The 139,435-nt window shown below is 50.0% G+C and overlaps 8 protein-coding genes and 2 pseudogenes across 14 annotated transcripts in view; 6 read left to right on the top strand and 4 right to left on the bottom strand.

The window, feature by feature from the left end:
- Positions 1-5,061: 5,061 nt before the first annotated feature.
- On the bottom strand, positions 5,062-6,419 carry LOC114204314 (histo-blood group ABO system transferase pseudogene; annotated as a pseudogene).
- A 41,362-nt stretch (positions 6,420-47,781) lies between these two features.
- SCGB1C1 (secretoglobin family 1C member 1) lies at positions 47,782-49,125 on the top strand. Its single transcript, XM_028096992.2, has 3 exons — positions 47,782-47,836; positions 48,452-48,651; positions 49,093-49,125. Exons 1-3 carry the CDS (start codon positions 47,782-47,784, stop codon positions 49,123-49,125), a joined length of 288 nt encoding a protein of 95 aa, XP_027952793.1.
- A 1,876-nt stretch (positions 49,126-51,001) lies between these two features.
- Positions 51,002-54,271, top strand: CIMAP1A (ciliary microtubule associated protein 1A). Of its 2 annotated transcripts, XM_088020816.1 has the most exons (6): positions 51,002-51,110; positions 51,615-51,815; positions 52,228-52,329; positions 52,522-52,643; positions 53,431-53,571; positions 54,182-54,271. In XM_088020816.1, exons 1-6 carry the CDS (start codon positions 51,002-51,004, stop codon positions 54,269-54,271), a joined length of 765 nt encoding a protein of 254 aa, XP_087876942.1. The 2 variants fall into 2 exon arrangements, with proteins under 2 accessions (XP_087876942.1, XP_087876943.1); XM_088020817.1 differs by lacking the exon at positions 53,431-53,571.
- A 1,302-nt stretch (positions 54,272-55,573) lies between these two features.
- Positions 55,574-59,464, bottom strand: BET1L (Bet1 golgi vesicular membrane trafficking protein like). 3 transcript variants are annotated; one of them, XM_028094279.2, is made up of 4 exons: positions 59,376-59,464; positions 58,508-58,599; positions 58,170-58,226; positions 55,574-58,032 (listed from the first exon to the last, which is right to left on the bottom strand). In XM_028094279.2, exons 1-4 carry the CDS (start codon positions 59,392-59,394, stop codon positions 57,865-57,867), a joined length of 336 nt encoding a protein of 111 aa, XP_027950080.1. In that variant the 5' UTR covers positions 59,395-59,464; the 3' UTR covers positions 55,574-57,864. The 3 variants fall into 3 exon arrangements, with proteins under 3 accessions (XP_027950080.1, XP_027950079.1, XP_027950078.1); XM_028094278.2 differs by lacking the exon at positions 59,376-59,464 and adding an exon at positions 59,079-59,341; XM_028094277.2 differs by lacking the exon at positions 59,376-59,464 and having other exon boundaries at positions 58,508-59,071.
- A 1,540-nt stretch (positions 59,465-61,004) lies between these two features.
- Positions 61,005-66,784, top strand: RIC8A (RIC8 guanine nucleotide exchange factor A). Its single transcript, XM_028094296.2, has 10 exons — positions 61,005-61,196; positions 61,471-61,518; positions 61,606-62,193; positions 62,642-62,733; positions 63,284-63,434; positions 64,529-64,624; positions 64,710-64,854; positions 64,930-65,074; positions 65,476-65,595; positions 65,998-66,784. Exons 1-10 carry the CDS (start codon positions 61,113-61,115, stop codon positions 66,116-66,118), a joined length of 1,590 nt encoding a protein of 529 aa, XP_027950097.1. The 5' UTR covers positions 61,005-61,112; the 3' UTR covers positions 66,119-66,784.
- A 631-nt stretch (positions 66,785-67,415) lies between these two features.
- SIRT3 (sirtuin 3) lies at positions 67,416-88,240 on the bottom strand. Of its 3 annotated transcripts, XM_028094227.2 has the most exons (9): positions 87,685-88,240; positions 85,581-85,658; positions 83,462-83,609; positions 82,261-82,452; positions 81,931-82,163; positions 79,622-79,722; positions 73,010-73,171; positions 69,493-69,702; positions 67,416-67,988 (listed from the first exon to the last, which is right to left on the bottom strand). In XM_028094227.2, the coding sequence occupies exons 3-9, from the start codon at positions 83,536-83,538 to the stop codon at positions 67,968-67,970; spliced, it is 996 nt and encodes a 331-aa protein (XP_027950028.1). In that variant the 5' UTR covers positions 83,539-83,609; positions 85,581-85,658; positions 87,685-88,240; the 3' UTR covers positions 67,416-67,967. The 3 variants fall into 3 exon arrangements, with proteins under 3 accessions (XP_027950028.1, XP_027950027.1, XP_027950029.1); XM_028094226.1 differs by lacking the exon at positions 85,581-85,658; XM_028094228.2 differs by lacking the exons at positions 85,581-85,658; positions 87,685-88,240 and adding an exon at positions 84,551-84,653.
- LOC114201524 (ATP synthase F(0) complex subunit C2, mitochondrial pseudogene) lies at positions 80,348-80,773 on the top strand (annotated as a pseudogene).
- Positions 88,241-88,275: 35 nt separating the features above from the next.
- On the top strand, positions 88,276-101,658 carry PSMD13 (proteasome 26S subunit, non-ATPase 13). Its single transcript, XM_028094225.2, has 13 exons — positions 88,276-88,457; positions 89,718-89,796; positions 93,742-93,776; positions 93,862-93,917; positions 94,157-94,200; positions 94,384-94,470; positions 96,407-96,578; positions 97,752-97,831; positions 97,909-98,034; positions 99,620-99,682; positions 100,298-100,378; positions 100,545-100,661; positions 101,200-101,658. Exons 1-13 carry the CDS (start codon positions 88,363-88,365, stop codon positions 101,293-101,295), a joined length of 1,131 nt encoding a protein of 376 aa, XP_027950026.1. The 5' UTR covers positions 88,276-88,362; the 3' UTR covers positions 101,296-101,658.
- A 395-nt stretch (positions 101,659-102,053) lies between these two features.
- Positions 102,054-103,619, bottom strand: LOC148161313 (cytochrome c oxidase subunit 8B, mitochondrial-like). The gene is made up of 2 exons (XM_088020822.1): positions 103,509-103,619; positions 102,054-102,155 (listed from the first exon to the last, which is right to left on the bottom strand). The coding sequence occupies exons 1-2, from the start codon at positions 103,617-103,619 to the stop codon at positions 102,054-102,056; spliced, it is 213 nt and encodes a 70-aa protein (XP_087876948.1).
- Positions 103,620-136,104: 32,485 nt separating this feature from the next.
- The window catches only part of NLRP6 (NLR family pyrin domain containing 6), a 7,532-nt gene continuing 4,201 nt past the window's right edge, over positions 136,105-139,435 (top strand). For both annotated transcript variants that reach the window (XM_028094297.2, XM_028094298.2), the window contains exons 1-4: positions 136,105-136,382; positions 137,123-137,403; positions 137,629-137,667; positions 137,976-139,435. The exon at positions 137,976-139,435 is cut by the window's right edge and continues 299 nt beyond it. In XM_028094297.2, the coding sequence (XP_027950098.1) occupies positions 136,354-136,382; positions 137,123-137,403; positions 137,629-137,667; positions 137,976-139,435 (1,809 nt within the window). In that variant the 5' untranslated portion in view covers positions 136,105-136,353. The remainder of the gene's footprint in view (positions 136,383-137,122; positions 137,404-137,628; positions 137,668-137,975) is intronic.

Consider the following 139,435-nt stretch of genomic DNA (forward strand, 5'->3'; position numbering starts at 1 on the left):
ACTCCTGCTCCTGCAGGGCTCCCACAGGCAGATCCAGAGCCCACAGCCCTGCAGGGAGAGCTCCTCGTACAATCACCCTTAGTTCCATCGCCGGAACCCGAGACCCCGCCCGATTGTTTCATGCCCTCCCCCTGTGTTCTTTCTCTCTGGTACATATTAACTGTTATTTTATCCTTCCATGTCCTATATACTGTTTATTATTTGTTTTAAATAAAATTACTTGTTTTCAATTGAACACGTCTTGAGCGTTAAGTACATGCCCAACGCTGTGCCACCACACCCCAGAACATTGCCGCAGAATATCTCATTCCCCAAAGGAGTCCCCGAACCAGAAGCCCTCCCTGCCCATTTCTCCTGCAGCCCAGACCCCGGTGACCCCTAAGCTGCTTTCTCTCTCTGTTCCTTTACCTATTCCTGATGTTTCTGTAAGTGGAATCACACAATAGGGGCCTTTGTGTCTGCCCCCCTATTTTCAAAGGGGACTCATTTTCTTCTGTGTTTATTTGTCATAAAATTTCCCTTATTTGATATTGAAATCCCCGATGGATGACACATCAGATGGAATCATAGAGGCCACTTTAGGAATTATGGGCACAATCTCGGGGCCGAGACCCCTGGTCCTGCTGGGACACCACAGCCTGAACCCAGACAGGACAGGGCTGGTTCCTCCTGAGACCCACACAGAAACCAGGGAAATGCAGAAAGCTGGAAGACACACCACAAAGGGCAAAAGCATTGCTCACAACCCAAGGCCAAAGAAAGGGTTCACCTGACTCTGGTCCAAACCACCCTCCAAGTCACTGGGTTCCACAGGGATGGAGACCAAACACATGCAAGTCCAAGGCGGAAGGATAGGCACGCAGGGAATATGGGTCAGAGATGCGGGAGCTCCTGGGGAAGGGCTCCGGCAAAGGAAACCCTAGGGAGGCAGCGCTGGTCACCCTCAGACTGGCAGGTGTCTGGTCTGGGGACCAGCAGCCCTGGGGAGAACATGAGGAAGTAGAGGTCCCCTGGAGAGAAGGGTGACGGGCACCCCTATCTGGGAGAACAGTGAGCAGCACCCATCCCAGGCCACAGGTGCACCCATCCTCAGCCTCGGACTCAGCCCTGGAAACTCTGGCTCGGTTTTTCACAGATGTATTGTCAGGAGTGTTCATCACAGCGGTGCTGGAGAGAGCAGGGAATGGAACAACACTAATGCCCAAGGAGATGGATGGGATCCACTGTCCCAGTTCTCATGATAGAATGCCCTGCAGCTACTGTCCCGGTGTCATCCAGGGCACAGGATCTGGGAAGCTCCTCCTAAGACCCAACCATCCTGCCACCCTGCCCCTGGGAACATTGAGAATTGTTTGAGGAGGAGGGGGAGAGGATCCAGGATGACAGCGGGTGCAAGGAGAAGGAAGGTCAGCACTGGGAGGACAGATGGACGTGCCCTGAGCCACCATCCAGGGCCCAGGCTGTGATGCCCTCGGACCTCACCCCAAATAAGGACTCCTGATTTATGGACCCGGCTTCTGTGGTTTTACTCCCTCCCTCATTCATTCTCTCCCTCATTCATTCCCCACCTCCAACCCTCACCTCCCTCCCCCTCCCTCCCTCCCTCTTTCCTCCCTCATTCAGCAGAGGATCTGGGGTCCCTGCTGTGTACTGAGCACTGGGGCTTCATCAGTGAGCACCCCCCAACCCACATGGTCACGTCCACTGTGGGAGGTGACGGGGGCAGTCCTCAGGGCTAGCACTGGTGATGAGCACCAGGAATCTGCTCCTGAAAACACCGGCCAGTTGCACAAAGAATGGAGAGACCCATGCTTAGCACTTCCTCTAGAAAAATCTAGTCCTGAAAAGTGATGAAAAGTAAGTATATCCTAGACTTCATGCGATGTGAGTTCTAATGGCAGGTACCTACTGATTCCTAGAACCAACAAAGAGTAAATCATCCAGTGTCGACTGGGGTGTTGTGACCCAACTTTTCTGACCAAATGACACGTTTCAGCCAACATCTCCAGGGCCTCTGGTTTTCCCAAGGGTCTCTGCGATTCTCTGATCCTTCCATCAACCTCCTTGGGAAGCTCTATCCTGTCGTCTTCCTTGTCTCCTGCCTCTTCTGGGACCCTTCCGTGGCCTCCCCACCAGGGCCATCCCCACCAGGACTCCCTGTGCCCCCTGGCCTGACGCCCACATCCCATGCTGGGTCCCGTGAGCCTGGTGCTTTTTGCAAGGACTGTGTGCTCCGTCTGGGGTCACTTAGCATCTCCCTTGCAGTGGCCTGCATCTTCCTGTGCTGGGTCTCCTCTGAGCAGTCTGTGAGGCCGGACTGTACCCATGTCACGGGCATGGAAGCGAGAGTCCAGAAGGTCCAGATGACCTGCTCCCAGTCCCAGCGTGTGGAGCCTGGGTCAAGGATGGTCCGCGAGCAGAGGAAGACTTGGGCCCAGGGAGACTGAGGGAGGATGTGGCACAGTGAGCCTGCAGGAGGAGAGTGAGCACTATGTGGGCCTGGTGCTCTGACCTGCTGGGAGACCGCATCTCACCCACAGCAGCTCTGTCCCCAGGGCTGGAGGGTGTCAGGGTAGCCACCCTCCGAGGCTCTAGGCTGACAGTGACTGGCAGGAGAGGAGGTGCACCTGATGCAGGAGAGAATCCTCAGGCAGAGAGGAGGGGGCAGGTGCTTCCCCAGCAGCTGGAGGAACTCGGGGTAGCCACCCTCCCAGGGTGCAGGATGGCAGTGGCCGGCAGGGGAGGAGGCACCTGGTGCAGGAGAGAGCCCTCAGGCAGAGAGGAGGGGATAGGCTCTCCCCCAGCAGCAGGTGCACTGGGGCAGGCTGAGGGGGCATCCGTGGACAGCAGTGCCTGCAGCTGGGGTCTCCACACAGACCCCCTCCTCAGGCTCAGCACAAGCTTGTCTGGATGGCCTTTGTCCCCCAAATACGAAGTCTGGCCCAGGACCCTCCTCAAGCCCTGACTCCCAATCCTTTGACCTCAGCTCAAGTGACAAGAAATGGCCAATAGTTTAGGTGGGGTTGGGTGCACAGGGACATTCGCTTTTCTGGCCCATGCTGTAACATTGCTGGCATTTTAAAGATCTCAGGGCTTTGATTCAAAAACGGTAGGATGCCGGGGACCCCAGTCGGCTTTCGGGAAACCTGCCTCTGGGCCTTGCAGCCCTCCCATCCCACCAGTTCTGCTCAGAATCCCTCCAGGTCACAGACCCACAGTCTTGGCTCCTCAGATGGCCCGGACGATGCACCTTCAAAAAGCGATCCCGGTGGGGCAGCAGGACACACTGTGGATTCCAGCAAATACACCTCCCAGAAACTGAGGGTGCCGCTGGACGAGCTGTCTGAAAACAGCCATGTCAGGGTTCCAGGAAGATACCAGAGGCACAGGAGTAACTGAGGAGCATCTGAAGGTCAGGTAGGGGCAGTCAGAGCTTCCAGACCCTTCTTCCCTAAAGCTCCTCATTCCTCAGCCTTTCTTCCGGTGATTCTGCCTGGTTTCTATTTGCCCCAACTGTTATCCATTGCCTTAGGCAGCAGAGACTCACGTATGCCTTTAAATGTTTTGGACATTGAATGTCCTCCAGTAGCCACTTCACTACTGGGAAAGTTGGTAGCAAGCAAGAAGTCCCAGAGGACTCCAAGGGTCTGGACTTGGTGTTTCCCTCTCCTGAGATGGGGACACCTGTGGGAGGTGCAGGTGGTCAGCTGGGGGAGGGGGGCAGGCACCTGACGTGGACAGATGGGGCATAGGTGAGGCCCGAGGCCCCCGGGGTATGTGCCTGGCATCTGGACTGAACCGGTCTTCAGAGCTGCAGACTGGCTGGGATCATCTTCAGCTGAGGAGGAAGGTGAGGGGAACAGAGGGGACTGAGGAGGTTCGGCTCAGACAGGAGAGGGCTGAGCCACACTTTTGGGGGAAAAGTGGGGTCAGGTTCAGGCTCACAGGGACAGACCTTGAGGCCATTATGCCATGTGAAATAAGCCAGTCCCTAAAGGACCGACACTGGAGGACCCCACTTGTGAGGGATGGAGAGCACTCCCATCACAGAGGTGGAAGGAGCTGCTGGGTGCCGGGGCTGGGGAAAGGGAATGGGGGGTTAGGGTCTCGTGGGTAGAGGTTCAGTTGGGGATGATGAAAACATTGTGGCAATGGACCGGAAGTAGCCGGTGCAGAACAGGGAATATACTTATTGCCACTGAAACGCGCTTCATGGTATCAACTGTATGTCCATTATACCACAATACAAAAGAAGTGAGTCAGGACGTCGGGGCCGTCACAAATTCCTGGAGGGCCCAGGAGCAGGGAGCCTGTATCTTAGTTCTCGCTCTCACGCTCTGCCCCTTGTTGGGTGACTGAGCTCAGTAAGTGCTTGCTAAGACACAGTGCAGGCAGCTGGTCCAGAGAAAGTGCACAAGTGCAAACCCACTGGTGGGCACTGAGGAATCCCAAGGGGACGTGCATCCAGACGGAGCGAGTGCCCACATTTCACAAACACCAGCATAGAAATAGCCATTTATTTTTTTTAAAGATTTTATTTATTTATTTGAGAGAGAGGGAATGAGAGACAGAGAGCACAAGAGGGAAGAGGGTCAGAGGTAGAAGCAGACTCCCTGCTGAGCAGGGAGCCCGATGTGGGACTCGATCCTGGGACTCCAGGATCATGACCTGAGCCGAAGGCCGTCGCTTAACCAACTGAGCCACCCAGGCGCCCAGAAATAGCCATTTAAAACCAAGGCAGGAACCTTATATAGCCCAGAGGGCTCCACGCTCCTGGAGGCCGAGCTAGTGGCCACGGCCAAGGCCTCCAGTGGTGAGGGCACTGGGGGGTCTGAGAGGTGGCCCGGCACACCCTGACCCTGAAGCCCCATGGCTGCGGTGAGGTGTAAGGACTGGGAGGGAAGACCCGGCCAGCACCTGTTCTGGCTCCATGGCTGCTACAGGGCTGCTCCCAGCCCCAACAGGCAATGTCTGTTTAGAACCAGAGAGAAAACCTTTTCCCTTAATTGTTCTTTTTAAAGATGGTTGCTCAGCATTGACACAGAAAAACATCTGACATAAAACTGGAGCCGTTCACAGCTGCAAATGACCCCGAAATGATCAAAATGTAGTGACCACAAAGAGAGGAACGTGTGCCCCCAGGCAGGCCTCCTGTGCACAGGGGTGCCTGGGGCATTGGCGTGCCCGTGCAAGCAGTGCTGGGCTCCACAGTTTCCCTCAAGGGGACAGAAGTAGGAATCTGCTCTGACAGCTCCGCTCAAGGCAGCACCCCCTGATGGAGACGGGGGCAGCCCCTCGTGACTTCCAGATGTCCTGGTGATTCTTGGGCACAGCCACAAATCTCAGCTTCTTCATGACCCAGGGAATGATGGGGGGCCGGCCCAGCAGCCTCGGGTCCCGCAGGTCCTCCAGGGGACAGCCCAGCAGCTGCGGGTCCTGCATGGCCTCTGGGGGCAGCCCCTCATGAGTTCTGTGTGTCCTGGTGATTCTTGGGCATGGCCCGAATCTCAGCTTCTTCATGACTGGGGCCAGCCCAGCAGCCGCGGGTCCCACAGGTCCTTCAGGGGACAGCCCAATACCGTGGGTCCCATAGCTCCTCTGGGGACAGCGCCTCATGAGTTCTGGGTGTCCTGGTGATTCTTGGGCACAGCCATGGATCTCAGCTTCTTCATGACCCGGGGAATGATGGGGGCCAGCCCAGCAGCCGTGGGTCCCACAGGTCCTCCGGGGACAGCACCTTGGTGGGCCTGTGGTCCAGCAGGTACCCGTTCAGGTGGCTCTTATCAGGCCACACGGCCTCAATCCCATTGGCCCAGTTGGCCACCATCGCCTGGTGACAGGCCAAGGTCAGTCGGGGAACCTCCACCGCCAATTCCCCAAAAAGGCCCCCATGTAGTAAAAGTTGCCCTGGTCCCTGGGGATGTGGGTCTGGGACTGTGGCCAGCACTCGTAGCTAAAGTCCTCATGGGCTGCCCAGTAGAAACCGGGGTGTGGGGTACCAAAGAGGGGGGACAGGATCTCCATGCCCTCATGGTCCCAGAACTTCATTCCCGCATCCACGTCCACGCACACCAGGTCTTCCATGTCACAGAGGAAGCGCTGCTCGCAGAAGCGGCTGATCATCGCTCTGTGCCACATGGACACATCCTGCCAGAGCAGGACGCCACAGACCTCGACGACCACCACCCTCCGGCCCTCCCAGAGTGGCACACGGGGCACAGCAACCAGCTGGTCGGTGAAGACGTAGTAAGTGACCCCGTGTCCACCATGAGGACCACCACCCTCCGGCCCACCTGGAGGGGCACACGGGGCCCGGCAGCTGGCTGATTGGTGAAAACCTAGTAGGTGACCCCGTGCCCCACCATGAAGTGCTTCTCTGCTGTCTGCAGGAACAGCTCCAGGAAGACCACGTATCCACAGGGGCAGTGCACAGGGCAGGAAGAGGGTCACTGCCAGAGGCTGGCAGCAGGACCCCAGAGTTGGGGGCCATGGACGTGTGTACCTTCTTCAAGGGGGCAGGCCCTGGGCTGCTTTAAGCAACAGCCACCTCCTGGCCTTCCTGAGTGAATCTGTCAGCAGGACCTCCCTAATGTCTGTTCCCAGAGATGGGGGCCATCAGCAGCCTGACTTCCAAAGGGGAGCCTGAGGCTTTGGAGGCTGGAAACCCATGCAGCCCCACAGTCAGCATGCTGGAGCCAGGAACACTCCCCCTGTGCTGAGCTCCTGGGCAAACCCTGTAGGTGCCCTCCACTGGCCGCCCCCCCTGCAGATCCCGTCCCCACCTTCCAGGAAGGAAGCACCTTTGGGCACAGCCCTCATTTCTATGTCTTACAGAGCAGCTAGAATCAGCAGGGCCGGCCACCTGTCCCACTTTGCTTTGAGTGGGCTGCCGCTGGCCCCCGCAGACCTGTCTCCACTTCCTGTAGGGTCCTCCCTGGAAGGCTAGTGGGCATCCTGCTGACAAGGTGCTCAGTAAGCCACCGGTATTCCTAGGAGGGGTCACCCTCAAACTCTGCCACATCAGGAATCAGGTCCAGCCCATGGACAGGGAAGGCAAAAGACGACACCAGGAAGAGAGGGGGCTTTCTTAGTCCCCAGCCTTGAATCCAAGGGTGTAAGCTTCCAGGTCCAGTCTACATCTCCCCGGCCCCAAAAGGTTCAAAGTCTTGTCCGACCACGTCCCATGGCTGGTCCCCCTTTAAGGGTACTACCTGCTCCCCCCTGTGAGGACAGCAACTCCCCCATTGTCAGCAAGTGTGGTGAGCCCCTCTGAGACTGATTTTTTTGTGCAGACACTAAGGCTACTTCCCTGGGCCTGCCCCATACCCGGCACGTTAGTAAATCGCTCACACAGGGAAGGCGGGCACTACATTTAAAGAGGGGATAAGCACACTCAACATGAGTCAGGTCACCAGAGGGCAAGCGCAGACCCAGCCAATGGGGGAACAAGCCAGATATGAAGCAGGGGGATAGAAGGGTGATCCTGGCAGAGGGCACAGCAAAAGCAAAGGCTTGCAGTCAGGCCCAGGGCACATGTGGGACGACCACACACTTGGGTGGCCCACAGAAGGGGGGGCCGTGGTGGAAGAGGTGAGGCTGGAGAGGACGGGCAGGGGGGGAGCAGACCACAGAGAGGCCCAAAGGTTATGTTCCGAAAATATCACTCTAGTTACCAGAGGAGAATGGGTTCTGTGCAGCAGAGGACAGGGAGACCCTAACGCTAACCCTAATCCCTAACTCCTAACCCTAACCACTACTACCAACCCCACAAAATCAGCAAAATACCTTCCTGTGCCTTTCTTAAAAGAGATGTAAGAAGCCAGATCAGAAGAACTGCAAAACCAAGAGCTCATAAATAGACTGTGCACCCTAAGCAAGTGACTCTGCACAAACACCTCAAAGGTTATTCAATGGAGTGAAACAAGCAATGTTATACAGCACAATGAATTTTTAAATAAAAACATGTGGTCATATTAATTGATGCAGAAAATGTTCTAACCAAAGTCCAATGTCTGTTGCTGATATAAATACTCACGAAAGCAGGAATAAGGAGTAATTTTCTCATTAAATCTCCAGCAAACACCATGCTTAAGTCTGAAGATGGACAGCTCTACTCTGAAATCAGGAACAAGGACAAGATGCTGGTTTTCACCTGTTGCTCAATATTGGACTGAAAGTTCTACCCAGAAGGATAAGCCAAGAAAGAAGGCATCCACATGTGAAAGGAAACACTAGAACTCTGTCTATTCAGAGACCAGGGATGACATCATCTTATATAGAGCTTCCAAAAGAATCAACAAAAAATGATTACAGCCAGTTACCTAATTCAGCAAAGTTACAGGACAAACTATCAATACACAAAAATCTCTCTTATTTGTATACACTAGCAATGAATCATCCAAAAAGGAATTTAAGAAAACAATTCCATTTTAGGGAACATCAACATTAACCAAATATTTAGGAATAGATGTAATCAAGGTGCACGTCTTGTACACTGAAAGTTACAAAACATTGCTGAAAGAAAGTAAGGGAAACCTAAATAATTCTGAAGACACCCCATGGTGATGAAAAGATATACTATTGATAAGATGGCAATAGTACACAATGCAATGTGGAAATTCACTGTGTTCCCAAGAAAATTCACAAAGGCCTTTGGGAAGAAATGCACAAGCTAATCCTAACAGTCATATGGAATTTCAAGGGACCACAAGATAGCCAGAACAATCTTGAAAAAGAAAACCAAAGGTGAAAGGTCAAACTTCCAAAGTTCAAATCTTAATACAGAGCAACAGTCAAGAAAACGTTGTGATACTGTCGTAAAGGTATGCATTCACCCTGAAGCAAATAATACATTATATGTTAATTAATTGAATTTAAATTTAAAAAGTTTTTAAATAAATAAATAAAATAACAATTTTTATTGTTATGCATACCCTTTTAAAAAGGTATGCATACAGATCAGTGGGATTTAACTGAGACCAGAAATAAACCCCTTCTTCTATGGTCCACTGAATTTTGACAAGGGTGGACAACATTACGTTGGGGGACAATTGGTTATCCATGTGCAGAGGAAGGAAACTGGACCCTTACCTCATACCACATAGAAACATTAGCTCAAAATAAGTAAAGGTTTAAATGTAAGAGGTAAAATTATAAACTCTAGAAGAAATAAATGGGGATAAATCTTCATAACCTTGGATTTAGCAATGCTTTTAGCTCTGGCACCAAAGCATAAGAAAAGAAAGAAAAAATAGATAAAATAATATCCTTAAAATTAAAAATCTTTTCAGCACGCCTGGGTGGCTCAGTCAGTTAAGCATCTAACTTAATTCTGGCTCAGATCATGATCTTAGGGTCATGATATCAAGCCCCATGTCAGGCTCCACGCTGAGCGTAGGGCCTGCTTGAGAGTCTCTCTCCCTCTCCCTCTGCCCCCGACCGATCGCACACGCTCTCTCCCTTGCTCTTAAAAAAAAAAGTAAAAAAAAAAAAAATTACAAATCTTTGTACATCAGAAGTGACAATCCTGAAAGTGAAAAGACAGCCCCCAGAGGGAAATATTTGTACATGATGTATCTAGTAAGTCTGTTGTCCAGAATATGTAAAGAGCTTTTACAACTCCTCAACAAAAAGACAACCTAGTTTTAAAATAGACAAAGGACTTGGATAGACCCTTCTCCAGAGAAATCACGGGGAGTTGGGTGTTTAATGCACACAGAGTCTCCCTCGGGGAGAATGAACATGTTCTGGAGAATGAGGTACAACCGTGGGAACTCAGCTAAGGCCAGAGCATTGTGTACCTGAAATGTTTTAGGTGGTAAAGGTTATTTATGTTTAGTCACGGTGAAAAAGTGAATGAAGGACTGATGCATGTCACCACGTGGATGGACACTGAAAACAGCCCAAGTGACAGAAGCCAGACAGAAAATGCCACTCAGATTAGCGCCGTCTGTAAATTGGCTCTAAATCCATCCTTAAATCCTTAAATCCATCAGAGTTGTGCGAATAAGGGAAAGTCTCAGAGCAGCTCCAGGAAAAGAAAACTGGATCTGAATGGAAAAGGCCATTTCGGATGTGGGGCAGGTGGTGGCAGTGGAAGTGGGCCTGTGGTCTGGGTTATAATGTGGAGAGTGTAATGGTTTCCTCATTTACGGGTATGTGGTGGTTCCGCGGGACAGTGTCCCTGTTTGGGGTAACACGCACGGAAGCACCCCGTGTGAAGTGGTAAATGTGGTGAGGAGACGACAGCCGGGGTCTGAGTGTGGAGATAAAGCGTATTTGTGCTGCGGTGACAGGTTGACCGCGCTTTGAAATCACCGCAGAGTCCACGACTCTTCAAACCGCCACGGCGGCACCAGGTCACGGAAGCAGAGACGACACCAGACTGTGACGGAGGCCGCGCCCTCCCAGACCCGGTTCCCCCACCGCGGAGAGCCCACCGGCCCTTGAAGGAGGCCACGTGGTAGCGAGAGACTCGCGGGAGGATTCAATCAGCAGCCCCCGTGTCTCGGGTGCAGCAGAAGCAGTGGGATCTGGAATTCCCATTTTCCACAACCCTCCCCCAAAACCTGGTTAGAACTGTGAAAATGCAAGACGGGCACCTCAGGAACGTGGACTGGGGACGCCAGCGGGGAGGCCGGAGGGGGGAGCCCGCCGCTCAGGGTCAGGGACGGGAACGGCCGTCAGTCACAGGCCCGGGGTCGGAAGCCTCCACGGCAGACACCCGTCAGTCGCAGGCCCCGGAGCGGAGGACGCAGGTGTCCGCTCCTCCAGGAACCCCACGCTCCCCGCAGCTCAGGGGGGCGAGCCGCCGTCACCGCGAAGCCGGCTTCTCTCCGGCGGACTTCCCGTCGGAACAGCGCCCCCCGCTGCCTCCTCCTTCCCCACGACACGCTGTTCCTCTCCGTCCTTTCTCGTCCGCGATGTGGCCGGAGCTGGCTTGTCCCGGACGGCAAGTCTCTGCTCCTCCCAAAGAAGCCCATTTTGCTGGTAAAACGACCGGCACTTTCAGTTTAAGGTCAACAGGACGGATAAACTCGGTAAGTTGGCCAGGAGCAAACCCGAGAGACAAAAATCCGGTGCATTTCCAGGCGCTCCTCACACACCGTCAGGACGAGACCCGCGGAGCACAGGCTCCTTCACAGCCGCATCGAGAAGAACCACACACCGAGGAGCACACGTCCCCAGGAGCCGACACACCTGCCCTCCGACCCCGTGAGACACGGACCGCGGACGTCGAGGGAGACTCGCCGGGAAGACGCCCCGCGCTCAGGGCAGAGCGCACGCTGCGGACACGTCTACTCTCCCCCCGCCGTCCGCCGAGTCCGCGCCGCCGCTACGGGCCTCCAGCGGGGTCTTCGCAGACACGGAACCCACAGCCCTGACGCGGGTGTGGACGCGGGGAGGAGCCGCGGGGCCGAGGCGGGGGAGCCGGAGCACAGCGGCGGGCGGCGGGCCCGGACCGCAGACCGCGGGAGCAGCCCCAGGAACCGACTCCGGGTGCGCGTGGACACGGACGCGGGGGCCGCCGAGCGGATCCGAGGCCGGAGAGCGGAGCCCCGACAGCCCCGCGCACGGCACCGCGGGGACCCCACGTCACCGCACACAGAGCCACGGACACCCCGCGGTCTGCGCACCCGCCCTTCCTCCGCTGCGTCCTGTGAGCTCGGGCCCCCTCCGCGGTCCCCGCTCAGACGGCTTCTCCTCACCTCCTCCTCCCGCGGCGGGGCCTGAGGAGGCCGGGCTCCTGTCCTTGCGGACGCCGCCCCGTGTCCTCTAGAAGCCTCCACAGCGAGTCCTGAGGAGCACGGGCTCCTGTCAGCGTGGACGCGCCCCACGGCCCCCAGAAGCCTCCACCTCAGGTTCTGAGGAGGTCCGCCCCTGTCCCGGCGGCTGCGCAGGCCGGGCTCTGGGCTCCGGGCGGGAGCTGCGGTCGTGCGCCCTCTGCAGGCGGGGGAGGCAGTGCAGGACAAGGTGAGCTCCCCGCTCAATGGAAGCACCTGCTCGCTCCCTGGGTCCAGCTGAAGCCATTAAATTCTGAAAATTCAAGCTGAATGGAGCCCAATATCCCCCCAACTTCTCCAAAAATAGCTAAGGAACAATTAATTGGAAACAATACGGAATGACAACAGTCCCTGACCAGAACAGTGCCACTGAACATGACCCTGGCCCTGACTGAACATGATTCCGACCCAAACTTGATCTCAAGCTGGTCCTGACCCCAGGCCAAGACCCTAACCCTAGCCCCCAAACCCGAACAATGTTCACGATAATCACAAGGTAGAAACCATGCAAATGTCCATCCATGGTGAATGCATAAACCAAGTGTGGTCAAGGGTTTGGGTCTGGGTTCAGGTTCAGGTTTGGGTCAGAGGTCTAGATGAGGGTTTGGGTTTAGGATCAGGGTGAGGGTGAGGGTTTTGGGTGAGGGTGAGGTTAATGGTTAGGATTAGAGCATAGGGCTTTAGGCTTATGATTTAGGGTTTAAGACTTAGGGCTTAGGGGATAAAGTTCAAGGTCACATTTGGGGTTTGGGTTCTTGCTGGGATTTGGGTTCAGAGCTCATGACTCAAGAGTTCTGGTTCAGGGTTTGGGTTCGTGGTTCAGGGCTTGGGTTCAGAGTTCAGGTGTGGGGTTCAATTTCCGGTTTGGGATTCAGGGTTCCAGTTTGGGGTTTAGGGTCATGTTAGGTTTTAGGGTTAAAGTTAGGTGTTAGAGTTAGGTTCAGGGATCACACATGTTCTTCAGCTGTCATCATGGACACAATTTCTATCTGAAGTTTCTAAATCTGAAATCTATTTAGTCTGGGTGTCAGGAGCTTGTTCAGAATTTAGGGTCACAGTAACTGACTACCAACAGCATTCTGATCCTAGAGTCTCCCAGTCACCCAGAAGCTGCTTTTTTCTTGGTTCAAACATACACTTTGCAGAGAAGGGTGAGCTAGAGCCAAATTTGGGATGATTTCACAATGGTAGAGGAGTGAAACCAAATATTGTGGAAATGATCACGGAAAATGAAAGAGGAGACAAATAATTTGTCGACTCCTGATTCTTCCACAATAACAAAGACCAAGTTCCCAATAGAGTCTGATAATGTTCCCTAGGAAAGACTATGGTACTCATTACCGATACCACAGAAAAGGCCCCCTCCCCTGGTTTAAACTAAGAATCACAGGAGGATACTTCCTATTTTTTGTCAAAAATACAATTTTATTCTTTGGGTGTTCCAGTGTACAATTTGTAGAGGCATTGCCAACATTTTCCGTTCTCAAACACTCATCCGCACACGGATAAAATGCAGGCAACATTGTAGTGCACTGCTCACTGGGGGACCAAGAAGAAGGAGGGCTATTAGAAGTAATAAAACTATATCTACTATTAAACTCAGAAAAAGCGCTCTTTACGGGCCCTTAATGAGGATTCCTCTCCATAAGATCTCACATCTCATCGTATGGAACCGACCCATAAATATCATCAATAACAATAGCCTGCCGACCACTGTAGCCCCCCTGCCATTTCCCTATGGGATTGTAATACACACTCCAACCGCTAGAGACAACTTCAACAGCGGAACACGACTTGCCCACCCCCGGGGGACCAACTGTTACAGTGATGTAAAAAAATCCCACTCCTTGGAAATCCCAGCCGTTAGGACAAAGGCACAGAAACCACACCCACAACTTAATAAAGGACAGGCATCTCGTTACCAGATGCTGCAGATCACCACCCCTCTCACGAAGTCACTCCACAGAAGACTCGAGATCTGTGCTCTCCCCAGGATTACAAGATGCACCACATTCTTCCAATACTCCACCCTTAGAACAAAACCTTTAACTGTCCTCATCAGTCCCGTGTGCAGGCTCACAGTGAGCCCTGAGAAAGCCAGACACCTTCTTAAGAGCACTCAGCCTCTCGCACCTATCCTAGCAGATGGAGGTTGCCACTCTCCCCGACTTCTGTACCAACTAGAAAATACTTTGAACAAGTCTTGTCATACTCCATGCAAAAAGCATATTCTTCATCTGCAAAATTATTGATGATGAAACACCACGGATTCCTCGCACCTTCTTGAACCTGGGTAAATTGTAGATACAGGTTGGCCAGAGCTATTATCCCCAATCCCCATACCACCCCCCCCTCCGCACACACACACCCTTACCTTGTGCATTCCAGACCAGTTTCCATCAACTTTGCTCATTCTCATCCATTGTCTCTGCAGAATAGTACGGTAGTACCGAGGTGCCAGGATTGAGGTACTAGGTACTAAGCCAGCACCTTGGAACCACTCACAACCAGAAATCAATATTCGTTTATCAACAGATGCATCACAGAAGATGTTGCCACCACAGCAATTAGAAAAGTTGTTACAACAGAGGACCTAACAACCTGTACCAGTCTCCACGGCCCCACTCCCTGGCTCCAGGGATTGGCTCCTCAATGGGCATGTGACCTGGTCCCTGCCAGCGGGGTGACAGAAACCTCGGGTCTCGGCCTGCAGAGCAAAGCACGGGGTGGACCACCCAAGCCAGGGGCTTTTCCATCACGAGGGCAGCAGGGGCCTAGGCCTGGCCAGTGCCAGTGCCACAGAGGGCCCAGGAAGCCAGGGGTTTGATAACATTGCTAAGGGCTGAAGCAAACTCGTCCTGAAGCCCACACATGCTAGGTCCTCCCCTGACTCATGAACTATAAATGTGCTCATGGTCTTGGCCTGAACAAGATGACCATCTGTGTGGTATATAACCCGCAGATATACCCACCAGGCAATGGGGATATACTCAGCCAAACAATACCTACATATACTTCAACCACAGACAAACATCTTGTGGGACGCTTGAGGCATTCAGATAAATGCAGGGGAGTTCCTGAGGCCTTAATTGTTGGTCAGTCTCGCTATCATCTTTCCTTTCAAGTTTAGGGGCCAGGGTCAGGCAGGTTTGATCCCAATGTATGCCCACACTGCCATTTGAAAATAAGACCCCTCTCCCCCACTGTCCATCAGGTCGCAAGTCTGGGGTGTGGGAAACTACCACCCATGGGCCAAATGTGACCTACCCCCTGTATTCTGTAAATAAAGTGTGGCTGGAACATTAGTTATGGATGGTCTGTGGCTGCTTTCAAGCCACAATGCAAGAGTGGAGTCATTGCCAGAGAGACCACGTGGATTGCAATGCCTAACAGAAAATCTTTACAGAAGACTTTACAGAAAAGTCTGTGCAGATCCCTGTTCTAAAAGGTAATATTATCATGTCACTCCTTTGAGTAGAACGTAGAGCCTTCTGGGTAAAATCTGATTTCTTCACCCCCACAGGCAAGGACTTCCATCATTTTAGCCAGAACTCCATATCCATTCTCCTCCATTGATACCTTTAATGGCACATCTACATATCTGCAGCCCAATGGGAATTCACTGCAGTTTACATGATAGTGATGCTCAGAAACAGAGGTGCAAGTGTGAACACGTGAGTGTGAGCGTGTGTTGACTCTTTGTTAGCCACGGTATGCAAGTAGAACACAGTACAGTAGCATGCTTTCTGTCTCACAGGGACGGCCACATTATGTGGTTACATAATGATATCAGAAAGAATCCACCTTCACAGAACAAACTCCATCTGGCAGGACTCTCAAAACCCTTGTCCTGAGCACTATGCTCCACCGAGGCTGGGGGCACACAGAGGAACAGAGACTCACCCTGCCCATCAGGGTTTTGAAGGAGGCCTGCTGTTCCAGGACAAAAGATTCCGAAACCATTCATCTACCTGTCATCCAGCCAGGCAGCTGTGAGAGAGATCTACTCCTAGCAGAGGACAGATGGAGAGACAACACATTACAGCATGGTGTGACAAGTGCCACTGCAGGGGATGCTCAGGAGGACTGGGGTGTGCAGGGTTGGCCAGAGCAGGGGCAGTGGGACGAGGAATGCTCCAGGAGGATGTCACAGTTGTGTCCTTGTGTGGCTACACGTGTTAGTGTGACTGGGCTTTGGCCACACAGGAAATGACAGGTCGGGGGGCAGGGCAGGGTGTTGCTGAACTGTCTTCTATAAGGCAAAAGTTTATTAATGAGATTTCTTTCAGTACAATTTCATTTTACATGCTTTTATGAGTCCCTAATGCTGGTTGTATATGACATGAGGTAGGTAGTTCGCCATTTCTTTCAAGTCTGAGGTACCAGGGACAGAGCACACTTGAGATTTATTTTTGTGGCTTTCACAGTATGACTTTTCCCGCCTTTATATCTGACCCAAGGACAGGAAACAAAGGCAGCACAGATCTGCACACTTTGAAATGTCAACAGAAACCTCCAAACCCAGGTTCTCACAGGAGCTAAAGTTTAAGGACCAGGATGACAGGGTGACAAAAAGGGGAGGCAGATAGCAAGTAACCAAAAGGAGATGCCATGTGTCTGTGAGCTGGCCACCTTCTCCACCTGTCGGAAGGAAGCCATGCTGAGAGGAGGGAGCCACACCTGGGCCTGGTCCCTCTCGGCTGCCCTTGAGCCTAGAAGAGGATGTGCTGAGCTGGGTGTGGGTACAGTGGGGAGATGGGCAGCTGGCCACAGATGCTACCTGCCAAGTACCTGTAGGAGCAGCTCCAGGTCCTCAGCTAAGGTTAAGCAATAATTACGTTTAGTTACATATTTACTGTGACAGGAAAGGTGCTTAGTGCTTTGAGTGACTATATTCTCTCCCGTTTAATTTTTTAAAAACACTTTATGGAGTGACGACTGACATACAAAATGCTGTACATAATTAATGTATGCAACTTGACCTTGAACCTAACCCTAATATCTAGTTAAGATATGCTCGATTTAGAATATGGCTTATAAATTATATGATGGTTTTTAGGAGCTAGGGAATCCAGGGACCAACCTATTCTGTCTTATTCTCCCTTGAATTTGGTAGGTTGTAACCCATTCTGCCACATGCTATCTGGAGAGTGGCCACACGGGGGAAACAGTGAGTAAACATTAGGGCAAACCCAGCCACAAAGCCAATTCTTCCTTCATCCTGTAAAACCTTGCTCATTCAATGTTTACAGATCATTCTATAGATTATTAAAAGTGAGACTTTGTTTAATTTTTTAAAAAACCAAATTAATTCTTTGAAACTGTTAAAAATATAATATGTTTTAAAAAAATCTCGGAGTTGGTGAGCAGATGAAGACCCAGGGACCTGGGAAAAGGCTCTTACTATTGAATATGTTCAGATCTAATTAGGAAACAGTATGATTTATATTCCACTTATTTTCACAAAGATTTTGTGTCGACTAACAGTACTGAACCCGCACAAAAGAGTGCAGTTCAGAGGAAAACAAAGTAAGAATCAACAGCCTCAAGAGGCAGAGAAAGAGCCACACCCAGGAGCAAAGAAGACTTACCACAGAGGCTATGCTCAGGCTGATCTGCAGTCTGTAGATCCTCTGGAGCTAGAATGCCCCCAATGCCTCTGGGGGTCGCGGGTCAGGCAAAGCTCAAACCCTGATACTGCACTGTTGTAACCAGTGACAAATCTCCTGGTCACTTCCTCCATGAGACACCCCCCCCCCCCGCCCTGACTACTCCAGCCCGCTTCTTGGAACTCCCATTCCTCTTTCTGACCCCATTTTTTACTTTTCCCTTCACTTACATAGTTTATAGTATGCTTAACTACATACTATTCTGTCATTTAAATGTTTTTGTCATGTTCTCAGTGAAACTATACTTTGCATCATCCACTCTGATGTATAATCATTTGTTGCATTGCATGACTTAAATGGGGACTAAGAATACCCTCACAAGTGTCATGGGGCTAGTGTCCTGGGCAAGGTTCTTGCTAAGCTGGCTCATCCTGCAGCTGTTGCACTGAAGTCCTGATCCAGACACTGCTGTTTTTGTGCAAGTAAGACAGCACAAGGCAAATCAGCCAAAACCTTGGGTATTGGTTTGGAGTTGCTCAGGGTCCCTCAGGCACATCAAATGGCCTGAGGGCACACCCTGAAGACACTTGCTAGTCCAGGGTTGCCCTACGGAATTTCCATGGAACAGCCATTGTGTCAAATGGGGGAAGTCAGTGTGAGCCGGGAGGATGGTTGTTAGAATTCCTGAGGTAGAATCAGTCTTGGAGACTGCCTAGCACTTAATAGGAGTTCATTATGTAGTTCTTGAATGAATAAATGAATCTAAAAACATTTCCTAATTTTAGAAATGATGAGCCTGAAGCTCAGATTAAGTGACTCACCTAAACTGTATTGAAAATCGGTGACAGAGCCAGACCAAGATCTGAGATGGCCTCCAGCATGATCCCCCTGAGCGGCTTTAGCTAGAGCCACAATCACCCATTTAACGTTTCTGGACCCCCAGGCTCTCATGTGACTCTTCATGGGGCATATTCTGGGAACAAAGGTCATGTCAGTGTCACAGAAACTTCTTACACTGGTTATAATGAGATATTGTGAGGTCAATGGAGTCCCAAGCCATAGGCCATCTCAGAGTTTGTCTGCAAAGATATGGTTGGTGGGAAACCCACATGCCGACAGAGCGTAGAGGAAGATGGAAAAAGCAGAGCAAAAGAGGTGGACGCTCACTTTACTTCTGGCCCCATATGACACGGTGGTCTCCAGCAGAAAGAGCCCCCCCAAAGGCCCCCCAGAGCCTTCACAAAACTCACCCCTAAGGTTTGAAGCTGGGCTTCATACATGGGTCATGGGCACTCCTGGCAGCTCAGGATAGGATGACACACGACATAATAAAGCCACAGCATTGACAGATGTATATTCATGGAGCAATGGATTTCTCCAAATACATTCTGAAAAAGGTAAAAAATTCACTGATAAAACATTGATATTTTTAATTAAAAATAAAGCCATACATATCACAGAGTAAAACTGGTTCAATTAATAAATATTTGTTGAGTATCTACTTTGTGAAAATGTATAGCTCTAGTTCTACCTGGGAACTTGTAAAAAGCATGAGATATAATAAATGGATCAACAGTAGGAAGGAATGCTGGCTAAAAAGAGAACAGCGTGGGCTAAGGGGGCCATCATATTCAGAGAGGCCCATTAGGAAGCCCCTCTGAGAAGGTGGCATTTGAGCCAAGACCAGAATGAAAGGGAGAGCAAATCCATCTGGGAGAAGAACAATAGAGCAAGTACATTTCTTATTACCTTTAAAGATAAAACATAAATGTCGAGATGTTTTGACATAGGCATTGCTTTGGAACCTTCAGTTCTTCTCCCTAACTTTTTGGGATACATGCTTACTTTTCCTCACTGTAAAATGGTCTAAGAAAAAATGGCTGATTTAAGCATTGACATCTTTTATTAAAAGGCAAATAAATTAACCCAAGCTAACCCCAACCCTAACCCTTGACCCCTAAACCCAACCTACAGATTGAGTACTGTATTAGTTTTCTACTGAAGCTTGAACAAATTTCCAAAAACTTAGTGGCCTAAAACAACAGAAACTTAACTATCTTACAGCTGTGCCGCTCAGAAGTCTAGTGTGGGTGGGCAGGGCTGTGTCTGGAGGCTCCAGGGGCGAATCCTTCTCTAGGCCTTTTCCACCTTGTGGATGACTCCTGCATTCTATCGCTCACAATCCCTTCCTGCTAGAAAGGAATGTGGCTCTGCTGAAACCTTGATTTTAACTCAGCAAGACCTAGTTTTGTTTTATGTGACAAGACAAAACCGTGACAAATACACCTGAGCTATTTTAAGCCACTACATTGATGGTAGTTCATCATGCCAGCCATAGAAAACCCATGCACGAGTGAAGGTGAGGGTCAAATGCAGGAATGAATTCAGCGTGGAGCTGAGGGTTAGGGTCAGAATCCTGATGAGGTTAGGTGCAGGGTCAGGGTGGGGGTGAGGGTCAAGGTCACCCTGAAGATCAAGGTTAGTGTGATGGTAAGCATCAGGGTAAGCAGGGTCAGGGTCATAATCAGTGCTTCAGGGTTAACGTCAGGGTCAGTTTTAGGTAAATGGTCAGCGCAAATGTCAAATTATGACTCAGTTTGAACATTAGGGTCCTGTTAGGTTACTGTGAGAGTTGGGTCCAATTCAGGTTCAGGGTGAGATTGGGTTCCAGGTCAAAGTCAACATCAGAGTCAGAGTGAAGGTAAGGGTCAGTTCTGGGTCAGTATCATGGTGAATGCCAGATTCAGAATCAGGTTAAGGGTACACTGCAAGGTCAGTAACAGGGTGAAGGTCCAACTCAGGTCATTTCCAAGGTGAGGGTCATGTTCAGGACCAAGGATAGGGTGAGTGTAGGGTGAGGATCAGGGCCAAGTGTGACATCAGCATCGTGGCTGCAGGAGTCTTCCCTTTTTTCCTCTCCCCTTTTATTTACAACTACTTCAACATTCATAAGCAAACAAAAGTGCCTCTGCTCATCACACGAGGACACCCAAATTTCTATGCACCTGTGCATCAGAAAGTAGGTGGACAGGACCGTGAAGGGGGTTGCAGATCCAAGGAAGTTGATGAGCCTGCCCGACTCTGACTTGCTATGATTGGGGGAAGCACAAATGGAAATTACAAAACAGAGCAATACTCACTGAAGATAGAGAATTTGTGGAAGCCCAGCCAGCTGAGGAGAAATCCAGGCACACCGCCTGAAGTAGGGTAGCGATGGGCTTGGAGTCAGAGGAGAAGGAATTCAAGTCAGCCCCTCCCCAGGGTAACACTGGCGACAGCCTGCCCCTCAGTGCAGGTGGAAAGCAAAAGTGGTGAGTGAGTGAGTCCATGACCAGGGGAGTTGGAGGAAGGGAAATAGGCAGACAATAACCAAAGGCACTGGAGGAATGTGTTCCCTGCTGTCTGCTTCCAGGTTTCAGCAAGAGATGTTCCTGTGGATGTCTGGGAGTCTGCCCACGGCAGGATGCCCTTACTGGGGCGTGGGCACCCCCAAAGCAGAAAGACCTTCTCTAAGGAAGGTCATTCATCATATTTGACATTGTAATGAAACTGTCAAAAGTCAATCATAAAGAAAGCATCTTAAAGGCAGCCAGGGAACAAAAGAAAGTAACCTACAATAGAGCCCCTGTTTGGCTATCAGCAGATTTTTCAGAAGAAACTCCATAGGCCTAGAGAGAGTGGAAGGACCTATTCAGTGTTAAATGATAAAAACTGCCAGCCAAAAATACTTCATGAAGCAAAGTTACCCTTCAGATAGAAAGGAGGAATAGAGGCTTTGCCAGACACACCAGAGCTGAGGGAGCTCACCACCACTAGACCCGCCTTGAAGGAAATGCTCAAAGGGGTTCTTCAGCTGAAATGAAAATAAACGCAAATGAAAGTACATAAAACACTAGCAAAGGTCAAAAATTAACACAATTACAAATGGCAACTCTGTATTAGAAGGGTGTGTTAACCACTTAATTATAGTTCGGAGGCTAAAGGAAAAGAGCATGAAAAATAACCAAAGTCACTATCACTTCTCAGTGATTTCACAGCATAAAAAGAGATACATTTTAACATCAAAACTAAAGGGGAGGAGTAAAAGTGTGGAAGCTTTACAGGGAATGAAAATAAGGTGCCATCAGCATAAAAAGGACTATCTTATATAACAGATGTTGTTTGTAATCCACATGGTAACAACAAAGCAAAACTCTAGAGTCACAAAACAAGAAAAGGGGGAGACCAAACGCACTGTGGAAAACCAGCACTTCACAAAGGTAGACAGAAACGGGGGCGGGGGGGGAGTAAGAAAGGGGCTACAAAACAATCAGAAGGTAAGACATAAGGGGGCAGTATTGAGTTCTTCCATATCAATAATCACTCTAAATATTAAAAATTGAATTCACCAATCAATAGGCAGAGTGGTTCCATGGATTAAAACACGAGAACCAACAGCAGCAGGACAGGCATTCTCCTCAAGTGCACATGGGACTTTCTCCAGAAAGGACCACACAATAGAACACACAACAAATCTTAGCTCATCTAACAAGACTGAAATCATACCCACTGTCTTTTCTGACCACAATGGTATGGAACTAGAAATCAGTAAAAGGAAAGCTGGAAAATCCACTAATATGTGGAAACTAAACAACACGCTTCTGAACAATCAATGGGTCAGTGAAGAAATCAAAAGGAAAATAAAAAATTATCTCAAAAGAAATGAAAATGGAAAGATAACATATCAAAACTTACAGAAGGCAGCAAAAGTAGCTCTGAAAGTTTACAGTGATAAGTGCATACATATATTAAGAAATTGGAAAGACCTCAAATAAGCAACCTATCTTTACACCTCAAGGAACTAGAAAAAACAACAACAACAACAACAAATTAAGCCCAAAGTTAGCAGAAGGAAGGAAACAATAAAGCACAGAGCAGAAATAAATGAAATAGGAATAATAAAAACAACAGAAAGGATTGATGAAACTGAGAACTGGTTCTATGAATAAGATAAACAAAATCAACAAACCTTTAGCGAGACTAAGAAAAAAAAACGAAAAGACTCAAATAAAATTAAGAGTGAAAAAGGAGACTTTGGGGCACCTGGGTGGCTCAGTCAGTTAAGCATCTGCTGGGCGCCTGGGTGGCTCAGTTGGTTAAGCGACTGCCTTTGGCTCAGGTCATGACCCTGGAGTTCCAGGATTGAGTCCCACATCGGGCTCCCTGCTCAGCAGGGAGTCTGCTTCTCCCTCTGATCCTCCCCCTTCTCATGTGCTCTCTCTTTCTCATTCTCTCTCTCAAATAAAATAAATAAAAAAACTCTTAAAAAAAAAAAAAAAGCATCTGCTTTTGGCTCAGGTCCTGATCTCAGGGTCATGGGATCAAGCCCCATGTCAGTCTCCCCGCTCAGCACGGAGTCCGCTTGTTTCTCTTCCTTTCCTCCTCCCCCTGCTTGTGCTCTCTCTCTCAAATAAATAAATAAAATATTTTAAAAAAAGAAAACAAAAAGACATTACAACTGAGACTGCAGAAAAACGGGATTGTGAGACTAAACAATTACAAGCCAAAAACTCAGATAACTTAGAAGAAACAGATCCATTCCTAGAAACAAGAAACCTACCAAACTGAAATCAGGGAGAAATAAAAAAATCTGAACAGACCAATACACTATAGAGATTGAATCAGGAATCAAAAACCTCCCAACATAGAAACCTCCCCCAGGACCAGACAGCTTCATTGGAGATTCTACCAGACAGTCAAAGAAGAATTAACACCAGTTCTTCTTAAACTCTTCCAAAGAATTGAGGAGGAGGGAATACTTCCAAAATCACTTTATGAAGCTGGCATTGCCCTGGTAAAGCCAGAGAAGGACACCACAAAAAAAGAAACCTACAGACCAATATCTCTGATGAATCCAGATGCAAAAACTCTCAACAACATATTAGCAAACTGAATTCAAGAACACATAAAAAGGATTATACATCATGAGCAAGTAGGATTTATCCCTGGAATGCAAGGATCATTAAACATACACAAATCAATAAATGTGATACATCACATTAATAAAATGAAAGGAAAAAAATCACACAATCATCTGATTAGATGCAGAAAAAGCATTTGACAAAATACATCATTTCATAAAAACCCTCAGCAGATCGGGTATAGAAAGAACGTACCTCAATACATTAGAGACCATACATTATGAGCCCATGGCTAACAGTATACTCGCTGGTGAAAAATTGAAAGTTTTTCCTCAAGGAGCAGGAACAAGATGTGGATGCCCACACACACCGCTCTTATTCAGTTTGATATTAGAAGTCCTTGCTGAAGCAATTAGGCAGGACAAAGAAATAACAGGCATCCAAATCAGGAAGGAAGATGTGAATCTGTCACTGTTTGCAGATAAAGTGATTCAGTATATAGAAAATCTGAAAGGCTGTTAGAGTTCAGTCAAGTTGCAGGATACAGAATCAACTTACAGAAATCATTTACATGCCTATTCACGAAGAATGAAACATCCGAAAAAGAAATGAAGAAAACTAACCCATTCACAATAGCATCAAAAACAATAAAATATTACGAATAAATTTAAGCAAGGATGTGAAAGTCCTATACAGTGAACTACAAGACTTTGCTGAAAGAAATTTAAAAAAAAATGGAAAGACAAACAAATGGAAAGACATCCTCTGCTCATGGATCAGAAGAATTTATATTGTTAAAATGTCCTTCTTGAGGAAAAAAGAACAAAGCCAGAGATATCACACTTTCTGACTTCAAACTATACTACAAAGCTTCAGTAATAAAAACAGTATGTTACTGCACAGACAGACAAAAATAGACACCACAGACCAATGGAACAGACTAGAAGGCACAGAAGTGAACCCCTGCTTATACAGTCAAAAAAATGTTCAACAAGGAAGCCAAGAACACACAATGGGGAAAGGACAGTCTTGACAACAAGTGAGGTGGGGAAAATTGGATGAGTACATGCAATGAAATTAGACCCCTAACTTACACCAGTCACAAAAATTCACTCAAATAGATTAAAGACTAAAACAGAAGGACCTGGTACTATAAAACTTCTAGAAGTAAATGTAGGGAGGAAGCTCCTTAACATTGGTTTTGGCAATGATTCCTTGAATATGACACCAGCGGCACCAAAGACAAAAGTGAAAATTAACAAATAGGGGTCCAGGAAACTTAAAACCTTCTGCACAGCAAAAGGAACCATTAACAAAATGAAAAAGCACTATATAGAATGGAAGAAATTTTTGCAAGCCATACGTTGGATAAGGAGTTAATACTGGAAATATATAAAGAACTCATACAACTCAAAATCAAAAACAATCCAAATGAAAAATGGGTAGACCTAGACCTTTCTCCAAAGAACACATCCCAATGGCCAACAGACACATGAAAAGATGCTCCACATCACTCATCATCAGGGAAATGCAAATGAAAACCACAATGAGATATTGCCTCACACCTGTCAAAAGGCCTATTATCAAGAAGGTAAGAGATAAAAATTGCTGGCAAGGGTCTGGAGAAAAGGGAACTCTTTCACACTGCTTGTGCACATGTACATTGATTCAACCACAATGGAAAACAATATGAACTCTTCTCAAAAAATTAAAAATAGACCCACCAATGATGATCCAGTGATTCAACTTCTGGGTATACACACAAAGGAAATAAAAACAGGATTTTGAAGAGAGATAGGCAATCCAATGTTTACTGCAGCATTGTTCACAATAGCCAAAAAGTGCCCATCAACAAATGAATGGATAAAGAAGATGTGATATATAAATACAATGGAATATTATACAGCCATGAGAAAAGAGGACATCCTGTCATTTGCAACAACATGATGGACCTTGTGGAAGTTTTGCTAAGTGAAATAAGTCAGGCAGAGAAAGACAAATACCGTATGACATCATTTATATGTGTAATCTAAAAAAGCCAAACTCACAAAAATAGAGAGCAAAATGGTGGTTACCAGGGGTTGGGGAGTGGAGAGGACAAGGCAAATGTTGCCTAAGGGTACAAATTTATAATGAATAGTGAGCACAGACAACAATATTATATTATAATCAACGAACTTGCTAGGAACCTAGAACTTATTCTAATGACTAAAAAGAATAATTATGTATTATGATTAAGGTGCTAATTGTTACAATCACATTATGATACATAATGTATTCAGATACATAAATGTATCAACATGTACACCTTAAATTTACACAATGTTATATGTCAAATATATTTCAATTAAAAAAATGGATCAGGGTCAAGATCTGGGCGAGTCTATAGGGTGAATATCAAAGCAAGGCTGCACATCAGGGTCAGGGCCTGTGTCAGTTAAGGATTTGAATAAGGTGCAGTGTCGAGGTCAGGGTTAAGCGAAGTTTCATGATCAATACATGGATGGATCAGAACCATGAGGGTCAGGACCATGATCAAGTCCAGCAGAGGTTCAGTCAGATCACTGTTAGTGGAAGGGTCAAGGTCAGTGTTAGGATGAGATCAGGAAGAGGGTGAGGGTCAAATTCACATGAAGTCCAGGGTCAGGGTCAGTGCAAGAGTGAAGGTCAGAAGGGTCAGAGTCAGGTTAAGGTTGAGTTTTGTCAGGAGGGTGTGAGGGTGTCTCAGGGCCTGAATGACGATCAGTCCAATCAATCAATCCAGGGTTGTTGAGTGTTAGAATCAAGGTCAAGACCAGGGTTAAGAGTAGGCTCTGATCTGTGTGAGGGATAGTCTGGGTGATGGTTTGGTTTCGGGGTCGAGGTCAGAGTCCAGTTTATCAATAAGGGAAGATCAGGGCTAGGGTCAAATTTAGATGACTATCAATTTTATGGTCAAGGTCATGATAAGAGTCTGGGTGAGGATTATGGTCAGAGTCAAAGCAAGCCTCAGGGTTAGAGTTAGGATAAGGTCACAGTCAGGGTCGTGGTAAGGGTCAGATAGCATTAGGATATTTTCAGAGTGAAGTTGTGACTGAGAATCAGGTTATGTGAGGGATGTAGTCAACGTCAGTGTCAGAGTCAGACATGATCAGGGGAGGGTCCAGGTGAGACCCTCAGGTAAGAGTGAGGTTGAGTGAAGGTCAAGTTGTGGGTAGGATTAGGGACAGCTTAACTGTTAAGAGTGAGGGTAGAGCTTAGGGAATCAGAGTCAGGGTAATAAGTCAAGGTCAGGGTTGGGATCAGGGTGTGTGAGGTTGAGGTTCAGGGTTAAGCGTAACAGGGTCATGGTCAAGGTGAGGGTCAAGGTCAGTGTCACAGTGAAGTTGGTCAGCAATCCCTTCCCCACCACCCAGCACCACGTGCAGCTTTTGCAGATGCCACCTCCTGAAACGCTCTCCTGCACTGAGCTCACCTTCTTGGGAGTCCTCAGTGCTGCCTAACCCTCCCTGCAGACCTCCACAGGGATACAGGTGTCATGAAGGCAGGGATCCTGGAGCAGAATGTTTTGTCCGTTGATGGATTCCAAGCACTCAGAAGAATCTGTGGCCTACAGCAGGTGCTCAATTGAAAGCTTATTTAATAAGCAACAAGTATCCATTAAGGTATTTCTGGAGGGAAAAGGTACATCTGGAAATAAAATAAACTGTTCACAGTAGTTCTCTCGGTGTAAGAATTACAAGTAACTTTCATGGTTGACTTGACACATGTCCATATTGTTTCAAATTTTAAAAACTTAATGTTTATTTATAATGACTAAAAGTGGATTTTTCCACTTTGAGAGAAAACAAAGAGCTCCAGATAAAGTTCCTGGTAAAGTGACAAGAGACTCGCACTGTAGCTATTACCCAAGCCTCAAACAACTGGCAGCCTTTTGGGGAGCCTTGGAACATCTTCGAAGAAACCCTATTCTAGTTCTCTTCTCTAAGGAGGAAATACAAACCAAGAGGCAAGACAACACGGAAGGTCTATTTATTCAACAGCAGCTTTGAAAAGGAATCCTCGAGACAGTGAGGGATGTATTTCCCCATTTCTACTTCACTCCTTTCCCATATGGTTCTGTCCTTCACAGGCTAGAGCCTGATGCAGAAAAGGTGACTGCCTTCGATGTACTTATATACGACCTTGGAGGGCACAGTCTGGAGCTGCAGACGGACGGGACATTTGTCAAAATGGGACAGCAGAGTCTCACTGTAGCCCACCAGGAAGTAGAACTTGTGTGCAGGCAGCTGCCTCAGGACCAGGGCACGGATCTCCAACTGGTTAGCCCGGCGCTTTAGGATCAGCTGGTCGACCAGACACCCTGGGAAGGGGCCCAGCATGAACTTCCGGAGGAAAACATCCTCCACGGTTCACTCTGCAGCATGGTTCTCCCCATCCAGGTTACCTGAAAGGAGAAGGGCACCTTGAAGACTCAGCAGAAACTCCAGAGGTAACATCCAAGAGCCTGGGCACTCAATTCCACCCCCACCATGGTTTCTTCCCTCTTCTTCTATAAGTGGAATAAAAATAATAACACTTTAAAGTTCAAAGTGCATTATTTCATTACATTCACAAACAAATCCTGTTAAGTAGGTATTTTGGTTATCCTTGTTCTGCAAAGGGAAGACTGAGGCCTTAGCAGGGCATAAAACTCAGATGATCCTTTCCTGTCTAGCCCTTTCCCACTCTTTCTGGATGTTTATAGAAGCACTGGCCATCCCATGGCCCAGAGAGATGAGGCCACCAGCTACTTCTGAGACTGGGGACATGAGCTCTCTCACCATCCAGGGCCATGGCCTCAACCAGTGGATTCTCAGTGTAGATCCGGAAACTCCTACACCTCCAATGTTATGCCTCAAGAGTCTCCACATCCAGCCCCAGACCTCCACACCCATCCCCAGATCCCCAGATCCTGAAACTCCTATACCTCCTACAGTGTTCCTGAAGTCTCCACACCCATCCCCAGACCTCCACACTCAGGCCCAGGTCCCCATATCCTAAAACTCCTAAACCTCCTATAGTGTGCCTGAAGAGTCTCTGCACCCATTCCCAGACCTCCACACCCAGCCCCAGACTGCCACACCCGGCCCCAGACCTTAGAAACAGAACCTGAGGGGCACCTGGGTGGCTCAGTCGTTAAGCGTCTGCCTTTGGCTCAGGTCATGGTTCCGGGGTCCTGGGATCAAGCCCCACATCGGGCTCCCTGCTTGGTGGGAAGCCAGCTTCTCCCTCTCCCACTCCCCTGGCTTGTGTTCCCTCTCCCACTGTGTCTCTCTCTCTGTCAAATAAATAAACAAAATCTTTAAAAAAAAGAAAGAAAGAAAGAAAGAAAGAAACAGAACCTGAAAAGGGAGGGGGACAGGAATCTGTATTTTAAGTTTTCTAGACAGACGACTCAAGTTGAGAAGGCTCATACTGAACAAAACACAGCTGATTCTCCTTAGCTCCCAGTAGTTATGTTCTATAAAGTTACCATGAGCAATGAGTTAGGGAACACTGAACCCTCGCTCCTAGGGGAAACACAGAGTTAAGTTCCTGCATGCCCTGGGTTAAGATAGTTTGATCAACACATCAATATATAACCTTGTTTCATGTGTGTTTCTGCTTAAAGACCCCTTGTTTAATACACATGACTGATTAACACTGAACTCTCTGCTAACAGCGTCATAACTCGTGCATGAAGGAAGCTTACCTAACATGCATATTTTCTCCCCAGTGTACATCACACCCTTCTTGTGCTTTGCACTTCAGCATTAAGGCTATTTTAAGGCATTGAAATCACCCACAAAAAGCACAAAACCGTAAACATGGGGCACTAATGGATCTCGAAAAGAACTCTTGTTTACAGCATGAGCGGAAACAAGAAGGCAGCACCCTCAGTAGGGAAGGTGTGTGCAGGGTGCCTGCTCGGCCCACGTCCCATAGTGATTTGGGAATACGAAATCTGAGAATGAAAACCTCTGAATGAGGAGTTGAATCAAGCCTCTCGCACGTGTTTATCTGGTGTTTGTGTGATAGACATGACCGAGAACTTCCTCCCTGGGGCCCCCAGCACCGCGGCCCCTCACCTGTGTGCAGCGACAGCCAGCCCTTGCAGTGGGCGATGTAACGCGGTACTTGCACCTCCTCGTAGGTCACCAGCTTGTCCCCCTTGCCCACTCTGACTCGGGCTACCCGATTCTAGGTGCACAGAGGGGCAGTGACTGCCCACTCACGGACCCAAGCCTTGGTCCCCCTCCCCCACACCCCTGGTCCCTGCACCCCTCCACCTGGGGTCCTTCATACCCATCTGAGGGGTCCCAGCCCCTCCACCCTTGGATCCTCCACCACCATCCACCCCATCCCTCCAGCCCCTGGCCCCCAGGGCCCCTGGTTCCCTGACCCCAAAGCCCAGGCCCCACTGCCCCCAGGCCTCGGATCACCAGCCCCTTTGCCCCATTTCCTGCACTCCCACCCCACTAGCCCGGCCCCTCCACCGCAGGGGCCCTGACCACCAGCCCAATCCAGGCCACTGCTACCCCAACCCCTGGGTCCCCGACCCCGGTCCCTCACCACCCCTTCCACCGCCCCTGCCTTCCCCCAGACGCTCTGCTCCCAGGATCCCCCGCCACACACCTGGCCCTCAGATCCCCGGTCACTCCACCCCAGACATTGGCCACCAAAAACTAGAACAACATCTAACCCACACATTCAGCAGCCCCCTAGACACAACCCCAACCCTCACCCTCACCCTAACCCTCACACTAAACTCAGCCCTCCGTGAAGGTCGCCACAAGGCCAGCAGTTTGGACCTTCCATTCTCCTGGACCCTAACCCTAACCCTAGGTTGAGTTTTGACACCACCTGCCCCAAAAACCTGGCTCCAAAGATTAAGGAATTTAGGACACCTGAGCAATACCAGACGACTCAGCCTGCCACACAGAAGGCAACCATGCCATTTAGAACTCCAGAAAGGATTTAGAGCAGGAGAAACCTGCATGCGCACTGGAGCTCATCCTAGAGAATCCACACTTTCAGCAGCCCCCTGCACCCAAACCCTGAGCCTGACCCTCATCCTAACCCACACCATCAACTCAGCCCTCTGGGGAGCTCTCCACACAGCCGGCAGACCAGACCTGCCATGCTCCTAGGCCCTAACCCTAGGTTGGGTTCTAAGAGGTCAATCCCCAGAGGCCTGGCTCCAAAGCCCCAGGGATTGGGGACACCTGAGCAATACCTGAGGACTCAGCCTGCAGCACAGAAGGAAACTGTGCCACATTTGGAACTCCAGAAGGGATTCAGAGCAGGAGAAATCTGAATGCCCACTGGAGCCAATCCCAGAGAACCCCCACTTTCAGTGGCCCCCTGGACCCAAACCCTGAGCCTAACACTCCCTAACCCACACCCTCAACTCAGCCCTTCAGGAAGCTCGCCACACAGCTGGTGGATCGGGCCTGCCATGCCCCTAGGCCCTAACCCTAACCCTAGCTCAGGTACTGAGAAGTGCATCCCCAAAGGCCTGGTTCCCAATCCCCTGGGATTGGGGACACCTGAGCCCTACCGCAGGACTCAGCCTGCCACCCAGGAGGAAATGCTGCCATTTGGGCCTCCAGAAAGGATGCAGAGCAGGAGAAATCTGAAGGCAAACTGGGCCAATCCCAGCAAACCCACACTTTCAGCCACCCACTGAACACGAACTCTGAGCCTGACACTCACCTTGTCCCTAAACTAAGCCTAATCCTAAACCCTAAACCGTAACCTTGGCTCCTAACCTCTAATGCCTGACCTTCATCCTAACCAGAAGAAGGAAACTGGAGAATGGTAAAAGACATTTCAGACGGTCGGGCAGGTGGACAGTTGAAGTGGGTCTGTGGTCATTATTATAATGTGGAAACTGTAATGATCCATTTCGGGTTATGTGGTCATCTCAGAACAGTGTCCCTGTTTGGGGTAAAACGCCCTGAAGCACCCCGTGTGGTAAATGTGGTAAGGAGACGACAGCTGGGGTCTGAGTGTGGAGATAAAGCGTATTTGTGCTGCGGTGACAGGTTGACCGCACTCTGAAATCACCGCAGAGTCCATTACTCTACAAACAACCATGTCAGCACGAGGTCACGGAAGCAGAGACGACACCAGACTGTGACGGAGGCCGCGCCCTCCCAGACCCGGTTCCCCCACCGCGGAGAGCCCACCGGCCCTTGAAGGAGGCCACGTGGTAGCGAGAGACTCGCGGGAGGATTCAATCAGCAGCCCCCGTGTCTCGGGTGCAGCAGAAGCAGTGGGATCTGGAATTCCCATTTTCCACAACCCTCCCCCAAAACCTGGTTAGAACTGTGAAAATGCAAGACGGGCACCTCAGGAACGTGGACTGGGGACGCCAGCGGGGGAGGCCGGAGGGGGGAGCCCGCCGCTCAGGGTCAGGGACGGGAACGGCCGTCAGTCACAGGCCCGGGGTCGGAAGCCTCCACGGCAGACACCCGTCAGTCGCAGGCCCCGGAGCGGAGGACGCAGGTGTCCGCTCCTCCAGGAACCCCACGCTCCCCGCAGCTCAGGGGGGCGAGCCGCCGTCACCGCGAAGCCGGCTTCTCTCCGGCGGACTTCCCGTCGGAACAGCGCCCCCCGCTGCCTCCTCCTTCCCCACGACACGCTGTTCCTCTCCGTCCTTTCTCGTCCGCGATGTGGCCGGAGCTGGCTTGTCCCGGACGGCAAGTCTCTGCTCCTCCCAAAGAAGCCCATTTTGCTGGTAAAACGACCGGCACTTTCAGTTTAAGGTCAACAGGACGGATAAACTCGGTAAGTTGGCCAGGAGCAAACCCGAGAGACAAAAATCCGGTGCATTTCCAGGCGCTCCTCACACACCGTCAGGACGAGACCCGCGGAGCACAGGCTCCTTCACAGCCGCATCGAGAAGAACCACACACCGAGGAGCACACGTCCCCAGGAGCCGACACACCTGCCCTCCGACCCCGTGAGACACGGACCGCGGACGTCGAGGGAGACTCGCCGGGAAGACGCCCCGCGCTCAGGGCAGAGCGCACGCTGCGGACACGTCTACTCTCCCCCCGCCGTCCGCCGAGTCCGCGCCGCCGCTACGGGCCTCCAGCGGGGTCTTCGCAGACACGGAACCCACAGCCCTGACGCGGGTGTGGACGCGGGGAGGAGCCGCGGGGCCGAGGCGGGGGAGCCGGAGCACAGCGGCGGGCGGCCGGCCCGGACCGCAGACCGCGGGAGCAGCCCCAGGAACCGACTCCGGGTGCGCGTGGACACGGCCGCGGGGGCCGCCGCAGCGGATCCGAGGCCGGAGAGCGGAGCCCCGACAGCCCCGCGCACGGCACCGCGGGGACCCCACGTCACCGCACACAGAGCCACGGACACCCCGCGGTCTGCGCACCCGCCCTTCCTCCGCTGCGTCCTGTGAGCTCGGGCCCCCTCCGCGGTCCCCGCTCAGACGGCTTCTCCTCACCTCCTCCTCCCGCGGCGGGGCCCGAGGAGGCCGGGCTCCTGTCTGAGTGGACGGGACCCCACGTCCTCCAGAGCGGGTCCTGAGGAGGCCGGGCTCCTGTCCTTGCGGACGCCGCCCCGTGTTCTCTAGAAGCCTCCACAGCGAGTCCTGAGGAGGCCGGGCTCCTGTCAGCGTGGACGCGGCCCCACGTCCTCCGCAGCGGGTCCTGAGGAGGCCGGGCTCCTGTCAGCGTGGACGGGACCCCACGTCCTCCAGAGCGGGTCCTGAGGAGGACGAGCTCCTGTCAGCGTGGACGCGCCCCACGTCCTCCAGAGCGGGTCCTGAGGAGGCCGGGCTCCTGTCCGTGCGGACACCGCCCCGTGTCCTCTAGAAGCCTCCACAGCGAGTCCTGAGGAGCACGGGCTCCTGTCAGAGTGGACGCGCCCCACGGCCCCCAGAAGCCTCCACCTCAGGTTCTGAGGAGGTCCGCACCTGTCAAGGCGGCTGCGCAGGCCGGGCTCTGGGCTCCGGGCGGGAGCTGGGGTGGTGCGCCCTCTGCAGGCGGGGGAGGCAGTGCAGGACAAGGTGAGCTCAGTGTTCAGTGGAAGCACCTGCTCGCTCCTGGGGTCCAGCTGAAGCCACTAAATTCTGAAAATTCAAGCTGAATGGACCCCAATATCCCCCAACTTCTCCAAAAATAGCCAAGGAACAATTACTTGGAAACAACATGGAATGACAAGAGTCCCTGACCCACACAGTGCCACTGAACCTGCCCCTGCCCCTGACTGAACAAGACTCTGACCTAAACTTGACCTCAAGCCTGGCCCTGACCCCAGCCCAAGACCCTAACTCTAGCCCCCAACCCGAACAATGTTCACAATAATCAAAAAGTAGAAACCATGCAAATGTCCATCCATGGTGAATGCATAAACAAAGTGTGGTTAAGGCTTTGTGTCTGGGTTCAGGTTCAAGTTTGAGTCAGAGTTCTAGATCAAGGTTTGGGTTTAAGATCAGGGTGAGGATTTTGGTTGAGGGTGAGGGTAATGGTTAGAGTTTAGGGCCTTAAGCTTATGATTTAGGGTTTAAGACTTAGGGCTTAGGGGATAAAGTTCAAAGTCAAATTTGGGGTTTGGGTTATTGCTGGGGTTTAGGTTCAGGGTTCAGGACTCAGAGTTCTGGTTCAGGGTTTGGGTTCATGGTTCAGGGCTTGGATTCAGGGCTTGGGTTCAGAGTTCGGGTGTGGAGTTCAATTTCAGGTTTGGGATTCAGGGCTCCACTTTGGGGTTTAGGGTCATGTTGGGTTTTAGGGTTAAAGTTAGGGGTTAGAGTTAGGTTTAGGGATTACATATACCCTTCAGTTGTCATCATGGACACAAAATTTCTATCTGAAGTTTCTAAATCTGAAATCTATTTAGTCTGGGTGTCAGGAGCTTGTTCAGAATTTAGGGCCATAGTAACTGCCTACCAACAGCATTCTGATCCTAGAATCTCCCAGTCACCCAGAAGCTGCTTTTTTCTTGATTCAAACATATCCTTTGCACAGAAGGGTGAGCTGGTGCCAAATGTGGGATGATTTCACAATGGTAGAGGTGTGAAACCAAATATTGTGGAAATTTTCATAGAAAATGAAACAGGAGACAAATAATTTGTCGACTCCTGATTCTTCCACAATAACAAAGACCAAGTTCCCAATAGAATCTGATAATATTCCCTAGGAAGGACTATGGTACTCATTACCAATACCAAAAGGGGGCCCCCTCCCCTGGTTTACACTAAGAATCACAGGAGGATACTTCCTATTTTGTTGTCAAAAATAAAATTTTATTATTTGGATGTTCTTGTGTACATTTGTGGAGGCATTGCCAACATTTTTCAGTCTCAAATCCTCATCGACACACGGATAAAATGCAGACAACTTTGTAGTGCACTGCTCTTTGGAATACCAAGTACAAGGAGGGCTATTAGAAGTAATAAAAATATATCTACTATTAAACTCAGAAGAAGCGCTCTTTACGGGCCCTTAATGAGGGTCCCCAGCCATAAGATCTCACATCTCATCCTATGGAATCCACCCATAAATATCATCAATAACAATAGCCTGCCGACCACTGTAACCACCCCACCAGTTACCTATAGGCTTGTGATACACACTCCAACTGCTAGAGACACACTTCTCAGCAGCAGAACAGGACCTGCCCACTCCCGGGGGACCAACAGGTACAGTGATGTAAAAAAATCCCACTCCTTGGAAATCCCAGCCATTAAGACAAAGGCACAGAAACCACACCCACAACTTAATAAAGGACAGACATCTCGTTAGCAGGATGCTGCAGATCACCACCCCTCTCACAAAGTAACTCCGCAGTGGACTCCAGATCTGTGCTCTCCCCAGGATTACAAGGTGCGCCACAGTCTTCCAATACTCCATCCTCAGAACAAAACCTTTAACTGTCCTCGTCAGTCCTGTGTGCAGGCTCACAGTGAGCCCTGCGACAGCCAGACACCTTCTTGAGAGCACTCAGCCTCTCACGCCTATCCTAGCAGATGGGGGTGCTGTCCTCCCCGACTTCTGTACCAACTAGAAAATACTTTGAATAAGTCTTGCCATACTCCATGCAAAAGGCATATTCTTCATCTGCAAAATTATTGACAGTGAAATACCACGGATTCCTCACACCTTCTTGAACCTAGGTAAATTGGAGATACAGGTTGGCCAGAGCTATTATCCTCAATCCCCATACACCCCCCCCGCCCCCGCACACACACACCCTTAACCCTGTACATTCCAGACCAGTTTCCATCAACTTTGCTCATTCTCAGCCATTGTCTCCGCAGAAGAGTAAAGTAGTACCAAGGTGCCGGGATTGAGGGGCTAGGTACTAAGCCAGCACCTTGGACCCACTCACTACCAGAAATCAATACTCATTTTATCAACCGATGCGTCACAGAAGACGTTGCCACCACAGCAGTTAGAAAAGTCATTACAACAGAGAAACTAACAACCTGTACCAATCTCCACGGCCCCACTCCCTGGCCCCAGGGATTGGCTCATCCATGGGCACGTGACCTGGTCCCAGCCAGTGAGGTGGCAGGAACCTCAGGTCTTGGCCTGCAGAGCAAACCATGGGGTGGACCACCCAGGCCAGGGCTTTTCCATCACGACTGCGGAAGTGGCCTAGGCCAGGCCCGTGCCAGCGCCACAGAGGGTTCAGGAAGCCAGGGGCCCGATAACATTGCTGAGGGCTGAATTAAACTCGTCCTGAAGCCCACACGTGTTAGATTCTCCACTGACTCACAAGAACCATAAATGTGCTCACAATCTTGGCCAGAACAAGATGACCGTCTGCGTGGTCTATACCCCGCAAGATATACCCGCCAGGCAGTGGGGACATATTCAGCAAAACAATACCTACGTGTACTTCAACCACAGACAAACATCTTGTGGGAAGCTCGAGGCATTCAGATAAATGCGGGGGAGTTCCTGACGCCTTAATTGTTGGCCAGTCTCACTATCATCTTTCCTTTCAAGTTTAGGGGCCGGGGTCAGGCAGGATAGATCCCAGTGTATGCCCACGCTGCCATTTGAAAATAAGAGCCCTCTCTCCCACCGTCCATCAGGTGGCAAACCTGGGGTGTGGGAAACTGCCACCCATGGGCCAAATGTGGCCTCCCCCTGTATTCTGTAAATAAAGTGCGGCTGCAATATTAGTTATGGTCGGTCTGTGGCTGCTTTCAAGCCACAATGCAAGAGTGAAGTCGTTGCCAGAGAGACCACGTGGATTGCAACGCCTAACAGAAAATCTTTACAGAAGACTTTACAGAAAACTCTGTGCCGATCCCTGTTCTAAAAGGTAATATTATCATGTCACTCCTTTGACTAGAATGTAGCACCTTCTGGGTAAAAATTAATTTCTTTACCGCCGTAGGCAAGGACTTCCATCCTCTTAGCCAGAACTCCATATCCATCCTCCTCTATTACTACCTTTAATGGCACATCTACATGTCTGCAGCCCAATGGGCATTCACTGTAGTTTACATGGTCGTGATGCTCAGAAACGGAGGTGTAAGTGTGAACGTGTGAGTGTGAGCGTGTGTTGACTCTGTTAGCCACGGTATGCTAGCAGAACACAATACAATAGCACGCTTTCTGTCTCACAGTGACGGCCACGTTATATGGTTACATAATGATATCAGAAGGAAGCCACTTTCATAGAACCAACTTCATCTGGGAGGACTCTCAAATCCCTTGTCCTGGGCACTATGCTCCACTATGGCTGGGGGCACACAGAGGGACAGAGACTCACCCTGCCCATCAGGGTTTTGAAGGAGGTCTGCTGTTCCAAGACAAAAGATCCCAAAACCATTCATCCACCTATCAACCAGCCAGCCAGCTGTGAAGGAGATCTATTCATAGCAAAAAGGAAAGGCTGAGAGACAACATATGACAGCATGTGGTGACAAGTGCCACTACAGGGGACACTCAGGAGGACTGGGGGTGTGCAGGGTTGGCCAGAGCAGGGGCAGGGGGACTGGGAATGCTCCAGGACGATGATCACGGCTGTGTCACTACAGGGGATGCTCAGGAGGACTGGGGGTGTTCAGGGTTGGCCAGACCAGGGGCAGGGGGACGGGGAATGCTCCAGGAGGATGTCACAGTTGTGTCCTTCTGTGGCTACATGTGTCAGTGTGACAGGGCATTGGCCAGACAGGAAATGATGGGGGGGGGGGGGTGTCGCTGAACTCTCTTCTGCAAGGCAAAAGTTGAGTAATGAGATTTCTTCACATACAATTTCATTTTACATGCTTATATGAGTCCCTAAAGCTGGTTGTGTATAACATGAAGTACGTGCTTTGCCATTTCTTTCAAGTCTGAGGTACTGGGCGCAGAGCACACTTGATACTTATTTTTGTTACTTTCATCGTATGATGACTTTTCTTGCCTTTATCTCCAACCCAAGGACAGGGAATAAAGTCAACACAGATCTGCACACTTTGAAATGTCGACAGAAATCTGCAAACCCAGGTTCTCACAGGAGCTAAAGGTTAAGGACCAGGGTGACACAAAGGGGAGGCAGATACCAAGTAACCAACAGAAGATGTCATGTGTCTGAGGAAAAACAAACCTTCTCTACCTGTCGGAAGGAAGCCATGCCTGACAGGAGGGAGCCACACCTGGACCTGGTCTCTCTGGGCTGCCCTTGAGCATAGCAGAGGTTGTGCTGAGCTGGGTGTGGGTGTCGGGGGAGATGGGCAGTTGGCCACAGATGCTACCTGCCAAGTACCTGTAGGACCAGTCCCCGGTCCTCAGCTAAGGTTAAACAATAATTATGTTTACTTACATACTTACTGTGACAGGAAAGGTGCTCAGTGCTCTGAGTGACTATATTCTCTCCCGTTTTGTTTTGGTTTTTTTTTTTTTTGGTTTTATTTATTTATTTGAGAGAGAGAGAGAATGAGAGATAGAAAGCACGAGAGGGAAGAGGGTCAGAGGGAGAAGCAGACTCCCCGCTGAGCAGGAAGCCCGATGTGGGACTCGATCCCGGGACTCCAGGATCATGACCTGAGCCGAAGGCAGTCGCTTAACCAACTGAGCCACCCAGGCGCCCTCTCCCATTTTATTTTTTAAAAACACTTCATGGCGTTATGACTGACATACAAAAAGCTGTACATAATTAATGTATTCAACTTGACCCTGACCCTGACCCTAACCCTAATATCAAGTTAAGATATACTCGATTTAGAATATGGCTCATAAATTATTTGATGGTTATTAGGAGCTAGGGGATCCAAGGGCCAACCTTATTCTATCTTATTCTCCCTTGAATTTGGTAGGTTGAAACAAATTCCGCCGTGTGCTATCTGAAGAGTGGCCACACGGGGGCAACAGTGAGTAAACATTAGCGCAAACGAGGCTCAAAAAGGGGAATGGGAGTTGCAAGAAGCAGGCTGGAGTAGTCAGCGGGTGGGGGCTGTCTCATGGAGGAAGTGACCAGGAGACTTGTCACTGGTTACAACAGTGCAGCATCAGGGTATGCGCTCTGCCTGACCCGCGACCCCCAGGGGCACTCGGGGCATTCTAGCTCCAGAGGATCTACGGAATGCAAATCGGCCTGAGCCTAGCCTCCGTGGTCTGTCTTCTTTGCTCCTGGGTGTGGCTCTTTCTCTGCTCCCTGAGGCTGTTGATTATCACTTTGTTTTCCTCCAAACTGCACTATTTTGTGTGGGTTCAATACTGTTAGTTGACACAAATTCTTTCTGAAAATAAGTGGAATATAAATCATACTTGTTTCCTAAGTAGATCTGAACATATTCAATAATAACAGCCTTTTTCCAGGCCCGTGGGTCTTCCTCTGCTCGCCTTAAGAATAACTCCGAGAATTTTTAAAATATATTATACTTTTAACAGTTTAAAAGAATTAGTTTGGTTTTTTACAAATTCAACAAAGTCACACTTTTAGTAATCTATAAAATGATCTGTAAACATTGAATGAGCAAGGTTTTACAGGATGAAGGAAAAAGTCAAGGTCAGGGCTGAGATTAGGATGTGTGAGGTTGAGGTTCAGGGTTAAGTGTACCAGGATCATGGCCAAGGTGAGGGTCAAGATCAGTGTCAGAGTGAAGTTGGTCAGCAATCTCTGCCCCACAGCCCAGCACCGTGTGCAGCTTTTGCAGATGCCACTTCCTGAAATGCTCCCCTGTACTGAGCTGTAGGTCTACCTCCCTCACCTGCTTGGAGTCCTCAGGGCTGCTTAATCCTCCCTGTCCACCTCCACGGGGATTCAAGTGTCACAAAGGCAGGGATCTTGGAAGAGAATGTTTTGTACATTGATGAATTCCAAGCACTCAGAAGAATCTGTGGCACAGAGTAGGTGCTCAATTTAAAGCTTGTTTAATAAGCAGGGAGTATCCCTTAAGGTATTTCTGGAGGGGAAAAGTACATCTGGAAATAAACTGTTCATAGTAGTTCTCTCTGTGGAAGAATTACAAGAAACTTTCATGGTTGACTTCACACATGTCCATATTGTTTCAAATTTTAAAAACATTAATGAGAAAAAAACAAAGAACTCTGGGTAAAGTTCCTGGTACAGTGACAAGAGAGAAAACAAAGAACTCCAGGTAAAGTTCCTGGTAAAGTGACAAGAGACTCATTGCACTGTAGCTATTACCCAAGCCTCAAACACCTGGCAGCCTGTTGGGGAGCCTTGGAACATCTTCGAAGAAACCCTAGTCTAGTTCTCTCCTCTAAGGAGGAAAGACAAACCAAGAGGCAAGACAAGACGAAGGTCTATTTATTCAACAGCCCTTTGAAAAGGAATCCTCGAGACAGTGAGGGATGTATTTCCCCATTTCTACTTCACTCCTTTCCCATATGGTTCTGTCCTTCACAGGCTAGAGCCTGATGCAGAAAAGGGGACTGCCTTAGATGTACTTATATACGACCTTGGAGGGCACACTCTGGAGGTGCAGACGGACGGGACATTTGTAAAAGTGGGACAGCAGAGTCTCACTGTAGCCCACCAGGAAGTAGAACTTGTGTGCAGGCAGCTGCCTCAGGACCAGGGCACAGATCTCCAACTGGTTAGCCCAGCGCTTTAGGATGAGCTGGTTGACCAGACACCCTGGGAATGCCCAGCATGAACTTTCAGAGGAAAACATCCTCCACTGTTCACTCTGCAGCTGGTTCTCCCCATCCAGGTTACCTGAAAGGAGCAGGGCACCTCGAAGACCCAGCAGAAACTCCAGAGGTAACATCCAAGAGCACTGGACACTCAATTCCACCCCCACCCTGGCTTCTTCTCTCTTCTTCTACAAGTGGAATAAAAGGAATAACACTTTAAAGTTCAAATTACATTATTTCATGACGTTCACAAACAAATCCTATGAAGCAGGTATTATCAGTTATACAAAAGGGAAGACTGAGGCCTTCGCAGGGCACAAAACTCAGATGATCCTTTCCTGTCTAGCCTTTCCCCACTCTTTCTGGACATTTACAGAAGCACTGACCATCCCTTGGCCCAGAGAGATGAGGTCACCAGCTACTTCTGAGACTGCGGACATGAGCTCCCTCACCATCCAGGGCCATGGCCTCAACCAGTGGATTCTCAGTGTAGATCCTGAAACTCCTACACCTCCAACAGTGTGTCTGAAGAGTCTCCACACCCAGCCCCAGATCCCCAGATCCTGAAACTCCTACACCTCCTACAGTATGCCTGAAGAGTCTCTCCACCCAGCCCCAGACCTTAGAACCAGAGCCTGAAAAGGGCGGGGGACAGGAATCTGTATTTTAAGTTCTCTAGACAGATGGATCTCAAAACACCCAATTTGAGAAACCTCATACTGAACAAAACACAGCTGATTCTCATTAGTTCCCAGTAGTTATGTTCTATAAAGTCACCATGAGCAATGAGTTAGGGAACACTGAACCTTTGCTCCTAGGGCATATAAGGGGTTCAGTTTCTGCATGCCCTTTAAGACACATCAATATATAACCTTGTTTCGTGTGTGTTTCTGCTTAAAGACCCCTTGTTTAATACACATGACCGATTAACACTGAACTCTCTGCTAACAGCATCATAACTCGTGCCTGAAGGAAACTTACCTAACATACATATTTTCCCCCCAGTGTACATCACACCCTTCTTGTGCTTCACACTTCAGCATTAGGGCTATTTTAAGGCAGCAAAGTCACCGACAAAAAGCACAAAACTGTAAACATGGGGCACTAATGGAGCTAGAAAAGAACACTTGTTTACAGCATGAGCGGAAACAAGAAGGCAGTGCCCTCAGCAGGGAAGGTGTGTGCAGGGTGCCTGCTCTGCCCACGTCCCACAGTGATTCGGGAATACGAAATCTGAGAATGAAAACCTCTGAATGACGAGGAGTTGAATCAAGCCTCCGCACGCGTTTATCTGGTATTTGTGTGACAGCCATGACTGAGAACTTCATGCCCCAACACTGCGGCCCCTCACTGTGTGCAGCGACAGCCAGCCCTTGCAGTGGGCGAGGTAGTGTGGTGCGTGCGCCTCCTCGTATGTCACCGGCTTGTCCCCCTTGCCCACTCTGCCTCAGGCCACCCGGTTCTAAGAGCACAGAAGGGCCATGACTCTGCATGCCCACTGACCCAAGCCACCGTCCCCACCCCCTGCACCTGGCCCTTCTGGGCCCTGTCCCCACTGCCTCCAGCGTGGACCCCAGGTCCCCGGCCCCTCCACACACACCCCTGCCCCACCGCCCCAGGCCCTCACGTCCCTACGCTCCCAGCTCTCGGCACCTGGACCCCTAACCCTAACACACAAATTCAGCACTCCCCTGAACACAAACCTTAACCCTCACCCTCACCATAACCCTTCCCCCAAATCAGTCCTCTGGGAAGGTCTCCCCACTGCCAGCGGATAACAGCCACAAAGCTCCTGGGCCCTAACCCTAACCTTAGTCATCGTTCTGATACTACCCAGGCCCAAAGCCTAGGTCTGAAAAACAAGGGATTTGGGACAGCTGGCCAACACCAGAAGACTCCGTCAGTGACATAGAAGGAAATCCTGATATTTGGAAGATAGGAATGGGGCTAGAGCAAAAGGATTCCGAATAAAAACTTAAGCCAACCACACACTCAGCCACACACTGAATGGAAACCCGAAGCTTGACCCTCACCCTAACCCTTGCCCTCAATTCAGCCCTCCAGGGAGGTCTCCACAATGCCAGGATAAACAATCTTACCAGTTCCTGGGCCCTAACCCTAACCCTAGTCATGGCTCTGGCACTAGGCAGGCCCAAACAATATGTCTGAAAAACAACGGATTTGGGACACTTGACCAACACTCAAACAGCAACAGAGGATATCCTGCCATTTGGAAGACCAGAATGGGGATTAAGCAGGGGGATTCTGAATGAAAAACTAAGCCAACCTACACATTCAGCACTCCCATGAACACAAACCCTAAGCCCGACCCTCACCCTAACCCTCCCCCACAACTCAGCTCTCCGGGGAGGTCTCCACATTGCCGACAAATAGGAGCCTCCAAACTCCTGGGCCCTACCCCTAACCCTAGTCATGGCTTTAGCACCACCCAGGGCCAAAAGCTAGGTCTGAAAAACAAGGGATTCAGGACATCTGACCAACACCAGAACACTCAGTCAGTGACACAGAAGGAAATCCTGCCATTTGGAAGACAGGAATGGGGCTAGTGCAGGAGGATTCTGAATAAAAACCTAAAGCGACCCACACATTCAGCCCCCACCTGAACACAAACCCTAAGCCTGACCCTCAATCTTACCCTCGCCTTCAATTCTGTCCTCCAAAGAGATTTCCACCCTGTTGGCAGACTGGACCCTCCAAGCTCCAGGGTCCTAACCCTAACCTTAGTCATGGCTCTGACACTACCCTTGCCCAAAGCCTAGGTCTGAAAAACAGAGAGTTTGGGACACCTGACCAACACCAGAAGACTCAGCCAGCAACACGGAAGGAAATCCTGCCACTTGGAAGACCAGAATGGAACTAGAGCAGGAGGATTTTGAATGAAAGCCTTAGCCAAGGCATACATTCAGCACCCCCATGAACACAAATCCTAACCCTAATTCCTAAGCCTGACGCTAACCCTAATCTACTCTGTTTTTTTTTTAAGATGTTATTTATTTATTTGAGAGACAGAGAGAAAGAACACAGAGGAGAGTGAGAGGAAGAAGCAGACTCCCCGCAGAGCAGGGAGCCTGACATGGGGCTCGATCCCAGGAGACTGGGATCATGACCCAAGCCAAGCCAAAGGCAGACGCTTAACCAATTGAGCCACCCAGGTGGTTTTTTAATTCATAGTTTAACACTGACTTAGGAAGCATTCTTCCCTAAGATTGCCATTGTTAAGAAGAGGTGCTGCTCTTCTGAATGGGGCAGTATCAGTAAACACCATGATGACAAGGAAATGAAGACAGAGTTCATGTTCCTAGAACTTGGAAGTATACTCTCTTGTTTCCTTGGTTCCCTTTTAGTTAATGGTGAAAGGCTAAAACTTCTGTGTGCTATTTGCAGTGATAGACTAGCTGGTGAGGTGTTGAGACTATCAGAGGGGCATTTACATATAAAACATCATAAGTGCAAAACCAAATAAATTGCTTGAAAGAAAGGGCATTGAGCTTAGAAGCTGACAGAACCAGATTTTCAATATTTCACGTATATACACTTAAACACTTTGCAGGCTTTCGACAAAGTGGCACTTGTGGTTGCTAAGACCAAACAAGTACTTACAATTGCTGCTGTACTCACGGACTGGAAGCACGAAAGTCGTTCCTTGAAAATATTGGGTGTGTCTGAAGCAGAGAGCTTTGTTTGGTACAACTTTCCAAAGACACCACCGCTCAACATATCAAGGAGCTGGTAAATGAAATAGAAGCCTCAGAACAAGTGAAACTACCAGAGTATTTTTCATCAAAACCTGATGAATCCAGTTATGGATGACATGCATATGTGTGATTTGAATATAAGGATGATACAAACTTAGAAATTTCTTTTTAGCTTCATTGCCAACAAAACTGTTAGCTCTGAATCATGTGAAACCATGCACAGCTACGTTGCCAACCAGTTTAGTTTGGAGACTGAGTTTTGTGTTGTGTGTCCTGATGGCACAGCCACAGTGAGAATAGGGCTCTGGAGCAGCCTCCCAGAGTGATGAGCTAGCCCCAGGACCTCAGTCAAAGCCCTGCTTTATTTAGTGACTGTGGCTTTCCTGAAAAACGTCAGCTGACCCAAGCAGTGTGCTTAGAGAGGCGGTAAAATTGTGGCTTGTGTAACAACTGATGGGTTAAACTTAGAATTATTCTCTTTATTGTGTATCATAATGAAGCTCTCATAAGCAAATGCTGATGGATTTTTAGATACGGTGGTTATCAAGGGGAGGAGTCCAGCTGAGGATGTTTCACTATAGATGAGCTCCTAGTGTCTCTGCAAGAAGCAAAGCCATGGTGGCCCCAGCTCATTAACACCATGAATCAGACAGTCTGACATCTTCAATATCTAATGAGCTTAATATTTCTGTGCAAGAACAGAATACCACTTTTCTTCATTAGGACACAGAAGACCATAGGGCACAAATAAATATTCAAAAACTAGAACAGAGGCTCTGCGAATTGTGATCATGAATTCCACAATTAACAAATATTATCTTAGTATCTGCACATCTGTGAAAATTGTAACCAAACACCTTGTGAATCAATAGAATGTGGGCTTTTTTTGGTAGAATGTTTTGAATATAATTTTCCATCAAATAAAGATCCATCCCTCTAAAGTTAATGGATGCTGAACGTATTGGTCCCTCATTGTTAGCCAAACCCAACCATAAAACAGAAGGCCAGGAGCCTCCCGGGGCACCCAGGAAGACACAGTGGTGTCTTGAGAGTCTGGAGAGCCAAGGGCAGGCCTCTATCACCAGTGTCAAGGGGCACTTGTGTGTGGCTGTATTTTGCTTGAAGTCGGGTCGTGTTACAGCAGTAGAGATACCACCCCGATGTTGCAGAAAGAGGCAGCGAACACCTCCTTGGGGAGAAGGCACACGTGCCGTTGGTGTGTGTGTGTGCAGACAGGTCCTCTCACACAACAGGAGGACACACAAATATATGCCTGTGAGGAAAGGCACACCGGTGGATATAGTGTTGCGACTGCGTGTAGTTTGTCTTCTGATTTCTTTCAGTTTCTCGGTGAAGTAAGAGCCAAGGCCCAGAGGGTAAGCCAAGACTGGCAGTGTGACAAGTAGCCATCTCAAAGGACATGAGGACACCCACCCTGGAGACCTGGAAGCCATAAGCAGCACTAAGGACACACCCAAGGTGAGTTCTGGACGTGAGATCTGCTGAGGTAGCAGGTGGAAGAAGAGAGGGGGTGGGCAGGGGTCACCCAGTGCTGGGGGTAGGGGCAGGGCGCGGGAAGCGCGGCTGTGAGCAAGGGAGGGGTGCCTTGTCACGATGGTGCAGTAAAGCCAGGGCCGGGAAGTGCATGTGGACTGTGGCAGTCAGCCAAGGTGCTCCCTGAATACCTGCTGGGCACCAGAGGACGTGGTCATCGGGAGGCTCACCTGAACTAGAAACGGGGAAGTGCTGCCACTGGTGCTGTGGAGACCGGGACCGCGGCCCTGGCAGTGGCTGACTGCAGCAGGTGAAGGTCAGGTGGCCAGGGGAGGGGTCAGAACCTTAGGTGGATTAGGTATGTGCAAGCAAAGTCACCACAACTGGTAACCGGAGTCGGCAGCAGAGGAGGACTGACTCCTCCGTTCACGTCCTCCTCAACTGTGAGGTGGTTGGAGGATGCTTGCGCTTCCAGGGGCTGCGGTTTGGAGAAGAAGAAAAGCCACAACCCAAACGCAGCCAAGGGGGCACCCAATCCACCTCCAGTAGCGACAGCAATCTGGAGAAACGGTAGGAAAATGGAGAAGAAGAAGAAGAAGAGCTGGGCAGGCTGGTCTCCAGTAGGGCCAGCCCTGACTGTCGGAATCATCGGGAGTGATTCAGACGAACGGTTTCCAGGCTGTACCCCCGAGAACACTGCTTCTGAGCTATGCCGAAGCCCGGGGCTGGCATTTGTAGACATCTGCCCAGGTGATGCAACAGGCAGCCAGAGACCGATGGGTGAAGGATGGTGACGGGGACAGCATAGGGAATGAGTCAGTGACGGGGCAGTAACTTTGTACGGGGACAGATGGTTGCTACACTTCTCGTGGGGAGCGCTGAGTACGGTACAGAATCGTGGCGTCACTAAGTTGTACTCCTGAAGCTGATGTATCATTTTGTGTTGACCGCACTTCAATAATCTAGTTAAAAAAGGAAGGTGATGGGTGCATCAAGCAAAGGTGGAGGCTGTGGCCATCTCAGAATCCATGATCCCTGGGGCCTTTGGGGACAGGGGCTCCACATGGCCTCAAGTAGTCTCCCTGATGCAGCCACATTGCTGTGTTACAGGTGATCTTGGTACACATTCTCTGTCCTGTATTCTTGGAATTCTGTGTATGAGCAGGATATACCTCTCTGGATCTTACTGCATGTTAGCAAAGAGAATTGCAGAATACTCATTGTAAACAGGCACCTGAGTGGTTGAGAACAGGACAAGGGTCTGCTGTCTGTGACAGCCTCAGGGCCAGCTAAAGACGAGTGAGGGACAGGGTGACAAAGGGTGACAAAGACACCATAGTAATCAAGCCAGAGCAGTTTGGGGAAGGTGGAAACCGTCCCCAAATGCTGCATGAGGAGCCCCTAGGGCTGGCCAAGGGCTAAAACCCCTGGGTCCTCACGAGCACCCTGAGGACACCATCAGCCACCAGATGGCAGCAGGGGACAGGAGAGGGCCCAGGTCCCACACAGGAATGGCTGCTCCTGGGCAGGTCTGGTTGGGGACCCAGGTGTCTCAGCCCCCTATCTCCATTCGAACATCTCCCCCAGATCCTAGACTTCTCGGGGCCGGCCTTGCCGCAGAAGGAAGCTGTGTCTCAGACTGTGGCCCCTCCTCGCTTCCTGCAGTGGTGGGACAATCCCACCAGGCCCCAGGGGTGACCTGGCTCCTGGCCCCTCAGTCTCTCTGAGACCCACCTCCTGCAGCACTGGGCCCATCTCCTACTACCCAGATCCACAGGCCCAGGAAGCCCCCACACCTGCCCCAGTGGAGACCCTCAGGCCTGTTGAGCAGAGGGGGGATCCCCCCACAAAAGAAAGGCCTGAGCCCAACCCCAGAGCCTACCACTCTCAGCCACAAAGCAGGCATGGCCAGAGGCCTGTGGCATCCTGGCCCCCACTGTTATTCCCCATCGCCCTCACATCTCACCCTCTCCCACATCCACTCAACCCAAAACCACGTGCAGACCACCCCTCACACAGCGCCCCAAGCCTGTTGCTGCTTGACACCCAGGGGAGCCAGGGGTGAAGACACACCCCTCACCCCCCAACCCCCACGGCCCAACCTACACTTTCACTGCCAAGGTCTTGACTGGCAGGTTGGCCCCGCCCCCAGGCCAGGTGCCACCTGTGAGGCATAAAGCCTGCAAGAGGCAACTCCTGAGGGACCTCCGCTGTCTGCCATGAAGGGGAGCAGCACCCTCCTGCTGGTGGCCCTCACCCTGCTCTGCTCCTGCGGTGAGTCTGTGTGCTTCTTTCAGCAGGGTCCCTGTTTGGGGGATGGATGGGGACCTGGGGAGCTGAAAACCCAGGCACTAGGCCCCTCACAGTGATGGGCAACAGCCTGTGTAGGTGCCCGGCGGGACTCCACCACAGAACACAGATGTGGACAACGACCCTGATGCCCCCGCCGACCCCAGTCCAGTCCCCACGCAGCCCCACCCACACCCAGCCCAGCTCCAACCTCTGCCCCAGCCCTAGCGTCACCAAGCCCGACGTCACCAACCCAGCCCAGCCTGAGCCCAACCCTCCAAGCCCCATGTCAGCCAGCCTCGCATGGAGGGGAAATTCCAGCTTCTTTAGGGGTCTGACTCCTTCCCTGGAGATGCCGGGGAACCCAGAGTGGAGGGAGGGAGGGGGGTTAGGGGTGACAGGAGGGGTCTGTGGGCAGGTAGGGAGGAAGATCTGGGGGAGGAGAGGCAGGGTAATCATCGTGCAGGCACACCGCAGGGCAGGTGAGATGGGAGTTGGTGCAGAAGGTCTGGATGCTGAGGCTGGAGTGCTGGGAAGTCTGGGGTCATGGGCTGGAATGCAATCCTCCTGTCCTGGTGTCATCCCGCTCCCACCATACAGGGCTGGCCACCGGGGAGGACAGCGGTGAGTTTTTCATGGAATTCCTGCAAACGCTGCTGGTGGGGTCCCCAGAGGAGCTATACGAGGGGCCCCTGGGCAAGTACAACGTCAATGCAGATGCCAAGGCAGCACTGACTGAGCTCAAGTCCTGCATAGATGACCTACAGCCCATGCACAAGGCGGAGCTGGTCAAGCTGCTGGTACCGTGGCTGGGGGGTGGGGGCACCCAATTCCCTAAATGCCTGCAGCCCCAGCAGGACCCACGGCTCTGCCCTACTGGCCCTCCACCAAATGCCATGGCTCCTGATTATCCCCCAATGCAGCCTACCACCCCTACAGACAGCTGACATGCCGCAGTCAGCAGAAGTAGATATCCCAGACTTCACTCCCCACAGAGCACCCTTAGCCTCCCCTACACATACATACATGCATAGGAACACCTGCATACAAGTGCACACACACATCCACACAGGTGCACACACCACTTCCCCAGCTGCTAGGAGAGGACTGGCCAAAATGTGCTAGAGCCTACTGTCCCCCAGGGGCCGGCCTGGCTCTGTCTGCCCAATGGAGATGGGGTTTTCTAGTTATTGGTCACCAAGGATAGGACCCCTCTTGGCCCACACCTGTCTGCCTTCCAGGTGCAAGTGCTGGGCAGTGAAGATGATGCTTAGCAGACCCCAGTCAGGGCTCCAAGCAGCCACAGGACCAGCTACACAAGCAGCCATGGCCACGCCACCCCATTACCACTTCCCCGTGTGTGAATGTACCCTAAAACTGTTCAATCAATAAAGCCTCCTGCAGCTCAGGTTCTGGCTCCTGTCTCTCCCCACACTCAGGGCACAACTACACGCACATGGAGATTCACATACACAGGGTCACATCCACAGAGCATGCACATAGAAGTAGCCCCACACAGGGGCGCCTGGGTGGCTCAGTCGTTAAGCGTCTGCCTTCGGCTCGGGTCATGATTCCAGGTCCTGGGATCGAGCCCTGCATCGGGCTCCCTGCTCGGTGGGGAGCCTGCTTCTCCCTCTCCCACTCCCCCTGCTTGTGTTCCTGCTCTCACTGTGTCTCTCTCTGTCAAATAAATAAATAAAATCTTAAAAAAAAAAAAAAAAAGAAGTAGCCCCACACAGAGGGCAGACCCACCAGATACCCATGTGGACAGAGCAAGTCAGATAGACAGGCAGGTGGGTGGACACAGGAAGGCCTGCAGAGGCAGTGGTGGGGTGCAGGAGCAGTGACTCAGAGCAGGCAGGGACAAAGTGCCCCAGGCAGAGGACATGGCCAAGACAGGGAGGTCAGGCTGGGGGCGCTCTGCCTCTGAAGGCTGTCATTCCGAGATAATAAATATACACAATGGCACAGGTCCAGGGGTTGAAAGCAATCTCCCCAAAATCACCCAAGTAAAGAGTCTACCTGGAAGAAATGCAGACCTGAGCCGTAGCCCCAAGAGGAACCTCGACAGAGTCAAGAAGAAAGTGCACCTGCTCTTGAGGACACCCATGCTCCGAGGGGTGCACACAGCCAGCAGCGGCCCAGGAGGGAGAGCAGGGTCTGAGAAAGGTTCCACGGGAGAGCATCAGCTCCCCACCCCCACTCCCCAACCCTCACCTTGGATCCCAGGATCCCAACTGCTGGAGCCTTCCTGTGTTTCAGTTCCCCGGGGTCAGTGGTCTTCACTGGGGGCAGGGCTGACTAGGTTCTTCTCTGCCCCTCACAACTTTCGGTCCCCCGCCACTCCAGTTCTGGGCCCCATGGCCTCCCTGTCCAGTACAGAACCTTGCTGTCCCTTTTCCTGCCCTCCGAGCCCCTGCCCCACCCATTGCAATGAGGAGCAGAGCAAAGTCCCAACCTGAACCATGCGTGGTGAGGGTGGGGGTTCCCTGGGCAGAGGCCATTGTCTCCCTCACACAGATAGTGATCTAGAACCTGCTGTCCCACAGAGCCACATTCTAGAGCTTGGGAGCTAGGGCCCCTCCCCAATTCTCCAAGCCCCCTGGGGAGAGGAGAGGCTTACCTCTCCATGCCCCTTTTCCGGGAACTCCCTGGCACTGAGGCCGGAGCAACGGGACCACCTCTGAGGAGGCTTGGTCCATAGGTTGCTCTGAGCGCAGCTCCCGGACCAAAGAGGTGAGGGCCCCTCTGGAACGGCCTGCCCCCCACCCCGTGGCACAGTCTCAGCCAAGAAGTTTCCCACCTTTGCCCACCGCTCCTTGCCCAGTAGTGCCTAGGGTCCTCTGAGTAGGAGAAACCTGCCCAGAACCCGCTTAGAGCCAGGGAGGGGTGGTCTGTGAGGGCTGGAAGAGACAGCCCTTCTGGGCATGCACACGAGTGTCTGGAGCTCCTCCTCTTAGGGTTGGTGAGGGCAGAGCAAGCCCACTACTCCAAGCAGAAGTTCGGTAAGTCTGGGCCCCAGCTCAAGAGCTCACGGAGGAGACTGTGGCCTGAAGTTCTGCCCATCAGTGGGGACAAAGCAGGGACGGGGTGAGGAGTTGGGTCTTCCCAGCCCCTGGTCAACCTCCCGTCCCATGGACAGAGCCAGCCATGGCAGAGGAAGTATGGGTGGGCACCTGGAGGCCCCATCGCCCCCGGGGGCCCATCATGGCCCTCTACAGCAGCCCAGGACCCAAGTACCTGATTCCACCCACCACGGGTAAGTGCCTGGGAGCCTGGAATGGGACTGGGGTGGGGACAGGAGCCAGGTCTGAGGCGGGCTTGGGATGGGCCTGGGGAGGGTTGGGGAGGGGGCCTGGTCTGAGCCTGGGGAGGGCCTGGAGAGGGTCTGATGGGGGTCTGGGGAGGGCATGGGGCAGGTCTGGGGTGGGTCTAAGGAAGGTCTGGGGGGTGGGAGGCCTGGGGCGGGCACTGAGGAGGCCTGAAGAGGGTCTGGGGGTACATGGGCTGGCCCTGAGGGGCCTGGGATGGGTCTGGGGAGGATTTGGGGGGATCTGGGGGAGTGCCTGGAATGAGGCTAGGGCAGGCCTGGGGAGAGTCTAGGGACGGTCTAGGAGGGGGTCTGAGGGGCGGGTGTGTGGGATAGGGCTGGGGAGGCTGAGGGCTCATCCCTGACTCCCAGCCCATGAACCCCTCTGGGGACAATACGGTGGGGAGAAGGGTGGTGTCTGGCTCCAGGCTGCTCAGAGGCTCTGCCCCACAGGCTTTGTGAAGCACACACCCACCAAGCTGCGTGCACCAGCCTACAGTTTCCGGGGGGCCCCCATGCTCCTGGCAGAGAACTGCTCCCCAGGGCCCCGCTACAGTGTGAACCCCAAGATACTGAGGACTGGCAAGGACCTCGGCCCCGCCTACTCCATCCTGGGGCGCTATCGCACCAAGACCATCATGACCCCTGGCCCTGGTAAGTGACTCTGGCCCACCCGCAGCCCTGCCCAACCCTGCTGATGGTTACTGCGTGTCCTGTCAAGGTGAGGGTGTGAGGGAACACAGGCGTCCTGGGCCTCCTAACCCTTCATTTTCCTCACAAGGGGTGCCATCGGGTGCAAAGCACCTTGGAGACCCTCAGGCCCAACTCTGACCTGAACTTTTCTTGGCCTGAGTCCCTGCACCAGGCCTACATCAGAGCCTGGCCCTTCCTCCTCCAGAGCTGCACATGTCCCCCGATTCCTGCAGTACCCCCGACCAATCTCAGTCACCGTCTGTATTGGGGTCTAGAAGCCCTGCACCTGCAGTTGACCCCCTGAGCAGGGCCAGCAGCCTGTCTGCATGGTCCTTTCCCTCCCAGCACACCCTCCACTCCTTTCCCGAGCCAGGTGACTACTTCCCAGAGAAATCTACCAAATACGTGTTTGACTCAGCACCCAGCCACTCCATTTCTGCCCGGACCAAGACCTTTCGAGTGGACAGCACCCCAGGTATGCAGCAGCCCTGACAGCCAACATCCGACCGGGCTGGGGATCATGACATGGGTGGTGGGGAAGGTGGGGGAGACAGGGCAACCTGATGGCTGCTCTCCTGGAAGTGGAGAGCCCCAGGGAAGGAGCCATCTGAGACTCTGGATGCAGGATTCTGTCCAGCCTGAGACTCAATGCCCATGCACCCCGCAGGCCCTGCCGCCTACATGTTACCTGTGGTAATGGGGCCCCACACTGTCGGCAAGGCCTCCCAGCCCTCCTTCTCCATCAAGGGTCGCAGCAAGCTGGGCAGCTTCAGTGACGACCTGCACAAGGCAAGGGTCCCCCTGACAGGGCGCAGCACTGTTCATCCCCCAGAGGTGGCCCATCTGGCCCCTTCCCCCAGACCCCGGTGCCACCAGACTGAAGCCTGTCAGTTCTTCATCCTCTGGGTGCCTGCCACATGCCTGGCACCACCCTGCCCCCCCCAACACACACACAAGGTTACAGTCTAGGGGTGAGGAGGGGCAGACAATGGACAAAGATGCAGACAGCAACAGTGATGAGGAGGGTTGAGCAGGGAAGGGGCTTTACAGAAGGCTGCGGGGAGGGCAAGGAGCAGCCTTTGACAGGGTGGCCTACAGGAAGATGGCAAGAAGAAGAAAAGCTGTGAGATATTTGGGGGAGGAGCGTTCCAGCTGCAGAAATAGCCAGTGCAAAGGCCCGGAGGTGAGCACGTGCCTGGGAGCTTGAGGACCCTGGGGAGAATGCCAAGGTGGCGTCACAGCACTGCTGACCTTGCCTGCCCATCTCACCGCCATCAAGTCCCGCAGGACAGAGTCCCAGCTGGAAAGGGGCCTCTCTAGCACACACCAAAGGGACAAGCCTGGGACTGGCACACACTGGGTGTCATTGCCAGAGCAAGGCTTCTGTAGAAGGGCAATGTCCCGCACAGAGAAGGTCATCCCCACGGTGCGACTATTGTCTGGGGACAAAAGGGACCACTGACACACAGACACACAGTGGCTCAAGCTTGAAACCCATTGCCCGATGCTGGCCCCCTATCCTTTGGAGCCACATGCCCTGTCAGCTGAGGTTGTCTGAGCCTCTTTTGCCTCCTAGACCCCAGGTCCTGCAGCCTATCGCCAGACGGATGTGCAGGTGACAAAGTTCAAGGCTCCACAGTACACCATGGCAGCCCGGGTGGAGCCCCCAGGGGACAAGACCCTCAAGCCAGGACCAGGAGCCCACAGTCCTGAGAAGGTCTAGGAAGAGCAGGGCCCAGAGGGGTGGGGTGAGGGGTGGGGGGTTACAGTGAGGAGGGAGTGGGGATGGGGGTGACATGGCCCAGAGGAGGTGGGGGTGGTCATGACCCAGTGGGGAGGGGTAGCAGGGGCACCACCCAGAGTGGGGGGGGGCACAGCCTGGGGAGCAGGGACCACAGGCCAGAGTGGTTGAGTTATTGGCGGCACAACCCGGGGGAGTGGGGTTGGCAGGGGCAGAGCCGGTGGGGGGGGGAGCGGGCACAGGCCAGAGGAGTAGCTAGGGAGCAAGCCCAGAGTGGGTGTGGTGGGGAAGGGCCCGTGAGGGTCACAGTGGCCATGCACCCCTAGCATGCTAGGCATTCGTGGCACATCCATTTCCCCAGCTGGCAGGGTCTGCCTCCCCAGAAACCAGTGACAGTTAGTGTGCAGAGCACTCACCACACAACGGCCTCTGTGTTTAACCTGGCAGTGTGGTCTTGCTGCCGTCAGCCTGGCCCAGGTGCAGGAGGCACAGGGAAGCCACTGTCAGCAGCTCTGGCCCCCGGGAGGGCAGAGCCCGTCAGGCGGGGCGGGGGTACCAGCTCTTCTCACAGCCTCTCCTCTCCCAGGTGACAGTGACCAAGCCCTGCGCCCCCGTCGTCACCTTTGGCGTCAAACATTCCGACTACATGACACCCCTGGTGGTGGATGTAGAATAGCCCTGGCCCCCACCCTACCCCAGAGCCTCTGCACATCATGCTCCCACCACAGATGCCCTGGGTCGTGGGCTCAGGACACCTCCTCCACCAGCTGGGCTTGTGGCCAGCCTGGCCCTGCAGGGCAGAGCATACTTGTTTGGACAGTTGTGACCAGTTATTTTTTCTATGATGCTTTCCCATTTGCTAATCTCATTTCCTGCTGTGCCCAGATATTTAATAAATCACAGATTGCATTAGTAATGAGTTTGTCTTGGCAGTAGAATCAAGCTTTCCCAGAAAGGGGCTCCTGCCTAGGTGGCTGGGTCCTATCCTGGCTTCCAGGGCCTGGGGTCTGAGCAGAGAGGGGGCTTGGGATCCTTGGACACCCTGCCACACCCGCCCTCCTAATTCCGCCTTGGGCCCTGCACGTCACATTTCATTGTACACTCCAAGGATGGTCACACCAGCATCCGTCCCTTCCCCATGGTCTTGTCCCTTTATGACCGGCTCTCCCCCATGAGGTCTGTGCCCCTCCCCTTCAATCTGGACTAGAACCTGTGACCACCCTCAGTAACGTGATACTGCATGACCTCTGAGGCCAGGCCATGCAACATACAAAGGAAACAGCTCCTTTGTGGAGCTAGGCAACCCCCTCCCTTTCCTCACTCCAACACCAGCCACCGTGGTGTGAGCTCAACACTTGGTGAGGCCACATCAGCATCCAGGCAGGAAGCACACCATGCTGGTCTGGAATTCCAACCACACTAACCGTAAGACATAAATTATTCTAATTGTGACTAAGTTTTTTAAGGTGATCTGTTAACAGCAAAGGCAACACAGGAAGCACAAGGACGTGGGCCAGGAAGGGGGCACCTGAGTAAGGCCAAAGACAGGCATTTCCAGAGGCTGCCTGGAGTCCAAGGCCAGGCCTTGAAGAGTGGAGTGTGGATTTCACCGCAGCCCTGGGGAAAGGCTGCTGTGAAGCCCGCAGGGTGGGTGGCCCCGAGGGTCATCCCTGTGAGCCCACCAGCTGTAGCAGTACGAAGTATACTATGGCCGCTGACCCTCACTCAGCTGGGACCACGAGGCTGTGTTCCGAGTACCTCACGTCTATTCATTTAACCCTTAGCGGTGGTTATAGAAACTTGACAGAAACCTCCCGCTGGGGGTAGGAGGAAGAAGTGAGGAAAGGTGCAGGGACATGACAGAACCAGAGAGGGAAGGAGGTAGGGTCCAGACCACCAGCATCCACGGCCAGTCTGTGGACCAGGGTCAGCTCCAGATGAAACCCTCAGGCACCCAAGAAAATGAGGACACCAAAGATTGTTCACTTCGTCATGAAGCTGTTTATTCCAAATCTTTATTGCTAAATGCCTTGTTCTTGAATTGTGGGATAAAGCTTGGCAGAATGTCCTCACTTGGCACAGGTCGGGTCCGCAGGTCCTTTTTGTTTTGGTGGTTTCAGGGACCAACGTCAGCAAACCGCACTTACGCCAGGAGTAGGTGCTGAGCGCCCGAGGCGAGGCAGGAGGAGGGCAAAGGCTCTGACAGGTCGGCAGCAGAGCTGACATGCCCCCATCATGGAATCCATCCCAGTGCAATGAGAAACAAAATGGTAAACCAGAAAGGAACTAAAACCCAGACCCCAAAATAGCTGGAAGGGCCACAAAGAGCTATGGAAGTGGAGGCGGGGAGGCAGAGATGGGGGCTTTAGGAGAGACCATTGCAGCTTGAGGTCTCAGGGGGACAGCAGAAAGCACTCATCAAGACTACCCGAAACACAAAATCTAAACCAGCCTGCATCGAATCTGTAGTGTGGCGCGGCTCCCACAACTGAGCCATGTTCTCAGGAAGAGGTCAGCACCATAGGCCCAGGCAGGATGCAGGGTATGGGTCCATCTGCAATATGCCACCAGACGGAGACACTACACAGGTCTAGTAAGCTTGGTGACCAGTGGACATGCCCCCCCATCACAAGATTTAACATGAGATGGCTAACTCAAAGCCACAGTGCATGGGGACTGGGGAGGGAGGCAGGACCATGGGGGCCTGAAAAGGAATGTCAAGGAGTCAGGGGAAATACCAAAGCCCCACAGACAGGGAGGCAGGTAAGCTGATCTCCCTGGATGAAAAACTAGCCTCTGGAGGGATAGGGGCAAGTCAGAACATAGCACTCAGAAGTAGGAAGGTAGGGTCCCCCTCCTCCAGGAGGCTGAGCAACCCAGCAGGTCCAATGCGAGAAGAGTACTATGGTGACAATGTGAGGAGGGGCCGGGCCTGCTGGACAGACAAGGGACACAGAAGGGAGAATAGGGAGCAGCAGCAGTGCTGAAGGTGAGGTGGCCAGAGTCAGAGACCGGAGCAGAGGTGCGGTCAGCGTGTGAGAGTCACACCAGGGGCCTGCACAGCACACGGTGTGGGGCAGAGCCGACAGTCCTCTGGGGGTAAGCGCGAGTGACTGCACTGGCAGAAGACAGGAACAAGGGTAGGGAAGGACACAGATGATGAACTGTTTCTTACACGTATTTATGCACAATGAGGGTGCCGACACCTCACCATGGGGTGAGAAGCCACTGGCTCAGGTGGGCCTGTGCTTTGGTTTGTGTGAACATGGGGCTGGCCAAGTGGGCAGTGAGGGCCCAGGGAGAGGCGGGCATGGAGGGCAGCCCGCAGAGGCTGGGGTTGAGGGGACGACTGAGAGTGCCCTTAGTGAGGGAGCTCACTGCTGAAGGGCCTCACGTGGTGGAGCAGAAGCTGCCTGGTGACCCTCAAGAAGTGACCCACGGTCCCACGAGGAGAGTCCTTGTAGGGAAGCCTCCTGTCTCAAACCACAGAAGGCGCCTCCCCAACACACATTCTGCCTGACTCTGAAACGCCAGATGGAACTGCTTCTAGAGGTCTGGTCCCCCAGAAACACATCTTTGGTGTTGGCTCGATCTTGAATCCTGAGAAAATGGGAGTTTCTGCTCCTGGATACAAGACTGGGAGATCCAAAAGGATCAGGGCCCAATGGCTCCAGCCAAGGCTGTGGTCCACTTACTTCTTCATCCACAATACCCTGCCCTTCCCCGAGGGTCTGGAGGGCAGGCGAGGCTGATCTGCCCATACTCAGCAGCCCTAGCCAAGGGTAGCTGCAATCTCTGAGCTGAGGAGATGGTGCTCCAACTTCACAGCCAAACCCCCTTCCGGTGTCAGCTCCAGGCACCTCAGGCATCAGGTGTGGCCTTACCCAGAGACACGGATAGGGCAGAGCCTTGAGACGTCAGAGCCCCAAGGGACAAGGGAAGGGCTGCGGGCCACAGGTAGCCATGTCCAGGATTTCCAGAGGCTCTGCTCACACCTGGCTCTGCCAGAGCCTTTAGTACCCAGAGTAGCACAGGGGCCTGGGCCTTGGCTTCCCTCAAGGGAAAGAGACCCTTACACACATGGGACCAGCCAACATGAGCTCACTCGATCAGAGGCAGCCATGAACGCATCAGACAGGAAGAAAATCCCTAAGCCACGATCATCATTTCAAAGGAGTATTTTGCAGGTAGGTCCTCTGGAGCCTAGGACACCAGGCAGGGGAAGACCCAGGTTGCCCCAGGCACCCACAGAAGTCAGCTCCTAGTGGCTCAAGTCCTTGCCCTTGACAGGAGATAGGAGAGAATGAAAAAGGCCACGATCAGGCCCACGGCCATACCACAGAGAAGCTTCCGGTTGTCTCGCCCAGACCGTGCCATTGTGGAAAAGCGCTTCACGCTCCCCGTGAGCAGGCCTGTCATGCTTGTGAAATCCGAGTCCTGAGGGAGGAATCCCAGCAAGGTCACACAGGGGCAGCACCTCCACGACTGCCACGCAGGCGCCACAAGCAACACTGGGGGCACAACAGTGTGGGGCAGAGCTGACCGCGATGCCCGCGCATACTGCAGACCCTTACCATGCTGTCCAGGTAGCGGTTCTGGTCTTCTGCGTCCCTGTCGATGTCCAGGGCCAGCTGGTCAGGACACAGAAGGGGCAAGGTCAAGCCAGGGAGGACACAGTGGATGGCACTTGACCCCCCAGGAGACCAGCAGACCCTGCCAACAACTCTGCCAGGCATAGTGCCACCAGCAGAGATCAGGAGATCCAGGTGTCACCTGGGCCTCACGCAGATGAGTGCTGCCATGGATGAGACAAGGAAGATGGGAACAACCTGACACCCTTCCCAGCCTCTAACCTCCCTCTGGCCCCCACTCCAGAGTGCCAGGTAGAGATGAAGGGAGGACCACCACTGACCGATTTGAGCCTGGTGACCTTGGAAGCCAAGCTGTCGGCCATCCGCTTATTCTCCCGGTCTAGAATCTCCTCCACAGCGGCGGGGCTCTGGGCTGTGAGAAGGGAGAGTCTGAGGGGGCGCATCTACCTGTGAGCACTGCCCTTGATCCCTGCACATCAGCCGTTTGTGGCCTCAAGGCTCTCACTCCAATTCTTTCCGGACAAGCTGGAAGTCTCGGGGAACTGGGCTCACGTCCGTTAAGCAGGTCCGACCCTAAGCCAAGGTCAGCTGCATGGACTTCACACATGACAGCCAGCCTGTGTGAGCACTTGCCCTGTGAACAGACCCCAGCCAGAACGCACAGGCTACCCCAGAGCACGATCCATGCTGAGAGCTGACACGTGACTAGCACCAGGCCAGGTGATTCCGAATCTCTGTGACATCAGGTGGGTCAGAAACACCTCCCCCCCAAGTTCCGGAGAGCAAATCTGCCGCGGGCCGGACGCCTCAACGGGACGGATCCAACCGGGGCACAGCCCTACGAATCACTGATGTGCACACACCCCAAAGGAAGGGATGTTAACATCCTACCAACCACTTCACGTTCGTTCATTCCTTAAGTCACAAGAGCCCAGCGACACCGGCATCAGCATCCCGCTTCCCGGGTGAGAACAGGGGCTCTCAGAGGACGTAAGGCCCCTTCCCCCAGCGCTAGCTTCCGGGACCTGTGAACCGGCCGGAGGCCCCAGGCAGAACGACCTCGGAGGGCCCCCGCGACCCCTCCCCGGCGCGGGCAGCCCGGCTTCGCCCGCCGGCAGCGTCTCCTGCGGGCAGCCCCGTCGGTGACGGCCGGCCGCGCCGCCACCCGGCTCGCTCCCTCGCGCTCACCCCGAGCCCAGTCCGCCATCGCGCCCGGCCCCGACCCCGGCCCCGGCCCCGGCCTCCGTCAGCCGCGCGGCCGCAGCCTCGGCGGACGTGGCGCAGTCGCAAGGAAGACCCCCCCCGACCCCGCCTCTTCCGCTCGGGCCCGCCGACTTCCGGCCAAGGTCCGTTTCACGTCCGGACGGGGGAGGGGGCGGGCCGTTAGGGCTTTCCCTGCCAATGACCGCAGGGACAGACACTTCTAGCGGCCAATCGCGCCGAAGGCGGGGTCAGGTCCTACCTGGGGAGCGCTCCCAGGCGCTTCCTCCCGCGAGAGAGGCTGGAAGGGGGCGCGACGGGCCCTCCACCCCGCCAGGCTGCGGTGCGAATGTAGGCCCCCGTTACTGCTGTGGGACGAGGTGGAGACCAGCGCCCGGAACGGGCGAGCGCTGCAGAAGATGCAGGGGTGAAGCATTCTGAAGGAAAACGTGGCCAGAACGAGGGGCGGGAGTGTGGGGGTGGCAGGGACAGTAGGAGCCAGTGCTTCTTGCCGTTGCATTTGGGCTCTGGGAATGGGAGGGGACGTTCAACGAAGGCTTGATGCACAGTGGATACCAAGCCAGCGTGCTGGAGCACTTGCTGCGTGTCGTTTAGTCCTCCCGACAGCACACTGAAACGGGAACGTGCATCACCTCTGCCTTTCAGACGGGGAAACTTAGTCCAGGCCACTCTGCATCTGGGTCACACACGATCAGGCTTTGACTTCATCCTGACCCCTCCCCACTCTCCCCTTTCTTTAAGCTCCGAGGATGTCTGTTTTCTCCCACCGCGGCCGTTCCCATCTTTGCACTGGCCGCTCCTTTTGCTTTGAACGACCTTCCCCCAGGTTCCTTTTGACCGTCCAGTCTCAGCAAAAATGGCACGTCCTCAGATCCCTCTGCAGCCCACCAGGCCCCTGTTCTAATCACAGCGCTATGACTGCCTCAAGCCGTCTTATTTGTCCGTTTTTCCTTGTCTTCACTTTTGGAACACAAGCTCTACGGAAGCAGGGACCTAGCATTCAGTAGGTACTCAAACCCCTGTTGAACACACCAAGTAGTCCCGGGGCTGCAAAGTCCTTTCCACCTCGGCTTTCCCCTCGACTTCCGCTTGTTCTGTGCATCAAGAGGGGCGTGGGTGGGAGACTTGGTGGGGTGGGCTAAGGCCCTCGCCTGCTGGGGTTTCCAGCCCAAGAAGCAGAGGTCCCTATTAGGTTCGGAGGCGACTCGACCCCGAGGTCGAACAATCACCTAGTGGGATCTTTGAAATCCCCGCCGACTCCCGAGCAAAACCTTCAAGTTCCAGTCAGCCGACCCAGGTCTGGCCACCTTAAGGAGCCGGCGGCCCTGGCCCCGCCCCGCGGCGCGGCGCACACAGTCCCCGCCTCCGCCGCGCGCAGCCCTGGCCCCGCCCCGCGGCGCGGCGCACACAGTCCCCGCCTCCGCCGCGCGCAGCCCTGGCCCCGCCCTGCGGCGCAGCGCCCACTGTGCCGGCCTCTCCTGCGCGCAGCCCTGGCCCCGCGGCGCGGCGCTCACAGTCCCGGCTTCCCCGGCGCCAGCCCCGGCCCCGGCCCCGCCCCCGCCCCCGCCCCGCGGCGCGGCGCGGCGCGGCGCACCCAGTCCCGGCTTCCCCCGCGCGCCGACGCAGGGCGGAGCGGCTGGACTCCGCCCGGAGCCGGGAAGCGAAGCCCCTCCCGCCTGCTCGGCGCGGGAGCCCGGGGGCGTCATGGAGCCCCGGGTGGTTGCGGATGCTGTGGAGGCGGGAGAGGAGGACGTGATTATGGAGGCTCTGCGCACGTACAACCGAGAGGTGAGCGAGAGCCGTGAACGTGGTACATGCACGGAAGAGGTGGGGCAGGGTGGGGCGCGCGTTGTGGCCGGTCCTGAGATGGTGTGTGCGGCAAGGGGCCTGCGGGCGGTGCGAGCGCAGCGCGAGGGGCGCCGAGTCCGTGAGGCGTTGCTCGGGGGAGAGAGTCTGCGTGCACACACTCAGGGGCGGGGGTGGAGCGCCATCTGCTCAGAGGGGGCCTGTGGACTCGGGACCCCACCCACGGAGCCCCCTGAGCCTCTGGGTCTCTCTGCAGAACTCCCAGAGCTTCACGTTTGATGATGCCCAACAGGAGGACAGGAAGGTGGGTGCTGACCGAGGGGTAAAGGGGCAGGCATGGGTGGCCCCGGGCAAGGGGGCCTGGTGGAGCCGCTCTTCTCCCTGCCCACAGAGACTGGCGGAGCTGCTGGTCTCGGTCCTGGAGCAGGGCTTGCCACCCTCCCGCCGCGTCACCTGGCTGCAAAGCATCCGCATCCTGTCCAGGGACCGGAGCTGCCTGGACCCTTTCACCGGCCGCCAGAGCCTGCAGGCACTTGCCCGCTATGCTGGCATCGCCTTCGAGCAGTCGGCCCCGGAGCCTCTGGACATGGACGTTGTACTCGAGTCCCTTAAGTGCCTTTGCAACCTCGTGCTCAGCAGCCCGGTGGCACAGGTGCTGGCAGCAGAGGCCCGCCTGGTGGTGAGGCTCGCAGAGCGCGTGGGGCTATATCACAAGAGCAGCTTCCCACACGACATCCAGTTCTTTGATTTGCGCCTCCTCTTCTTGCTAACGGCACTTCGCACCGACGTGCGCCAGCAGCTGTTTCAGGAATTGCGGGGAGTGCACCTGCTGACTGATGCGCTGGAGCTGACACTGGGAATGACCCCCGAAGAGAACCCGCCTGAGCTCCTTCCTCCCCAGGAGACTGAGCGGGCCATGGAGATCCTCAAAGTGCTCTTCAACATCACCTTCGATTCCATCAAGAGAGAGGTGGACGAGGTGAGGACCGACCTGAGCCCACGAGTAGGGCTTAATGGTGTGGATGTTTCCTGCATCTGTCTGCCTGTAGGGTAGCTGCAAGTTTCTGGGTATGAGATGGGGAGAGGACAGGCAGAGCTCTCAGCCTATCAGGAGGAGGCGAGGAGATGCACATTTTGGGCAGGGAGCCTCAAAGAATGTTTCTAAGAGAGGTGGAGGCCGTATCTGGCTCTTGCAGCCTGGCGGGAGGACTGTTTGGTGCATGGGGAGGCCGTGAGCATGGGGCTAGAGGACACTGTGACTTCATCCCAAGAGGACCTGGTGACGTTCTTGGTCAAGGAAATGCTCTCGAAGGTATGTAGGAGAGGCCAAGGGGCTAGGTGTGGAGGCAGTGGAGGAGATGCGTGGTCCGTGCACATGATCCCGGAGTGGGGCTTCCTCTCACAGGGATCCCTTTCTTTTTGGTCAGGAAGATGCTTCCCTTTATCGGCACCTGGGGACCATCCTGCGGCACTGTGTGATGGTTGCTGCTGCTGGAGACCGCACAGAGGAGTTCCACGGGTGAGGGTGGGGCCTGTTAGGTGGAAGGGAAGTGTGCTCAGTTGTCTGGAGAGTGGTTCCCAGCCCTGGGTGTGGGCTGGGCCCCACCCTAGAGAGTCCTCACTTATCTAGGTGGGACTGGACGTCAGTGTGTTTCTATAGTACGTCAGTACGTGGCTAGGACAAGAGGTATGGATCTGAGAATGGGAATGTCTCTCCAACCGGGGTAGTAACGAACAATGTGGTGTTTACAGGGTGATGTGCTTACTCATCTCTGTCTCAGTGACCTGTGCCTGGGCACGTTCTGGTTTTCCAGAGATTGTGGTGGTTCAACCCAGACAGAGCCTGGCAGGGAGGGCATCTGCAGACAGTGCCCCCGTCCTTAGGAACTCACCCCATTAAGTGGAAACACCTCCAAGGTCGGCCCCACCCTCAGCTCTGGCCTCTGGTTCCTGTCGTCAGGCCCCCAGACCCTAGTCCGTGTCATGTGTGGCCTCTGCGGGGGACACCAAGGGTTGTACCTATGTTAGGGGATCCGACTTATCAAGCCCTCCTCCCCATCTATTCGCAGCCACACTGTGAACCTCCTGGGAAACTTGCCCCTCAAGTGTCTGGACGTCCTCCTTACCCTGGAGCCACGCAAAGGCTCCTTGGAGTTCCTTGGAGCAAACATGGATGTGATTCATGTCCTTCTCAGCTTCCTGGAGAAGCGTCTGCACCAGGTGGGCAGAGGGACCTGACGTGTGGGCTCCTCGGTGGCTCTGACTTTCCCAAGCAGCCGTGGGCACTGCTTTTTTACAGTCCACACTGGTAAGTGGACATCAGCCTGGAAGTGTGATTCGGGCGATTTCTCCAGCTGCTCTGTGGTCCAGCTTACAGAAAACCAGATTCCTCCCTGAGAAACATGTGGATCCTCTCACACACACACTTGAAGGTTTTAGTTTTGCTGGTTACCATAAGGCGTTTTCAAAGTCAAACAAAGAACTGACTTTTCAGAGCTCTTTGGGGATCTGTCTTGAGTCCGTGCTTGTGTCTTTAGACTCTCAGTGTTGCTGTGTACACACAGCGCTTGGGAACGAGCATCAGTTGTCTCTTGGCATCCCTGAGGGGACCCACAGTCATCTTGAGCCAGAGGCTACCTGATTCCTGTGCCTGCACACAGGACATTGGCGGGCCAGCCCTCTAACGGCTCCTCTGGGAGCTCGCAGACGTTACGCAGGCTGCAGATCGGGGTGGAGTGAGATTAGGTGGACCCCTTGGGAATCCACATTGCTCACGTATGCTGGGAGCTGGGTCTCCTGCGTTGGACATCATATCTGCGATTGTCTGTCCTTACCACTACTGCTGCTAGGGTTGGGGTCCTGGGAGGTAAGTGGGAGGAGGCCAGGGAGGAAAAGGAGTTCTTTGCTGTCTGGGTCCATGAAGCCCACAGAGTAGGGATTTTTCTTGTGTTTTGGCCACTATTTTTGGAGGACAGGTCACGTACTCTTGGTGTGCTAATGGCTACGAACACCTTGTATCTTCTCCACGACTTTGGTATATAAGTGAGGAAGTCAGAGTAGATGAGTTATTTGCCCCACGTCGCAGAGCACATGCGAACCCTCCTAAGTTAAGTTCCTTCTGCGGCCCTCTTGAGGCTCACACAGACACCCACTGCCCACTCTTGGCCCCTCAGCTGACTGACTGTGGCAAGGCTTCTTCCTGAGAGCCTCCTACCAGGACCATCTGGTGTGTGTGTGTGTAGGCCGCCCTCCACCCCACCCCCAATCTCAGGTCAGGTGGAGGCACAGCCCCAGTGACAGAGGCTCTTCTGCAGACGCACAGGCTGAAAGAGAGCGTGGCCCCCGTGCTGAGCGTGCTGACAGAGTGTGCCCGCATGCACCGCCCTGCCAGGAAGTTCCTGAAGTCCCAGGTATGGGGCAGAGGGGCTGGGGTAGGGCCCTGGTCACAGACCCCAGCCACTTCGGGCCCAGGCTGAGGGACGGCTGCCTCCCCAGGTGCTGCCCCCACTGCGGGACGTGAGGACCCGGCCCGAGGTTGGGGAGTTGTTGAGGAACAAGCTCGTTCGCCTCATGACACACCTGGACACTGATGTGAAGAGAGTGGCCGCAGAGTTCCTTTTTGTCCTGTGCTCTGAGAATGGTGAGTGCTGGGATCCAGCCCCACGCCTGTCCCTCCCAGCCACCTTCGCACACTGACCTCTGCCCTGCCCCTCAGTGCCCCGATTCATCAAGTACACGGGCTACGGGAATGCCGCCGGCCTCCTGGCTGCCAGGGGCCTCATGGCGGGGGGCCGGCCTGAGGGCCAGTATTCAGAGGACGAGGACACAGACACCGATGAGTACAAGGAAGCCAAGGCCAGGTGTGTGCCCCTACACCCTCAGCTCCCTCACTCAGCCTGGTCCCTGGTCTCACACCCATATGGACCCTCGGGGTGGGTGGGACACAGGACGACAGACGGGTAGGACTTTGGGAGTCGGGCACTGGTCCCGTGAGCGATACATGCTGATGTCAGGGTGTTCTGTTGAGAACATGGACTGAAGGGGGCCAGGCAGTTGGGGGACCAGGAGTTCCAGGTGGCAGGAGCTGGTTCACTGCTCCTGGAGGGAGGCCTCCTGCAGCTGCCCTGCTTCATGCCCCGCCCCCGGAGAGTGGGCTTGTCAGGCCAGGCAGGACGTGTGGGACTCTACCCACCGCGTGCAGCGGCCTCCTGTCCTAGAGAGTCACTGATGCATCCCCTACACCCCCTCCCCTGGGAAGCAGCATAAACCCAGTGACCGGGAGGGTGGAGGAGAAGCCGCCCAACCCCACGGAGGGCATGACGGAGGAGCAGAAAGAGCATGAGGCCATGAAGCTGGTGAACATGTTTGACAAGCTCTCCAGGTACATGGTGTGGCGAGGAGGGGCCCACGGCTGGGAGAAGGGAGGGCAGGACCCCCGGCCTGTGTGCAGTCTGGTGGGCCCCAGGAGGTGAGGTCAGAGCCAGGCTTAGGCCAGGCTGCATTCCTAAGGTTTGAGACAAAGGAAACGCCCCAGGAAGGGATTAGACTTGAGATTGATATTATGTTTGTTGCGCAGACGATGAAAATCGAGATCTAGAGAAATTAAGAGTCTGCACAATGTCCCAGAGCCACCGGATAGCAGTTGGGATTCCCCAGGAAACAGGAACAACTTAGTGGAGCACAAGGAAGTAGTCGAGGTTGAACAGGACTTCTGCCACCGCCCCCCCCCCCCCCCGCCCCAGTCAGGCCCCTTCCCCAGCCGCACCATGCTTTTCCCTCACAGGCACAGAGTCATCCAGCCCATGGGGATGAGTCCCCGGGGTCAGCTGACATCCCTGCAGGATGCCATTTGTGAGACCATGGAGGGGCAGCTCTCCTCGGAACCTGACTCAGACCCCGACTGAGGACAGCAGTCTTCTGTTCCCCCTTCAGAACTGGTGCTGCTTCCAGAGATGTCCTTGGGACTGTGACCCTTGGGAAGCCATGTCCCTCTCTCCAGCTCAGAGACCCTTTCTCTTTACTTCAAAGTTCTGTTAATGATTTGTTTCTGGTCCAATTTCTTATCTTTAGGACTGTGAGGGCCTTGTCCTGCTGCAGCTCTGGGAACTCAGCCTTGATTTCCACAGATGAAGTAGTTCTCATGTGTGTGCCAAGAGGATGTATGCAGAGGCTGATGCCTGGGGCAGAGGCTGAGCGCGGGCACACACAAGCATTTTCTAGGTCTGGCATGCATGCCCAGAGCTTCCATGTCAAGCAAGCGCTGCAGTTCACGGGAAAAGAACTTGCTAGAACTGTGTATACTAGTGTCAGAAACATACTTCCATGGTATGCTGTGCTCTTTCTGTCCCCACTGAGCTCAGGACTGGTAGCCTCGTACGCCTCCTTGGTCCTCGCTAAGCTGTCTGCTGTAGTATCCACAGCACCCAAGCTCTCACTGGTTGTGACAGTGGAATCCTGACCATAAACGTATGAAGGGAAGTACACCTCTTAAAGCCCTAAGTCTGGATTTCTGTCACATGCCACAAAGCATCACAAAAACATCATCTTGGAATAAAGAGTTTGAAGCAAAAGTGTGTGTATGGGGGATTAATTTCATTCTTTTCAGAATTCGGCCCTTTTCCTAGATCATTAGTCATGTCTTCTGTTCTTGAGGAGGCCCCTCTCAGGAGTCTGTTAATTGTGCCACGGGTGGGGAAACAATGCCTGGAAGGAGGGACCACACACAGGGTAGGAGCCAGGATCAGGAAGGTGTGCCTGGGTGGTGCTGTCCAAGCTGGGCCTTGGAGCAACCCCAGCAGAAAGGGCCTGTGCAGGCACGGGAAGTATGGGTTGAGTACAGGGTGGGCTAGAGGCCAGCCAAGGTTTCTAAATGAGTAATGCCTTCCACAACATAGAGGTTAATCCTGGGGGCATTACTGGGAAGGCCTGTAGGGGGAGAGTGGGCACGGGGCTGGTTAGAGAGCTGCCCAAGCAGAGGACTTTCTGGGGGAGAGGTTGAGGCGAGAGGCATTAAGGGTAGAGTGAAAAGGGAATGATGCCCTTCAGTGAGGGGTGCTGGGGCTCCGTGGGAAACGGCACTAGGCCCTTCTCCAGGGTGAATCCAGGGGCATGTTCTCCAACCTTAGGTTATTCCAGTGGGGGGGAATGTCCATGCACATCCAAGGTCCCCTTTCCATATTCATTGTCAACACCCACATTCCCTTTGAGGAGACCAAAGAGTTTATTTCATGCCAGAAATGAAGAACAAAGTTTCTCTAATGAAAAATAATCCTACTAAGGAGGCCAACATGCTACAGGACCCTATCCTATTACGTGGGACCCAGGACCATGCCTTGGGAGTGGCTGTGGCCACTCCGCCCAACACGGTTTTTCTGACAGGCAGATGCTGAGCCTGCCCTTCAGATGGAGACCCAGACACAGAGCAGATCCAGTCTGGGCTTCCCGTTGGTCTGCTGGAGTTCCAGAGGGTCACTGTCAGGAGAAAGCTTTTGTTCGGCATCAAGAGCTTCAGCAGACTAAAGAGTCAAACAGCAGAAAGGCGCTGGGCAGCTTGGTGCCCGTGACCGGGATGGCCTGCAGCGTAAGCATGACATGACCCGTCGGCACAGAACTCAGGGCCCAGGCAGCCTCTCACTCTTCCTCAGGCCACAGGTTCTGGTTCAGCCAAAACTTTTCTCAGAGGTGGGCAGTGACTCCTCGGAACCATTTCTGGTCCGGGGGGGTAGGCTGGGGGGGGGAAGCAGCCATCACTCTTTATCTGTCCCGTCTGTCAAGCTGGAACACGGAGGAAGAAGGCAATCAGTCCCACAGGTCTCAGGGCCTGGGTTCAAACTATTTCATTAAACAAAAGCTTTTCTGCTTCTGCAGATGCTGCTGTTGAGCCAAAGTAACATGATGCCCAGCAGGACTGGGCAAAACTGGGTGGCTAACCAGAAAGCTTCATTTAAGTAACCAGGTGAGATGTGCTGAAGCTCACATGCTCAAAAATAGGCACTATTTGGGAAAGTAACCCCAAGCTGGACTGCAGCTTATCCCTCAATATTTACTCTTGGATAGCAACTTTTTATTATATATATAAACCCCTAAAACCAGAACCCACTTTATATAAATTTCCGTCAGACTGTAAAATCACACAGGTCAAATCCTGTAGGACTACTTCCAAAAAAATCCCTGGGGGTCACATGACTCAGTCTTGTTGTATGGAAATAGGACATCAGGGCCAGGAAGCTGCCAGGCGGATCTGACCAAGGCACCTGGTGCAAAGTATAGGCTTGGGTGCTACCTGCCTTCTCTACTTCCATAAAATGACCCAGCAACATAACTTTGACATTTATAATGAGTTAAGGAGTGATACCAGCCTAAATCTTAGCCATTAGAGCTAAACTCTGGAACGGACAGCTAGAAAAAACTGGCCACAATGTCTAAAATGTGTGGAAACAGTAAGCACGAAGCCTCCTGGCCTTACTAATACGCCTTGTATTCTTCTTTCTTTAATTCAACTTGGTAAGAAACCAGGCTGCAGCCAGAGGGTGGGGGCTTTGGCCAGTGGAGGTGAGGGGAAAGGCCCGCCCCACGGTCCTGAGTCCTGAGGGACTCACAGCCAAAGGGCGAGGCTTTCCCGAGACCTCTGCCCCATCCCCTTTGGGCAGTGTCACATGATCCTCTTTGAGATGACTGGACTTCAAATGCTTAATGCTGCCTCCTTTAGAAAATAACCACTTACACCAGGGCCACCCATGCTGATTCTTACGGGAAACTTCACTTGGGAACAGGTTTGAAACCTCGAGAGCACCAAGGGTCTTTGGCTTTCTACCTCAGCAGATTGTCATAGGCCAACGGCACTCGTGCTGATCATCTCCTAAAAGCATCCCCAGGTTGGGCTTCATCCCACACCAGCAGCACACAGAAGTTCAGCTCCTCAAAGTTCATCTCAGAACCACACCTTAGCCTGGAGCTGTTTGTGCTGCTTTCTTTAGGAGACGAAAGGCAAGGCTTCAGTGAGAGCAGCCCAGTCGGCCTGGACCCAGTCACAGCTCTACGTCTAGAGAGCAGGCACCTGGAGTCCCTGTCTTCCATCTCCCACACGGAGATAATGTGAGTCACAACGCCTGATTCATAAGCACACAGAAGGCCCCAGACAGTGGTGGCACAGGATTAACAGCCAATATTAGCTACTTTTGTCACTTTTCAGCCAGCCAGGACTCCACATCAGGTGGACCCAGACCCCAGAGCAGTGAGGAAGACAGCCCTTCAGAGGACCCTGCTTGACAGTCTGTACCTTTTCCGTTTCCTGCTGGATGAGGTCCTGCAACTCTTCTGTCCAGCCCAGAAGCTCCACCAGCCTCTCCACGCCGTGAACCACATCCCCCAGCTGGACCACATCCCTGTTGCGAGGACGCCAAGCAAAGGGCCCCACCAAGTCCCGGTTGATGAGCAGTCGGGGCACTGAGCTCTGCACGGCTTCAGACAAGCTGGCAAAAGGTTCTACCTGAAAAATTGCCCAGATGTGAGGAGCACAGTGCCCACCCTCCAAGCCCCTCAGGACACTTCATGCCACAGCCTGAGACTTTGAAAGGGCAGCTCAGACTGATGGTGAGGCCTTGGATACAGGGAAAACACACCGCTCTTTCATTTCTTCCAGTCATGCGATCTGCTCGGTCTCAATGCCTGGGTTCCTCCCTTCCTGAGCCTCCCTCTGGTCCACATCTTCCTGCTTCCTGCACGTCTTGGCTTCTGCAGGTCTCCCCGCCCAGCAGCATCTCGCCTGTCTGCTCTCGCTCCCTGGGAGAAAGGGCCTGGGCGCACAGAGGGCTCCTGGGCTGCCCACAGGGGTGGAGGCCCCACCTCTCCACAGGCTCCACCATCCAGACCTCCAGGGAGTCCTAACTCGGTGCCTTGGGGCTTCTTCATCCAGCTCCCAAGTGGAATTTCCATTCAGGAGTAATAATATAAGAAATAGATTAATAAATGGTACTGAGACTGGCTCATTATCTGGTAGGAAAATACTCAATTCCTGCTTTCGCTGAAAAAATTTCAAATGTACACAAAACAGTTCTTGAGGAAAATTTAGGTTTCACAAGTAAAGGTAGGGAAGGACTTTTTAGGCCTGATAAGTCAGATAAGACAAAGGAAAGTCATGCTAGGTTTGAATACATAATGCTATCACATTATTATCTATAAAAATATGCTGTAGAAAAAATAATTTTTTAAACCTCATTACCATAAACTGCAAACATATTTACAACATGTTTCAGTTTATATTTCTAATTGCTAAGCTAATTTATAAACACTTTATATAATTTATGGATCTATATTGCTAATTTATAAATAGACTAAGAAAATAACCCAATGAAAAATGAGCAAGATATAAATATGTAATCCAAAGAGAACACAATTGTTAATAAACATGAAAAGGTGAACTTCACTCTTTATTACAGAAATGTTAGATCCCCTTCTCCTCTCTTTCTCTTTCTCTCTCACACACACATTTATTTCTAACCAATCAGATGGATAAAAACCTAAAGATAGGAAAAAAAAAACAACCTTAAAGACAGGCAATGTTTGGTGTTGGTGAGGAAATGGCCACTCATACAGGGTTGGTGGTAGTGTATTAGTATATCTTTCTGGGAAGTAACTTCTCAATATTTATTGAAGTACTCACATGAATGTGCAAACATGTATACACATGATTATTCACTACACCATTATTCTGAATATAAAATCTATATACTATTTATTTTTGTTGTCCATCAATAGAAAGTTGCTTAAATAAATTGTTGTACATCGTCATCCTAAAACTCTTGGGGCTGGGTGTGTTCCAGAATTCAGAATATTTCAGATTTTAGAAAACACCCTATGGTTGATATATGTCACCCCTCAGTGGGATCCGGAGGGGTGATCCATAACCAAGTGCATTAATATTTCTCCCACACAGCATTATGAGGTAAAGTCTGAGCAACACCACAGATTACTCAGTGCTTATAGACAAGCACTGTGCTTTGGAGGTCCCGGCAGGGACTGAGTATCCATGTTTGTCAGGGAGACTGTGGGCGCTAACCAGGTAGGTCTCTGTGCACAGTGCTTCCCCAGCTCTGGTGGAAGATCACCACATCTGTGCAGCCTGTGAGGACACAGCAAAACACTTGAAGGGATTCTTTACTTCAGTCTCTTCTTTATATAATGTGTGAGCATATGGTACTTCTATAATCAGAGAAAAAGGCTATTTTCATTTCACTTTAAAGAAATAAAGAGGACTGGTGGCCCCAGTGTCCACTGCTGGTGGCTGGCACAGGGCAGCTGCCAGACTCCACACCACTCACCGCTGACCACCACGGCCCCCTGGCCCCTCTGCCCACCCCCGCCACACAACATCTACCCTTCCTTCCAGGCCCAGTGTGGGCATCACAGGTCTGTCCACATTCTGGGCTCTTCTGTCTGCTCACTCTGGCACCCCAGGTCCCACCCCTGCTCCTGCCTGGACTCCAGATGCGGAAATCCACCCGCCTGTGCCATGCATCCACTGGACAGCCTGAAACAGCACTCGCATCCATGTCTCTGGGGCCAAGTTCCCCCAACGTGCCCACTAGGCTTCTCGGTCTCCATCTTTGCAGCCACTCAGGTCACAACCCCGGAGCCCTGCAGGAGTCCACACTCTCCCACCCACCATCCCTTCACACACCTGGGCTCCGACGCCCTCTGCAGTGTTACCTGGCCACCCGCCATCGCCACCTGGACTGCCACCTGCCAGGTCTCTACCAGCTCTCCCCACCACAACACACGCGGGGTCAGGAGGTCAGACCTTGTCACTGCTGCCCTCTGCTCACTCACTCCATGTGGCCACAGGCCACTGTGCAGTGTCCTCTGCCACACACCCTCAGCTGACACGTGTCACCTTCCCGACACGGCCACGCAAACCAACAAGCTGAGATCACAACCAGTTCACAACCCTTCCCAGCCTTCCTGTCCCCCTTGTTATTTCTCCCCTATTGTGCCATCACCTAACACTGTGTCACTTGCTTACAACATCCTACTGTGTCTGTCCAAAGCCCTAGAACAGGGACCGGCACACAGGAGGCACATTTGCTGAATAAACACACAATGTGTCCATGGGTGTGTCCCAGGCACCTCAAACACACGTGTAGATGTGAGCTTGGCAACCTCCCTCTAAATACCTCCTAACCAACAAATGGCCTGAGTGCCCACAGAGCCGGACCACACCCTCTCCTGTCCCCAGGCCCCTCTCCTTGCCCTCTCTCGTAGTCACATGGTCTGACTGTGCCCACAGCCCTGCCTTCGTGAGGACCAGCCTCCTGGACATGTTGCTTCAATCCCCACTCCCCAACAGTCTCTGTGACCCCGAGGAGTACCAGCAATGTCCCTGGTTCAACCCCTTCAAGTCCATCACTTCTGCTAGCACAAAATCGGCCTCTGTGATGTGGCCTGGGAAGTCTGTCCTGCCCCACCTCTCCATGCCCCTCCCTTCTCCCTTCCCCTCACACACTGTGCCCTACCCACATTCACAGTGCCTCCAAAGCTGAGCATCCTCCCTCTTCCCCATTCTGCCCAGACTGTCGCTCCCTAGGCCAGGAATACCTCTGCTTCCTCACCAGTTGAACCTGCTCGTCTTCCGAAGCTAGGATGCCAGAAGGCTCCGAGAGCATCTGGTGCCACCCCCACCAGCCGCACCTCCTCGGCCCTGTCCTTCCAGCCTCCCCCCACCACACACACACACACACACACACACACACACACACACACACGCACACTTCAGTCTACCACTGGACCTGCTGACAAACCTCCAGGGAGGTCCCGAGGATGAGCAGCAGATCTGCCATGGGGAAATCAACCACGTGCATCAGGAATCTCTGGGGAAGTGCCTCCCCAAAGAAGACGATGTCAGGCTTCACAACGCCAGTGCAGACTGGGCAGCGGGGGATCCTGTCCACTGCCACGTCGGCCTGTATAACACAGAGAGAAAGTGGGCCAAGGGCGATGTCACGACACACTCTAAACATGGCTCTTAATATTGGGGGGAAAAAAGAGAAAGAGAGAGAGGCAAACCAAGAAACACTCTTAACTGCGGAGAACAAACTTACGGCTACTAGAGTGGAGGGGGTGGGGGGCGTTGGGGACTGAGGACTACACTTGCTGTGATGAGCACCAGGCGACGTATGGAAGTGTGAGTCACTGAACTGGACACCTGAAACTAATATAACACTGTATGTTTCCTGACTGGGATTTAAGTAAAAACTTAAAAAAAAAAAAAAAGATTGCTCTTACTAAGAAATTTTCACTCACAACAACTGAATAATGAACCCAGCTTTGGCATTTATTGACATTTTGCCGATTTTGTCTCATATAGCACCCTACAACTGGGGACAGGTTGGAGTACTTGAGAGCGGACCCTGAAGAGCACATGTTATCTAGCACATGTAACACCATGCTGTGCACCTGGGGTGGTTCTCAGAGACATTCAGATGCTAAGGAAATACTCAGTAGATGACACAGTCCTCAGGAGGTACTCTGTCGGCATTTGGCCTACACTAGGCGTAATTCAATGAGAAAAGTAGTATAAAATTTGTCCCTGATTTTAGCTGAAGTGATCACGATGTGGCCTTAGCCCTGGAAGACATTCAGGCTGAAGTTATAAGGAGCATTACCACAGACCGCTTCCTTGCAGGCCAAGGTGAGGTAGACACAAATCATCCTTTCGCCCTAAGATGCCCGTGTTGATGTGCTGGGCTGGGTTTCAAAGGAGGGGGCCTAAGAAAGAGGACACCATTTTCTAAGACAAACCCTCCTGGCCTCGTTTTAGCTGAGCTGAGCCCGGCCAGAACCAGCAGAGACAATGGACCAAAGAGAGACTATCAAATACAGATTAAGGCCAATTTGTGTTTAGTGTTTAAAAAAAAAAAAAAAAGACAGGTTTAAAGTATCTGATGGGGATAGAAAACTATAAAAAATAATGTAGTGGATTTGAAAAAGAACCAACGAGAACTTCCAGTAATAAAAAGTATCAAAAATTAGGAAGGCACTTGTGATGGGCACTGGGTGTTGTATATAGGTGATGAATCACTAAATTGTACTCCTGAAACCAATACTACCCTATATATTAACTAACTAGAATTCAAATAAAAATCTGGAAAAAAAAATGGGGCAAGCAATTCAGATCTGGAAATGAGCCTACTGTGATTGAGGTTTTGCATCTCATTAAACCTTTTCCAAACAAACAAACAGAAAGTAACAAAAATTAGCACTCGGTGGAAGAGCTTTATTCTGTACAACAGAATAGAAGGTTGATAAACTGGAAAACAGATCAAAAGACATTATTCGGAACACAGCACAGAGAAATAAGATGGAACTCCCACCCGTGGGAGCCTAAGAAGGTCTCATGGGAGTTTAAGGGGAGCTCCGAAAGGGAGGAGAGGGAGTGGGAGAGGCAATCAACATCTAAGAGGCAAGGGCCAAGGATTTTTCTAGCAATGATGAAAGATCTCAAACCACAGATTCGGAAAGCCCTACAAATTTAAAGGAGAATAAGTAAACAAAAGGAAATCCATATGGAGATAGACCACAGTAAAAGTGCAAAACTCCAAAGACAAAGAGAAAAGGTTTAAAAATATGCAGAGAACAGATAGTGACAAACTGATTCTAAAGTTTCTGTGGAAAGCAAAAGACCAGAACAAGACTGACCCTACCCGATTTCAAGACTTATTATAAAAAGCTACAGGAATCAGGATGTGGCACTACTGTAGGAACAGGTGAACATATCAGTGGAACAGAACAGAGAGCCTAGAAGTAGACTCGCACAAACACAGTCAACTGATCTTTGACAAAGGAGCAAATCTCGTCTCTTCAACAAATGGTGCTGGACATTATGAAAATTAATAAAGGGAGACGTTGCTAATGTGGGATCAGGAGGTTGGAAGGAACCCTACCACTCACCATCAATCCCACGAAGAATTGTGAACTACAGACCCAACAGAAGAACCCTCAACAGGAAAGAACCATCAAGGCAGGTACCACCCTCAACAAATTGACCACCCCAGCGATTCAGCTGGCGAGACACCATCATTCCCCTGAACTGCTTCTCCAGCCCCTCCCAACTCCCTCCTCTTCATCAAATGTCCCTCTCCTTTGTTGTTTGGACTTGCCTAGTTTTGCTGTAGTTTGCTTCTCCCAAATTGCGTTTTTCTACTATTCCTGAATAAGCCCATTTTGCTGGTAAAATAACTGGCAGTTTTATTTCTTTTTAATGTTTATTTATTCATGAGAGTCAGAGAGAGAGAGAGACAGAGAGAGAGAGAGGCAGAGGCAGAGGCAGAGGGAGAAGCAGGCTCCCCGCCTAGAAGAGAGCCCAATGCGGGACTCGATCCCAGGACCCTGGGATCATGACCTGAGCTGAAGGCAGACGCTTAACCATCTGAGCCACCCAGGCACCCTGGCAGTTTTATTTTTAAGGAAAACATCACTTGGTGTCAGAAGGGGATGCAGGGGATCCAGAGACTCTGAGGCTGGTGAGCAAACCAACAGGTGCCAGTACCCACAGACCCAGTCGGGCTTGCAGCTTTCTCTCCGACCCTGGGGTTTGAGGGTAAGTTTTCTCTGGGACTTGAGCTTCACTCTCTGTTTTCAGCTCTCCAGGCTTTATTCAAGACCTTTTTAAGGCTTTGTCCTTTCTCAGAGTACTCGTTTGGCCTTTGGTCTGACTCCTTTCTAGAGCCAGGCTGTTCCTACTGGAACTGTGCTGCTTTAGAAATTTTTTTCTTCCCTCTAGAGGAAAGCCTCTGGGAAACGGCATCCTAGTGATCAAAATGCTTTAAGGACGCCCCTGCCCCTACCTTCCCACACTTCTGGGACCCCAGCCTGTTCTATGTTTCAAAACTGTGGTCCCTCCTCATGTGCACTCGTAACTAAATGGACTGACTCAACCAAAAGTAATTTACAACTTCAACGGCCATTATGGGGAACTTTCCATCTCCCCAAATTTACTTTTCTCACAACTGAATCGGACAACCATGGCTCTAAAATTGTCAAAACTGAATTGGATGCTTATTTTAATTGGTACCTTGAGGCTTCCAAACATTTTTTAGGATTCAAAGGTTGTTCGCCTCTTCAGTTCATTTGTTAATTTAGAAACAGTATTTTGCAAAGAGGCGAACAACTGAAAGTCAACGCAGCTTCTGAGTCTTGCCCTCCCCATCTCCTTCGTCTCCAGACAGGTGGGGCCACCTTGCGCCCAGGCCCGCCTCTGGTGCCATTTCCCTCTTCCCTCAGCACTGTCCCCACCTCCCCTATACCCACCACTCATTCTAACCCTTTGGCTGAGCTTCCCTTTACCTCCAAACCCTCTCCCCACCCACCTTCTGAAAACCTATTAATAGCTACCCCTCTAAAGATAACTCTGCTGGGCGTCCAAATGAACGTCAAATTGCTTATGTTGCCTGGACTAAGGCTGAATTTCGAGCCATAGAGAAAGAGTTTCCCAAAGTGACTGAGGACCCCATAAATTTGCTGAAGAATGTAACACAGTTATTCAAACTTACTCATCTGATTTCTCAGATTTATATCAATCGGTCCCCATGCTTGCTGGTGAGGGTCAGGCCAAACGCTGGATAAAACCAGCCCAATGGGAGCATCCTGAAAGGGGTTTAGAGAAACAGATGCCTGAGTTTTGGCAAGGTGCTAGAACACTCGCTGGAAATCTCCACTGAGTGTTGGAGAAGGTCATCAGAAAGATATGACCACCAGTTGACCTGTGACCTGGACCCCAGCACTTGGAGGCTCCTCACTCCAATCCCCTGTCCTTGGAATGTGGGTTCCCCTTGTCTTTCCCATCCCAGAGGCTGCTCCAAGGACACAGCCTTGAGATGGTGATGTGGTGTGGTGTTGAGAACACCTGCAGAGTAGACGGGCTGAGCCCAGTTATGGCCTCTTTATAAATTTTTAAGATTTGAAGGCAGGTGTGGGGATCCAGCCATCCTGCTGCTGCCCAGGACAAGCCTTGTTATGTCAGTTCCCTTGACGATTAAAATGGACACCTACAAACCTGGAGTGGCCGCCTCTTCGGTCTCTCCCAGCCCTCTGCCAACGGGGACCGGCTTTAGATCACAGCCAGGAGCTCCCGAGAGGGCTGCAAGCCAACATCAAGCAATTACAGTACGTTTTCCTAAGCCTGCTAATCAAAACAAGATTCAGGCTTGCACAGAGAAGCCTGATGAACCTATTCATGACTATCACATTCGACTCCACATTGTCTTCAAAGAAAATTCTTCCTTTAGATGCTAAATCCAGCCAGGTGGCCTTTAACTCCATGTATTAATGAGCTGAACCATCATCTTATGGGAAACCTTGTCCACTCCAGACTTAGTTAACTTGGCAAACCAGCTCATTGGCATCCTCAATGAGTTCACCTAAAAGAAAGACCATACCACTCTCAATTTTCAACTCCAGCAAATGTAGGCCCCTAAACAACCAGCCCTCACCCCTTGTTTCTGCTGCTATTACAAAGGGCCAGGGCAGGAGTTGGCAATGACTTTTCAGAGGTAACACCAAAGGCACAATCCTTGAAAGAAAAATACGTTTGACCTCATTAAAATTAAAAACCCTGCTCTGTGAAAGACACTGTCAAGAAAATGAGAAGACAATATTTGCAAATGAGGAGAAAATATTTACAAAAGATATCTGATAAAGGACTGTTATCCATAATATACAGAAATATTCTTAAAACTCAATAAGAAAATGAGCAACCTAGTTAAAAAATGGGCCAAAGACCTGAATAGACAGCTCACCAAAGAAGATGTACAGGTGGCAAATGAGCATTTGAAAATATACTCCACATCATATGTCATCATGGAACTACACATTAAAACAAAACAATACCATTACACACCTATCAGAACAGCCAAATTCTAGAACACAGACAACACCAAATGCTGCTCTTATTCATTGCTGATGGAAATGCAAAGTAGTGCAGCCACTAAACATTGGAAGGCACTAAACATGCTCTTACCATATAATCCAGCAATCACATTCCTTGGTATTTACCAAAGGCGTTGAAAACTCATGTCCGCACAAAAACCTGCGTGTGGATGTTTATAGCAGCTTTGTTCATAATTGCCAAAACATGGAAGCAACCAAGATAACCTTCAGTAGATGAATGGATAACTGTGGTCCACCCAAACAAGAGAATATTATTCAGCACTAAAAAGAAGTGATCTATGAAGCCATGAAAAGACATGGAGGAAACTTAAAGGCATCTGACTAAGTGAAGAAGTCAGTCTGAAAAGGCTGCATATGTATGAATCCAACTCTGAACTTCTGGAAAAGGCAAAACCATGGAGACAGTAAAAGGACCAATGGTTGCCAGGGGTTATGTGAGGGGGCTGACCGGTTAGTGGGTGCAGAGTTTCCCTTTGGGGTGATGAAAATGTTCTGGAATCAGATAGAGGTAGTGGTTGCACAACACTGTGAATATATTAAATGCCAACGAATTGTACACTTTAAAATGTTTAATTTTACAGTATGTGAATTTGACCTCATTAAAAAATAAAAGATGGGGTCCTATGCCTCATCAATATTTTAGAGTTTATCTTTATTTAAGATTTTCCAGTCTATCCTATTCTGCTTGAAGAAACCCATCCTACAGAACTATCCCCAGAAGTACATAGGGGTACGAGCACAAGTGTCATTGATGCATTCTTCCTGATAGTAAAAATCACAAACATCAAAAAATATCCCAGAGCAGGTGAATGGCTAAATTTAATATTCCAGTTACTAAAAACAGTAAGCAGAGCTGTAGTTATTGACACAAGATAGCCATACAATTTTGTTCTGTAACAAAGCAGTTTGTAGAATATTAAACTTAATCATCCTATTACTGGGGCGCCTGGGTGGCTCAGTCGGTTAAGTGTCCAATCTTGGTTTCAAGCTCAGGTCATGATCTCAGGGTCGTGGGATTGAGCCCTGCATCAGGCTCTGCACTCAGAGTCTGCTTGAGATTCTCTCTCCCTCTCCCTCTGCCCGCCCCCATGCTCTCTCTTTCTCTCTCTCAAATAAATTTAAAAAATTTTTAATAATCCTATTCCAAAAAAATTGTTACTCTGTGTAGTGTAGGTACACATATATGGACATGTATGTTTAGATATGCCAGTTTTTTTAAGGCTTGGAACATTATACACCAAACTGTTACAAGTGGGCTATAAGAACTGGTTGAAGGGAGATACATTTTCCCCTATATATTTCTTAATATTTTACAAGTGTGTATTACTTTTCCAATTTAAAAATAAAAACGTTTCACACCATTACTGTTGTTGTCCTTCCAATACGATGCTCATAAAATGCCACTTTTCCAGATCACTCCCACTGCAAAGTGCAGAAGGGAGAGAAGTGGCAGCATGACAACTCACCCAAATGTCCTTCCCTGGAGAGGGCCTTCGGCAGACAGTGCACGTGGCAGAGGCAAAGGATCCATGAGCTTCCACCAGCTTTGAGGCAGGGATGCCAGATACTGAAATTCAAACCAAAGCTAAGTGCTGCTGGCTCCCAGAGCATGAGCTCTGAGCTTGGCAGGCCCCCAGAGGGAGTCACAGCCCTCAGTGCCTGGTGTCCCTGCCTCCTCCACCTACAGATAATGTCCCACTGACGAGAATAAGCACAGGGATCAGGGCTCCCAGATGGAGCCAAATCATGGTTAAATAAAGCCTGTCAATAAGTTTGATGTAAGTTCAAATAAAACTACATCTGAGACCTAGGAAAACATTTTCTATTCTACAGATACCAAGTAAAAGCAAAAAAACTATATAGGGGCACCCTGGGGGCTCAGTCAGTTGAGCATCTGACTCTTGATTTAGGCTCAGGTCATGATCTCAGGGTCATGGGATCGAGCCCCCAGGCAGGCTCCATGCTCAGCGGAGGGTCTGCTGGAGATTCTCTCTCTCCCTCTGCTCCTCCCCCCACAGGCACATGTGTGCATGCTCTCACTCTCCCCCTCTCAAATACATAAATCTTAAAAAAAAAAAAAAAAAAAAACTATATAAAGACACTAAGTTTCAAAAAAAATGTAGACCCCCCCCCCCCCCCGTCTTCTCTGCACTGGGAGCAGTTCTCCTGCCACAGCCCCTCATCCCCTGAAAATGTCTGCCTGTGCACAGTTTGTCTCCACCCCGCTTCCTGGTCAGGAGCACCTGTCAGCTGTTGAGCCGATCACTGTCTGCAGCGGTGCTAAAACCACCAGAAACACTGACAGACAAGAAAGAGCCTCGGCAGCTTGGCAGCCCCACGTCCCCTGATTTCACTTATTCCTAGCTGCAGCTTCCAAGCCAGCGCCATTTCAAGGGACATCCACAGGACAGCCAAGTGCCTTGGGGCTGGGTCTGCCACGGTAGGGATGGCTGGCTCTGGGGCTGGAATTGGGACTGTTTGGGAGCCTCATCATTGGTTATGCCAGGAATCCCTCTCTGAAGTAACTGCTCTTCTCCTATGCCATTCTGGGCTTTGCCCTCTCAGAGGCCATGGGGCTCTTTTGCTTGATGGTGGCCTTTCTCATCTTCGCCATGTGAAGGAGCCATCTCCACATCCCATAGGTTTTTCTCCCGTGTCTTGTCTGCCCTATATGTTCCTTTTCCTCTACCTCCCCAGGTAGCCTGGGGAAAGTGGTTGGCTCAGGGTTTGACAGAGGAAAGACAAATAAATACTGTATTAAGAAAAAAAAAAGCTGTAGAAAAACGAACATAGGTAACTTATTTATGACAGTTACCTGTTCCCACTGTCAGCTTCTGAGCTATGGATGGGCAGACAGTCCCAGCTGCAAGTGGCTTCCACTGTTCCCATTACTGTCATAAATCTCCACATGCTAAAGCCTATGGCCAGACACTCCCACCTTCCCACAAGGCCTGTCTTGCTGCAACTCCAGAAGAGATCATCCCCATGGGGCATCCACTGCTGCCTAAGTGGTTCCAAACTGCAGAATCCTTCCAGCAAGGAATCATTTTCCTGGAGTCCAAGTGACTCCTTTTTACAAATCACAAGACATCTGCAGCCTGCCTGAGCTGCAGCTGGCTCACTAAGAGTCAGTGTCGCTGCCCCTGAGAGAAAGGCTCAGCAGATGCCGCGCTAAGATGCACAGTCGGCAGTCACTACCATCTGTGAATCACTGGTTGTGACCGCTATCGGGACAGCCAGGAGATCATTATACAAAGAGTTTGATAAGACTAAGGCATGAACAGTGATCTCTTTGTGTGACAATGACATCGTAGTTATGTTTTAAAAGTCTTTATCTTCTAGAGATACCCAGTGAAGTACTTATAGGTTAAGTTTATGATGTCATGGATTTGCTTCAAAATAACTGGGGGTGAGAGAGAAGGTGGGGGGTAGGAAGACAGATAAAGTAAGGACTGGCTCTGATGAGGGCATGAGGGTTCATTACTTCCTCTCTTTATTTTTATGCGCTCAAAAAATTTCACAATAAATTTCTTAAAAAAGACATCATCATATCAGATTAGCAAAACTAGAAGCTCCCCATGTCAACTTTAGTTCTATCCAAAACTCACAGTCCACCAATGAGATCCCAACGGTGACTCTTAAACACACGGTGGGCTTTTTGTCAGGGACAAAGGCATGAGGAGTTGGCTTACAATCAGAGAACAAGGTGAAGCCTAGACGCAGGCACCCAAAGCCTTCCCTGCGTAAGAGGAGGTGCGACAGGAGGACGGCTCACCTCTCTCGAGCCCGTCGATGTTCTGTGTGTAGAGCCGCAGAAGCAGCCCCTTGTCGTGAAGCAGTCGGAGGAAGTAGTGTATGACGTTGGGCCTGTAGCTCCTGAGGTACAGCTCCTTGGCCAAAGTGAAAAAGGGCTTGGGGTTGTGAGAGAAGAAAGTGAGCTCAAAAATGGCCTCAGGGTAGGGGAGGTCATACTGCTGCAGGCTGCTGTAGAGGCCACTCCTGGGAGACCTGCAAAAAGGAGCAAGAGGCTCTGAGCCTGGAGGAAGAGGGCAGGACCCTGAGGCAGACCAGGGTGCCAAGGGAGGAGCTGGGCGCTGCAGGGCACCTGAAGTCCGGAATGCCGCTAGGCGTGCTGATGCCGGCCCCCACCATGACCACCACCCTCCGGCAGGCTCTGGCTTCGATCAGCTCTGCTATATCCTGCAGAAAAAGCTTCTCCTTCTTACTGTTGCCTCCTCTTCCAAAGATGCTTGAGGCACTAGCAGAAAAAGATACGGGTCTTCTTCCACCTGTAATGCTGACAGAAAAGGAGAGTGGCCAGGTGACCAGGGACAGTTAAGCTCATGCTAGCCCTTGACCATCCCCACCACTTAGAATGATCATACACTTCCCTCCTGTCCCCCCAAATGACCACCCTTCTCATCATGGATGACTATTGGGCTACAAGAGAAAGAAGTCTCAACTCAGAAATCAAAACTTATTTGGGAGCAAAAAATTCAGGTCAGTTGGAACTGTGCAAACAAGGGATGTAACATCTCTTAATTCCTGTTACCCAGCGCCAGTGGTAAGAGAACAGGGTCCACACCAAAGGTGTGGGGGCTTTGTGGGGGCTCTGGGTGGGCTCTCTGCAGAGACATACACTGTAGCATACTTGGGATGTGACAAACAGGCAGTGACATTTAAAGAAAGCCAAATGTCTCAGACTTCACACCAAATACTATCAGGAGAAAAAGTGGGTTCTAGAGACTATTCCAGAAACAAACATTCATGCCCTGAGATTCACACTGCCGCAGAAACTTGATCTTCAATGTTCACAGCCGCTCATACTACGCAGCAGCCAAAGGAATCCCACAGCCAAAAGACAAGGCAGTGGGTAGACTCAGCTCATGCTCTCTCTGTGAAGCACTGGAAGGCTTCTCAAGTCACCCCCAGAAGCCAGGAGCCGAGACACTCACAAGGCTAAGTATTAGGGACATGAGATGGTCTTCCACAGGAAAAAAAAAAAGCAAAACACAACGTACAAGTCACAAGCTTCAGCAGGACCTCAGGACTTAGAAAATGACTCAACACCCAGGAAAGCAACAGGAAGAAACAAAAGCAGTATGAATAATACAAAGCTTGGAGCACTAACTGAACACCCCACTGAAGTGAGTCTGCAGCCGTGGGAGGCATGCGGTGCTACAGCTTCACCTCACATGGGCCTGGAAAGGGTTCCTGGGTTTACCGATCTGCTGTTAGGGCCCCTGCGTGGCGTCTAACCAAGCTGCGTGACTTCTTCATCTCTTGATATCATGCTGACAACTCACCCAGAGTTCAGGACTGCCAGCCCCACTGCACCGGGCGCCTTTTTCACACCCCAAAGACTGGTGGCCACCATGTCCATTCTTCCAGGAGAAGGCCCTTGATGACCCTCCCCCAGGACATCTCTGACTTCAGTATAGAGATTCCTCCACCCTGATGGGAAAAGAGTTTCAACAAATGAAACTGACAACCTCCTCAAATGAGTGATGAATCTAAAATAAATACAGACATAAAAACAGGAAACTGAGAGCATTTCTTTTACTCATTTGTGATTCAGGCAAGAAGTAAGCACCCTAAAAGCACATTGTCATACACATTAGAACAATTCAGGAGTATGCATCTTCTAGAAGTATGGCCCTAACTCACTCTCCTGTTTGCTCTTTGTCTTTTGTGTTCTTTTGCTCCTTACAAAACCAACACTGCAAACTCTCTGCACAGACCCACCCACTGGACACACTGTCAGTGAGGTTTCCCCTGAAGCTCCCTGCTCCCCATCCTAGCACAGCATATCCCATCCCAGTGACAATTTCAACCCCCACCCTGCCCTCTTACATATCCCCCCTTTCAGCCAAGCAAAAGGATTCCCTGGCTCTTGTATATGTCCTAAACCCAGCTTCCTCTGCCGGAAAAGACCTTTCTCCACCTCAGCATGTCCAAATCTCCCATAGTCAAGGCCAGGACCAAATGCCACCTCCTTCGTGAAGCCAATGCTGAACCCCAGTGAGCAATCACTTTGCCCTCGTTTGATTCCCTGTTCCTTTTAGGCAAGCTGACACCCCCTCCCTTCCTGCAGTGACCCTGCACACCACCTCGCACACTCCACCCTCGGGTCAGGGACCTGCTTGCTGCTCACAGTCCACTTGCTTCTGTGTTGTTGCCTCTCCCACCACACAAAGCATCATCTTGGTTTTCAAAAGAACAGATTTCTGAAAGGTATGTACAAGAGAAAGAAGAACATGACAAAGAAAGGTATACGTGCAGGGCCAAGGGCGCCCAAAGGAGAGTCAGAGCCCTAGCTCACTACCAGTCTCATCAAGTCACTCAAACCCCCTGAGCCTCAGCTGCCAATGCCAAGAGCAAGAAACGATTCTTACAGTCTTGCTCAAGAAGACCTACAACTGTAGATCTTTCCCAGCAGAAAGTACAGGAAATACACACAGCAGAGAAAACAGTGCTTCTCCCTCGTCCCCACACTCCTGCAGAGATGCCCACAGATCCTGAAGGAAATTCTGCTGCATCAGAGACTTGTATAAAAAGCACCCGTCAAGCAGTTCTTCTGAGTGCATGCTGATAAGTCTCCAAAGGAAATTTTCTACTGAAAACTGGCCGGATGGTCAGGAAGAGAAGAAGATGCTCTGGCTACAGCCACAGCTGTTAAATGCCCCAAGTCACTCAGCATCTGGAACAACTCTTCCCCTACAGTCTTCACCCAAACATTTACTGAGCTCCACCTACATGCAAGTTATTATGAGAAACACAAAATGAATTAATGGGAAGTTGTGATATTGTGATATGTTTTTTGGTCTTCATCCACAAACCCTTGGCATTTCTAAGAGCAAAGGGCACATCTTTTGTTACCACCGTTCGTCCCTTGTCCGCAGTTCCGGAACTCCCCTCAGAGCCACGAAGGTGAAGCAGGTGTCTTGTTCTGTTTAACCAGCCCCTCTCCACCACAGCTGGGTTTATGTTCACGAGCGGACTTTGGGAAGGCCCTAAGGATGGGGGCTGGGTGCCAGGGGGATCAATTGTGATTAGAGGGTTGGAGTTTCCATAAAAACTCAAAAGAAGGGGGGGGGTCAGAGGGCTTCCAGGTTGGTGAACCACGTGCTAGGCCCCTGGGCCCCAAACTCCATGAGGCAGAAGGGACCAGGGACCCTTGCAGACCTCACCCTATGTATCTCTACTTCTGGCCATTCATTCATTTCCTCTAACGTCCTTCGTGATACACCCTTAATCTACTAAGTCAATCAGTCTCCAAGTTCTGTGAGCTGCTCTAGCAAATGAATGGAACCAGAGGAAGGGATCGTGGGGACCTCCGATCAGTGGCTGGTCTGTCAGAAGCACAGGAGACAACCTGGACTGGTGTCTGAACTGGGGGCTGTCTTGTGGAACTGAGTCCTTCACCTGTGGTGCTCTCTTCAGGCAGGTAGAGTCAGAATTGAGTTCATCTGCTGGGACAACTGGTCAGTGCAGTAAAGGTTTCTGGAATGAAGGAAAGATCCCTTGGATCTATTAAACTCTTCACCAATACTTTTAGTACATGTGTAAGATGGCATCAAGGAGATGTACCATTACTTAAGTATTAATCCATTATTGGACATTTAAGTTACGTTTCTTTTTTTTTTTTTAAGATTTTATTTATTTGACAAAAGAGCATAAGTAGGCAGACCCGCAGGCAGAGGGAGATGCAGGCTCCCCACTGAGCAGGCAGCCCGACCCGGGCCTCGACCCCAGGACCCTGGGATCATGACCCGAGCCGAAGGCAGCCGCTCAACCGACTGAGCCACCCAGGCGCCCCTTAAGTTACGTTTCTTAACAACTATGGGTCTTAAGATATTCCCATATGTATGTTCAATTCCTAGGCAATGAAACGGAATAAAGGAAACCTCACTAACACGCAGTGGAGGCCAGCAGGGGGAGCTCTCCCGCCCACCACTCCCTCCTCGCAGCCCTCTGCATTCCCAGCGGGAAGAATCCCGGGCTTCACTGCGCCGCGGAGGAAGGAGGGGTTCCGCCCATTCGGAGAGCCCAGCCAATAAGAGCAGAGCCCAGCCAATGAGAGCACAGCTCAGCCAATGAGAGTTAGTCACAGCCCAGCCACTGAGAGCACAGTCCAGCCAATGAGAGCAGAGCCCAGCCAACGAGAGATGGTCAGAGCCCAGCAAACGAGAGCACACTCAGCCAACGAGAAGCCACTATACTTCCAGTTCCCAGTTTATTCCAAAGGGTTTTTTGCTTATTACAGTCTTCCCAAGCCCCACTCCCCTTCCTCTCTAAAACAGCATTTTTGGGGCGCCTGGGTGGCTCAGTCGGTTAAGCGTCTGCCTTCCGCTTAGGTCATGATCCTGGAGTCCCGGGATCGAGTCCCACATCCGGCTCCCTGCTCAGCGGGGAGCCTGCTTCTCCCTCTCCCACTGCCTGCCGCTCCCCCTGCTTGTGTTCTCTCTCTGACAAATAAATAAATAAAATCTTAAAAAAAATAATAAAAGCATTTCTGTCCTGTTTCTGCAACTTGCCTATGGTTTTGCCATAGCTTTCTTGTCTTGGATTGCAGTTCTCTGCTATTCCTGAATACACCCATTTTGCTGGCAAAATAAGTTTTATTTTTAAGGTTAACAGCAAAGATCCCAAAATGTACACGTACTGCATGGAAGGGTATGAACATATACTAGTAGAAGTATTAATTGCACAACCTTTAGACCCAGGAGTCCCACTACGAGGAGTTTATCCAAAAAGTGAGTACAAAAATATACCTCAGCATTTGTAATAACTAAAGATTACAAACTATTTCAATAAGAGAATGATTAAATACATTATGAAACATCAATAGAATGGAATCCTACAGATCGCACCCCCAAACTGAGAGTTGGGGGGCATCCTCAGTTCCCCGCAGAGACAGACAATGGGAGGCGTCTGAATGATCTACAACCAAGAAGCCCAGACTCCATCTTGACCTCCCCCTGCAGGGACAGGAGCAACAGGTCCCTCCTCCCTGACTCTAAGCCCTTTCCTGTAAGGTGAGGCAGGGCCTGGGGAGCTCTTCGTTGGGGTAGATGTGGTGGTTCGAATAAAAAGTCATGCAAAGAAAAAAAAAAGGAATTACAGATCAGTATAAAAAACTAAGAAAGCATTTATGTTTTGAGATGCAAGTAAGTCCAAGACATATTGTTAAGTAAAAACAGCTAACTAAAGAGTGTCAACAATGAACATACAAGTGTTGCTTGTACTCATCCAAAATATCCCTAAGAAACAAACTGCTGCCATGGTGACCTCTGGAATATCCTCTGAGCTGCGTGAACAGGGACTTAACATTTTCAGGTTCTCCAGTGTCCCACCGACCATGCAAGGAAAAAACCTGACTCCTGCGCTCGACTGAACTGGACCCGGCCTGCTTTTCAACCCCAGCAAGGCGCGGGCACCGAGAGCTCGTCTCCGCCCCCGGCGCCGCCCGCCCCGACTCACCCCCGCGGCTGCCAGCCCGCCCTGCCGAACCAAGAGGCCCACTCACCTGCCGGGCCCCAGGGCCTGAAGGCGGAAAGAGCAGGCCGAGCCCACCGAGCCATGTCCTAGCTCCTCTGTCGCCCGCTCGTGACCTTGTCCCCAAAGGCCAGGAGTCCGCCGCTGCGCGCCCCGCCGCGTCCCGCGAGCCCAGGTTGGGGTGGACGCCAGGTGGGGGCGGCTTCCTAGCTCCTCGGGGTCCCGCCTCTCGCCCTGAAGACCAAACCAGTAGCCGGCATTTCTCTCTCCTGCTTTCCCACCGTTTTCAAGAGGAACGGTGATGCGAGCACTTTGCGAGCACTTACTACGTCCAGTCATCACATTTTAACTCAGTCCTCGCCAGACACTATGAAGAAGCGGCTATTATCATGGTCCCCCGTTGAGATGAGAACCTGCAGGTCACAAAGGCCGAGGCCACAAAGCCAGTCGATGGCCGGGCCGACTCCCGGCCCTCGCACTGTTGAATGGCACAGCCAACCGCGCCGTAAATCGGGTACAAACCCTGGACAGAATTTCTTCGGAGGCACAGGCGCAGTTACCCTGACAACCAGCGGGCGCCGCGGGCCGCCGGGGCGCTCCCGGCTTGCCCCGCGCGACGCGGCGCCGGAAGTGAGTGAGCATTTCCGGCGGCCATCCCCGCGGTGCGGACGCCTCTACAGTTCAGCTGTCCCAGGCTCTTCTTGCCGTCATGAAGGACGTTCCTGGCTTCTTACAGCAGAGCCAGAGCTCCGGGCCCGGCCAGGCCGCCGTGTGGCACCGTCTGGAGGAGCTCTACACGAAGAAGTGAGCGCCCAGCCGAGGGGCCCCGGGCCCCAGTGATGGGAGAGTGGGGCAGAGAGGGGGCGACGGGGGGAGGGGCGGGACGTTGATGGGCCGAGGGTGCTCAGCCCCGCGTGCGGAGAGCGGGCGCAGGCTAGGCCGGGGAGGTGCGCTGAGGAGGGAGAGGGGGTGACAGCCCACGGGGACTGAGGAGCAGAGCCATAGGCAGAGTTTGGGGGCCTAGGGTTAACTGCCATCCTGACCGAGGGGCTGTGACTGAGGTTCTGAATTCCCCTGGTATTACGAAAAGGGGTCAGGGCTTTAAAGGATGTTCGCTCTTGATTCCAGTCAAACAAGCGAACACCCTTTCGGAGGTCTGGCTGCCATGCATTTTTGAATAGCAGATCCTGGTGTCTTAGCCTTGGTATCGTGTGGCTGCATCTACGCCATCTTTTCTCAGCGGCCTGGAGCGGATAAACCAGAGCCGAGTGCAGTTTTGTTTTTTCCCCTGTTGATTCTGCAGCTGGTTACACACTGGGTTTCAACCACGTCTCCCCCCTCCCATGGACCCTACTTTCCATTACATTTCATATTGGGCTTTGTACTCCTGAGATCTCAGGGTTTGGGCTTATTTAGAAACAGGATGAATTTTATAACAAATTGTCTGTTGCTAAGCACCAACCTCTTTTTAAATGAATAGAGTAAGTTGCTAGCATTGTTCCATAGGAAAGTACACCTCCTGTAATAACTTCCCTGTTAACAACCCTAGCGTTCAGCATTGTGCCTTTTACATAGAAAATGAATACTTTTTTGGATGATGTTCAGCAGCCTTCTATCAGCGTTATTTGCATTCTTAGAAATTAAACTTTGGTTTCAAATGTACTGTCATTTTTCTAGAGGGCTTATTCCTTTGCCCATTTAATCCTTTATTCGTCCCATTTGCAGCGGAGGAAACAAGCTCACTTTAAGCTTCTTCCCTGAGATACTCAGCTAATAAGTAGAAGAGCCAGGATTTCAACTTAGATATGTGTGATTCCAAATTCTTGGTTTCAATCAGACCTCACAGTAACTCTTGAGGTACTCTAAAAAGATGTTCTCCAGGATGGCATACCATTGAATAGCAGAGCCAGGAAAAGAGCTCAGGTTTATTAGAATCTGCGTTCGCTTTCTTCCTGTTACACAGTAGGAACTGGCTACTATTTATTATTTGATAGGACCACCAAGGCTGGTGGTGTCTGTGACTGCATATTAGTTTATAGGTCTTAAGGGCCTTATGTTTTTCAGGTTGTGGCATCAACTGACACTCCAGGTGCTTGATTTTGTGCAGGACCCATGCTTTGCCCAAGGAGATGGCCTCATTAAGGTAAATGATTTGCCATGCTAGGTCAGATTATATAAATATAAATGACTTTTAAAGATAGTAGGTGGGCTTTTTATTAATACACTATACCTACTCAGCCGTCAGTATGTCAGGTACTGTTCTAAGGGTCTTGTATATTTACTCATTTACTCTTTACAGCAACATTGGGAGATAAGCACTACTGTTATCCTATTCATTTGATGTAGAAGTTAACACCAAGAGATTGAGTAACTTGCCATGGATCACAGCTAATAGGTGGTAGAAGAAGCTTCAAATACAGTCTGGCTTCTTCTGAAATCCCTGTCTAAAATCCTGTCTTACAGCATAGGATGCCCTGTATCTTATCGTTCATAGACTTTTTTTCAGTACTGTACTTTTGGAAACTGTTATTCAAAATTGAAAGTGCAAAATCAGTGGGGGTGGGGGTAGGATGTAGTGGAAGATAACCGTAGGAATCTTATAGATAACCGTTATCACCACTCTTCCTTCACTCCCACTGATTCTGCTTACTTGCCCAAATGCTTTGTCTTGGGTAGTGTGGAAGATAGGGCCTCTTTTGTGCTTCACTTGGAGGTGGGGAGGTTTGGAGAGAGAAATCTTCTGTAGTAGAGCACTTTTAGAATTTTTGTTAACGGGGTGGGGGGGGGGGAATTCTCTGCCCCAGCCTTCCCTACGCTCCGTAGCAAACCCCCACCAATTTGTTCACTGGTAGCTTCCTTTTTAAAATCTTTCTTGACATCTTACTCTTTGATGCCTTTCTCTCTCAGATTCTGAATGAATCAGAGATTTATACCTGCATTGGAACCAAAAACTAGTTCTTTTTTTTTTTAATATTATTATTATTATTATTTTAGATTTTATTTATTTATTTGACAGAGAGAGACACAGCGAGAGAGGGAACGCAAGCAGGGGGAGTGGGAGAGGGAGAAGCAGACTTCCCGCGGAGCAGGGAGCCAGATGTGGGGCTCAATCCCAGGATCCTGGGATCATGACCTGAGCCGAAGGCAGACGCTTAACGACTGAGCCACCCAGGTGCCCCAAAAACTAGTTCTTGATAGCTTGAGTTATTTGCCCTGGGTACATTACTTTATATGTGCTCACAGTGAAGCTTATCACCTTATTACCCCACCACCTGGGATCCTAAGATTTTCTTGTGTTTTATACCCACCAGTTTGACATTTCACTACTTCAAAGGAACTTGTATTCATCTGTAAACCTAAAGATTTTGCTGGGCATTCTGTCTTCTGGATTATGTGGGAAAATGATAAATTAGAGCTATCTTCATATTTTTCCCTAAGGTTCTATATCATAGCGATGAATAATTCATGATTATTCATCTCTATTCTTCGCTCTCTTGTCTTTAAATCACTTTCTACACAGAGCAAAATATTACCTCAACCCCATGTAACGTAACACTTAACTCAGGTCAGCAGACTGGCGTTTACTGTTTCAGTGGGCGAGCAAACCTTTAAAAATTGTTGGGACTCAGCCCACAGAACTTTCAAATACATAGTGTTCATGAATCTGCTGTGACCAGTAGTAATTTTGAGTTTCTTTTTTCTTTGGAGGGGTTTTTACATAAATTGTAATGGATATCAGAAAAGTTAGAATACCCTCTTAATGAAAAGGATATCTTTGAAATAGTCCTTTGTAATGAAAAAGCCATTTTATTTATTTTTTTTTAAGATTTTATTTATTTATTTGAGAGAGAGAGAATGAGACATAGAGAGCACGAGAGGGAAGAGGGTCAGGGGGAGAAGCAGACTTCCCGCCGAGCCGGGAGCCCGATGTGGGACTCGATCCCGGGACTCCAGGATCATGACCTGAGCCGAAGGCAGTCACTTAACCAACTGAGCCACCCAGGCGCCCAAAGCCATTTTATTTAGATTGTTCTCTGCTGGGTGCCAGATTTATCTTTCTTAAAGATTTGTATTTATGTATTTGACAGAGAGAGAGAGAGCACAAGCAGGGGGAGTGGCAGGCAGAGGGAGAAGCAGACTCCCCGCTGAACAGGGAGTTCAGTCCTAGGACCCTGGCATCGGGACCCCAGCCGAAGGCAGACGCCTAACTGACTGAGCCACCCAGGCACCCCATGCTGGGTGCCAGATTTAAATCACTCACTGAATACCCTCCCCCCAGTTTTACTGAGAAATAATTGACGTATAATACTGTATTAGTTTAAGGTGTACAATGTAATGGCTTGGTATATGTGTATGTGCAAATTGATCACAGTAAGTCTAGTTAACATCCATCTCATGGTTATGCTTTTTTTTCTTCTCGCGATGACAACTTTTATGATCTGCTCTCTTAGTAACTTTCAAATATACAGCACAGTATTGTTAACTGTAGTCACTGTGCTGTACATTCTGCCTCCAGGACTTAATTATCTTATGACTGGACATTTTGTACCTTTCGACCACCTTCAGCCATTTCTTGCACCCCTCAACCCCTGCCTCTGACAACCACCAATCTGTTCTCTGTTATCTGTGAGTTCAGTTTTTTTAGATTTCACGTAGAAGTGAATCATACAGTATTTGTCTTTCTTTGTCTAACTTATTTCACTAAGCAAAACGCCCTCCGGTTTCATCCATGTTGTCACAAATGGCAGGATTTCCTTCTTTTTTTTTTTAAGTTTTTTTTATTTATTTGACAGACAGAAACACAGCGAGAGAGGGAACACAAGCAGGGGGAGTGGGAGAGGGAGAAGCAGGCTTCCCGCCGAGCAGGGAGCCCGATGTGGGGCTCGATCCCAGGACCCTGGGATCATGACCTGAGCCGAAGGCAGACGCTTAACGACCGAGCCACCCAGGTGCCCCAGGATTTCCTTCTTTTTATGGCTGAATAACATCCTACACTCTGTGTGCATATGCACCACATTTTCTTTCACAGGGACGTTTCCATCTTTCTGTCTTCACATCCCAGAGGAATCACAGACTCTCCTTATCCAAGTTGACCCCATCTGGATGCTCCCTCTCCCCGCTTTGCCCAGTTACCCAGCGATAAGCTCAGAGGTCATTGTCAGTTCCCATTTCCTTTCCTGTGACCAGCGAACCTCTCAGACCCTTCGTCTACCCTCACTTTCCTGTCTTTACTAGTAGCCTCAGCTGGTCTCTGTCCCTCCCTCTGTTCCCTCTCTATCCTCCCTGCCCCCAGTCAAGCTTACAAAGTAGAAGTGTGGCCATGTGTTTGCACTGGCTCTGGTTTGCCTTCAGGACAAGGTCAAGCGCCAGTGCCTCCCACGGTCTGTGTCCTTCAGAAATGCTCCTAAAACACAGTGCAGTGTTTCTTCAGTGCTCTTGCACATGTCTCTTCCTGTCTGGAATGTTCTCCCAGCTCTATACTCCCTCTCCCATACCAAATTTGTCCAGCTCTCTAACGTTCTTCCTTCCTTAAAACTCAATTATCACCATTTCTGGAATAATCTTTGGAACCTCTCCTTTTGGCTGATCCACCCATGTGTTTTTTTCCCTCACTGTAAACACACAGTATTGTCACTTACTTGTTTACAAGTCTGCTCTACTAGACCAGGAATCCTTGCAAGCCCAGCTTTTATTTTATACATTCTCTGTCTGTAGTACCTAGCAAAGAGCCTGAGTACGTACTGAAGTGTTTGCTGAATGGCAAATAAATTTGGTAGTGTAGGCTACACCCTCTAAAATCTGAAGGTTAGTGAATCTTTCAAACTGATAATCTGTTTTACCTAAAATACTTTGGAGAAAAATAGGAATTGGTCTCTAGGAGATTCTTATAGGTCAGGAATCTAATTCCCAGGAAGAAAACCATAGCTTTCTTCAGTAATCCATTGGTGATTAATAAACCCAAATATGGGTCTCATGTCATTCCGCCAACATTTCTGCAGTGCCTGCTATGTGGTGGGCATTGTGGTCACTTTTGATTTTGCAGAATGAAAGACATCCTGTAATTACTCTATGTGTTTTGGTTCCACAGCTTTATGAAAACTTCATCAGTGAATTTGAACACAGGTAAAACACCTTTGTCAGTTTTTGACTTTGAACATGAAAACATAGATGCTTAATGACACTCAAAGACTGGTGGTTTTTATTTCAGGGTGAATCCTTTGTCCCTGGTAGAAATCATTCTTCATGTAGTTAGACAGATGACTGGTGAGTCTCATTTTGTGTCATAAAGGAGCAGATCCAAATGGTAATTAAAATGATTTTGAAATATAAGTTAATTGAACTTTTACATTTTGATAGAAAATGCCAGATTCTAAGTTATGTTTTTATTATATTTTATGATCTAAACATAAAGATTATCCTACCTGTATTGTGGTTGGTAGGAACCAATCTCTAAAGATACTCTGTTGGTGGTTCTTCTGACATTGTTCTTCTGCCGTTTCTAGATCCTAATGTGGCTCTTACTTTTCTGGAAAAGACTCGTGAAAAGGTAAATATGAAGTCTGAGCCAAATCTTTAGAATGTGCATGACTTATGGTTTTGCGTCTGCGCTTGCTGTACACACTTTGTGGAGACCAGCGTGTCTCTTATCCTGTAAGTGAAGCCAGTATGCAGGTGTTTTGTTCATCTCCTGCCCACACTTCTCAGGTCCCCTTGTTTCTGACATCTGTAGGTGAAAAGCAGCGATGAGGCAGTGATCCTGTGTAAAACTGCGATTGGAGCTCTAAAATTAAACATCGGGGACCTACAGGTCACAAAGGTAAGCGTGCCATAGTACAGGTTTGTCTTTGGTTTACAAAGTGGTTTAGGGTTAAGGGGGGAGAATCCTATTTCTCCAGTTTACTTTTTCAAGTGATTTTAAATTATAGAAAAGTTGCAGACGTAGCACGAAGAACTCTCATATATTCTCTCTCACACTCCCATTGCTGACATTTCTTAACCCCATCATTCTGTGTGTATGCGTGTGTGCATGCATGCAAGTTTTGGTTTTGGTTTTCAAAATCACCGAGAGTCACTTGCTGCTATGAGGCCTGTTATCCTTTAATATAAGAGGACTGCCCTGGGCAAGCACAGCACGTCTGTCAGCAGGAGGGTTCCAGACAGCCCCAGGCTGTCCATATGGGCCCTCACTGACCAGGGTCAGCCCACTCACCATGACAGGTCACAGGCTGCTCCTCCACCCTCTCTACCTCCTAATCCTTGTTGAAGTTTCCTGTCTCTTTCTTATTTCCACTTTAGTATAATTTGGGGGACAGATGTGGGTATGGATGGCAGTAAGACCAACTTATGTGGTCAGTCCACCTTGTTGAACCAGAGACTACCTGTGTTTGTTTCGGGTTTGGGTTTTTTGGTAACCATAATATTTAAGAAAATACGGGGGTAAGTGTTGATGTTCTCATTGCCCTAAAATAACACTTCTTATTTCTTATTGCTTCCCAGTCCTATCCTGCATGCATACTTACTACATTTTGCTTTGAAATATTTAAGACATATTGAAAGCCATAAAACACTATAAAGAATTCTGTCATGGGTGTCCACGTACCCCACCCGGCTTAGGAATGAGGCAGCACTGCACAGTTGGAGCTGCTGGGCCCTCAGAACACGTTCGTGCACCAGCAGTGCTCCCGTGCGTGTGTTTGGTGTTCCTCGTGCTTGTGTGGTTCCTGATGCTCACTAGATAGGGATGTGTAAGTCTAAGTGATAATGCAGTATTGTTTTAAGTTACTGGCTCGGTGTGAGGTTTGAGAGTCATCATGTTGGTACCTGTGACCATTCATTCTTAGTGTTATTTGGTATTTTACTGTTACAGCTGTTTCACAGGCTATGCGTCAGTCTCCTATTGAAGGGATTCAGGATTTTTTCCTATTACGAACAGTGCTGTTAGTTATCATTATTTCTGTGCCTGGTTCCTTGTGTATGTGGGCAGAATCCCACCAGCACGTGTGCCTGGAGGTGAGGCTACAGGTATAAGGTGTATGCTCTACGCCTTTACCAGATGTGGTCAAACCTTTCTCCAAGATGGCTCACGCTCCCCTAGCACCATACAAGCACTTCCAAAGCTCATTTCTTCAATACTTGGTATTTTCAGACTATTTAATTCTCGCCAGTGTGGTGGAGATGAAATGCCATCTCATCGGGGATTTATTGACCCCTCCATTCATGTCTCCACTTCTGTAAATTGCCTGTTAATATCTTTGGTTTTGCCCTTTCTTTTCTGTGTTGCTTTCCTCCTGTTGATTTGTAAGAGTTCTTTATATAGGGGCGCCTGGGTGGCTAAGTCATTAAGCATCTGCCTTCGGCTGAGGTCATGATCCCAGTGTCCTGGGATCAAATCCCGCATTGGGCTCCCTGCTTGGTAGGAAGCCTGCTTCTCCCTCTGCCACTCCCCCTGTTTGCGTTCCTGCTCTTACTCTCTCTCTCTCTCTCTCTCTCTCTCTCTGTCAGATAAATAAATAAATAAAACCTTTGGAGAGAAAAAAAAAGAGTTCTTTATATAGTGTTGGTCATACTCCCTGGTGGGTTACATGTGCAGTAAATTTCTTTGCCCAGTCTGTAGCTTGTTTTTTTTCTTTTTTGTGTGTGTCTTAGATGAACTGAAGTTTTCCATTTTAACATAGTCCTATCAGTCTTTGTCATATATTTCCTTAAAAGTGCTTTAAGTTAAAAAGAAGGGCAATCTTGCTTCCTGCATGTAGGAAACAATTGAAGATGTTGAAGAGATGCTCAACAACCTCCCTGGTGTGACATCAGTTCACAGTCGTTTCTACGACCTCTCCAGTAAATATTATCAAACAGTCGGAAACCACGCGGCCTACTACAAAGATGCCCTGCGGTTTCTGGGCTGTGTCGACATCAAGGATCTACCAGGTAACACGGAGCCATTAAAGTCCATGTCGAAGGAGCATGCTCTTGAGGCATGGTAGCAGGTCTCAGAAGTTACTCTGGTGTATCCATCCCTCGTTGAAGAAACCCCAGGTGGTAGAGGGTGGAAAGAGCCGTGCAAGCATCAGTTTCTCCCCGGGTCTGCCTTCGGCATTTAGCTCAGGTGAAAACAAGGCTGCACCCTGTAGTCCTTCGCTGTTCCCTCTCTAGTCTTTCCTGTTCTCTGAATCAGAGGCCTTTGTGAGAAGCACAGCGATGTCACTGTCTTGGCCCCTGCAGCATGAAGGGCACGGTGAAACCCTGCACTGAGAATCTTGTGCCGGAAACTGAGCAAGACCCAGGGGAATACCTTAGAAAAATCTTTCAAGTATCTGAGGAATGGAAAGAAAGATGAATGATAGTTTTGGGGAAAGTGCAAGGAGGGTGTTTAGAAAGGAAATATGAACCCGTTTTAGATGTTTCTCACAGTACACTGTTGAAGCTCTGGGGACCAGCAACTCCTAAAAATGGTGCAGTTTGAGTTCCTTCGTCTCAAGAAGCACATTGGAAAAGCAAGCAACGTGGTCAGGAGAGTGGGATTGTTGTAGGGACAGGAAGTAGGTTCACTCTATTCTGAAAAGAGGCCAGATGAGTTGACTTTAAGAGAAATAAGAGGTGATGCTTCCAGGAAGTAGATTAACTGCTTTAGAAAGTAGAAATAGAGTCATGTATTTAGGCAGAAATAAGTAAACGAATGAATGTGTTTCCCACAAAACCTGTATATGTGCTTCCAGGTATAACTTGAGTCGATCCAGTACTGTAAAAGAGAGGACTAACGGGGCACCCGAGTGGCCCAGTCGGTTAAGCATCGGACGCTGGGTTTTGGCTCAGGTCATGACCTCAGGGTCAGGGGATCGAGCCCCACATCCGGCTCCGCGCGGAACATGGGGCCTGCTTGAGATTCTTTCTCCCTCTGCCCCTCCCCACCTTCCCTCTCTAAAAGACAAAATACGTAAAATAAAAATAAAAAAGATAAAAATTTAAAAAAAAAGAAACGTGTTAAGGCTTTGTGATATAACCATTACAGGGAGTGGTTTCTTTACTTTTTTGGGATTTTTAAAGGCAGACAGGACTGATTCTCATAACTGGGGTGTCACCGGAGGTGTGTTGTTGCCGTAGTGTCTGAGCAGCAGGAGAGAGCGTTCACGCTGGGACTAGCAGGACTTCTTGGCGAGGGAGTTTTTAACTTTGGAGAACTCGTAAGTGGACCCTGGGCACAGATTTCTGAACAAGGGGGAGACATTTTTTTTGCCAGCTAACCATCTCCTCCTTGCAGCTCATGCACCCCGTGCTGGAATCACTGAGGAGCACCGACCGGCAGTGGCTGATTGACACCCTTTATGCGTTTAACAGTGGCAACGTAGAGAGATTCCAGACACTGAAAACCGCCTGGGGCCAGCAGGTCAGTCATGGGAAGGACGGCTGAGCGCTCCTACAGTGCCGCTGGCTCTCTGTCATCCTGCGTCCATTCATTGATTTAACGCATGTTTTCTGTGCACCTTCCCTCTACACCCCAGGCACTGGGGAGATAGGAGATAAAGACAGGCCGGTCTTGCTCTCATAGAGCAGGTGGTTAAGTGGCTAGTTACAGTAGTAACTCAGTTACTATGATAGTGCTCAGTGCTATACTAACAGAATATGATAGGGGAGTGTCATCTGGGTGACGGGTGTCACAGAGGACCCAAAAGGAGTAATGCTCTGTGTCTGCTCTTAGGTGTGAGTAGAATTTAACCAAGTGAAGGATATGAGAAGAGTATATTCAACAGGGGAGAGGAAGCTTTTAGCATGTTGCTGAACTGAAATAGGGTCTGTGAGGCCAGAATGAGTGAGTGACGAGAGCCGGGGAGAGCCTGGGGTTCGGGAAGGCAGGATAGTCTGTACAGGAAGGGAGTGGTCAGTGCGGGGGGCGGGGGGGATGGACAGTGTAGAGGGAAAGGGGTCAGCAGGGGAGAGGGCACTGGGCTAGGAGAGGAGCCTCTAGGAGGTGTGAATTAGGGAGAAGAGGTGTTAACGAGGACCTGAGCTTTCATAGTAAGTTTATTTTTTAAATGAAATTATTAGAAGCAAATATTACTAAATTGTTCATAGTGATAGGGATGATTGTTTTTGTACTTTCCAAAATAAACTTGTAGAATTCACACATAGTGGAGCCAAGTAGATGTAAATGGGCTGGGAAGAGGCAGAAAACAAGACCAGCCAACCCTAACTATAGTCTGTGTGTTGATCTCTGAAAGAAACAAATGTGCCACTTGGAAAGAAAGTTGGCTAGCTGTAGAAACATAAGGAAAGAAAGAACATCAGAGGTGCCTTGCCAGCAGTATCTGTCTAAGCAGCGAGAGCCCATTTGGGGGGAGTGGGCTCTTTGTGAAGAGTTTGACCTGTCCCATACCTGTGGCAGAAACGTCCCTGGGGGACTGCCTGTGTTGGGGTATGAGTTCCTAAATGTTTGAATCAGGGAACCCATTCTCCCTTTTTGTCTCTGCTTAGCAGTAACCCGTGACCTACCTGCAAGGCGACTGTGCAGGTCATGCAGAAGGGCATGTTCTGGTTCTCACGACAGTGCTGTTTTTCATCACAAGTTAATAACTTGCTCTTTCAGTTCAGAACAACTCCCTGGGACTTAAGGAATGTGTTCCTCAGAGGCCCCACTTACACGGAGCTGACCAAGCAGGCAGTGCACTTGCACCTGCTCAGGCACAGACGGGTCCTTCCTTGCTTTTCTTTGTGCCAAGAGTCTCCTTGAAACGCCTGCACCTGGGTCCTACCCCCTGGTGTCTGTGGCATTAGTATGCATCTCACCTGGTAAATGCCTTATGTGGGAGCATAGCCTTTTGGGGATGCACCAGTTAATAGTGTCCTAAGAAAAGTGAGCCTCCGTGACCCTATGGTGTAAGGTGTTTGGACGTGCCAAGTTTCTTTTCGTTCAATCTGTTGTAGAAAGAATTTCAAAGCCCAGGTTAGGTAACTGGTATCTTTCTACTTTTCAGCCTGATTTAGCAGCCAACGAAGCCCAGCTTCTGAGGAAAATTCAGTTGTTGTGCCTCATGGAGGTAAGCAAGCACCCAGGAACCACTCTGATTTCAGACCCTGCAGGTGAGCCCATGAGGTCCTGCAAACTCTCCAAGCCTCCTGTAGGGATACTTTGGCCACAGCCCCTCTCTACCACCTTCCTTTTTCTTCTGCCACCATTGGCTTTTTTCCGTTTGTATTTGAGTCTCATCTTAGATAATGCCTCCTCTGAGAGGTATTCCCTGACCGTCTGAGGTAAAGTAGCTGCCACCTTATTATATGTGCCATTTGACATATGTTCTTCTGTGTTTCCCGACTAGAATTTAAGCTTCTTGAGGAAATGGACCTTACATTTCTGTGCCACCACGCTGTTCCCAGCTCAAGTACAGCCCTGGCACACAGCAGCCTCAAGCATTTGCTCGGGGCATGAATACTGACCATTGCCAACAACTGCTGTGAAGCTTATTTCACCTTATTATCTGAGCATGGGAAGCTTGTTCCTAATAAGATACATGGCTGATATTAAGGAAAAGTTTAGTATGTGGGATAGTAACAAGATCTGTATTTTCAGAGCAAGAATTGACAAAAACATTCTATCAGTCAGTTCTCTGGCAATTTTTATTTGGAAAAATAGTTAACAAAAAATTTTTTTTCAGATGACTTTCACACGACCTGCCAATCACAGACAACTCACTTTTGAAGAAATTGCCAAAAGTGCTAAAATCACTGTGAACGAGGTACAGTTGTTGGACTCAGGATGGTCCGGTGGTAGAGCTGCCACCCAGAGGGGTCGGAGCTCCTATAAGCACTGCTCCCCAGACTCCACAAACTGCAGAAGACACTGTCTCATTCCCCCAAACTTTAGGGCCTTGGGGTGACTCACATCAGCCCCTCTTTGAGCAGGTGGAGTTGCTAGTGATGAAGGCGCTCTCGGTGGGTCTGGTGAAAGGCAGCATTGACGAGGTGGATAAGCGGGTACACATGACCTGGGTGCAGCCCCGAGTGTTGGATCTGCAGCAGGTAACACATAGTTCACTTCTGTGGGTGGTTCGGATGGTATCTGTGCTTAGTTTCACTTGGATGGAAGCCATTTAGGAAGAAAGCAGTATTGACGAGAGATTTCGGAGAATATTTTACTGCTGTGGGGACTAAGGGTTTTTTAAAGAACCTAATTTAATACAAGCCTGGGGTTTGAACCTTGCATTTAAAAGCTTATCATAATTACAGTGCTGGTTGTGCTGATGATGCCTTTTAATCTTAAAATTGGTACTCTGATCAAATATGTTCCTAGTTCTGTGGTTTGAGCTCAGATCCATCTTGTCCATATTTGCTGGAAATGTAATCCTGTGGATTTCCTCTATTCTTACCTGTTTTCTTTCATGCAAGTTTTTTTTAAATGTCCTTGCGATAAGAATTGACTGGGATGATGCCCTTTCACACAGTTCACTCCCCCAGCTCTGGTGTCCTTTTTATTAGTGCTGCCCTAAAGAATCAGCTGGAGATGTACGCCTGGGATTCCCAAGTGTCCTAACACCCGTGTGGTCCTGGTTTGCCTTAGATCAAGGGAATGAAGGACCGCCTGGAGTTCTGGTGCACCGATGTGAGGGGCATGGAGATGCTGGTGGAGCACCAGGCCCACGATATCCTCACCTAGAGCCCCCTGCCTCACCCGTGTGTGGCAGCTGAGAAGATCTGCATTTAATTGGGGGTGGGGGTGGGATTCTGTTTGTGGAGTAGGGACTGTTCTTCCTGCTGTGAAAACAGGACTGTCACTGGTGGGGGGCTTGGCCACAGAGAGAAACCTCCTTTGTGGGTGTCTCCCGTAGCCCACAGTGGGGAGGGGTCACGGGTCTCTGGTGATGAGGCGGGCAAGAGTGTGCATGTGCCCTGAGGAATGAGGAGTAGCCTTGAGGTGTGTGGGGACACCACTTGGAGGCTCGTCTCCATTACATCCACCTGTGTGAACAGCTCTGGTGTCATATGAGAATGTTCCTGTAATAAACGCCTTTGTTTTGTCCTTTTTGTGGTCCTGTTTCCTTAGTCTTAGCTTCCAGGTCAAGCCTGGGCCTAAGAGATTAGAAAGCAGGAGATGGGAGGTAGGGCTTGGTGGGGGTTTGGCCTCAGCCCTCCTTTCCTACCCTGGGAAAAGGGCAGCCTTGCACATACAGGGCACGGGTCCAAGGAAGCAAGTCTTATCTGTTGTGGCTCAGACATGGTGTCCACCCACTACCACCCAGCCAGGGCCATCTGGGGCCCCGGTGCCCCAGCCAGCAGCCCTCAGCCCAGTGCTGTGTCCGGTGGGGGGGGGGGGTGCTTGTACACAAATGACACAACCACCAAGTGAACACTGGGTGGAGGGAGGGGTTTAATGGGGCCGTTGGCCCTGTGCCTGGAGCCCAAGCTGCGGAGCCTTCATGCTGCAGAGCTTCTCTTGTAGCTGTCCAGGTGGGCTAAGACCCAGCCTGCAGGAATCAGGAAGCTGAGGAACAGCACAGAGAGCCCAGTGGCTTGCTCCTGGGTTGAGGAAAGCACATGTGAGTCCACCAGACCATTACCAGGTCATTCCTGGCTCACTGAGGAAGGCTGTCTACCTGCCCCTCTGTCCCCTCGTCCTGCAGTGTGGGAGGCCTTCTAACCAGAGCAGCAGTCCAGAGTTAGAGACATCCTCCCCTGCCCCCTCTGCTCTTATGGGACCCTCAGCCCAGCCCCAGACTTCTTTTTTGTCAGGTGGAAAGAGCCTGCAATGCACGAGCAGGGGCTGCTGTAGTCATCAGTGTGGACAGCCTCTACAGAGACCCAGACTAGCAGCCCTGGGCCCCAGTCTCTGTGGAACAGGACCTCTTATCATAGCCTGGGCAGGCCACGTGTCCCTCGACCTTGAACTTCTGACCAGATGCAACATGTGCCCTCCCTTCCAGATACTGGCAGACATGTGTGTCAGGTGCTGTGCAGGACAGAAGAGACAGCTGAGATTCGGGTCCCACAAACAAGGGCAGGGCCTTTTCCCTAAATGGCAGTCCTGCTCAGAAGCCTGGCTGGAGGAAATAGGACTCCTCATACTGCGTGTGCATTTGTGTGCATGCACACACAAAGCACACAAAGGCCATCTCACCTGGAGCCAGGTTCCAAAGAACCAGCTATACATCCCCTTCACTCGGATTCCTCCTGAAACAGAGCCCCGGGCCCAATCATCCCTCCCTGTTCTCTAAAACAGAGTCCAATGCCAGGTCGGAAACCAATTCTTCCTCTTGACTTGGCCTTCTAGCAGATTCGGAGTAACATTGCCCAGAACTGGGCCCCTAGGCTGGGTTCAAATCTTAGCTTCACCGGTGATATGACCTTGAACAAATGACCTTCTAGACCTTGGTTATTGATGCTTAACACAGAGGTAGTTGTCTGCTCTCCTGGAGCGCGAGGGTGACAGGTCTGTGTTTTTGCCTGTGCTCTCACGGACCCTCAAAGCAGCCCATTCTTTCCCTTCAATGAGCGGCGAAGCTGGAATATACACTGAGTGCCCTTCAGGCTCAGCTGTTAGCACCCCTCATTTGCCAGAAGGCAAATGGGGGCCTGAAAACAGAGAGACCACCATCCCCTCACTGACTCTGCTGGATGCTTTGGGAGCCTGACCTCCAGGCAATGGATGCAAGGACCTCTTTCCTGGAGGAGGGACAGTGTCCCAGCCATAGGACTGCATTCTCGCACAAGGATCACCTCTAGAGGCTGCAGGCCTGAGAATATATTCCTCCCCGCCTTTACCAGCCTGGCCTTCTGTATGCTGCCCCCAAACCCACCTCATCTTCTGCACTCTGCAGGACTGCCCACTCCCCCTGCTCAAGTCAGCACTCCTGCGGCACCAGAGGTACTCACCATGGGAGAAGTGGGCGTCCGGGCTGGCTTGGCAGAGATGTGCACCTTGGGAACCACCCAGCCCCCCAGAGGGGCCTGCAGCAGCCTGGTGGTACAGGCTAATCTCAGCATGGTAGTTGAGCCGAGCTCCTCCTGGAGTCCAGCAAAGTTCGTGTATCTGCTCACTCGGGTGTTGGGGCTTTTTATAGCTCAAGGAGGGGAGCTGCAGCTGTCCCCTCTTGTCATGGTGCTTGGCAGAGAGGACGCCCCCTTGGAAGTGGGTGAGAGCCAGCCTCAGGCCAGCAGCCTCCAGGCACTGTCCCTGCTGTAGCACCCGAGGGCCTTCGAGCCCTTCGCAGTGCAGGCAGGCTTGGCCCTCTCTTCAAAGGGCCTTCATTTCTCTGTGAAAAATGCACTCAACAAAGAAGCAGTACCAGGGGAGTCAGAGAGTTTGAGAATGCAAGAGGGGGAAAGTGACCTAAGTTAAGAGTGAATCTTAAGTATCTGGAGTGTCAGCTGGCGATGCCGCGTAGAGCTATTTTAAAATTCTCTAACTTAGGAATTCCTGGCTGAGCTGCCCAGCCTTCTGATTCTTAACACCCAGCTGGGTGTTCTCAGAGCCCCGCTCCTCCCCGGCACAGCACGTGGTGAGTCTGAAGAGCCTCCCTGCTGATTTCAGCGGTGCTGTTGCTAACACTGACACGACAGCCTTAGTTCCCAGAGGAGACCCTCACGATTGCACCGTGGACAAACTGAGGTGGGAAGAAGGTCAGCAGACACTTTGTGAGTGCGAGTTCAGGGGCCAGGGGGCACTTAGGCCACTGCCTCTGGGCCCACATTCGGGTAAAGGCTCCCAGGGCCAAATGTGCTGGGTCCACGGTACCCACCAGACCTGGGGTAATCAGCCTGTAACCTGCCCACATGCCATGTGTGAGCTCAGAGCCTCCCTGCCTCTCTTCTCTTATTTCTACAGAAAATGAGTTACTCATTTCTTCCCACAGCAAACATCTACTAGTAAATTTGTTTTCCTGCTCTCTGAGAGACTATTTCACACCTTCTCTCTGTACCAGCAGCCCCCTACACATACACACACACCTTCGTCAGAGACCTGCTGCTGATTTCCTTGAGATAATGGAAGTGACCAGATGTGACCCACTGTTGACCCCGGTTACTGCCCTCCAGGAGAGCAGCGGCCCTGAGCCCCTGGGCTGAGTCAGATGCCAAGCTCAAGTCCCCAGCAGCTTCTCCAGCCCCTCTGTCCTTGGTTACTGGATGACGAGCCCCTGGTCTTTTTGCCAGCTTGTCCAGATCCTGCCTGACCCCCGACAGCCCCAGGACTTTTGCAATCTCTCCATCCACCTTCTCCACCTTTTGGCCGTGACAGCCCAGCTGCTTATCAATCATGATATTTAGGATGTACTGATGCTGACCCTTATCCCCACCTTTGGTGGAGTTCCCAAGGCCCTGCAGTGTGTCCCCCTGCTCTTTCCCTTCCCAGCTGCTCAGGTCAAATGTCTGAGCAGCACCCTCTGGTGCTCACACTCCACACCAGGTCACCAACAGCACCACACCCCACCAAGCCGATTCCCCACCCTCACCCAGTCCAACCTTGAGCGTGTCCTCTGAGACTGCCCCACCCAGTAGCCAGGACAGCCTTGGAGAACAACCAGCTCCTACCACTGAGGCTGTTCAGCCTCTTCCACAGGCTCGGCCCACCTCCCTCCCTTGGCTTCCCAGGCCTGAATGGTCTAACCTTGCCCTCACCTGCTCCCTACCCCCTAATGCCAGCCCCCTGCCTCGTTCCAGACACACCTCACTCCCCCCCACACTGGTGCCTTTGCCTGGACAGCCTTTGCCTCGTGTTTTCAAATCATTCAGGTCCTGTTCCAATGACCTCTCCTCAGACATACCTTACTGACGGTCTGCTTTCATGGCTGGAATATAAGCCCCATGAGGGCACGGACTTTGTTGGGTTCGTCACAGAACTGTTGGCGCCTGGCAGATTTTCAGTCCGTGTTGGAAGGGTGGATGGGGAGGGAAAGAAGGAGAGTTGGGCGGGGGGTGGCTGACTGGCTGGGGTTGGAAGGACAAATATAGTTTCCATCCCATGGCCAGCACTGGCTTGGCTTGAGGAGTGCACAGTTGAGTCAGACGAGTAGGAATATGGCAGGGTTTCATTCTACTGTCAGAATGACCTGGATTACTGTGCACAGCGATAAAGTTCACAGCTCAGAGTGCACCTTTAGCTGTCTCTGACCTGATCAGCGTGGGTGTAGACCAGTAGCTGAGGAGCAGCAGGGCACCTGACCCCAGACTCAGCCATGGTCACCATCCTCACAGGGTATGATCACGCCCCAGTCCGTCTGTTTAGAAACGGTGAGTTGATGATCTGAATACATTGCACAGGAAACGTGATTTTACATTTGTTCTTCCCTGGAAACCACGCTTGTTCTAAATGTGAGGCTCATTTCTGGGCTTCCCACCCCGCCTCCCACTGTCTTCCTTCGTCTTGGTTTTCCAGAGAGAAGGCAAGCCCTCAGAAGCTGGAGGAGGGAGTGTGCCCTGAATGTTATCTCCAGCAATGCTAAGTCCCAAGTCCCGATGCCAGCCTCAGGCCGTGGGGGGCTCTGCCCCTCCTCTAGAGTAATCCCTTCTGCCTAAACCTTTAATTATAGCTTTGGGGTCCAGTCAGGAATAAGACTGTGGGTCAGACGATCAATCATGCAACCTACAGTGTTTCTTTTTTCACAGAAAAGACCTGCTGTCCCCAACCACCCAGGCCTGGTTCTAAGGAAGGCCTTCTCCACCCTTCCCAGCTTGGGGGGGGCGGGGTTATAAGGAGTGGGGGGCTACTAGATGGAAGAGGCCTTGGTGAGGGCCAGGACAGGGGGGCTGGGGACTGTGGTCCAAGGGAGAGAAATGTCCCAGGCCTCTCCCTCAAACTTCTATGCTACACCAGCTTTTGCTTTCAACCCCTTCTCATCCATTCCCACAGGCCTAACCTTTCCAACCTTTCTCAGCACAAACCGACCCTCCTTGTTTCTGTGCTCGCATAGCTTCCGGGGGTTCTACCACCCACTGGTGAGCTTCAGACCTCAACCAGACTGAGTTTTTAGTCCCCAGAACCACTTGTTCAAACCAAACCCTACGCAGATCCCTGCTGCCTCCAGCACACACAGATGGCATGGCCTCTCCCTTCATTGCTCTGAGGCTACACTAAGCCTCCACAGACCACTGCTCTGTGTCCTGGACTATTCTCCTCTTCCACTTGGAAGGAAAATGAAATGACCCAGGGAGAAAGGAGTGGTGGCCAAGTGCGGGGGGCAGGGGGGCAGGTGTCACAATGAACAAGAAAGTGAAAGGCTCTGAGGGGTGCAGGGCCAGATGAGTCCCCTGTAACAGCAGGAGAAACCAAGGCTTGGAGAGGGAGCAGGGCCCAGGGATCAGGGTCAGCCAGGCCTGTTCCGGCCTATTCTGGACAGGAGTGGCTTCAGGAAGAGCTCCTGAGGGCTCTGGAAGACAGAAGTACCCCTGTCACCTGGATCTTCACCATCATCTCCTTCGTCCACCCACACCCAGCACATACCTATCTCTGCCCTTGACCTGTCCTTACTGCTCCTGGGCGTTGGGGTAGAAGAGACCAGCCACCTGCACACATCCTCCCACTCAAAGCTGCCAGGCCACCTGGAAGGTCTGGGGTGACACCGTGGGCACAGGGCACCACCCTGTGTCCATACTTGGAACCACAGAAACTGCTGGAGAAAGCAGAGAGGCACTGACAGCGAGGCACAGGTTCTCAGCATCAGGGGCCCAGAAAAAATGCACATGCAGGCAAACATTTGCATGTTATTTATTTTAAAATTGTATTTATTTATGTATTTATTTTAGAGACAGAGACAGAGCACAAGCAGAGGGAGGGGCAGAGGGAGAGGGACAAGCAGACTCCACATTGAGTGCAGAGACTGACGTGGGACTGGATCCCACGACCCCGAGATCATGGCCTGAGCTGAAATCAGGAGTTGGATGCTCAAATGACTAAGCCACCCAGGCACCCCAAACATTTGCATATCATTTTTATTGCAAATCTATTTCATCACATAAAGCATTGGACCAGCAGCATCAGTATCACCCGGAAATTTGTTAGAAATCATTTAGAAATTCTGTGGCAGTCCCACAGTCCACTGTCACAATAGCCCTCCTAAGGAACTGTGATGCACAGACATGTTTAAGAACCATTTCTAGTCATATAAAAATGGATGCTTCCTGCTATTTCATTCAAAACTAAATGTCCACTTCCAGAAAGATCCAACTCTCACCCAGACCACAAAACTCAGCCTCTTCCTCTTATCTACAAAGACACACTTCCACTAAGTGTTTCTTATGTGTAGCAGCATTTACTGAAAACTCAGAGCTCATGGGTAGAGATCGCATGGAGGGGCCAGTTGCCCCCTCCTCAGCCCACATCTGCACTCTGCTGCCCTGAAGCCCTGCTCTCAAAGAGGCCCTTCCCATGTGGGACATGCCCAAGACACTCTGGTGCCACTCCACAGGCAGCAATTTACAACCTGGACTGTTCTTTGGTGTGATAGCTAATTTTATGTGTCAGCTCAGCAGGGCTGTTGTGCCCTGATATTGGGTCAAACATTCTGGATGTTCCTGTGAAGGTGATCTTTGGACGAGATTAATATATAAATGTGTGGACTCTGAGTAAAGCAGATTACCCTCCAGTGTAGGTGGGCCTCATTCAATCAGTTGAAGGCCTTAACAGAGCAAAGGCTGACTTACCCAGAGCAAGAAGGAATATTCTGCCAGCAGATGGCCTTTGGACTCAAGCCACATCAGCTGCTCTCTGGGCCTCCAGACTGCTGGCCCACCCTGCACATTTTGGACTCACCAAGTCTGCACAATCACATGAGCCAATTCCTTAGAGTAACCTCCCAACCCCTGCCCCATCTCTACCCCCCCCACACACATCCTGTTGGTCCTGATTCTCTGGTAGAACCCTGACAAATACAGTCACCAAAGTCCCAGAAGAGAAGTCCTTTGGCTGCTTTGTCCTTTCACCTTTGGCAATGAAAATAAAACTTTATTACACTTTCTTTTCTTTAATATGTAACATATTAAATGATGCCTAATGTAACCCAGACATGTCATTGGTCATAATAGCAAGAACATTTCACACCACTGTTACCTGATATATCAGTTTCTCTTGCTGTGTAACGAACTGTCACAGACCCAGCAGGTCAGAACAGTGTGCTCGTAATCTCAGTGTTTTCCAGGGTCAGCAGTCCAGATGTGGGTTGCTGGTCCTTTGCTCAGGTCTCACTCACTCACATCAGGGGTCATGGGGCCACGGTGCACATCTGAGGCTCAGGGTCCTCCTCCAAGGGCACTGCTTGTTGGCAGAATTCAGAGCCTTGAGGGAGTAGGGCTGAAGTCCTGACTTCTGGCTGGCTGTCGGCCGGGGACTGTCCTCAGCTCCTAGAGAGCACCCTCAGACTCTTGCCACAGAGCTCCCTCAATAAGTAGTTCACAACATGCTGTTTGCTACTCCAAGGCCAGCAAGAGAATCTTTCTTGTTTCAAATCCTTCTGGCATTTTAAAAACTAGTTTTTAAAGAACAGTTTTAGATTTACAGAAAAATTCTGAAGATAGCACAGAGTTCACATATAACCTACATCAAATTCCCCTATTAGTAACATTGTGCATGATGGTTAATTTATGTGTCAACTTGAATGGGCAATACAGTGCCCAGACTTTCACTCAAACATTTTTCCAGAGGTGTCTTTGAGGGTATTTCTGGATGAGATTGATATGTGCATCAGTGGACTGAATGAAAGAGATGACCCTCCCCAGTATGGGTGGGCCTCATCCAATCAGTTGAAGGCTGGTTTTGTTGGGGTTTGTTTTTTGTTTTGTTTTGTTTTGTTTTTAAGGTTGTCCCTTCCCTAAGAAAGAGGGAACTCCTCCTGCCTGCTTCATGTGGGACATGGATCTTTTCCTGCCTTCAGACACAAACTGAAACATCAGCTCTTTTAGGGTTTTAAGCCTGTAACTTTCAAACTGGAACTTCACCATCAGGTCTCCCACGGCTCCAGCTGTCAACTGCGGATCTTAGGACTTCTCAGTCTCCACAGTCGTGTGAGCCAATTCCTTATAGTAAGTCTGCAACTGTAACTATCTGTATCCTGCTAATTCTGTTTTCCTGAAGAACCCTGACTAATACAATTAGTATAGTACATTTGTCACAATTAATGAGCCAATATTGATCCATCATTCTTTTTTTTAATTTTTTATTGTTATGTTAATCACCATATATTACATCATTAGTTTTTGATGTAGTGTTCCATGATTCACTGTTTGTGTATAACACCCAGTGCTCCATGCAGAACGTGCCCTCTTTAATACCCATCACCAGGCTAACCCATCCCCCCACCCTCCTCCCCTCTAGAACCCTCAGTTTGTTTTTCAGAGTCCATCATCTCTCATGGTTCGTCTCCCCCTCTGACTTACTCCCCTTTATTCTTCCCCTCCTGCTATCTTCTTCTTTTTCTTTTTTCTTAACATATGTTGCATTATTTGTTTCAGAAGTACAGATCCGTGATTCAACAGTCTTGCACAATTCACAGTGCTCACCATAGCACATACCCTCCCCAATGTCTATCACCCAGCCACCCCATCCCTCCCACCCCCCACCACTCCAGCAACACTCAGTTTGTTTCCTGAGATTAAGAATTCCTCATATCAGGGAGGTCATATGATACATGTCTTTCTCTGATTGACTTATTTCACTCAGCATAACACCCTCCAGTTCCATCCACGTCATTGCAAATGGCAAGTTGATCCATCATTCTTAACTGAAGTCCACACTTTATGCAGATTTCCTCAGTTTCCCCCTAATGTCCTTTTCCTACTCCAGGACCTCACCCAGGACCCCACATGACATTCAGTCGTCATGTCTCCTGAGGCCCCTCTGGGCTGTGACAGCTTCTCAGACTTTCTGTTTTTGATGACCTTGACAGCTTGGAGGAGGACCAGTCAGGTATATTGGGTTGGATGGCTAGGATGACGCAGTATTGGAATTTGCTGTTTTTCTCACGATTAGGCTGGGGTTGTGGCGTTTGGGAGGAAAAGCACAGAGGCAAAGTGCCACCGTCTTCATGTCATGTCAGGTGCACACGATTGGCATGACGTGCCACCGTGATGCTGAGCTGGGTTGCTTGGCTGTGGTGTGCTTGTCTGTGGCCATTGCTGTGCCATTGCTCACTGTCCCCCCTTCGTCCTGTGCTCTTTGGAAGGAGGTCCCTCTGTACAGCCCGCACTTAAAGAGTGTAGGGTTATGCTCCACCTCCTTGAGGGTGGAGTATCTGCATAAATTATTTGGAATTCTTTTGCATGGGATATTTGTCTCCCATTTATTATTAATTATTATTTTTATCCACTTATTATTTATGCAATTATTTATATCAGTATGAATTCATGGGCTTTGCTTTATATGTTGGATTATATTCAATACTACTTTATTTTGTTGCTCAAATTTTCCCAGGTTTGGCATTGAGAGTTCTTTCTTTTGGCTCCCATGTCCCTTTGGCATACATAACCTGATCATTATGGAGTTTGTTTCTTTAATTTGTTTTGAACACTTCCTTACTTGCTGGCACAATAAAATGCTCCAGGCTCATCTTGCCTATTTTCTACCCCAATCCGAAAATAAGCCAAGGAGGCTGGTCCCTTTTATTTGTGAAAACACTAGAAACCAAGATCTGGGCAGTAGGTAGATGCATGACATTATGCACTTGTCAAAAAATTCATAGAACTTCACAGCACAGAGTGAACATTAATGTGTGCAAACTTCAAAATATCCTGGGAGTCAGGGATTCCCAAGGTGGAATGCAGTAGTCGCATTATACATTTATGAAACAATCTCTCTGTGCTGAGCCCAGTAACTTGGGAAGTGGTAAAGGAACTGCAAACAGTGTGGCACTCTAGCTTATAAAGTAGAAAACCCGAATGATGGTAGCAGACTGCCTTCCTGGACACAGGGCTGGACTATATCTCCCACCTTTTCCTACTATTAGGGTTGACCACACAATTCTGAGTGGAAGTAACATGAGTAAGTCCCTGATCTGACCATAAACATTCTCATGTATCAGGTTGTTTCCTACAGCAATCTTTATAGTAGGGGGGGAAATGGGAATAATCCAATTTGCATTAGTGGGGCACTGGTTAAATAACTTGTGGTACATCTCTGCAATGATGAAGGTAAAAAGAATGAGATCTATTTATATACACCAACAGGGAAAAGTGTCCAAAACATATTGGTTATTAAGTGAACAAAGCAAGTTAAGCATCATCATATAACATCCACATAATGGGATACTATTCAGCAACAAAAAGGAACAGACTACCAAGACATGTTGCCACATGGATGAATCTCACATACAGTACACTGAGTTAAAGAGCCAGCCTCAATAAACTACATGCTATCTCAAGGGCTGGCAAACCATCACCTATGAGAAAATTCAGCTCACATCTCATTTTTGTATCTCTTGTGAGTTAAAAAATGGGTTTGTTTTGTTTTGTTTTTAACATTTTTAAACAGTTGTGTGAAAAAAATACACTTAAAAATAAAGAATAATTAAAATACAGCATGTGAAAACTCATGAGATGCAACTAAACTCATGCCTTAAGGAAAACCTATGGTTCTAAATGTACACATACAAAAGAAGAAACACTGAAAACAAATGATATAAGAATTCCTCTCAAGAATTTAGGTGGAAAAAGAGCAAATTAAACTCCAAGAAAGTAAAAGGAATAAAAAAATAAATAAAAGTAGAAAATAAATGCACAAGAGAGGATTAACGAAGGCAAAAAAGTGAAAAATTTTTTCCTTGAAACAATTAATTGAGATATTCCCGGTATAACTATTCAAGAAAAAAGAGAGAAGATACAAATAGCCAATTTCAATAATGAAAAAGGATGAACATAGAAGCAAAATCCTTGGGGCGTCTGGATGGCTCAGTCATTAAGCGTCTGCCTTCGGGTCAGGTCATGATTCCGGGGTCCTGGGATCGAACCCCGCATCGGGCTCCCTGCTCCACGGGAAGTCTGCTTCTCCGTCTCCCACTTCCCCTGCTTGTTTTCCCTCTCTCGCTATCTCTCTTTGTCTGTCAAATAAATAAATTTAAAAAAAAAGAAGTAAAATCCTCAACAAAATATTAGCAAACCAAATTCAACAGTACATTAAAAGGGTCATACACCACAATCAAGTGGGATTTATTCCAAGGATTCCATGGTGGTTCAACATCCACAAATCAATCTGTGTGATACACCACATTAATAAAATGAAGAATAAAAATTATATGATCATCTCAATATATGAAGAAGAAGCACTTGACAAAATTTAACATCCATTTGCGATAAAAATTCTCAACACAGTGAGTAGCAAGGAAACATACCTCAACATAAGAAAGGCCGTATGTGACAAGCCCACAGCTAACATCATGCTCAATGTGAGGGCTTTTCCTCTAAGATTAGGAACAAGACAAGGATGCCCACTCTTGCTACTTTTATTCAGCGTAATATTGGAAGTCCTAGCCACTGTAATTAGGCAAGAAAAAGAGATAAAAGGCATCCAAATCAAAAAGAAAGAAGTAAATTGGGACGCCTGGGTGGCTCAGTCAGTTAAGCGGCTGCCTTCGGCCCGGGTCATGATCTCAGGGTCCTGGGATTGAGTCCCACATTGGGCTCCTTGCTCAGCAGGGAGCCTGCTTCTCCCTCTCTCTCCTTCTGCTTGTGCTCTCTCTGTCAAATAAGTTTAAAAAATCTTAAAAAAAAACAAAGGAAGAAGTTAAACTGTCAATATTTGCAAATGACATGACATTACATACAGAAAACCCTAAGGACTCCACCAAACAACTGTTAGAACTAATAAGTGAATTCAGTAAAGATGCAAGATACAAAATCAACATACAAAAAATATGTTGTGTTTATATACACCAATAACAAACTATCAGAAAGACAAACTAAAGAAACAATTCCATTTGCAATTGCATGAAAAAGAATAAAATACCTAGGAATAAAATTAACCAAGGACTTATACACTGAAAACTATAAGACACTGATGAAAGAAAGTGAAGATGACACAAATAAATGGAAAGACATTCTATGCTCATGTATTGGAAGAATTAATACTGTTAAAATGTCCATAATATCCAAAGCGATCTACAGATTCAATGCAATCTCTTTTAAAATTCCAATAGCATTTTTTACAGAAATAAAACAAACAATCCTAAAATTTGTATGGAACCACAAAAGACCTTGAATAGTCAAAATAATCTTAGGCACCATGCTCCCTAACTTCAAACCATATTACAGAGCTGTAGTCATCAAAACAGTGTGGTGCTGACATAAAACAGACACAGAGACCAATGGGACAGAACAGAGTCCAGAAATAAATCCAGCCGCATACGGCCAATTAATTAATGACAAAAGAGCCAACAACACACAGTGGGGAAAGGACAGTCTCTTTACAAACGGTGCTGGGAACACTGGACAACGAAGTGCAGCAGAATGAGACTGGATCCCTTTCTTACACCACACACAAAAATCAACTCAGAATGGACTAAAAACATGAATGTATGACCTGAAACCATAAAAGTCCTGGAAGAAAACACAGGTGGTAAAGTCCTTGACCCCGGTCATGGTGATGAGTGCTGGATTTGGCACCAAAAGCAAAGGCAATAGAAGTTAAATTAAACAAGTGGGACTACACCAAACTAGAAAGCTTCTGCACAGCCAAGGAAACTGTCAAGAAAATGAAAAGGAAACCTGAATGAGAGCAAATATTTGCAAATAATACATGTAATAAGGAGTCGATATTTAAATATATATAAATAACTAGGGGCACTTGGGTGACTCAGTCGGTTGAGCGTCCAACTCTTGGTTACAGCTCAGGTCATGATCTCCAGCCCTGGAGATGGAGCCCTGCCCTGGGCTCCCCGCTCAGCATAGAGTCTGCTTCTCTTGCTCCCTCTGCGCCCCCCCCCCAGCTTGTGTTCTCCCTCTCTCTCTAAAATAAATAAAAATTTATACAACTCAAAAGCAAAAAAGCAAACAATCTGATTAAGAAATGGCCAGACGATGTGAAGAGAGACTTTTCCCAACAAGACATACAGATGGCCAATGGCACATGAAAAGATGCTCAACCTCACTCATCATCATCAGGTAAATGCAAATCAAAACCACAATGAGAGACCACCTCTCACCTGTCAGAATGGCTACTATCAAAAAGACAAGAAGTAAGCGTTGGTGAAGATGTAGAGAAAAGAAAACCCTTGGGCACTGTTGGTGGGAATGTAAACTGATGCAGCCACTGTGGAAAATGATACAAAGTTTCCTCTAAAACTTAAAGATAAAACTACCAGATGATCCAGTAATTCCACTACTGGGTATTTACCCAAAGGAAATGAAAATACTAACTTGAAAAGATATCTGCATCCCATGTTCCTTGCAGCATTATTTACAATGGCATGACATGGAAACAATGTTAATTGATGGATGAATGGATAAAGAAGTGATATATACATACACACACACACACACACACACACACACACACACACACACAATGGACTATTATTGAGCCACAAAAAAGAAGGGAATCTTACCATTTGCAACAACATGCGTCGACCTTGAGGGCATTATGCTAAGTAAAATAAATCAGACAGAGAAAGAAAAATACCACACAATCTCACTTATATGTGAAATCGAAACAAACAAACAAAAACCAAACTCATAGATACAGAGAACAGATCAGTGGTTGCCACAGATGGGGGTGGTGGGTGGACAAATGGGTGAAGGAGGTCAAAAGGTACAAACTTTCAGTTATAAAAGAAATAAGTCCTGGGGATTTAATGTACAGCATTATGGTGACAGTTATTGTGACTATAGTCATGTACTATGTATTTATAAGTTTCTAAGAGAGTAGATCTTAAAATTCTTAACACAAGAAAACAATTTGTAACTATGTGTGGTGATGGGTGTTAACTAGATTTATGGTGATGATCATTTTGCAATATTTACAAATAACAAGTCATTATGTTGTACACCTGAAACTAATATAATGTTTTAAGTCAATTATAACTTTTAAAAAATGACCCAGTGTTTCCCTAGCCCAATCCCATCCCTACAATCGGCTTAACTGCATCATTCTACCTGTTGCCTGGACCTTGGGCATTAAAAACCAATCAAACAAACAAGCAACAACAATTATAACAAATCACTACCAAAAACATATCCACTATTTAAATCCTACCCTATCCACAAGATAAAGGGAGGAAGGAATGGTCTCTCCCACTTCTCACTCATTTTACTACCCCATATTTTGTTTTTGTTTTTCTCTTCTACTTCAAGTCCTCTTTCCTGATTTTACCTGCATGAAAAAAATGGAGCCCAGGATGAAACTGACTTGTTCTTGGGATCTCGGTCTCCACCTCCAAGAGGAGGTTACCCCAGGTCCCCAACTGAAGGGAAGGGGTGGGAGGGGAAGAGGGTTATCCCGGAGACTTTGAGCTTTTCCCTTTGCATCTTTTGTAAACCTTCATTCCCCATTATAGTCCCCAGTTATAAATTTTTATAGATTTTATTTATTTATTTGAGAGGGGAAGAGGTGCCACTGGAGAGAATCTCTAGGCAGACTCCCCACTTAGCACAGAGTCCAAACAGGGCTTGATCTCATGACCCTGAGATCGTGACCTGAGCCAAAACCAAGAGTTGGACACCTCGGCTTCCCAGGCACTCCAGTCCCCAAATTTAATAAAAAGAATGAAAAGGGGGTATTACTATAGATCTTACATATAATAAAAAATTAATAAGAGAATATTATGAACTTTATGTTAATAAAATGAAAATATAGATGAAATTCAACAAATTCCCAGAAATAAATGCAAATTTAAAAAATTATTTTGTTGTGAGAAATAATACAAAATCTAGATAGTTTTATATCTGGATATCTACTAAAGAAATTGAATCTGTAATCAAAAGCCTCCCCACAAAGAAAAATTTGAGGTTCAGATGACTTCACCAGTGAATTCTACCTAACATTACATCCAAAATTTAGGTAAAGAAATAATAGTGATCTTGCACAAACTTTTCCAGAGAATAGAAAAACAAAGGAGGGAATGTGTCTCATCTGTGTTGTTGTTTTTTTTTTTTAATGAAGCAAACACATCCTTGTTAATAAAACCTGATAAGGACATTGATTTAAAAGAAAAAGTACAGGCAAATCTCTCTCATGAACATAGATAGGAAAATTCTCAAGAAAATATTAGCAAATCAAATCTAGCAATATATAAAAAGAATATGATCTTATGACTAAATTGGGTTTAGAAGCTTGTTTACTTTTCTTTAAATTAAGCAACGCAATTCATTATATTAGCAGATAAAGGAGCAAACGTAGTTACCTCAACTTATAAAAAATCATGTGATAAAAATCAACATCCATCCACCATTTTTTAAGTAGCAAACTAGGCATAGAAAGAATTCCTTAGTTTTTATTTTAAAAAGAGGGTATGTTAACTAATTAAAATTTAAATTAAAAAAATAAAGAAAGACTGGTCCACATGTGGGATGTTCAATGGGACAGGGGGCTGGCAGCGTCATTGTGAAAGGGTTCACCCAGGGCAGAACACAGGGGATGGAAGTTTCCTGAATGCACTGCAGGGGGGTGGCGGGCAGGACAGCAGAGGGGAGTCTGTCTCCCAGGAGGCGGTGGTGAGAGACTGTAGTTATCGGACGGCCTGAAGGAGTATGGGGATGGTTGGAATGTTCCCTTTTCTGGTCAGCTTAGGGACTGTACCTGGTTGTAAGTAGCCATTGGTCAGTTAGGGCTGATGACGTATGAGCCTGTTTGCATCAGCACAGGGTCGCGGGGGCCCTTTAGCCTTGCTCAGATTTCCACTGCTCAAGCCTGCTGCCTAAAAGCAGCCTCTATGACTTGACATCATTAGTTAAGGGTGAAATATTGAGAGCCTTCCACCTCAGAATCAGAATGAGAAAAGAATGTCTGCTATCACCAATTTAAGCAGACATTACATTGTGGGCCCTACACAAGTCATGAGACAAGAAAAAGAAGTAAAAGTTATAAGGATAGGAAAGAAGAAAAATGAAACTGTAATTATTTAAGACAATATGGTTGTGGATGTCAAAAATCCAAAAGAATCTGCAAACAAGCTATTCTAATTAATAGATGTATTTACCAAGGCCCCTGGGTACGAGGTCAAAAATCTGTTGTAGCTTCATACTATCATTAAGCAATTAGGAAGCGAAACAGATATTTTACAAAGCATAAAAAATCATAAAAATAACAAATGGACTTTGGTTTTTAGTCCAGCATGTAAGAAGTTTGAAAGTCATCATTGCACCCTAACAAGTAAAAAGCTGAAAACCCAACAATTCTTGGATCCATAAGGCAAGTGAGACAACAGGACAAAATATCGCCCCCCCCCACATTCCCAAATTGGAGGGACAGAGAGGCGAATGCAGAGACCCACAGCTTACCCCAGCAGGAAACCACAAGCAGAAACCCCTGTGGGACCCAGTGCCGGGGTAAGAGATTCTGAAGCAGAGTTGGTGAATCCCTGGAGGCTCAGGGGGGACAAGTGGAAGAGTCGGAAACCCTAGTGGACCCAGTCACTGAAGGAAGAAAATTCCTCCCTGTCCCAGGAAAGTGGGAGGGAAAAGGAACCATTCTGAAGGACAGCAGACTGGGGCAGGAGAGCCTCACCTGTTGGGGCGTCGTCGGAGCCTAACAGCGAGGGAAGGGAAATGAGCCGCCCTCAGCCTTCCTGCCCCAACTAAATTAGATGAGGCTCCCAGGGCAGAGGCACAGGCTCACTCGGGACCACTCCCCTCCACACAGCCCACCACCAGGTCACTCACAGCCTATTTCCCCGTCCCCTGTGTCCAGCTATCAACAGACCAGGACAAGGCCAATGGAAGGAAGATGTGACAGACACCTCATCAAAAATGTGCGGGTGGCAAACGAGCACAAGAGAAGACGGGTGTCGTTACAGAACTTCAAAGCAAAGCAACAGTGAGATATGGTCACACACCCCTTAGGACGCTGTGGCGCACCAAGAGCCGTCATTCACTGCTGGTGGCAGGCAGCCACTCAGGAGGGCAAAGACCCCCCTACTCAGACATGGGATCCAGCATCCCATTCCTCGTTGTACCCAAATGAGATGAAAGCCGGCATCCACACAAAAACCTGCACGTGGATGCTTACAGCAGCTCTATTAATAATCACCAACACCTACAAGCAGCCAAGATGCCTTTCAGTAGCTGAACAGGCAACTGCGAGACATCCACGCAAGGGAATACTGCTCAGTGCTAAAAATAAATGAGCTGTCAGGTTACGAATAGACATGGAGGAACTTTAAATGCGTAAGAGAAAGAAGCCAACCTGAAAAAGCTGTGTCCCCTCAGTCCTGTTGAAAATCACTGTGCTCATTCATTCAGGAAATACTGATTGTGCACCTACTATGTGCCCCGCATTCTTTGTTCCAGATGCTCGGGACTCGCACGAACAAAACGGACAATTCCGACGTGTGTGGAGTTCGTGCTTCAGCACAGGGAGATAAACAGCGCTAAACTCAGTAACACGAAGGTAGGCAGTGTGTTAGAGGTGATGCACACTATGGGGTAACAGGGCCAGCGGCCAGGTCAAGACAACAAGCAGGGTTTGGTCACTGAGAAGGTGGTGTTTGAGCAAAGGCAGGAAGGAAACATGGTGACAGTGCCCTTGGGAAGGGGTGCAGCCAGCAGGTTGGAGTCGGAGGAGGAGCGGGGCGCCCAGCGGGGAGAGAGGAGAGCACATGGCGGAGGGACCCGTGGGCTCGTAGGCTCCATTCTGGGCAAAGTGGGGACCACAAAGAAGGGATGTGCCCTCACCTGGGCTTTGACAAGACCACTGTGGCTGGAGTGCAGGGGTTCTGACACAGGCCCCACTGGGGCATCAGCTGGGACAGTGAGCATGAGGGTCGAACCAGGGTGGTAGCAGGGTGGTGGGTTCGTGGAACCAGCAGAACGTCACGATGGGTTGGACAGTGAGAGGGGTCCAGGATGAAGCCAGGCTCCCACCCAGGGACTAAAACACCTGAGATGGCAAAAGTTGCACATGAAGCACAGTTAGGGAGGAAGACTCAGAACTGGCTTTGGGACATGACTTTGCGACATCTGTGGGATGCAGGGGTGGGGCTGAGGCCGGAGTTTAGGAGAGAGGATGAAATTTTTGTGGAAACTGACCTTTGGGAGTCCTCAGTGTGCAGGGGTGTTTTAAGGCACGAGTCTGGGTGGGGGTCCAGGGGGAGTGAGAACAGGGAGGGGCAACCAGGGGAGGGGGCACAAAGGGTGGGGTGAGCTCAGGAATGGGGGGGAGGCTCACAGAAGCTCTGCCTGGAGACGTGTACAGGGGGGTAGGGTGTTCGTAGCTGTGGAGAGGAGAGGAGAATCAGCAGAGCATTTGCCCAGGAGTGGGTGGCCCAGGAGAGCAAGGAGGTCACTGTGGCAAAGCCAGACGGGCTGCAGGAGCCCAGCCCTGGAGCAGGGTTGAGGCCAGTGGGTGCAGACAGCCGGTGTGGGCAAGAAGCCTAGGGCCACTGAGTCTCAAAATGAGCGTTGGGGCTCTCAAGGCTCATGGTCACTACAGTGAGCCTCTCAGAATCTGCCCCCAGCCACACGTGGCAGCACTGGTCAGACGGGGGGGCCAGTTACACTCTCACCAATCCATGGTGAGAACCATGGATTGGGAGGAGGTCCAGGGTGTTTACACTGACTGTTATGGAGTGCGAGCCCATGCAGAGACACAAGGGACAAGGGACAGGGGCAGGTTGTAGGAAACATGGCTCAGAGGTCCTGGTGGGTGGAGTCCCGGGGGAGTGAACTGGCCGTGGTGACTCGGGGGGTGGGAGGCGGGACACTGTGAGGGCCGTGGGGACTGGGGGGGACACTGTGAGGGCCGTGGGGGCTCATCCATCTCATCCATCTGGTGAGGCTGTCCCCTGAAGCTATGGGTCCAGGCCACCTTTCATAAAAGAACTTCACCCATCACACTCCATCCTCCACCAAACCCTGCCCACAGGAGTCCCCAGGCAAGAGTGGGAAGCTGCCCTTCCCTCCCCTCAGGGGGTGCTGTGGCCAAAGGTTTGGAGCCCCAGCCTTGTAGAAGGTGCCCCACTCGCTGCCAGCAGGGCAATGATTAATTCAACCTTGAGAGGATTTCAGGGTTCTGACCAGCCCAGGCTCTGAGAGGGAGGCAGGCATGGGGCAGGCACCCAGTGGACTCCCGCTCTCTGAAGGTAAGGGTCAGTGCATGAAAAGCCTGATAAAAGTTTATGGGCCCTGTTCTCCCAAGGAGGAAGATAGCATTGCTATTCTCAAGGACCTGCTAACAGCCCTTCCCTAAGCAAACAGAGGCCATGGTTCCTGACCTATCTGGGGGAGAATATACTTGAGCTAATAATTAATCAGATTATGGATACATTGACTTTCGTTGTCTTACTAAAATTGTGGTAAAATACAGAGAACATAAAATGTACTGTCTTCACCGTCTCTAAGCCCACAGCTCAGGGGCACTAAGCACATTCACACTGTTGTGCGGCCATCCCCACCACCTGTCTCCAGAACTTTCCATCTTCCCAAACTGAGACTCTGTCCCCAGGAAACACTAACCTCCACCCCCTCCCCCCGCGCCCACCGTCCACCCTCTGTCCCCCTGAGTCACCGACCCCCTTCCCTCTCCCCGCGCCCACCGTCCACTCTCTGTCCCCCTGAATCACCGACCCCCTCCCTCCCCCCGCGCCCACCGTCCACTCTCTGTCCCCCTGAATCACCGACCCCCTTCCCTCCCCCAGCGCCCACCGTCCACCCTCTGTCCCCGAGTCACCGACCCCCATCCCTCCCCCGCGCCCACCGTCCACTCTCTGTCCGCAAGTCACCAACCCCCTTCCCTCCCCCCCGTGCCCACCGTCCACTCTCTGTCCCCCTGAGACACTGACCCCCATCCCTTCCCCAGCGCCCACCGTCCACTCTCTGTCCCCCCGAGTCACTGACCCCCATCCCTCCCCCGGCGCCCACCGTCCACTCTCTGTTCCCTGTGAATCTGGAGACTAAGGACCTCATGTGGGGGCAATCCTGCAGTATTTGTCCCTCTGCGTCTGGCCTATTTCACTCAGAATCACGTGCCGCAGGCCCATCCACGTTGTACCATGAATTTCCTTCCTTGTTAAGGCTGAGTAATATTTCTGTGTCTTACTTTAAAGACAGTGTAAACCTTTTTTCTGTCTCTGGCTGCGTTGCCAGACCTCTTGATAAATCAGGTGCCCACCAGGGGAGCATCTGAGCAGCAGGCTTCCCGGGGAAGGAGCCTCCTCTCTGGATCCATGGGGGAAAGGAGAGGCACAGAGGGCTTGGTCTGCTTTCTATGGGAGATGGAGCAGCAAAGGGCCTTGCTGGGAGAGGAGGCATCAGAAATGGGGCTGACAAATGGGGCAGAAATTGCCTCAGTCTCCAGTCCATGGGCCTCAGTTAGGACTGCCTTGGGCCACATGGAACAGGGCAGGACTCCTCACCTAACAATGGCTCTGGAGTTGGGCTAGGAGCTGGCCTGGGGTCGTGGCGTCATCCTGGAGTCAGTCTCCTTCTCCCCCTCAGTGAGTGGTCTCCCTCCTCACATGCTCATTGTTCCTGGACCCCCAGGCCCTATGTTCACATCTGTGCAGGACAAAGTGGGAGGGAGGCCAAGGGCAAAGGCTGTGCTCACTCCATCCGTCCTCTTTGGCAGGAGCACCGTGGTTTCTCCTGAGCTCACCCGGCAGGCTTCCTCTCCTCTGTCACTGGCCAAGACTGTGCCCCGTGGTCACCCCCTGGGAAATCAAGTCTCATAGGAAGGCACTTAACTAACCCACACAAAGTGGGGCTCTGTGGGTAAGGAAGAAGGGCGGAACAGGTCTTGGGCCACATCTGGCTCCATTTGGGACCCCTGGAGGCCCTGGGGTGGGGGGGAACTATGTTGGAAGGGTAGCTGAGAGGGGTGGCTGAAGGTGTGGCGACGTGGGGGCTTTGGAGCTGCCTCTCAAGAGGAATGGAGTCCAAGGAGAGAGCGGCCAGTTAGCAGGGGAATGGTGCGGATGTCAGTGTGCTGGGCAGAGTGAGGGGAGGGAAGGGTGAGGAACTGGACTGAAAAGGGACCTGTTCTGGGTGGCTGCAGACCGGGAGAGTGGGGGAGGCAAGGAAAGAGGGCAAGAGCCGGGGAGTTCTCCCCCACTGCCGTGAACGTGGAACTTCAGGCAGAGGGAGGACCACCCAAAGAGTTTCGTCGAGGAAAAGGTTGCTCTGTGACGGGATAAACCTTTGTATTGCTCCTCTGGAGAAGCTGAAGCACAGAATAACATTGTTTTTTGAGACTTCCAGGGCTGAACGATGGTTTCTGGAGTGTGTGTGAGCCCTGAGTCATGTGGCTGCTCAGATTAATGTGGGCCTTATTAAGGGATTCTTGGAAAATTGGACCTTACTTGGGGATAATCCGCTGCACCTTGACCTGAAATCGTCCTGCCCCTGAGCCAGGGAACACACTAGCGCTGGGACCACCAGCTGCTGGATCTGGATGAAAATCACTTGGCACGAGCCATGGTGGTCCCTGGAACACGCTCAAGGTCAAGGGGACTAGTGGGTTGGAATCATAATTTTTTGGAAGAACAAACTTAGGATGGAGTGTCTTTTGTCGTGGGATTTTTGCCTGGCACACTGCCCAAACTCCCCTGCGCTGAATGTGGCCCCACAAGAAAGTGGCCAAGAGAGTGAGCAGAAGTGACATGCACAAATCCTGGTCTTGCCCTTGGCAGGAGGAGGCATGCCCACTACCTCATTTTTCCCACTTCCCACGGGCTGGTGGTGACATGGTTACTCAGGGCAACAGTGGGAGGGGGCAGCCCCAGAAACCCTGGCAGCCGGCCACTCACTGCTCAGGCCCTGTTCTTTCTATCTTGTTTAGGGCACTGTCAGGGTCCATCACCCTGAGCCGAGGGGATCCAAGGCACAGACAGAGCCAAACTTACCCACACTGGGTATGCTCACCAAACCAAGGCTGTTTAGAAGACCCTTCGTGAGGTCAAAAACTGGAATTAATGTTTTTAAAATATCTTTAGCGAGGAGCACCTGGGTGGCTCAGTCGGTTAAGCATCTGCCTTTGGTTCAGGTCATGATCCCAGGATCCTGGGATCGAGCCCCACGGGGGGCTCCCTGCTCAGCGGGGAGCCTGCTTCTCCCTCTGCTCACACTGTCTCTCTCGATCACTCTCTTTCAAATAAATAAAATATTTAAAAAGCAAACCCAAAAAAACTTTAGTGAGATATAATTTACATACCATAAAATTCACCCACTTAAAGGGTATAATCCAATGGTCCTGAGAACTCTTATTCATAGAGTTGTACAAACATCACCACAGTCAGTTCTAGAACATTCCATCACTCCAAAAAGGAGCCTGTTACCCATTAGCAGTCACTCCCATTCTCCCCCAGCCCCTGGCCACCTCTAATCTCCTTTTATCTCTATGGCTTTCCTGTTCTGGACATTTCATATGAGTAGAGTCATACAATACTTATCATTCTGGGTCTGGCTTCTTTCACTGAACACAGTGTTTTCAAGGTTCATCCATGTTGTAACATGTCTCAGAATTTCATCCCTCTTTGTGGCTGCATCCATCCATCGCATGATGGACCACATTTTGTTTATCAGTCCTTCAGTTGACATTGGTGTTGCTTGCACTTCTTGGCCACTATGCACATTTGTATAGAAGTTTTCGTGTGGACGTTGTTTTCAATTCCCTTGGGAAGATACCTCAGCGGTATTTTACCAGGTTATATGGTAACGCCATGTTTAACATTTTGAGGAGCTGACAAGATGTTTTCCAAAATGGCTGCACCACTTCACAGCCTACCAGCAACATGTGAGAGTTCTAATTTTTCCACATCCTCACCAACACTTGTTATTGTCCATCCTTTTAATTATAACCACCCTACCAGATGTGAAGTGGTATCACATTATGGTTTTTTTAAATAGACTTTATTTTTTAGAGCACTTTTAGGTTTATAGAAAAACTTCACAGAAAGTATAGAGAAATTTTATATATATAAAATATATATATATATACATATATATATAAGTCTCCCCTTATTATTAACACCATATATTAGTGTGGTACATTTGTTACAATTGATGAGCCAAGACTGATACATTATTATTAATGAAAGTCCATAGTTTACATTAGGGTTCTTTCTTGGCTGTACATTCTGTGGGTTTGGACAAATGCATGATGTCATGCATGTGTCTACCATGATAGTGTCATGCAGAGTAGTTTCACTGCCATAAAAACCCCCTAAGCTCCACTATTCATCCCTCCCTACCCCCAACCCCTGGCAACCATTGATATTTTTACTGCTCCATGGTTTTGCCTTTTCCAAAATGTCACAGATTTGGAATCATATAATGCATAGCCTTTTCAGACTGACTTCTTTCACCTAGCAATATGCACTTAAGATTCTCCATGTCTTTTCATGTCTTGATAGCTCGTTTCTTTTTATCACTGATTGTGTGGATGTCCCAAAGTTTGTTTATCCATTAATATATGGAAGAACATCCACTTCCAAGTTTGGCAATCATGAATAAAGCTGCTATAAACATCTGTGTGCCGGTTTTTGTGTGCACATAAGTTTTCAGTTCATTTAGGTAAATATCAAGGAGCATGATTGCTGGATTGTATGGTAAGAGTTTGTAAGAAATCACTAAACTGTCTTCCAAAGTGGCTGCACCATTTTGCAATGAGTGAGAGCTCCTGTTGATCCATATCCTTGCCAATATTTGGTGTTGGTGTTCTGGGTCTTAGTCATTCCAACAGGTGTGCAGTGGTATATCATTATTTTAAGTTGCATTTCCCTGATGACATAGGATGCTCAGCATCTTTTCTTGTGCTTATTTGCCATCTGTATATCTTCTCTGGTGAAGTGTCCAGATCTTTTGACCACTTCATAAGCAGGTTGTCTTCTTCTTTGGGAGTCTTGACAGTTCTTTGTATGTTTTGGATAACATTCCTTTATCAGATATATCTTTTGCAAATATTTTCTCCCAGTCTGTGGCTTGTCTTTTCATTCTCTTAACAATGTCTTTTGCAGAACAGAAGTTTTTAACCTGGATAAAGTCAAATGTATCAATTTTCTCTTTCATGGATTATGCCTTTGGTGTTGTATCTAAAACACCATTGCCAAACCCAAGATCACCTAGATTTCCTCCTATGTTCTCGTCTAAAAATGTTACTGTTTTCCATTTAGCATTTAGGTCTATGTTCCATTTTTGAGTTAATTTTTGTGAAAGGTTAAAGTCTGTGCCTAGATTTTTTCTTTCATGTAGATACCCAGTTGTTCCTGTGTACCATTTGTTGAAAAAAACTATCCTTTCTAGGCAAAATATATGAAGGGGATTAAAAGGCATAAACTTCCAAATAGAAAATAAACTACAGGGGCACCTGGGTGGCTCACTTGTTAAGCATCTGCCTTCGGCTCAGGTCATGATCCCGGGGTCCTGGGATTGAGCCCCGCATCGGGCTCCCTGCTGGGCGGGAAGCCTGCTTCTCCCTCCCCCACTCCCCCTGCTTGTGTTCCCTCTCTCGCTGTGTCTCTCTCTGTCAAATAAATAAATAAATAATCTTTAAAGAAGAAAAGAAGGGGCGCCTGGGTGGCTCAGTTCGTTAAGCGACTGCCCTCCGCTCGGGTCATGATCCTGGAGTCCCGGGATTGAGTCTCACATCGGGCTCCCTGCTCGGCGGGGCGTCTGCTTCTCCCTCTGACCCTCTTCCCTCTCGTGCTCTCTCTCTCTCATTCTCTCTCTCTCAAATAAATAAATAAAAATCTAAAAAAAAATAAAAAGAAAAAAGAAAAGAAAATACACCCAAGGATATAAAGTATAGCATAAGGAATATGGTCAATAATGTTGCAATATAACTTTGTATGGTGACAGATGGTAATTAGACTTATTGTAGTGAGCATTTCATAATATATGTAAATGTTGAATCACTATGTTGTATATCTGAAACTAATATAATATTGCATGTCATTTATCCATCAATAAAGTAAATGTAAACCTTTTAACCAGAAAAAAAAAAAAGACTATCCTCTCCCCATTGAATTTCCTGTCCTCCTTTGTCAATGATAAGTGACTATTTGTGTGAGTCTATATGTGGGCTCCCTCCTCTATTCCATTGATCTATTTCTCTAGCTTTTTGCCAATAACACACTGTCCTGATCATTGTAGCTTTATAGTACGTCTTGAAGTATTTGTCCTAATACAGTATTGTGTTGGCCATCCTGGGTCTTTTGCTTCTCTGTATAAACTTTAGAATAAGTTTGCCAATGTCACGAAATAACTTTCTGGGATTTTGATTGGGATTATATTGAATCTATAGATCAATTTGAAGAGAATTGACAGCTTAATAATATTGAATCTTCCTATCCATAAACATGGAATATTTTTCCATTGATTCATATTTTTTAAATCTTTCATCAGAGCTTTGTAGTTTTCCTCATACAGATCTTGTACATATTTTGTTAGATTTATACCTAAGTATTTTACCTTTTTTGGTGCTAATATAAATGATGCTCTGCTTAATTTCAAATTCCAGTTGTTCATTGCCAGTATATAGGAAAGCAAGCAACTTTTGTATATTGACCTTGTATCCTGCAACCTCACAATAATTGCTTATTAGTTCTAAGAGTTTTTTATTCTTTGGAATTTTCTACATAGGCAATCATGTCATGTGGGGGGGGAGAGTAAATTTCTTCCTTCCCAATCTGTATACCCTTATTATGTTTTCTGGTCTTGTTGCATAGGCTAAGGCTTCCTTTGTTGGTTAGGAGTGGTGAGAGGGAGTTTCCTTGTCTTGTTCCCAATCCTAGAAGGAAAGCTCCTAGTTTCTCACCATTAAGTATGATGTTAGTGGTAGGGTTTTTAGCTGATCTCTTCTTTTTTAAATATTTTTCATTTATTTGTCAGAGAGAGAGAGAGCAAGAGAGAGCAAGCACAAGCAGGGGGAGTGGCAGGCAGAGGGAGAAGCAGGCTCCCTGCTGAGCAAGGAGGCCGATGCAGGGCTCAATCCCAGGACCCAGGGATCATGACCTGAGCCGAAGGCAGACGTTTAACTGACTGAGCCACCCAGGTGTCCCCTGGTCTCTTTTATTAAGTGAGGAAGTTCCCCTCTATTCCTAGTTTGCTGAGAGTTTTTCTCATCAATGGGTGTTGGGTTTTGTCAAATTTTTTTCTATATCTATTGATATGATGATGTGATTTTTCTTCCTTAGCCTGTTGATGTGATAGATTACATTAATTGATTTTTGAATATTAAACCTGCCTTACATACCTGGGATAAATCTCACTTGGTTGCGATGTGTAATTAATTTTACACATGTTGGATTCAATTTGCTAATATTCAGTTGAATATTTTTGCACCAATGTCCATGAGAGAGAATTGTTCGTTGTTTTTTTGTTTTTTTTTTAGTAATGTCTATGTCTGGTCTTGGTATTAAGATAATGCTGGCTTCATAGTATGAGTTAGGAAGTGTTCCCTCTGCTTCAATTTTCTGGAAGAGATAGTGGAGCTGTTATTTCTTCTTTAGAATTCACCAGTCAACACATCTGGGCCTAGTACTTTCTGTTTTGGAACATTATTAATTTGCGATTCAATTTTTTTTAGTAAATACAGACATATTCATATTATATACCTCTCCTTGTGCAAGTTTTGATATGTTGTGTCTTTCAAGGAATTGATCTACTTTATCTAAAATGTCAAATTTGTAAGCATAGAGTTGTTCATAATATTCCTTTATTATCCTTTTAATGTCCATGGGATTGGTAGTAATAGCCCCTTTTTCATTCTGATATTAATAATTTGTACCTTTGTACCTTGTCTCTTTTTTTTTAAAGATGTATTCATCTGAGAGAGAGAGAGAAAGAGCACAAGTGGACAATGGGAGGGGCAGAGGGAGAGGGAGAGAGAACCTCAAGCGGACTCCACGCTGAGCACAGAGCCTGATGTGGGGCTCCATCTCACAACTCTTGAGATCATAACCTGAACCGAAACCAAGAGTTGGACGTTTAACCACCTGTGCCACCCAGGTGCCCCTTATCTCTTTTCTTCCCTGGTTAGTCTTGCTAGAGGCTTATGAATTTTATTGTTCTTTTCAAAGAATTAGCTTTTCATTCTTTGATTTTTTTTTTCCTACTAACTTCCTGGTTTCAGTTTCACTGATTTCTGATCTAATTTTTATGATTTCTTTTTTTCTGCTTACTTTGGATCTAATTTGCCTTTTTTCCCCTATTTTCTTAGGGTAGCTCTTATATTATTGATTTTAGAGCACTTTTCTTTTCTAATATATGCATGCAATGCTATAATTTTCCTCCAAGCAGTGATTTAGATGAATCTTGCAAATTTTGATAAGTTGTTTTTTCATTCTCATTTGGTTAACATTATTTTAAATTTTCTCTTGAGACTTCTTCATTGGCCGTTGTGTTATTTGAAAGTGTGTTGTTTAATCTCCAAATATTTGGGGATTTTCTAGTTATCTTTCTGTTATTGAATGCCAGTTTAATTCCATGATGATCTGAACAGACATTGTATGACTTCTATTCTTTTAAATTTGTTAGGGTGTGTTTTATGGCCCAGAATGTGGCCTATCTTGGTGAATGTCTCATATGAGCTTGAGAAGAATGTGTGTTCTGCTGTTGTCAGTTGAAGTAGTCAATGGATCTCCATTATATCCAGTTGGCTGATGGCACTGAGTTCAACTATCTCCTTACTGATTTCCTGCTGGATCTGTCCATTTCTGAGAGGGGGTATTGATGTTTTCAAATATAAAAGTGGATTCAACTATTTCTCCTTAAAATTCTATCAGTTTCTTCCTCAGGTATCTGACACTCTGTTGTTAGGTACATACACATCAAGGATTGTTATGTCTACTTGGAGAATTAACCCTTTTATCATTATGTATGCCCCTCTTTATCTCTGATGATTTTCCTTGCCCTAAAATCTGCTTTGTCTGAAATTAATAAGTTACTCTGGTTTTTTTCTCAGTTTTATTGAGATATAATTGACATACATACAAACTGTATAAGTTTAAGGTATATAGCATAATGATTTGACTTACATATATTGTGAAATGATTACCAGATAAGTTTAGTTAATATTCACCATCTCAAATAGATACCAAAAGAAAAAAAAAGAAAAAGGTCCTTCTTTTTCTTAAAGATTTTATTTATTTATTTGAGAGAGAGAGAATGAGAGACAGAGAGCACGAGAGGGAAGAGGGTCAGAGGGAGAAGCAGACTCCCCGCTGAGCAGGGAGCCCGATGTGGGACTCGATCCTGGGACTCCAGGATCATGACCCAAGCGGAGGGCAGTCGCTTAACCAACTGAGCCACCCAGGCGCCCAAGGTCCTTCTTTTTCTTTGTGGTAAGAACTCTCAGGAATTTACTCTCTTAACATTTTTCATACATGCATGCCATCCAGCAATGTTAACCACAGTCACCATGTTGTCCATTACATCCCTAGTGCTCATTTATCTTATAACTGGAAGTTTGTACTTTTTGACGACCTTCATCCACCCAGTCTTCTTTTGATTAGTGTTAGCCTGGTATATCTCTCTCTGTCCCTTTACTTTTAACCTATCTGTGTCTTTATATTTAATGTGGGTTTCTTGTGAACAACATGCAGTTGGATCATGTTTTTTATCCACTCTGATAGTCTTTCTCTTTTAATTGGTCATTTACAGTTAAAGTGATTTAGGTCATTTAGGGTTATTTACAGGTCTTTCAAGGAATTTAGGTCATTTACAGTTAAAGTGATTATTGATATGGTTGAATTAGTATTTATCATGTTTGTAACCATTTGCTATTTGGTCCCTTTGTCTCACTTTCTTGTTCTTTTTTTCTTCCAAGCTTTTTCTGTCTTTTCTCTGGTTTTGAGTATTTTATATTATTCTGGTTTCTCTCTTCCCTTAGCATATCAATTATATATTTATTTTATTTTTTTTTTTTTTAGAGAGAGAGAGAGAGCATAAGCAGGGAGGGAGGGACAGAGGAAGAGGAGAGAGATAATCTTAAGCTGAGGCCCAGTGTGGAGCCCAACACAGGGCTCGATCTCAAAACCCTGAGATCGTGACCTGAGCAGAAATCAAGAGTCGGACGCTTAACCAACTGAGCCATCCAGGCACCCAAATTATACTTCTTTTTATAAATGCTTTGGTGGTTGCCCTAGAATTTGTAATCTGCCTTTACAATTACTCTAAGTCTGCTTTCATATAATACTGTACCACTTCATAGGCAGTGCAAGTATTTTATAACAGGCCATTCCCAATTCTTCCCTCCCATTCCTTATGGCATTACTGTCACACATTTCCCTTACTCACAAGCTATATTCAACCAATATATTGCTATTATTATCTTGAACAAACTAATAGATCAGTTAAGTATAAGAAAAATAAAATATTTTATTTTACCTTCATTTATTCCTTCAATAATCCTCATTTATGTAGATCTGAATCTACATAATATTCTTTTTCTTCTCTCTGAGGAACTCCTATTTTTTTTTAAAGATTTTATCCATTTGAGAGAGAGAGACTAAGAGAGAGAGAAAGCACATGAGATGGGGGGAGGGTCCAAGGGAGAAGCAGACTCCCCGCCAAGCAGGGAGCCCGATGCGAGACTCGATCCAGGGACTCCAGGATCATGACCCGAGCCGAAGGCAGCTGCTCAACCAACTGAGACACCCGGGTGCCCTCTGAGGAACTCCTATTAACATTTCTTGCAGAGCTGATCTTCTGGTGACAAATTTCCACAATTTTTGTTTGTTTGATAAAGTTCTTATTTCTCCTTCACTTTAATATAATGTCATTGGATACAGAATTCTAGGTAAGTGGATTTTTTTTCATCAATTTAAATATCCCATTCCACTCTCTTCTTGCTTGCATGATTTCTTATTTTTTTTTAAGATTTTATTTATTTATTTGAGAGAGAGAGAGAGAGAGAGAGAGAAACAGCATGAGAGGGGAGAGGGTCAGAGGGAGAAGCAAGCTCCCTGCTGAGCCAGGAGCCTGATGCAGGACTCGATCCCAGGACTCCGGGATCATGACCTGAGCCGAAGGCAGTCGCTTAACCAACTGAGCCACCCAGGCGCCCTTGCTTGCATGATTTCTAAGAAAGGTCTGATGTAATTTGTATCTTTGTTCTACTGGTGGGCTTTCTTTCCCTCTGGTTTCTTTTGAAATTCTTCTTTGAGTGAGACAGGAAGGCTGGAGAGGGCTGGGACTGAATATTTTCCTTCCCTCAGTAGGTTAGGGTGTATTAAAATCCATATTGGATACCCAGAGAGTAGACCATGTGAAGACACTGGAAGAAAACAACTGTCTACACGTGTGAGAGAAATGCCTTAGAAGAAACCAGCCCTGCTGACCCCTTGATCTTGAGCTTGTAGCCACTAGACCTTCTGAAGCCTAAGAGACCCAGACATCTACCTCCAAAACTCCCAGTATACAAGAGTATTAAAGGAGCAGGGAAAAAAGAGTATAAAAGGAACAGAATCACTGCAATGAAAACCCTCATCAGAGAAAATATGAATGAGAACCACCCAGGCTGCCTGGCCAGCTCCTACTGGGTGGGCACAGCAAGGACTCCCCAGTTACACTAATTGATTTTGGGATGTCAAGCCAACCTTGCACTACTGGGATAAATTCCACTTAGCCATGGTTTGTGATTCTTTTTATATGTTAATGATTCTGTTTCCTAGGAGTTTGTTGAAGATTTTCTGTGTCTATATTTATCAGGGATATTGGTCTTTAGTTTTCTTGTGATGTGTTCACCTCGTTTGGTATCAGGGTAATATGGCCTCACAGAATGAGTTGGGAAAGCATTCTTCTCATTTATACTTTTTGTAAGAGTTTGTGAAGGAGTGTCGTAACGCTTTAAATGTTTGATAGAATCAACAGTGATGCCATCTGGGTGTGGACTTTTCTTTGTGGGAATTTTTCTTTATTATAAATTCAATCTCTTTACTTGTAGATCTATTCAGATTCTTTCCTTTGAGTCCATTTCAATAGTTTGCGTCTTTCTGGGAATTTGTCCATTTTAGCCAAGTTATATAATATTAGCACACAGAGGAGGGGGTCAGCTGTAGGTCCATTTTTTTCCCTCATCTTTCCTACTCCTCCAGAAATGGTTCTTTCTCTGAGGTCAAGAGGTGAAGTGAAATGCTCAGAACAGGGAAGGAAGTATTCTGCTGAGGGTATAAGCACTCAAGAACGAGGCTTTTCAAAGGCAGGAGAACTGAGGGGAAGGGAACCCCCAAAGGAGGAGTGGGTGATGCTGAATACCCCAGAGAGACCTCATTAGCAGCCGCCATGAGGACAAAATTTGAGAGAGGATGAAATGCTCAAAGGTTTTCCTCAAGTTTTCCTAGGTAGCAAAATCCCTGTGGGAGGAACCTTTGAGGGATTTCAGAGTGCAGTCTAAATTACTTGGAAAAGATTTCAAGATTGTGCCTTTGGAAGTGGCCCTGCTCAGCAGCTGCACCTGTGGGTGACACAAATCCAGAGTGAAAAGGCACTGTTTGCCAATCACTCCCCCAATTCCTTTCCTTGCCTGCTTACCCCTTTCTAAGAAAGAAAGCCTTTGGCTTTCTCCACCCCCCCAAGTGCGCCCCTCCACCTGCTCCCAACCTCCTCTCCTCATCCCCATGCTTCCACAACTCAGCTCATGGCAAGGCTCCCTGATATTGGCTCCTATTATCGAAGCCTCTTCCAGGGCTGTTATCAGCAGCTGCTGAGAGTTTGTGGGACACAGAGTCCACTTAAGGAGGGTCCATCTTAGGAGATCATCATCCCGAAATCACAGGCCTCAGGGCCCTTCCCATGCTGATTATGGCAGAACACACCAGAGCAGATGCACGCCCTTCCTCCATCCCTAGGCTATCTCTGACATGCCCCTCTCAGTTCCTCTGACAAAAGGAAAAGAGCATGCGTTTCAAGGAAAAGTTCATGGTCAGCAGTGTTAAGTGCTAGGGAGAGGTGAGTGGACTCAGAACTGAAGTGGGTTTAGAAATCAGGATGCTCTCAGTGACCCAGAAAACAGAACTTCACAGAACTGGAGAGGTGGCAACAACCAACGCCTAGAAGGGGCAAGGTACATGTGTTACAGCTTCACTCCTCTCCACCCTCAGTGCTGGAGTGCAGTTACCACGCCACTTCGCAGATGAGGAAACAGAGACACAGAGAGGTTAAGTAACTTGTCCAAGGTGATCCAGCTGTTGGATGGTGGAGGCAAGATTTGATCCCCGAAGTTCTGGCTAGAAGATTGTGCTGTTGATGGTGGCACTTTCTGTCTGAAACAATAATGAAAGGGGGACAGTGCAGTTGTAGAGAACTTGCTTTCAAGAAATTATCCTGTGGAGAGGAAAAGCGAATGTGCACTTCGGAGAAACACAACACCAGCCAACGTGGGACATCTGTGTCCGCCTGGAGGAGTGAGGGTGTGTAGAGTGTTGCGGGGTTGGAGTGGGGTTCAGTGAGGGGTCCATGAGGGGTGCACTGGGGTCTCTGGAAGTGGGGCTGTGGCCCAGGGCCCGTGCAATGCCCGCCGAGCTGAGCAAGGCCCACGTTCTGTCCACGGTTGAGCCCTGACACGCCTACGTTTGTTGTCCATCTGTTGTTGCTTTGGCTCTGCAGAATCCCAGCCACGTCAGAGGAGCTAAGTCAGGAACCAGCAGGTCAGGGGAGCTGGGACCCCATACAGAGCTCATGACAGTAGCACCCCGCACCCCAACCTCTCCTGGCAGCTGAGGCCCAACTCTGCTAAGGGTTTGTCCCTAGGACCCTGACTCCAAGGACACTCAGTCCACACCTCTGCTTTGCTGGGTGTTACCCTCACCATGGCCTGGAATAAGGGTCTTGTCCCCACTCTGGGCCTGCCCCAGGTGAAGCCGCTTCACCACACAGGGGAGGTGCACTGCCCCTACCTTTCAGTGCTCTGTAGGGACAGTGAGCTGTGTTCATGTTCACAAGAGTTCTTTGAAAGCACAAAGTGGCCCCTGCCCTTGTGTGCTGGCAGCAGCCCCTCCAGGCTCTCTGCTCCCAACCCTGCCCTGTGTCCAGAAGGCTTCCCAGTGTGGGGGAGGGTCAAATTAGATGGTGGGGACCTGTTAGGAATTTGGGGAGTAGGAGAGAAGGAGGGCGCTACCCTGGGGTAGATGTGAGTGTGGCTAAACAGAGCCATACCTCTGAAAGCCTGAGCCCACCTCAGGGAGACATGGGGGTCTATTTGTCTTAAGTAGAAAAAAAAATCAGAGAGAAATGGGCATCTCTGTGAGTCCCCTCCTCCTGGTGGAGAGGGCAGCCAGAAGAGAGGATCCCAGGACTCTGGGTTCTCTCCCCAGGGGGCCGTTCTCAGGGCTCCTGGCAGATGCAGGATTGAACACAAGGATGGTTTATGGCCAGAAAGGCAGCAACAATCCCAGAATACCTGTTCTTGCGGACAGTTTCACAGAAATGCTCAGAGAGCTACTGTGCTCGTTTTCTGTGGCTGCTGCAAAAACTATTACAAACCTGGCTTAAAACAACACGCACTTATTCTCTCACAGTTCCCAAAGGCCAGAATTCCAAAATCAGTTTCACTGGACTGAGTTCCATGGGTTCGCTCGGCCACACTCCCCCCAGAGGCTCTAGAGGACACGTCCTCACCTTGCCTTTTTCGAGTTGCATTTCCAGCCTCAAGTGCTGTGTTCCTTGTGCTCCTTGGCTCCTGGCCCTTTCTTCCCACTTCAAGGCCAGCAGCCTAGCATCTTGCTTCAGTGTCACATTACCTTCCTCTGGGCCAAATCCCCGTCTGCCTCTATCCATGAGACTTGAGATGACATTTACAGCCCATCTGGATAATCCAGGACAATCTTCCCATCTCTAGACCCGGAATTCCATCACATCTGCAAAGCCCCTTTTGGTATATGAGGGGACCTTCAAGAGTTCCAGAGATTAGGACCTGATATCTTTGGGGTCTTTTATTTAGCTGACCACAGATATACTCACACAAACACAGTATTCACATGGTCACATAGACAGACTGAGACACACACACACACTTCACACAGGCAGACACTGTCAGTAGAACCCCACATTCATTTGGCCACACATGGTCCCACATCAGTCACACACACTCCTCACCTCCAAACCTCCTCCCATCAGCCTGCTCTAGCCAGATTTGGAAGGCCACAGAGCTCTTCCCTGGCCCATGGGACGGCCTCCCTTCCCCTGAAAATATCATGCAAGTCCCAGTGTCCTCTCTGCCTAAGAAGCCCTTCTTCACTGCTGCCTTCAGAATTTAACCTCTCTCGAGGCCTTAAAGCTGAAGGTCTCGTTGTGAGACAGCCACTTCCTCCACACAGTCCACCCTGCTCCGCAGTCACCTGCTCACAGCTCTGCGTCAAGGCCACACCCTATGGGGTTTCAGAGTACAGTAACGGGGGGAAAAAGATTAGAAGAAGATCAGAGGTCACCCAGCAAAACTCTTAAAGGGTGACTGTGTGCACATGCCCAGTGCCTGAGTTTGGTTGCTTGGTGACTGGTGGACTGACATCTTAGTGCTGGCTGAGCTAGAGCACTTGGGCCTATGGCATGGACGGGGCTGGACAACTCCCCTAGAACTTGGCTCCAGGCAACTTGGGGAGAGGTCACCTTTCTGATCCCTGCGTCTGCCCCTAAGTGCTAGTCCTAGGGGCCAGACTCCATGGACCAGCCAGAGGCCTTCTGCTCCAGGTGAGTGCTGGCTTTCAGGGTGGTCACTTGGAAAGCCCTCTAAGGCCTCACCTCAGGCTGCTGACTCCCTGGGCTTCACACCCCTTTATCCACAACCTTCCCCCAGCAACCCCCAGGCTCAGGATTCTAGGGACTCCATCTGCACTGAAGGCATCCGGTGGGTCTGTTCCCTAGGAGGGGCTCAGATTCAGCCCCTGGTGTCAGGCCCCTCGCCTGGACCCCACCAAAGGGTGCCGAGAGATGAGTATCATGGGGAACTGAGGAACACGGTCTGGGCCAAGCGGTGAGTCTGGCTCTCTGCTGAGGCCAGCTTTGCTCGAGGCTTCCAGGGACGGGAAGGGGGGAAAGGGAGGAAAGGGGAGAGTGCAGGCCCTTGTAGATACCTCATCTTAGGCTTTTGACCTGCCCTAGCCACGTGTGTGGGAGGAACACCGGAAGGGAGGTACAGAGCAGGAAGGCGCCCCCTAGCGCCTGGGTCATGGGTGGCCAGTGCCTGCCGCGGAGTGACCCCACTCACCACCAGGCAGCAAAGCCTTGGAGCAAAGCCCACCTACCTCCTCCATGACTTCCCTCCCCGCTGAGTGCTACCAAGCATTGGCCAGGAGTCACCTGGAGAAATGGGACCGCCTCTGACTCGCTGACTGTCGTGGGCGCCCCGACGCCGGGGTCGGGTAGGGTGGGAGGCGCGGCAGGGCTGGGGTCACCGTCGCCACACACGTGTTAACTCCTACCGCCCCCAGCACGGAGTCCCGCGCGGCTGCCGCGCGAGATCTCCTCCAGGCGGCGCTCGAGGACCTGAGCCAGGAGCAGCTGAAGCGCTTCCGCCTCAAGCTGCGGGATGCGCCGCTGGACGGCCGCAGCATCCCGTGGGGGCGGCTGGAGCGCGCGGACCCCGTGGACCTCGCGATGCAGCTGACCCAATTCTACGGGCCAGAGCCTGCGCTGGACGTGACCCGAAAGACCCTGAAGAGGGCAGACGTGCGCGACGTGGCGGCGCGACTCAAGGAGCAGCGGCTGCAGCGTGAGCGCGGGGTCGGGGGTTGCCAGGGTCCCTGCCGCTCCGTTCGCTTCCGCCTGGGCAGAGTCTGGGCCTCCAGCCGCCATCCTACCCGCTTCCCCACCCGCAAATTCCCCAGCCCCAGGGCTCGGATCCTGGGCGCTCTTGAAGGTGGCCCCAACTCCCTATTGCGGCCCCCGCCCCGCCCCTGCACATTCAGCGGGGCCTCACCACAGGTCTCCCTTCCAGGGCTCGGCCCCAGCTCCTCCGCTCTGCTCTCCGTGTCTGGTAGGTCTCTCTCCGTGCGAAGCACAGGCCCCAGGTTGGGGGCGGGGGGGTGGGGACGACGGTGACCCTCAGGTTTGCAGCACGAGTGTCCTCTACACTGCTTGGAGGTTCCCAAAAGCTGGTCCCAGGGAGGAGAATGTGTGGGAAGGCCGATGGGGAGAAGGGCTATAGGGTGCAGCTGGGGAAGCAGACCTGAACCTAGTGGGTCGGCGAACCGCCGGAGAGGGTCAAGTGACGCAGCCCTTGTCCTCCCCACACACACCCCGTTCCCTTTACTCCCTCCGGTCCCCTCTCCCGGCCCCCACCAGAGTACAAGAAGAAGTACAGAGAGCATGTCCTGCAGCAGCATGCCAAGGTGAAGGAGAGGAACGCCCGCTCGGTGAAGATCAATAAGCGCTTCACCAAATTGCTTATCGCGCGCGAGAGCGCCACGCTGGTGGACGAGGCTCCGGGGCTCGCGGAGGACGAGGGGCCAGAGCGCGCTAGGCGCTCGGACACCCACACCTTCAACCGCCTCTTCGGCCGCGACGGAGAAGGTCAGCGGCCTCTGACTGTCGTGCTGCAGGGCCCGGCGGGCATCGGCAAAACCATGGCGGCTAAGAAAATCCTGTACGACTGGGCGGCAGGCAAGCTGTACCACGACCAGGTGGACTTCGCCTTCTTCTTGCCCTGCCGTGAGCTGCTGGAGCGACCCGGCACGTGCAGCCTGGCCGGCCTGATCCTAGACCAGTGTCCCCACCGCAGTGCGCCCGTGCGGCAGATGCTCGCTCGGTCCGAGCGGCTGCTCTTCATCCTGGACGGCGCGGACGAGCTGCTGCCACCGCCGGGACCCTCCGAGGCCGCGCCCTGCACAGACCCCTTCGAGGAGGCAGGTGGCGCGCGGGTGCTGGGCGGCCTGATGAGCAAGACGCTGCTGCCCAACGCCCGCCTGCTGGTGACCGCGCGCGCCACCGCCCCGGGGAGGCTGCAGGGCCTCCTGTGCTCACCGCAGTGCGCGGAGGTGCGCGGCTTCTCCGACAAGGACAAGAAGAAGTACTTCCACAAGTTTTTTCGAGACGAATGGATGGCGGAGCGTGCCTACCGTTTCGTGAAGGAGAATGAGACGTTGTTTGCACTGTGCTTCGTGCCCTTCGTGTGCTGGATCGTGTGCACTGTTCTGCGCCAGCAGATCGAGCTCGGCCAGGACCTGTCGCGCACCTCCAAGACGACCACGTCCGTGTACCTGCTTTTCATCGCCAGCGTCCTGAGCTCGGCGCCTGCGGCAGATGGTCCCCAGATGCAGGGCGAGCTGCGCAAGCTGTGCCGCCTGGCCCGTGAAGGCATCCTCCAGCACAGGGCCCAGTTCGCGGAGAAGGATCTGGAACGACTGGAACTTCGGGGCTCTAAAGTCCAGACGCTGTTTCTCAGCAAGAAAGAGCTGCCAGGCGTGCTGGAGACAGAGGTCACCTACCAGTTCATGGACCAGAGCTTCCAGGAATTCTTCGCTGCGCTGTCCTACCTGCTGGAGGATGAGAGGGATCTCAGGGCACCGGCTGAAAGCGTAGGGGCGCTTCTGCGGGGGGACACCGAGCTGCACTGCCACCTCACGCTCACCACGCGCTTCCTCTTCGGGCTGCTGAACACAGAGCGGATGCGCGACATCGAGCGCCACTTCGGCGGCGTGGTTTCAGAGCGCGTGAAGCAGGATGTCCTGCGGTGGGTGCAGGAAAGGGGCCAGGGCCGCCCTAGGGCGGCGCCTGAGGGGACCGAAGAGACCGAAGCCAAGGAA

Source organism: Eumetopias jubatus, unplaced genomic scaffold (assembly GCF_037043125.1).
Source record: "Eumetopias jubatus isolate StellerSeaLion01/CBP00866 unplaced genomic scaffold, mEumJub1_p1.0 scaffold_196, whole genome shotgun sequence".
NCBI lineage: Eukaryota > Metazoa > Chordata > Mammalia > Carnivora > Otariidae > Eumetopias > Eumetopias jubatus.

Excerpts from the sequence above, each read along its gene's own strand:
- SCGB1C1 (XM_028096992.2), top strand. The coding sequence starts at position 47,782 with ATGAAGGGGAGCAGCACCCTCCTGCTGGTGGCCCTCACCCTGCTCTGC. Across the intron at positions 47,837-48,451 it reads CACCCTGCTCTGCTCCTGCG|GGCTGGCCACCGGGGAGGAC; the intron begins GTGAGTCTGTGT and ends CCCACCATACAG. Across the intron at positions 48,652-49,092 it reads CGGAGCTGGTCAAGCTGCTG|GTGCAAGTGCTGGGCAGTGA; the intron begins GTACCGTGGCTG and ends TCTGCCTTCCAG.
- CIMAP1A (XM_088020816.1), top strand. The coding sequence starts at position 51,002 with ATGGCAGAGGAAGTATGGGTGGGCACCTGGAGGCCCCATCGCCCCCGG. Across the intron at positions 52,330-52,521 it reads TCGAGTGGACAGCACCCCAG|GCCCTGCCGCCTACATGTTA; the intron begins GTATGCAGCAGC and ends TGCACCCCGCAG. Across the intron at positions 53,572-54,181 it reads GAGCCCACAGTCCTGAGAAG|GTGACAGTGACCAAGCCCTG; the intron begins GTCTAGGAAGAG and ends CTCCTCTCCCAG.
- BET1L (XM_028094277.2), bottom strand. The coding sequence starts at position 58,630 with ATGCGCCCCCTCAGACTCTCCCTTCTCACAGCCCAGAGCCCCGCCGCT. Across the intron at positions 58,227-58,507 it reads AGGTCACCAGGCTCAAATCG|CTGGCCCTGGACATCGACAG; the intron begins GTCAGTGGTGGT and ends TGTCCTGACCAG. Across the intron at positions 58,033-58,169 it reads ACCGCTACCTGGACAGCATG|GACTCGGATTTCACAAGCAT; the intron begins GTAAGGGTCTGC and ends TTCCTCCCTCAG.
- RIC8A (XM_028094296.2), top strand. The coding sequence starts at position 61,113 with ATGGAGCCCCGGGTGGTTGCGGATGCTGTGGAGGCGGGAGAGGAGGAC. Across the intron at positions 61,197-61,470 it reads TGCGCACGTACAACCGAGAG|AACTCCCAGAGCTTCACGTT; the intron begins GTGAGCGAGAGC and ends GTCTCTCTGCAG. Across the intron at positions 63,435-64,528 it reads TGGAGAAGCGTCTGCACCAG|ACGCACAGGCTGAAAGAGAG; the intron begins GTGGGCAGAGGG and ends GCTCTTCTGCAG.
- SIRT3 (XM_028094226.1), bottom strand. The coding sequence starts at position 87,739 with ATGGCTCGGTGGGCTCGGCCTGCTCTTTCCGCCTTCAGGCCCTGGGGC. Across the intron at positions 83,610-87,684 it reads CAGGCCCTGGGGCCCGGCAG|GGTGGAGGAATCTCTATACT; the intron begins GTGAGTGGGCCT and ends TTTTCCCATCAG. Across the intron at positions 79,723-81,930 it reads CATCGACGGGCTCGAGAGAG|TATCTGGCATCCCTGCCTCA; the intron begins GTGAGCCGTCCT and ends TTTGAATTTCAG.
- PSMD13 (XM_028094225.2), top strand. The coding sequence starts at position 88,363 with ATGAAGGACGTTCCTGGCTTCTTACAGCAGAGCCAGAGCTCCGGGCCC. Across the intron at positions 96,579-97,751 it reads CGACATCAAGGATCTACCAG|TGTCTGAGCAGCAGGAGAGA; the intron begins GTAACACGGAGC and ends TTGTTGCCGTAG. Across the intron at positions 100,379-100,544 it reads CTAAAATCACTGTGAACGAG|GTGGAGTTGCTAGTGATGAA; the intron begins GTACAGTTGTTG and ends CTCTTTGAGCAG.
- LOC148161313 (XM_088020822.1), bottom strand. The coding sequence starts at position 103,619 with ATGCTGAGATTAGCCTGTACCACCAGGCTGCTGCAGGCCCCTCTGGGG. Across the intron at positions 102,156-103,508 it reads GGACGCCCACTTCTCCCATG|GAGCAAGCCACTGGGCTCTC; the intron begins GTGAGTACCTCT and ends TCCTCAACCCAG.